Here is a 144,179-nt window from a genome sequence, read left to right on the forward strand (position 1 = left end):
AATGCCCAAGAACAGCATTCAGTCAGGAAAGAGATGATGGTCACTAGTGCCAGTATTGACCTCACTGCTGTGATAACTTGAGGGCATAGATGACCTCCACAGCATTGAAGCTGAACTTATGAAGCTCAACAACTGTGCTAGCCACAAAAATATCTTTAATAGCCAGATTTAGTAAAGCACTTGTTAAAAAGAACACATTGTCTGTATAGATCATATACAAATCCCAGCCATCTCCCCAGTCTGTACCTGAAAGTATGAACAGAGTAGCCATAATGCAACATCCACTTCCCAAAGCTAAGAGAGAAATAAGGCAATTAAAAACGTGAACTGGCCACTTATCTAGCCTTGTTACACTTAGCACCTGCTTGAATGCCTTCTGCCCAGCTGAGCAACATCAAGCCATCTTAGAAATACCCAATCAGGGGCTTTTGGGGAACAGACAAAGCTCAAGAGGTCTCTGGCCTAGAAAAGAAAATCTAGAAGGTTTCTATAGTGTTTCAGGAAACTACAAAATTAGTGAAAACCATTAATTGCACAAGTGATGTTCTGTGGATGAACTCAGTTTCTCAGAAAATTTCCCCAGATTTCTTTAGAAATAATCCAAAGGTCCGAGCAGCCTGTGAATCACAAACACTGCCTGAGAGATGCTATGTCCAAGAGTATGCCATCAACAAATGCAATCACTAGATTTACAAAATAAATTATTTTCTGCTTGGACTTTTTTCTTACTTCAGAGGTCAATTTCATATCAATATTATCTAGTACACAACACAGTATTATATGCAATGCACTGAGCTAGTTTATAAAATAATTTCAAAAGTAGTTTTGCGTCTTTTCTTAAGGTCAAATAAATATATATGCAGTCAATGTACAACCATCATAGAACTCAAAAATCACCCAAAGTTGTGACTTCAACTCGAAAATAATAAGAACAAGTAGCATTTTAAAGGAGGGAAGAAAGATAAACTGATTACTTAATTTTTTTATTTTTTGCATCTCTAAGGAGAGTTGATAACTCCTCTTTAAAAATGTCAGCCTTCAATAAATTTACAAATATGCCTGGCTGCAGGTACAAGTGCGATGCAGAAGCTGCAGGATACTGAAGCCAGTCCCATAACATTTAAGTGAGGGTGTACATCAAACCAGGAGATTTATAGTAATCCCCTGCTATTAGACACACTTTTCTTGAAAGTGTGAGTTCCCCTATTAGCTGCTCAGCAGGAGACTCCATTTACCCTGCAAGTGGTCTGAGGCATGCAAAATGTTTAAATTTTGAGAGAACCACAAACAGCAATGTTTCCAGAGTACAAAACATGACCTATTTTTTTAATTGCTCATAAAACAAGACACGTCCAAAGTGACATGGATACAAATAGCTTAACTTTAACCTGCCTAGAGCCAGCTCTGTAACTCACACACCGTGAGGATTTGGTTGTGAAGCCTCCTCAGTTAAATCAACAATCAGTCAGATGAAAAACTGATGCTGCAGTATCTCACAGACTAGCCTTTCTGAAAAGATGAAACTATAACAACAACAAGGTCACCTCAGACTTGACAAAGAGGTCACTAGTAAAAAGCATTTTGTCAGCAACTTCAGTACTGCGGTTTCAAATTTCTGGAATTTCTGGAGGCTGCAAGAGTTAAGCCCTTTGAAAATACTTGATATTTTAATATTTTGAGATCTTTCCTTCTTTCCCTCTGTTTCAGTATGTACCTTTCAGCATTACTGACTGAAGAAATATCAGCCTTCTTAGCTCTGAAATTTGAAATCGCAGTAGACTGTGAGCTGTGGTAGGTATGTGCATCTAGAGATTGGAAATTCACCCAGGGAAACCATCTGGAAAAAAAAACCTCCTGATTTAAAAAACCCTGAGTAATTTTTCTCATGGATATGGACTAAAATATATTTGTGCCTTAAGAAGCTTGAGAGACTTTTGTTTATCTGAGATTAAAGATGGTAATCTACAGTCTCAAAACCCTAAATCACAAAAATTTCTCACATTTCTGCTTATAAAAATGTTCTTTTAAAATCTTTATTAAATTAGCTCTGTGGTGGGGTGAATGAACACTAAAGAAGAAGTTCTGTAATTGATTCTGAAGCTAGATTCCAGTCAATACATAGTAATTTGGTTAGGTATCAAGACATTTGGTTATAAGGCTTTTATTCGTTATTTACATTTTGTTTTTGTAACATGTAGCTTCAACTCTTTTGAAATAGATTAAACAGTGACTGTTTTTAGTGTTTATTCCAACAACTGCAAAATAATCCTTCAGATTTACTAATACCAATCCACAATTAAACAATTTGCAAATGCAGGCTATATACAATTATTAGGGCTTGCTGAATGAGCTCTTTTCTTCACATTTTTAAGATTCATGTCTACTTTGATGTGAAGACAGAATAATTTTAGTTTCAACGTCCATTTTAGATAGTGCACTGCTGAAAGCAAATTCATACTGCAACCACATCCCATCACTAATGGAGAACTGGACATAGAAGTATTTTCTTCAAACTGACAGATCAAATCTGAAACTGCTCAGAAATGCAGGTTATGAATTTTTTCCATTGTACACAACTCTGTGGCTCCATATTACTTTCAACAATTATACACAACAAAAAAACGATGTTGACATAGGTAAGAATTACAGGTACACCTCATCTTCTGACAGTCTTATGTCTGGACAATTACAGCATTGCATTGGCATGTTAAATGGCAACTTACATATTCACATATTAATGTATTCACATCAAGTAGTACATTAGTTTTCATTTTGCTTCTGTCATTAATTTTTTTTTTAAATCAATGCTTTCGGCTTTTTTCTTTTGCTCTTTGGCTTATCCCAAAATAGAAATCAAAGTTACAGGTTTTTTCTGCTTTGGAATTTAAAAGATAGATATGCAAATGAGGTATAGATGTATAATGCTAGAGTTTGGTAGGTCTTTTCTCCTTTTCACTTAATAAAATAAATACTTGTATGCAAACATCAGATCTCACCCTAGAGCTAATATATACAGCTAATATATAATTACTATGGGATCAGATGTGATCCTAATCTAGTAGTAATTAGAGTATAAATGAGGTGGGATTTTTAAATAAACCCTTTCAGTGTAGGCCAGTACAATGTCTCCTAATGTTAGTTCAAGTCCTGTCATTGGAAAGACTCTAAATACAGTAGTATTTTGCTTCCTTAGACAGAGTAAAACCTCTTTTGGCAAAGTACTCTTTCATGAGTAAAGTTTCAGCATTTGAGAAGATTATGAAACTATGTAGGAGTTTAACTACAGTCAAAGGTTCTGAGGCCCTATGAGTGATTTCAGTGTGAGCATTTCTCTTCAAGACAATTACTCTCAACAAGCTTCCCTGAGTTACCTTAGTATTATTCATATATTACTGCATTAATAAATTTGGCTAATATTCCCAAACTGTTCTCTGCAGAGAAGTCAATGTTAACCAAATCCAGGGTTCTGCAGAGTCATACACAATGTGGACATTTGAAGAACAAAGCAATAGCAACCCAAACTCCCTATGCTGCTGAAGAAGAATCCTTTTCAACCACAAATTTAGTGGAAAAGTTTTGGCGCAAGTAGAGACAACAGTTTAATATATTCCTAAACAGCTTAATTGGTTTTGTATAATGATTGCCCTCCTGCTCAGATATTGGTATGCCCCCATTGCTATTCTCCTAACCATGTGGAACACATACTATTCTGCCACATGTTAGATTTCAAACTTTATATTATTTAAATACCATGGCACTGTGTGTTATTAATCAAAATCTCAATATTTTGGAGCTGTTTGTTAAACAATTTTCTAGCATCAAAACCTTACAAAATCACAATCTGAGACACTCAGCTGCCTTGAAGCTCTCTTCAGAGAACACTTCAAAGAGGAAGTTTTTTGTAGAGGTCACTTAACTATATTCTACCCTATAAATGCAATGAAACATTTTTTGTTTTAAAAATTGGAAGGAAAAAATGTTATGTAATTGTTTTAAATTGTTGGACTATTTAAAAAGTCATGTTAAAATAGTTACATTCCATGATGAGACTTGTCTTATAACTTTTGACATGCATAAGCTATAAAGCATGCCTATTATTAATTTCAGGAATAGTTTTGGATACCTACAGTGAATTAAACTGTCACAGTTGATACAATTATTAAGCAAGATTATAGACCATGCTCGGAAGTTCAAATAGTGCCCATTTCAAAAGTCCCCTCAGTAGTTATGAGTCCAGGAGCAACCTACCATGACTGGTCACACTCCTGCAGCAGGGTATGAAAGCTCTTTTTGTTTAAAGCTTGTTTTCTCAATCCTAGTTACAGCAGAGTGGTGTAAGTGCAAGAGATTTGAGTTGTCATTAAATTTAATGCATCTCATTAACACTTTTTACATGCACATACAACCAATATGGAGCATAAAAGTGGAGCATGTAGTACTTGTCACTCCGTTTCAAAACTTCAGGTTTGTTGCCTGTATGAAACAGGCTGAGTAACTTTACTGCAGCAAACTAAATCTAGTGGACAGTGTGTAGATGAACATTCTTAACATTATCAATCAAATTGCAGGTATCTGTAGTACCACTTTCACCTTTTTATATCAAATGATGTGTGATAAAGGACTGTTAGATAAACCCCAACACAGCTCTTTTGCTAAACCAGAAACTCTAACAGACAGACTAATGCTGGACCTGCTGCATTCTTAAAAGTGGAATTAACATTCTTAAAGGAGGAAATACATCAATGCATGTAGGCTTTCAAATACACTGTAATGTGGGGGAAATCAATTTACTTAGAGAAATATTTTCAGCTACACATTGGAAAAAAGATCTGAACTACACGGGAAAAAAATCACTCTATTTTGAATTTTAAGTAGAGCAACAGGGTTTGCGATGCTGTTTGCAGCACTGCTGCTTTCATGTTCACTGAAATGGTCGATACCTTCACAAACTAAACAGAAGATTTGATCTTAGGGCAGTAGTCTCACTGAAGCCTTCTGACCAGATAACCACTTCATTTTTCAATGTCATTTACACTTGTACAAATGTGGAATATCCTATCTGGAATGAATTTAAACTAGTCTTGTGAATGTAAATTTATGTAAAAGAGTATAGAAATTAAAGTACACTGTTTAGCAATGCTTCTTCCTTTTAAAGATTTTAAAATATTCTTTTTAGCTACCATAAAGAAAACATGGGCACACATATGCCCACATATGGATGTATGCAGTTACACACCTCCCCTAAAATGCCATATGGGCTGGCTGGCTGCTAGTCATTTTGATCCAGGTAATCAACATAGAAATAACATTTTCTTCTTCTCTGAGAAGTTTTATGTAATATGCAAGTATTTCATTAAACCTTCCCTTGTTTTGCATCAAGTGCTTAAAAAAAAAATCAAACAACTTACATTAAAACATGGTCCTAGCTGATTATAAAATTATAAAATCTGATTATAAAATAAGCCTTGCAAAAATAAATAGTTCTCTCTTTGTTTCCAGAAAAAAGATGGTAGTAGCAGACAAATTATTAAATATAATAATCTGGACATATTTGCCACATACAGGTGTATGGAAGGCCTGGAAAACTGGTATTTCTTAGTTGTGCAAATTACTTGAATCCAAAATAAAATCATCAGTGTTTCTGGGACAGCATCAATATTTAAAGAGGATTCCTTTTCTTTCACTTTTTCCAACTGTTTTTACAGTAACTTTTGTTTGATAGTGATAAACCACTCTCATCTACAGCATTTACCTTAAGAGTTTAGTAAAATATGTGCTATAGAATAGAAGAAAAATACTGACCTCTTAAAGGCTTTACACCTCCTTTCTCCCTCCTTCTCCTTTCCTTTTTTCTTTTTGTTCTTATTATATCTGCGTCTCCAAGGTCTGTCTCTTGGTGCTTGGTACGCTATCACTATGTTAAAGGCAAATTTTTACAGTTCAGTCTGAGATAGTTTTTCCAGGGTGGGTCACATTCTGTTGACAGGTATCATGCACCTTGTCTCCCAGCAAATGATCAGTTTGGAATCTCATCCTAACTGATATTTGCTCTTTGGGGATGGATAAAAAGACCACAGTGTGTTCTGTAAAGCTCAAATTTGCCTTAGCAAACAAAACATCTGCTAGATTTGTGAGTGACTTGTGACAGCAGGAGACATCAGCACTGGCCTCCTCAACAGAAGACACTGCTATTAATGGAAGCTATTATGGAAGAATTCTGGCAAGAATTTTTTTTTTCCAAACAGCTAAAAAAAATTAAAGAAAAAATATGTTATGTTGTTATGGTAACAGCTATTTGAAAAATACTGTAACAAAAGGCAATCTAATATCCAACTACCAAGCTGTTAGTTGGGCTATTTGGTTTTCTTTTTAAGCAGTTTATTTACAGAGATCTCCTCCCTCTTCCTTATGCAGTCACAAGTGTGAGTGTGCATGCTTAGGTAAGACACCATCTGCAAATAATTGGTGTTTGTAACATTTCAGTCTTGGAGCTGCAAAATTCCAGATACTGCAGATTTTTGCACATCACTAGAGCATCCAGTTTTATATAGGCTGAGTCACTCCCTCACATGGCAATAAACCATATTTTGTGGCATTTCCAGCACGCACTTCTGGCACAAAGAGGTGTTCCTGTGCTCCTCATGCTTCACGGAATGTGGCTAGTCAATTTGTGGGTACCACAGCTACTCCGTGGAAAAATGCCATGTCACATCTTGGTGGTCTGGAATCAGCACCCTCCCAAATGCTGGGAAAACAAGGTTCCCAAACAGTCTCAGGAGTTAAAGCAGCATGCAACATACCTTTCCAAAGCCTGCAATTGTATTTTGTACATTACACCTTTTTGGAAAAATTTCTCTGAACAAGCACAAGCTTCTAGTGCACTAACTTCTATATTTTACTTTGAATAGGAGCATGTAGTCCTCACTCAGACAAAGCTTCTTTTGAAGTTACAGCATAACAACTTGGGTAATGACTGAAAGGTCTGGCTACTTGATCTTACATATCACATGTACAGTGATAATACGAAAGAGCTGGAGGACACCACCAGCTCCTCCTCTTAGACCTGTGCTTTCAGCCATGATGTGTACAAAAAACGAGACAAACAGCACACATTTTTGTGGTACTTGTCTCAGACTGAACAAACCTTGGAGCTTTGCTAAATGTCCTCCAAAATCCATAATGGAGGATCAAGTTACACTGTGTTAAGTACTACATAGGAATTGTGAACATCCAATTTCTTAATATGGAGATGAGATTTTAAAAATGTGAAACTTGCACTTTGTTTCACTGCTTTCAATCCCCCTGAGATGTTTAATGGTCTGCCCTTTTCATCCATTCATCCGATTTCAATTAAAGTAACTAACATGGTTTATCTATAAAGATTACAAATGCAGGGGTGGAGTGATACAAATTTTGGCTTCTAGTTGTTTTGCTGTAACTGGGAATTTTGCAGTCATGTTGTTTTCCAAAGAGACAAATATTTTTAGTGTCAATATTACAATTTAGCTATGTTCATGTGCAATAAAAGCCATGAAAAATATCAGATAACAAAAATCCACTACAGCTTATTTTGCATCGTTTTGCAAAAGAGAAAGTGAGTTATGGGTTCTCAGTGACAATCCAAATTCAGCAACAATGTGCTGTATAGGTCCTACTGACACTCATCTGCATATATGGGAATGCATTTAGAAACTGAATGCAAGTGGTGGTATTTTCTGAACACCCCCCATAAAATCCCTTGAGCATTTCAGACATTCCACTCAAAGTGATTCTTTAATGTGGGACCTACTTACCGCATTTGTTTTACATTAGAAAATGCTGTATAGGTTGTTTACATATGGAAAAGTCAGTGGAGAGAGATTTCTGTAACTGTTCAGAAAGAAAGACTGCACTGTTACTGTAATAAGGACAATTAGGGACAGACACAGGTAATAGCTGTTTAGAAAATGTTAGAAGCATTATTGTGGATAATAGACATTCCTTTCTTAGCTCTGCCCTTGCCCAAATTTCATTTTCTGTTGTGGTGTCCACCTAGATTGCTTAAGACAGCTGTAGTCTTCTCATTTACATTAAGGTAACAAAAAGTTGACTGCTGAGTTGTCCCAGGTGGAGTTCATCTGTACAAAGGCCTGAAACTGTGAGGGAATACCTAAAATGTCAGATATGTCCAGTACCTAGTGCTGCTGCAAATTATCACCTCTTCCAGGTCACAAAGGCCAAAATAATTTCCAGCTCTATTTTTCTAAAAGCCATTTTCATTTAATCTGTCCTTTACAAATGGTAAATTTAATGAGAACTTCAGGAATAATTCAAACTAAAATTAAGAAAAAATACTTTGATATATACATAGGCAATTCAGATATATTTTAGTAAGCAACAACCTGGCCACTATTAAAATAGTTCTCAAGTACTATCGAAATAATAAGTATGCTTGCAAAGGAAACCTGCTTGCTTTTAAAGTGACTGTATGCATTATTACAGCTTCTTCTGATAATAGCACATTTAATACCAAGGCTAAGATGCAATCAATCTTTTTTGTTGGAAGAAGGTGTTATATTGTACCCGTACGCTTATACTCACCTAGGAGTTTCAATCCACTAAATTAATCCAGCCTGAGGTTCAGGAGGGCTGTTGCTTGCTTGGCCTCCACTGTATTCTTCTTGCTGGCTTTGCAGAGCAGCAGAGAGCAAAGGAGGTGAGAGTGGGACCAGGGAAAAGGAAGAGGTCTGTCTCTAAAAGAGACACTGAATTAGACTGGAGTGAATAGCTTATGTCCTCTGTAATTATACACACATTGAACCCTTTACAGTTGACTTAAGTTACTTCGAACTGCATTGGTGTGGCCCTCCATACTGATTAAAAGCAGCATCTATTTACCTTAACAATAAATGTGGAGATTAGTAAAAGTTCACTTGATCATAATAAGAAGATAGATAATTAAAGGGCAATGCAACCCAGATGGAACGTAAGGTACCAAAGCAGTATATTAGGAAGCATAGGCTGCTTTTGTACATGTGTAGGTTAAGGACTGCAGAAATCCCTTCAAGTAGACAGTTTTTATAGCGATACTTAAAGTAGAGGAAGGCCAAAACATGTCCTGAGCAGGCTGGCCCGGCAATTCTCCTAGGCAAAGTGACAAATACAAAGCTCTGGTAAAGGAAAAAGACTTTAAAGCACAATGTGACTAAATGGACCATCTCTACAAAACCTTTGAAAGAGGCCTCCACATCTTTTATTCTTCTTTGATGTCTCCTCCATGATAAGGAGCAAGTTTAAGGTAAGCAGGACACACTGCTGATTCCGTGGGTTAAGCTCTTGATGGCGCAGGGTCTACGAGAAAAGGAAGAACTGGGTTTAGTATATGACAGACTCAACAGTTCGCATTGTGGGATCTTCTAAAGGGAAGGGGGAGGACACCTCCTATTCCTATTGCAACTATCTTTCGGTTTTACACGGTAGAAGTGTTTTACTAACCCCTTTCTATTAAGGAAGTAAGCAGCTAATAACTAAAGAAGTGAATAGTATCAATCCCATATAGACAACTCGGAAAATCAGCAAGGGCTGTATCCATGTTTTGTAACAAAAGGGTTGTAACCAGGACTTGACAGCATCCCTTGTTTCTCTTCTTTGTACCGATATTGATGCACTGAATGTTTACCTGCTCGCAGAAAATTGTGTGATAAAATGGTGACTTTTGACAAGCTCTGCAGCAATTTCCAGAGACCAGACTGTTGCTAAAACACAAATGATAGTTGGTACCTTAAATTAATAACATTCTCTCTCATGTGATATTCCAAAATAAATTTCCAGCTGAACCAAGACTTACAGATGTTTTGGCTTTTTTTCTAACAAACACTGTTACCATTTACACTGGTCCCATCAAAGTCACATTTTAAAGAATGGCTTAGCTCATATGTGTGGCGTTTTGTTTCTCAGCAGTTTTAATTTTGAGCATGTCAGAACTGTTTAACACTAAGCCAAAGATTCATTCAGTCACTTGGTAGCTATTGAGAATAATTTTGCAGTGCTAAGTAGCAAGGTGAATAATGTTAGCAAAAAGGTAAGGAAAATGCAAGAAAGAGAGGCTGTCCATTGAATGAATGGCAAATCATGGTCCCATTCCTTCTGACCTGAATCTCTGTACCCCTAATAAATTATTGGCAAGCACAAAGTCACCAGCCTCTCCCAGACCTTTACTTTGAGATTGCCAGGAGCTGGGAGGAATTACGCAGGCGTGAGAGTTTCCCTGGGTCTTCTGAAAGAAGGCTAAGAAAGACAGACCCAAGGCCTACAGGGTAGCAGCTTCGGCTTTCGTAGCAGCTGCTATTTTGTAGTTTCTTCGTTGTAGAGTGGTTAGAATAATCATCCATGGTGTAGAAGACTACACACAGCCTGTTCCTCCATCAGCTGGCACATCCCAGCCAGCTCTCTGCTCCACAGCGGTCTTGGAACTTCCAGGGGCTCATGCATGGTTCTGTGTCCACAATGTCATTAAAAGGCTACAAAAAGCTAACCAGCACTTTGTTGCACCTATGTGTAAGCCACAGCTTTCCTCCTTGCATTGCATATGCACAGCAGATTAGTGTCTTGTTTAGGAAGCAGTCACAGATCTCTTTGTTTCCTTCTTTCAGGTACAAGGTGAATTAATCCATTTGGAAACCAGCAAATGCTCCCCTCCCTTCCTCTCCCACAAGCCTGAATTCTTCCACCCTACATTTCTTGACAATAAAGACAGATAAAACTGAGATGCCCCACCAGAGGAGGGAATTGAGCCCGTTTCTTTGCATGTAAGTTTTCTAAATAAGTCGCTTTTGTTGTTTAAAGCTGTGATGAATGGAGACACAGGGCCAGGTTGGTCGCTGGAACAGTACAATGGATGTAAGAAGGTTTTTTCTTTGCCATATAAATCATTCACATTGTTTAAGGTACATTGATCAATCTAATGGCTTGTAATAGGCTCCTAATTGCCACTAGGAAAGTATTGCAAGCTTGCATTTGAACGTGAAATGGTTCATGATCTGAGCTGAAATTCACCTTAAGCTTGAGTTCTAGTAATTACAGAACACAGAAAGAGCACAATGAACGGTTCCCCGTCTTTCCTCGCCCTAATCCCAGGACAGGGTGAGAGTGGAGAAGAGAACATCAGAATGGGGGATCCAGCGTATTTTCCTCTGCCAAAACAGCAGTTCATTAACGGGCGAAAGCTGCAGGAGGATTTATTGGTCATTGTGGACCGAAGAGAACTTTGTAATGTCAATCATCCTGCCTATTACGCTGCCACATATCTCTATCTGCAGATAGACAGCTTGCTTAATCACAACCAACATTCTGAGTCACGCCTGGCTAAAAACGTGGTATAAAAAGCTAGGAGGGTACCAGAAGCGGGATGCCATGGGAAACGCGGGGACGGGACTTCTCCGTGATGAGGTTGCTCCGGTGAGGCACCCGCCCGTTGCCCTGCCCGCCCGCCCGGTGCCGCCGCTTCCCGCGCCCCGACTGGCGCCGCCGGGGGAGCCGCGGGGTGGAGGAGCCGCGGGGCGCAGGAGCCGGGCGGGCCGGGGGCGGCCGGGGCGGGCTGGGCGCTGGCAGGGACCGCCGAGCCCGCCGTCCCGGCCGCCGCTTCCCTGCTCACCGCACACACCTCATTACCGAGTCAGCAGAGCCGCTTTAATGGACTTGTGTGGAAAGGCGGTTTTCCGCTCTATAAACGTTGGGTCCCAGCGTTTACTAATTAAACTCCTTCTATTTAGAAACACCTGCATTTTAAGAAAGCTTTCTGAACGCTAGCACTGACTGAATTTCCAGCCTGCTGCAGTCTGAGCTTGTCATGCCTAACCCATGTATCATAACAGCATTGGAGAGCATGTGAACCAAGAGATAAAATCCTCGTACAATACTCCTCGCACAACGTTCCTCAGACTTTCCTACCAAGGCAGAAAACAAATCTATGATGCTGTTGAATAATCTCCCAATAATTGTAGTAATTAAAATCATCATCCAGTCTGCAGTCACCTTCCTTCCTTTGACACTAGTCTTCCCTTGAATTGTTAACGTGTCTCCGGCTGAGATAAACAGAACAAGGGAGCTTTAAAATACACGGTCCAAATAAATTTAGCGGAAGAGAATTAGTTCCACAGACACGCTTTTGACTGCGTTCAGTAGGCGACAGGATTTCTAAAACTATCATGCAGATTTCTCAAATGCAGGGTAATATGGGTCTCCCTGCTACTCTTAAATAGTGTCACCTTAAAGATCGAGGAGAAGATGAAAGCCCAGCCTGGTGCTCCACCTCGGGGCTCCGTGTGCTGGGGGCAGGAGGAGAGGGGAGTGCACCATGTAACAAACATCTTATGAAAGATCAAGCAGAAATTGTGGGAGAGTGCCATAATTTTAATTTAATTTCCATGATCAATTTGATCCCAGTGCTCATTCTCTTTTTATGAACTATAAAAGATTTCCTTCTAATCAAAAGCTGCACTTCATCTTTACCCACAAATGAAAAACTCTATAGCAGAAAGAATTCAGTGGACTCAACAGGCACCACGGGCTGTATTTTAACACTATGTCTATATATCCTTCCCCCTTTTAATGTCTAGTCTTGGGCAGAATATAGTGGGGAAGCCTTAACTGAAGTTATTAATCTATCACCAGGTACCCCTCTGCATTGCTCTGATAATCAATGGTGGTTTCTAGATCATGTAAATGAAGAGTGTAATTGGGGGGGGGAGGGGGTTTCGCACGGAAGTCCTGTTGACAAAAAAAAAAAAAAATCTGGCAGGACGCAATTATTTATCTCGGCAATGAGCAGTTTGCGTGTTTCCTGCCCACGTCCCTTCTGTTTGACAGAAAATGAGGCTGCTTTCTTGAACTTGGAAGGGTTTGCCCCTTTCCCACCCGTAACATCCATGAGCAAAACTCCATGCCCGTCCTAGGATTCAGGAAAAATTGTACGGCAACCTTACATTTAACTGCTATTAAATCGATTTATTTGGAAAATATTTGGCAGCTCTTTTCCCAAGCTCTGTTTGAACAGAAGAGTCATTTCATCTGATGTTCTTGAATATAAACCCAGGAGCTTCCCAGCCATCTTTAATGAACGAATTGTTTCCCAGCTCTACCTCCTAAAGACAGCAACTTTAGTAGTTGCACAGATCAAAAGACACGCGTAGAGAGAAGATGGGAAACAATATTGTTCAAAGGAAGTGAACTGTTGCATTTAATTAGGCTATTCTTTATTAGTATTCATATTGAGATTTTTTCCTAAGATTTATGTTGATTTAACTGTAATGTATTTATGATGTAAATATATTCCGAGATGAAAACGTCACGGATCAATTGTAAAGGACCCGGATACATAATTTTAAAAAATCAGTTTCAGTTTATGTGAGGTTCTCACCCCACTTTCGCTTCTTAGTCAGATTTGTTTATGCAGAATCGACATTTAATAGTGCTAATTGCACTCCAGTTAAATTGCCCTGATTGCAGAAAGGGAAGCAATTTTCGTGCTCTCTGTCTGGGTTTGGAAGAAATTGTTTTATATTCACCTCTTTATAAAGAAGTGGAGATAAGGCACCGAGCCTTTGCACAAATTGCACTTATGGGCTGACTGGCAGCATTCAGGCTTTATAATAGAGCATTATTTGGCCGTTTTGAATAATGTAAAGCATTTGCTGAAAGCTATTCTCCTGAAAATTGCTTTAACTTTTAAAAGGGTGATGATTCACTCCAAACCAGGCCTTTGTTACATTGTCATTATCCCCCCAAATGTTTTAACAGTCAGCTCAACACTTTAGCATAACACATTGATCTTTGTTTAAAAACTCGATTTTTGGAGCATGAAAAAATCTGTCAGAAAATACTTGACCCCCTAAAGATTTTAGCAGCGTTACCCCTTCCGCCGCCATTCCCTCAGCCTTTCCACCGCCTGCCTCGTTCCTGCGGGTTTTAGTTACTTTTCCGACTACAAAGGGGCGAGGAGATGGATGTGCGGCAGGCAGAGCCGCCCGCCTGCCTTCAAGCACAGCAGAATCCCTACTTTGCTGTGGGAGCGCAAGCGGGCAGCGGATGCCTTTACTCGCTGATGTAGAGGCAACATTTTTAAACGTCACTCTCTCGATCTGCCTTCCAGACGTATTTTATTGATGACTTTCCCCAAGATAAGAGGAAAGACCCTCTCCCCCCGCCGCCCTGGGGTTGGCCAGAAGCGCCGCGCTGCTACTTGACGACCACCACGGAAGGCTCCTGGGAAGGGAAGGAGCGGGTTTCCCCCCGGAGGGAAGGAGGAAGGAAAGAAGGAAGGAGGGAAGGAGGGAAGGAAGGAGTCACCTGTTGGGCGATGGCTCCCGGGTGCCCCTGTCGGACTCCTCGCCTCGCCCGCGGGGGTTATGTCGCTCCCCCCGCCACCGCCTTTCCGCCGCCTCCACCCGCCGAGCGCTACAGCCCCCCTGGGTCCCAGCCGCCGCTCAGGATCTGCTCGGGGCAGACCTTTCGGAGGAAGGGTTTACCATGCACTCCCCGGACCCCTGCGCCGGCTGCGAGTCAATGTGGAAAGAATTAAGCGCAGAACAGTATTTCCTCCTACTGCCCCGACTCTGTTTAATACGTGGCGACAAAAAGGCGAGCGCCCTTTGAAAATAGCCTTAGACGTTTAAATAAAAGATAATCTCCAGGGGCATCCTTCCCTAGCGTGGCAGGCGTCCTGCAGATTGCATAACACAATGTAAAATAAATTGCAATGCCCGCCTTATTTAAGCACACACATACAAAAAAATATAAAAACACGTAAAGAAAAGCGAAATCCCCTCAATTTCCCGGTTTCTCCATTTTGTTCCACAGCGATGCCTATTTTGCATCTGCTAGGTGGTTTTATACTGGATGGCTGAGGCGGCACCGAGAAGAAGGAAATATTGACTCAAATGCAGAGCAAGGGCCCGGCGTTGCTTGAACGCACTCATCATATTTCTGGTTCAGAATTGTACCCAGCTGCACTGGGGATGGCAGAAAGGAGAGGGAAAAACTCCTATTCCCATCCTCACAGAGACGACTGCAATGATGAAAAGTTGCACGCCTATTGATCTTCCGCAGGCACAGTACGGGCAGGTTCTAGCCAATTACTTAAGAAGCCTCAAATAATTACAAATCAAAGGGACTAGCTTCCAAGACATTGAGGAGCCGAGGTTTAGACTTACATTTCGCACATGCAGAGAGCAGGTAAAGTCTCTGTCGCTCACTGGGCGTGTGGAGTGTGCACAGTGCAGAGGCCACAGGCAAGTGCTGGGGAGGCTGATTCCAGCAGCGCCCTAGCACTGCTAGGAGGGAGCAAGCCTTCTCCCATTAGCAGCACTGCTTCCACGGGAGTATATGAGGCTTGAAAAACGTGCTGCCGGCTGCGAATTTGACTTTCAAAGTGTTTTGCTGGCGATTACTCTGTAAAATAATATCCTCTCTCTTAAGCGACAGGATGTCATATGCCCCTTGTCCTCTCTCCCGCCCCAATACAAGAGCAAAGGGATGCCTGTCGGTCCCTGCCTTTGGATTTTTTTGGCGCTTTATATAACTAAAAAGCCTTCTCGGTTCCTTTTGCAAAGAAAGTAAGAAATACGTTGTGGCGGAAATCACTTCTAGCATTTAGCAAAGAAAAACCAAAAAATTAACGTGTTTTCACAAAATGTCATTAGGCGCTGTGAGGCTATTCATATCCAACACGGACAGCTCCCAAACGGCCTGAAAAAGGAGGCAGAGGGCCTGTTGAATAAAAGCGAGGCAGCTATGGTCTACTGGCCGCGAGGATCGCAGGTGACCGCACCGGCAGCGGGGGATATGACACCTCCCGCACAGTTTACAGGCGGCGGCGGAGCGGCGTCGGGCGTGATACCAGCCCTCCGCCGGCGCTGACCCCGCTCCCGACGGCTGCCCCCGCGGCTGTCGGTGCGTGCCCGGCGGGAGCGCGGCGCGGGGCGGGCGGGAATTGCGGCGCAGCCGGGCCGGGGAGTTTTCTCCCCACGCGCTCACTGGCACGCGCCCCGCGCCCCGGCGCCGGCACCTCCGCGCAGCCTGATTGGCTGCCGGGCCGCTCCGGGCCGCTCCGCCCGCGCCCTCATTGGGCGAGCGCCGCCGCCAGCGGTACTTCAAAGCGGGCGCTGCCCGCACTTAGGCAGAGTTTGGCCCCGCCGCGCCGGAGTGTCCTTAGTGCCGCCGGGCAGCGCGGGGCGCACACCGAGCGCCGTCCCCTCCGCCCCACCGCCCAGCCCACGGACGTGCTATGGCTACGTCTATCCTCGGGGTAAGTCGCATCGCGCGCTTCCTCGCGGCTTCCCCCTGGAAAAACTGCCGTTGCCGCCGCCGCGTTGTGGCTGCCCCTCGCACAAACCGCGAGGATGGGAGGTGATCCCGGCCCGCCTCGGGGGATTTCACTGCGGGCAGCCCATCGGGTCGTTACCAAAGAGTTTAGTCTGAAAACTCGCTGGGCCGGAGAGAAGCCGTGCTGCTTCTGCTTTTGTTTTGGTTTGCTTTTTTTGTTTCTTGGTTTGTTGTTTTGTTTTGTTTTTTTTTATAACTCGAACTACGGTTGATTTCCAAAGATTTTTGCCAGCCCGGCGTTGCGCGTGGCGACGGTCAGAAGGCTCCGCACACCGCTCGCCTTGCTGCCATCTCGTTTTTCCGTCTCTCCTGTACGATTGCTCGAGGAGACGCCGCATTTCGTTCCCACGGGATTTTTGGTTTAACGGTAGTACGCTCGAACAGCCCTCTCGGAACACGCGTGTCGCTCGTGCCCGTCGGGATCCGCTTCCGATGTAAAAACCCCTCGGGCGCCGAGACCGGTCCCCGGCTGAAAACGAGTTGTGCCGAGCGGGGCAGGGCTGAGCCTTCCTCCAAAATAAGAGAAAACTTTTCCGCGGTACCGCTCTTTGCGCCGTGGTTCTACCCGCGCTGCCGCGTCCCCGCGGGAGCCTGGCGAGGCAGCAGGGGTTAGGCTGACGGGCCGGCTTTGTCTCTCCCGCAGGAAGAGCCGAGATTTGGAACGACTCCCCTGGCCATGCTGGCCGCCACCTGCAACAAGATCGGCAACACCAGTCCCCTGACCACCCTGCCCGAGTCCAGCGCTTTCGCCAAAGGGGGCTTCCACCCCTGGAAACGCTCCACCTCCAGCTGCAACCTCGGCTCCAGCCTCTCGGGCTTCACGGTGGCCACGAGCAGGGGCTCCAATGGACTGGCCAGCAGCACGGGCACCGCCAACAGCGCCTTCTGCCTGGCTTCCACCTCGCCCACTTCCTCGGCCTTCAGCAGCGACTACGGCGGCCTCTTCTCCAACTCAGCCGCGGCGGCGGGCGTGTCCCCGCAGGAGCCCGGCGGGCAGTCGGCCTTCATCTCCAAAGTGCACAGCTCGGCGGCCGAGAGCCTCTACCCGCGGGTGGGCATGGCGCACCCCTACGAGTCCTGGTACAAGTCGGGCTTCCACTCCACGCTCTCGGCGGGCGAAGTGGCCAACGGGGCGGCCTCCTCCTGGTGGGATGTGCACACCAACCCAGGCTCCTGGCTGGAGGTGCAGAACCCGGCGGGGGGGCTGCAGAGCTCGCTGCACTCGGGCGCCCCCCAGGCCTCGCTGCACTCCCAACTGGGCACCTACAACCCCGACTTCAGCTCCCTCACCCACTCCGCCTTCAGCTCCACCGGCCTGGGCTCCACGGCCGCCTCGCACCTGCTCTCCACCAGCCAGCACCTGCTCACCCAGGAGGGCTTCAAGCCCGTGCTGCCCTCCTACACGGACTCCAGCGCGGCGGTGGCGGCAGCCAGCGCCATGATCTCGGGCGCCGCCGCCGCCGCCGCCGGGGGCGGCTCGGCCCGCTCCGCCCGCCGCTACTCGGGCCGCGCCACCTGCGACTGCCCCAACTGCCAGGAGGCCGAGCGGCTCGGGCCGGCGGGGGCCAGCCTGCGGCGCAAGGGGCTGCACAGCTGCCACATCCCCGGCTGCGGAAAGGTGTACGGCAAGACCTCGCACCTGAAGGCGCACCTGCGCTGGCACACGGGCGAGCGGCCCTTCGTCTGCAACTGGCTCTTCTGCGGGAAGCGATTCACCCGCTCCGACGAGCTGCAGCGGCACCTGCGGACTCACACGGGCGAGAAGCGCTTTGCCTGCCCCGTCTGCAACAAGCGCTTCATGCGCAGCGACCACCTGAGCAAACACATTAAAACGCACAACGGGGGCGGCGGGGGCAAAAAGGGCAGCGACAGCGACACGGACGCCAGCAACCTGGAGACGCCGCGCTCCGAGTCCCCCGACCTCATCCTGCACGAGGGGGTGGGCGCCGCCGCCCGCGGACCGGGCAAGGAACCTACCGCGGGGCCCGGCGACTCCTAGGGCAGAGCCGCCGGAGCCGCCCGGACTGAGCCCCGCGCCGGCCGGAGGGACACGAGCCGCCCCGCCGCCGACAGCGCCCCGGGCCGCAGCGGGCAGGGCCGGGCCGGGCCGGGCCGGCGGACGGCGGTGCCGGAGAGACGCGGCCCCCGTCCCGCCCGGCCAGTAGGTACCGAGTGACACTTTCTTCCGCTTCCCTTTTCTCTTTCTATTGGAAGGCAAGCGTCCTAAGAGAGGCTTAAGGTGAGAAATCCAGCTGCAACTCCGAGACGATCCCTCTGTATCTCATAAACATCTGTATAAATAGGGTTCAAAAAAGAAGAAAAAAAAAAAAAAGAAAACCAGATCGTGTTCCCTTATTTTTCTTGTAAATGTTGATCTGATAAGGGGTTTGGGGGATTTTTTTTTAATTGGTGAATTCCTGAAATTCAGGGAGGTTTTGGGGTTTTGATTTTTTTTTTAATTTTAAATTTCTGATGCACTTTGTGGAAGTCAGTATATATGTAAAAGATATTTAAAATGTTGAGTTAACACTTCACTCAAACACACGTAAGTTAAGGTCTCTTAAAGAAATTAAATGCGTTTATCTGTATGGAAAAAATCTTGACATATTTTCATTTTGGTATTATTAAAGGACTCTGAACAATATACTCACGGGTTTGTTCTTCTTCGTGCCCCCTCCTTTCCCCCGCCCAGTCCTTGCAGGGGTCAGGTTTTTAGTGGGAGCCCTCGCACCCCCTTCCCATCCTCTTTACAGTCACTGTGATTAAAAATGCAGCCAGCAATGATAGCCGGGAGGGGAAGGGACCGGCCCCCGAGCCAGGCGCGCCGAACCTCTCTGCTCGCTCTTTTCAAACCACCTTAGGTTTAGTTTCTTAAAAAAAACAACAACAACAAAAAAAACCCCAAACCCAAACAAATTTAAACGGAGTCCGAGCCCCGCTACACCAGCCAGGAACCACGCCAAAACCTAAGTGTCTTTGGCTAAACCATCCCCAAAATCGAGTGACGGCGAACTGTACTGAGGAACTATTTATTTAATTTAAAAAACCTTTAGCGCCACAAGGCTGCCTAGGCTGGGAGGTGATCTCGGGGGAATAAATCGCTAGAGTCAATACTCCGGAAAAGACATTTCATGCCTAAATGAAAATCTTGTTAAATGTTATTAATTTTGACTTAGAGCACACAGCAGCCCCCTGTGCCTTGTATTCCCTTATTAGGGATTCATGTCTTATCAAATATCTAATTAATCTCCTAGACATCATTTGTTCTGGCCAACTTTATCTCAGCTGGTCCACGGGGAAAACTCCGAATATTCTCGGTGACAAAGCTCCCTTGAAGATCCTTTTAATTGTCCAAATTAACTGCACCAAATTTGCATGTCAAACGGTAAAGGGCAACCTAAGATAAAATGTAAACGTTTTAAAAGCCCCAAACTAAGCACTTGATTTGATAACTAGGCTTTTTAATGTTATGGAAGACAACTGCTCCTTTCCTTTTCAAAGACAGTTGATCTATGCAAATAGTGAATTGGAAATGCTTATGTCCCCATGCAGTCAAATGGTCCTTGCATGTTATTTGAATATCAGTGGCTCTGCTATTGAAAAGGTTCAAGGATGCTCTCTGACTTCTTTGTGATTACTCAGTGCAGCGTCTTATTCTGAAGAAAAAAAACTCAGGAATAATTAAAGGCTGGGCTAAGGCCTGGGAACACATTTGGGACAGGAATCTCATTTAGACAGGCTCTTTCAAAATAAGGCACAGTTAAATTGACCAGAAGGCAATTATTGAAATGAAAATTATTTTCCCTCCCTTTGTCTCCTGACCACCAACCTAACAGTCACAGTATTTTTTTTTAAAAGGCAAATTGTTAAATGAGATAATTGTGTTATTAAAAAAAAAAAAAGAGGAGGGGGGAGGGAAAAAAGTTAATTTACTCTGCCCAGTACAGATTGGATGAATACAAATATTTTAATCCTCCATAAAACAGGGAATGCAAATAACATCGGGAAACGGATTCTGCTGTCGGCCACCAACTGGAATAAAGACGTTGCGTTAAAGAAAATACATCTGCCGTGAATACTAATAACCGCGTCCCACCTCCTCCGCGCCACTGTTGCACAAAAGCGGCCGGGCAGCGCCGACACCGCCTGTGCCCCAGGGCGGCGGCGGGAGCCCGGCGGTCCGCTCCGCGGGCCGAGGGAAGGGAGCCACCCGGGAGAGGCACCTCGCATCCCCGCTGCCGACCGCACCTTCCCCGAGAGCCGCTCCGGAATCTTCCCGGCCAAAAGCATCCCGGCAAGGTGCCTCTCCTCCCGGCCCGGGGGGGCAGGTTTCCCGGCGGGCAGGGGAGGGGAGTGGGCGCGGGGGACGCGCTCGGGCGGCGGTAACACACAGAGCGGGCCGGGCGGCGGGACCCGGCTCTCCTCCCTGCCGGGCGGCCCGGGGGCTGCGCAGGAATGCACCCGCGCGGGGTGTTGGGCAGAAGTAAGCTTTGTTTTCGATTTATAATAAAACACATCAAAGGACACCATCCAGGTCCAGTTTCTGCCAGGCCGGGGTTACAATTCTCAGCTCAGTGATCAAGGACCTCTTTGCATTGCCTTTGCCCCTTCGGGTCAGAAAACGTCCATCACTTACAGACTCCCCAGAAACGAGGAAGGGAGAAGCTCTGGGCCGCAGAACCGGTTCGTTTAACCAGGAAAATAGAAAGCATGTCACCTTTTTAAAAATAAATGACACCATTCTTTCTTAAGTGTTGGCGATAATTATATGGTCTGGGGAACTTCTACACAAAAAAACCCTGAAGAACAAACGGTGTGAGAACCGAAAAACAAATCCGATTTCAGTCTTTGAACCCGTAGTTCAGCAACACCTCTTTAGTGAGAGGACGCTAACCCGAGAGCGGGAGAGCACCGGGAACGGGAGGGATGTCCTCTCAGGCTCCAGCGGGAAGGGGGCACAGGGGAAGCCGGGCTCCCCGCCGCCTTGGCCCCGCTCGCCCGTGAGCTGTGCCTACCTCCCATTTACATCCCGCTTCAGGAGGGAATGCTGTCCATTCCCATACCTCGTGGACAGCACCTTCACCCCTGCTCCGCGAGCCCGTTAAAACACGGCCAACAACGGGCCAGCGTCAGCAACCACCACCGCCGGGAGAAGGTAAAATGCCAGGAAAAATTATCTAGTAAATGCCATTCGATCGCCGGGTCCCCCGTTCGCAGGAAGCGTGTCCCTTGCCCCCCGCGGCGAGTTACAGCCCCAGCGGCTCGTTTTACACTTTAAAGGTAACATTAATGTTTTTGTTCTAATGCGATAATATATAAACACCCGATCCCGTGCCTGGACAGCTTCTTAATTGCGTCTTTCAATTCAAATGGAAACTTTATCTGCGGGAGCTGTAATTTACTTGCAGCCATTATCTGTTCGCCAAGATCCTCTCCCACCCTTCCAAAATGCAGATGAAGGGAAGCTAACAGACAGCCCGCCCCTTTGGGTAATTGGTGCGCTAAGTGTTTATTTTAAGTGAGAATAATTTAGCTACAAATTTCCTCAAGGAATAACATCCTCCACACACTAAAAAGCAGACCAGGAGGCACAATCCGGAGCCCGCACACCGGGACGCGCCCGGTGCTGCCCGGCCGGGGCCGCTCAGCGGCTGCCGGGCGCCACCTACAGGCGCTGCCGCGGCGGGCGGCGGGCCGGGGGCGCGGCCGGGGCGGCCGCGGGGGCGGCGGCGCTGCGCGGGCCGGGCCGCGCCGAGGAGCCGGCGGCGGGAGTGCGAGGGGGCCGGGACGGGCGGGGGCCGCGGCTGGCCGGGCAGGGCCCGGGGAGCGGGCGGGCGCGAACTTCACCGGGAGCCGGCGGGGCGGGACGGGCCCGCCGCGGCCACGCGCGCACCCACCGCAGGGCGGCCGGCGCGGCCCCGCCGCTCCCCCGGGCCGTCACCGCCCCCCGCGCGGCCCCGCGGGACGGCCCCGCACCTGCGGCCGGGCGCGGCTCCCGCCGTGGGGCCCCGGGCCCGGTTCCGCCGCCGCTGCCGCCTCGGCGCCGCTGTTGTTGCACAAACGCGCGGCAGCGCTGCTCCCGAGATGTGCTAATTGGTACCTGGCTGGCAGGGCGCGGGGCCCCTGTCCGCTCCCCGGCACAAAGTAGGCTGCTAGGAAATTTGAAATTGCCTTTCAGCCTAAAGCTGCCTTACCTGAATGTCATAATTACAGTAATTATGTACATCCAAATTACATGCTAATTAAATTAGAATCAAATCGCTCTAAATCGAAATCAAATGAGGTAGCGAGAATTAATCAATGACAACATAAATAGAGAGCTTCCTTCAGGGATATTTATTGTACCGATCCGAGCAGGAGCCCGATCTGGGAGTCACCCGATTATTTACTTTCGGAGCGGGAATAATTTACTGCACGGCGCTACTTCCAAGCCATGGGTCCGGCGGGGCGGCAGAGCCGGAGCGCGGGCCGGGAGCCTTTCTCCCGAGGCTCCCCGCCGGCCCTGCCCGTCCCGAGAGCCGCCCGCCGGGGTTGGCGGGGGCGGGAGCCGTGCCGGTCCCGTCCCAGCCCCAGCCCGAGCCCGCCGGGCCGCGCAGCAGGAGCGGCCCGGCAGAGCCGCCCTCCCGCCCGCCCCAGGGGAGCCGCGGCCCGCGCTCCGGCGCCGGGCAGTCCCGGCTGCTGCGCTCCCAGCCAGGCTGTGGGAGCCGCCGCGCGGCGCCCGCCGCCCAGCCCCGCACAGGGTTAACCCTATTCCGCGGCTTGTACGAAGATAAATAAATAAATAACTCCAGCTAGAGCTGCTCTTACCGCCATCCGCGAACCGACAGCACCTCCTGCCGGGCCCCGCCGGCTCTGCCGAGCGCCCGCGCTCGGCCCGGGCCGGCGTGTCCCGCTTTTCTCTGGGCCGGGCGGGGCCGGGCGCGCGCAGCCGCCCCGCACCGCGGGCGGAGCCGTCGGGCCCGCCCGGGCACAGCGGCCAAACAGAGCCCCGACCCTGCCCCTCCTAACCCACCGGCGCTGCCCGCTGCACCCCTGCCAGGCCCCAGCGTGGCGAAGGCGGCCTGTCCGTCCCGCAGCCGGGGGCGCTGAGGGTCGCTCCCGTAGCGGTGAGGGGACACAAACCGGCCTAGGGAAGGTACCGAGAGCAGTGATCCCCTTCCTCTACAGCCGCACCAACCTTCCCCTGGCAGGCTCACTGGTTTGTTTCAAAACTCTTCCACACGTAGTCTTTGCTACATCCAAAATGCCATGATTCTTCTGCCAGTCTTTTCCCATGCGAAAAGGCAGGATGCACGTAGCACACAGTTTAACTACATGGAGAGGAATGCAGAGCCTACAAAAAAGCCTAATGCTGTGGTTATCGAGCAGTCCATCGTTCTTCAGGTGGGAGTCAGTTGCATTGTGGTTGGCAGATTCGCGGTGCCAAACACAAAAGAACGAGAGAGCGCCCAAAGCAAAAGACAGTTCTTTGGAGCAGAGGCACTTCCAGTACTTACTGGTTATTCTTCCTATCTTTCATGCTGCACTTAAAACGAAAATGTTCTACCAGAGTATGCCTTTTCCTCTGTCACATAACTCCATCCTCTCTTACAAAGAAGGATAATAAATCCTTTGCAAGAGGTTTTGTTTAGATTGCCAAAACAGGCATTTTGGCAGTCTCCTCCTGTCCTTTCTACATCAGAGCTTCGACAACACACATCGATATGGGGGGGTGACTATTGCAGGGGAGTCACCACTGCTGTGCATGCTCTTTAACTCCCAACTACTTCAGCAAGAACGCCTGGAGCAACCTAATGCAACACACTGAAAAGGTGACATCCTTTAATGGTTCACCCTTTCAAACTCTTCACATGCACTTAGACGATAAGCCAGGTCACTTTCACCATGTATTATTATACTCTGTGCGATGCTGAAAATCTTCTGAGTGACCATTTTAAGAAGTAGAAGTGGCCTGGTAATAAAAGATAGTCCCATTTGTCCTGTGAGTGAGGAGGATAAGAAAGTTGCTGGAATACTGAGCACAGTGACTCCTTTTCACATGTCCACTAATGAACGTACTTCCATCTGCCATCCTAAAAGGGCAGAGAAACCTTTCCTTTGCAATAAAAACCTTGTGAAGTGTTGCCTTGTGCATTTGTACTGATTTCAGAACTCTGGAGAAGAAGGCAATTATTAATGGTTTTAAAGAATAAGGTAATTTATTATGGAAGTTCATCTTCATAGCAGTGTATGCAGAAAATGACAATCATTAAAAACACAGGAAGTTTGTTTCATGAAAACAAAAGGATGACTATTTACATTAACTTTCTACCACAAACAAGAAAATACCTGAAACAGTTGAGGCAGTAAATATTCTTTTCATGTCTTGAGAGATTATTGAACAAAAACTTGACATTGTACTGACACATACCAACAGGGGTTCAAGATGTTTAGATAGCCCTGACCAAGCTGTACACTGCGGGAGGCCAAAAAATGTTGGCTACACACTTATGTGAACTATGTCTCTCTGTTCTGTTGTTCTAACTCATGAAATTGATCTCTCACAGGGAACTTTAGGAAAAATGCTTCAGTATGAAAAAAACAAAACCCTCTACAAGACAATGCTTTGATATCTGAAGCAGTGATTTTATCCAGAACTATCTCAAACGTTTATTAGCAGTTAGCATATCTCAGGGCTCCTCTTGATTTACTCTGTTTCCCCTCACAGTTGTGTCTAAACAGAAATCACCATTGACAATCCAAGAGTATCACATACTGCTTTGAAATATTTTAAAACCCTAAAATCAGGTCTATGAATTACTGCATGTATAGAAGGGGTATTTGCCAATAAGCATATTTTAATAGTAAGAAAAATACTATAACATTTATACCTAATTTACAAATATTCCAACATGATAGAATTGATGGTGTTGGCTTTATGTAGGAAATGCTAGTTACAGAGGTTGGAAAATGAAAAGCAGTATGTAATTGAGCCCTTGTTAAAGGTATTCATCAAAACCCAGAGACATTCTTGTTTGCACCTGTCCTCTGTATTATCTATTTTGTTTCCTCTCTCTGCTTCTGCTTCTGCTTCTACTGCGTCTGCTCCTTTCTCTGTGTTCCACTTTACTGCATTTGTCCCCATAGCCTTCTCTACATTTTTTCTTCTCTCTGTGTACATCTGTGCTGGGGCTTCTGGTTTCATTTCTCCGGTGCCGCTCTTCACCAGGGCTTTGACTTGGACTTCTTCTTATGTGCCTTTGCCTGGAACTGCTATGACTTGTGCAAGGGCTTCTCCTGCTCCCCTCATTCATGCTTTGGTTTCTACTGTCCCTCTCCTTTCTTTCACTCTCTCTCGTGTTGGTGCTATGGTATCTGCTTTTGGACTTTCTTTCCTCCTCGCAGGAGTTCCATTTGTTGTTCTCTGCAGAACTATCTTGCTTTAAAAGCCTGTACTTCTCCCTATCTTTGTCCTTGTTACCGTGACTACTGGAGAGATCTTCATAAAGTTTTTCCTTCCTCATCTCTGCCTTTCCTTCTGAATCACTGCTGCTGCTAGCCTCTGAAAACTTGTCTTTTTTTCTTTTCTTAGAATCTGTCTTCTTTTGTGCTGCTTTATCTCTGCTGTCAGTCTCGCTATCACTGCTGCTTACTGAAGTCTCACTGGAGGATGAGGAAGATGATCTCGTCTTATGTTTCTTGTGTTTACTTTTGCTTTTTTTCTTTTGCTTTTTCTTCTTTCTGTCTTTCTTTTTTTTTTTCTTCTCTAGACGATCCAACTTCCTTTTATTTTCAAAATAAAAGAGGAGCACAATCAATGTGTTGAGATATCCTAAATTACAAAGCTGTTTTCTTTTAAAATTCACCACTTCTGATGACCAACCCAAATGCACTCTTTTCCATATAAATATGTTGAATTCCTTTCCTCTTTTAGCAAAGTATTATTTTAAAACCTCCACTCTGACATTACCCATAGTAAGTAATCCACAGCTGCTCCCTCGAAACAAGAGTAATATGATTCTTTAATACATTAATTTTAATGTCAATTTTGGCCTTGTAACTATAAATAAATACATTCAGTAGTCTTTTTTTTTTTCCCTGTCTGGCTGCTTTGAAAACTTTAGAAAATCATTGCTGCTTTTGTTTGTGCATTTTAAAAAGAGATTTTGAAAATGAAAAAATGCAATTAGTATTCAGTTTCAATTAATAATGAAAACTGAGACTCCAAAGCCTATATCTCTGAGTTCTCCAGGAAAATAATACAGATATTTTCAGTTATCTCTTCTGCCACAACTAGAAGTTTACATTTTCTATATGTAAATACAATCCATCGTGCACATGCATTCACTGCTATTTTACTATTTTCACATAGTTTTTATTTTGCTTTTTGTGTTTATTCTAAAAAAAACCAGTGACTGAATAGTGAAACTGCTTTCAGTGTATTAAAAAAAATCCCTTCAGACTAGTAAAATCTAAAGGAGCCACATATTTACTAAACTTCAACTTTCAAAATATAAAGGATTATAAAAATTTCAATGTGTTGGGCCAGCAGAAGTTCAAACAAAACACCATTTTAAATGACTCAAACTACATACACATTCCTTATTTAAAAGGAACATAAAATATGCAAACTATTTTCAAAGAGATATTTATTACATATGTGAATACTATATGTACCTACTTACTTATGTACCTTAGCCATTCACCTTCCTCCACTCCTCCCTCTCCTTGTATATATGACATCTTTTAACCTTAAAAGACCATTTTAACTGTATGCCTGTATGCAGTAGTAGGTATTTCTGATTTGAATAATTTTCAGGTTATTTCAAGATAGCATTGCAAATTAACAGAGAAAAGAAAAACGCCAGTCATGTGACACACAAAATTAGTTGGATAAAAGCAAAGCATGGAAACCTCATTAACTCAGACCCTCAGGGGGCAGAGAGCTGCAAACCCTGACCCGAGCACAGGGTGGAGCTGGGCCAACCTTGGCCCTGGGGTGCAATGTCACATTCAGTTCAACCACATGGCAGAAGACAAACTTTGTCAAATTGTAAACCATTAAAAAAGAACACAGAATTTTTAATCACAGAAGAAGACACTGTAAACAATGGAGTGCAGAATAATATTTTAAAATAGCAACTGACAGCATCTTCAATGAGCCAATTATTATTTCAGTGTATCAGTTAAATTGGAAATGAGTTCCAGTACAAAGACATCAAAATAAAACAAACAGATGAAAAAAAAAATCATGCTGCATAATGCTATTTGTGGTCAAGTGTATGTTAAACCAAGCTAATTTTTTTGGAACTGATAGTGCTGAATGGCACCAAAGAGTTACAGTGCCAATCATGGAGTCACAACTACAGGTGATACAGAACTTCTCCACTAGGTACCACACCTACCTTAAAAGTTTCTGTTTTTGTTTGGTTGACAGTGATTTTAAAAATTCAACTTCTGGATCATCATCTCCTTCACTTGCAACAAACTCCTAGAAGAATGCAATAAGACATTAAGTTATTATATATAAAAATAATATCTTCACTCAGATTTCTGTTTTAAAAGTGATGCCTCTATGTACCTTATTTTTGCACAGACACAAATACACTTTATTCCTAAGTCAGCTTGAGACTCTTTCTAAAGAGCAGCATACCCACTACAGAGTGAAAAACCCTGACATTCTGTCTCAAAGCTGAGTAGGTGTTATAATGTGGGGGTTACACAACAAGAGTTATTAGTAACATATGAAAAAAGCTCTGCTAGGGAAAGAAACATTTCTAAAATAGTTAATAAAAATGAGCCAATTTTGGAGCCCACGGTTCCCCAGGATAAGTCACTCCGTTGTTATCATGCTTGGATGAATAGGCAAGATGCTAGTCCTGCTCGAACTCGGAGTAATTTAAGCAAATTACTTTTCTGTCTCGGTTTAGTCATTAGGAAAATGGGTATTAACACATCTACTTCACTGTTGTGTTATTAGTCTTTAAATGTTCATAAAGTGTTCTAGCAATGCAAAATACTGTAATCATATAATCTACATACAGTAACGCAATCAGCAAAGCATAACTACTTTGAAGACCCTGAATTCCTCAAATTATGTGCATCTGGTACACTACAGTTCTTCAGAGTGATGTTTTTAATTTTAGTCACATTCAGAAGGGAAAAGAAGAAATAAAGATTAAAAACCTTTTCCAAAGAAACCCCTGCACACCTAGCATAAAGCAAACATACTGGTATCACCATGATTCACTTAACAGTGCCCATATGCTACATTTTTGGGCTACGTAGCTTTTTTAAAGGCAAAGGTAGGAGACACAATGAATTGCTGATTTAATGAAGAGCTCAATACCAGCTTGTAGTCATTCCCTCTTTATTAGTGGTCTGACTATCCTGCCATATGAACAAAGGTTATTTCAAGGAGTGTATATTAATTTTTCACTTTACATTTTTGTTAAATCACCTCAATTAGAAATACACTTTGTGCAGACTAAGTAAAGGTAACTGAACATTTTCACTCCCAGAAATAATAACTGAAACAATAGTGAATCAAGTAAAAAAAAAACTCCTAAAGATATAGCATTCCTGGCAGTAATTATTTGTGCATATGGCCTCAAACTTCATCCAAAAGCTAGCACTGCATCAGAAGGATGCAGCAAAACCCCTAACCACACCTTCAATAAAAATTCAATTTCTATTCACCCACAGCAGGGATTTAATTTATTATATGTGCTTTTAAAAGAAGTAATTTATGATTCACCGTTCTGACAGAAACAAAGCTGGAAAGCTGTAAGTTTATGGACATTTTTCTACTGGTATAGCTATTCAGCTTTACTATGGATATGCATATTTGAAAACATTAAGTAACAATTCACAAGCAATCACATTTAGATTTATAGACATTTTCAGCTTACTGGTAAAAAGGTATTACCTGTGATGGATCATTTACGGTCAAGTTTCTCCCCAGTACATTTTGTTTCAGAGCAAACCCACTGTTTCTCATCTCCGCTATTAGCTCCGAGGGGTGCATTGATGGCCCTGTTCACAAAAATCACAGTTTGAATGTATCATTTATATCTCTCTACCTTTTTTGGACTCCACAGTAGGAATTCAGTTGAAGCTTTGTTAAGTAAAATCACAGCTGAATCAAGTCAATAATCTTCTGCTGAGCAAATAATCAGATATGATTTTCTAAAACAGCAGTCTGAAGATTCAGAATGGAAAATAATTGCATTTTTCTTTAAGTACAAGGGAATTCTCTTATGTAACTTTGTCATGTTGAAAACAATATATTTAGGTAAGTCTAGTAATATATTTTTATTATAGTAAAAAAGCCCAGGAAACCTAAATAGAGTGCATTAAGTAAGACTTTTAGCTGCCTCCTTCCCCTTAAAACAATGGGAAAATGCACTTCTAATATGTCACCTAACACATTTTTCATAATGACACAAATATTTGAACTTCAATGTAAAAAGTAACATCAGATACATAGTATACTTATGGAATATAAATACATGAAAAAAAATCTATGTCCTTACTTATTCTAGGGACTGCCAAATATGCCAAGTCTCTAGACTGTTACCTCCTCAGAGTTCTGTTTTTATTAGCTTAAAAACTATGCTATATATTCCATTGGAGTAGGTGTTTGGGATTAAGCACATGCTTGCTTTCTTTGCAAACATCTAACAAGGAGTACAATACAGGATGTATTATGTATCATTCAGACTTGACTGCATAATTTATAAACCCTGTAACTCACTCTTAATGCTTTAATTGAATCCCCATGATCACCAAAACTTCATGTACTTGTCTGATAAGGTACTTTTTCTTCACCCTGAACATTCACTCTTGTTAGGTCATTTTCAGTAAATTTCCTTCCCAGTTCCTTGCTAACCTGACTGTCAATGAACCAGCACTCCTGTGTAAGATAAATCTATATGAGGAGGAATGTATAAGAGAGCATGGAGCACATGATTACTATCACTGCAGTAAACTACTGTAAATTATAAGATTAACTAGTCTTATGAAACATACTGATCCTGTTTTGTGGTTTTAAGAGTTTTTTAGTTGTGGAGATTGACAAAACTCTTAGATTTTTAACACAGACAAGTATGGAAAGTAAAGGGAAATTTTCACTATGGAATATATAGGGAAAGTAATACAGCACTTTCTCAAAAAATGTCAACTTCTTAGTTTTCCCATATAATACATCACCTTGCAGAAACGAGCAGGCCTACAAGTAAAGCAGGAAGGAAGAAAACAAAACTTTGAAAATGGTTTAAGGAGCCCTTGCATTACTTTTTTTTTGCACAAGTTCTTTGTTTTGTCAGGCAAAAGAATTTTTTAATGAGATACCTTTTAGTCTTTCCTTGAGTTTACATTTTTATAAGTAAGGGGTTATTCCCCATTCCCCCATATACTTTACCAAAAGTGCTTTTTCTTTTTACTGGTTACAGTGTAATTGTAAACTGACAATTAATTAATGTATATTGGCTCCAGTGTCTACATCTTCGTGTATTTCAAATTTAAAACCTTGCTCCGCTTGCCCAAATCTACTCTGGCTGGAAAAGAAATCAATATTAGACAGACACCTAAACACAGAATTTGGTACCAGAAGATGCCTTGATTTGAAAAGTTCACATAAACCAGCCATAGACTTCAGTCAAATACCTTTTATGAGGAAGCCAAATGGAGACAAAGCATAAAGTCATGAAAGAAGATTTCACCATACCAAAGAGACACTTTAACAGTTGAAGGCTGGAATACCCCTATTATTCAAAGTCAGTAAGAGCCACTGCCTAATGAAGTAACTTAACTAACTCCTTAGGTATTCCCCTTCAATGTCTCAGCATTTTACACATTTTGATGTGTTTCTGATACTTAATTATTCTCATTACTGTGATTAGATAAATAGAGAAATACACCTTGTCCAAATTTATAGAGGTTTGCAAAAGAACTAAGACAGAAACCCTAACCTTGTGTTTCCATACGAGGATTATGGACAGAATTGAGACCAGAGAGGCCTGAAGGCATATCAGCCTTCAAAATCACATTTCAACATTAGTTTCTAGACAGAAACCTTTCTAGCATTCTTTGTGCATAACACTGGAAAGAGGTAAGCAAAATAACTTCCTCTTTTACACAAAAAGTTTATAATGAATGCCCAACACTACTGATTTCTGTGCATTTGTGCCCAGTGGATGTCAGTTGTGCTGTAGCACACAGATCCATAGAAGTGAACAAGAGACCTGCCAGAGTGGCTGCCCAAGCTGGGATCCAACATACTTGGGAGTTAGCTTCTATGTACTTTTTAGAGGTGAAATCAGCACTAGGTTTAAAAACCAAAAACACAGGTAAGCTTAGAAGGAAAGTAAGCCAGGATAAAAATAAATTTATTTGACTTCTGTTTCCTTGTATATTAATGATGTCAAAGAGACACTCATAGCTCCACCTACAATATTTTAGTTGCAACACAGTATTACCATGACAAGGACAGTTGCCAAACTGCCATTATTCCTGTTTTGTGGACGTATACAAGCTACATGCAATGCACCTACAGAAACTCGAACTGAAGTGGTTTATGAAATAAATTATTCCTTTTTTGGTCTCCCTCACAGTTGTGAGGGCAACAGTAACTTAAGTTCAGCCTAGTTTGTGAGAAGACGCAAGAATCTCCATTAAGCTTTTCTAACTACATTATTTCTACTGTAACTAAAGGTTTTAGAAAACACTAGGAAATGAGATTCAGAAAATAAACCAACTCCATAAGTGGAAGCAGAGTCAAAATACAGTCCTATTTCACAACCCTTCTGTGTGCAGACTCCAGCCAGGCATGACACAGGCAGTTGTCTACAATGTTGATTATGGAGGACACCTCTTGCACCATGGCATATTTGCAGTTTTAAAAACAACATTTTTGAGAGGATGACAGAGGTGAACTTGCTCACACTTTTTTTTTTTTACAGCTAATGCTGCTGAGCTTCTCAGAAGTGCTGCTGCCCAGTGACAGCAAGACAGCTGGAGGGACACTAGAGAGAAAACAATCTCTGATCTGGGAAGTCTAAAGAGACTGTTTTCTACCTGGTTACAAGTCCAGGCTGAGAAGTTCAATTAAGACATTATATTTGACAATGGCTGCACAGTTTAATAGCAAACTTCTATTACTATCTACTTTCTGCAACATGAGAATGAAGAAAACGTTTATTCTCATAATTAAATTCCTTTGCATGGAATCAAAGGAACCTAATGCTTGGTGACTTTCTTTTCCCATCCATACCTCAACAGATCGCTTTTGATTTATATTTTAAAGACGTTGATAAGCAGACCTGATTTTCTTTGAAATATCAGTGACAGATTGAGGTCTCCCAGGATTCCTGGGCAGAACTATTTTATGTGCCAGCCTTGAGGTTTGTAACATACTTCTTTTTGGGATGCTTGTTCAAAGAGTCTTAGAAGGTGTAGATGCCTATATCTGTGAGCAAACAATCACATTCCCATTTCTACACTATAAAGTTAAATAGGGGATTTCCCCTGGCTAACAAGACAGACAAAAACTGTAAAAGAACTCCAAAACACTGAACCTCACTTAAAAAAGGTTTGAAAACCTCAGAAGTGTCCTTGCCTTCCCTATTAAGCAGTTAAAGTCTAAACCTCAAAGCCACCAGTACACTGGCTGGCAGAGGACCTCTTCCTTTGTTTGGTGTGAACTGATTGTGGATTCCTGCCTGTTGGAGATGTGACTGTGCCCAGTGTGAGGAAACCTGGCTTGCCTGGTAACCCAAAGAGGTAAATCTTTTCAGCCTGTCTTCAGCTTATGACTACATTTATGTCATCACCCTTCAAGATTGTCAGACAAAACCGTACTAGGAGTATCTGATAGCCGTATGTAACAATTAAGTCATCAGCTGTAAAACAGACAGTAAAACTGAGCTGAGAGGCTCTCAGTTGGCTAAAACCTTTGGCTATGATGATAGCTACTTATTCTTGAACAGCACCCATCAACTTGCAAAGAATTGCTCCTACGCCATCAGTGGCCTCATATACACATTCCTTATGGGCTTGAGACAACCTGTGAGGAAGTTACCTTTGTGATCTCATGCAGGTGAAATCATCTAGAGATGATATTGTGCCATGAGCTGGCAGAACTTTGGATACAGGAACCCTGTAAAAATAGCTGATTGCTACAACTTCTGACAACTAGTCTCTCAGCATTCTTTCATCAGCAAACTAAAAATAAGTTCAAAGTTACAATCTGTTTCTTATTCTTTCTGAAACAAGTCAAATACAGTACCTTGCTATTTTTGAACATGACTGTCAAGCTTATTTTCTGAAATTTGCATTTTGATAGGAAAAAAAAAGAGAAAAAAAAATCTTTAAAACTTTTCCAGATAACACTTGGTTAAAACTAATACATTTATCTGCTTAAAAAAATGCATGGTCTTGGAAAAGCTTTTTGCCATATAGTGTAATTAACTGCTTGTGAATATGATATTTATTTTTAAGCCTTAGGACAAATGACAACTTGTTACATTTTGTACAGTTACAGGTACTTAAAATTATATTAAGAGCTTGCACAAAAAAGGCTCCATAGTTGAAGACCTACCAAAGGATTTTTAAAATATTTTTTCATTGCTATTATAATTCTCAAGAAACAGTGTTGCCAAGCAAATAGGTTAGAGTTTCTTCTTGCTTCTTACTTCCCACAGAAGTTCTTGCTGCATTAATTCTCTCTGTTATCTTCTGCTTAAGATACTATTTAAGGGTAAAATTCAGATAGCTTAGTTGACTCAAAGAGCTGGGGCACAAAATCTAGAAAAATCAAACCACTCACTGAAGTGTGAAAAGAAGGACTTGAGTCTTCACAAAGTACAACCCAAGTGCAACCTTAGTTCGACAGCTGTTGGTGCAACCTTATAATACTTGTATAATTAAATAAACAGAAGAGATGTAAATAATTTTTTTTCTCAGGCCTATATGAGCATCAATTATAGTGGATTGCAGAAGGCTATTGTATTAGAATTTCTATAACATACTGTAAATTTGCCTTTTTTTAGAACAAAGATCACTCCAATTTCTCATCACACAACTGAGATCAATTTAACAGAATCAATTCTGCTTCTACTAAGCAACCAGGAGGGGAATAGAATTCAGGATTTCAATTACTTAAGAGCCTACCTTACAGCAAGCACTCCCACCCTGCACTACTACCTCCCTCCTGTCCCAGAAACAAGAGAAACCTGTAGCTGTGATTAGTTTTCTATTCTGTCTGTACTTCCCTTGAAGCTACAAATGCAGAGTGTATGTAACACCATGTTGATGCCAGAAGTCTCCTCTAAGAGGCACAGGCACAGGGCTGTCCTTAGGAGAGCAATGCCAGCTCTAACACACTACCCAGTAGGCCTCCCTTAGAGTGTGTAAAGCACATTTTTCAAATTATCCAATCTGAGGAAACAGTATGCTAAAACGTCTTTTCATACCAACTGTGATTAAATACCACTTTTTCTGCTACACTTTCCGTGGTAGTAAGGACAGACCATAATGGTATGATTGCCAGTATCACCAAAAATAGAAGTTTTACTTCCATCTACTCATGATGTATAGTATTGACAGTATTTGCCCAATTTATTGATAAAAACTTCCACTACTGCCACCAGTGTAGATGAGCAAACTGAATTATTCTTTGCAATCAACTAAGTTTTAAATGGATTTTTATTGTGGAATATATAAGGAAAGCAAAGACATAAGAACCAGTAATATTGTAACCATTATTCCCACCTGTGGAACGGGAAATTACAGTAAGTTGTACTTACATAGTAGCTGCAGCTATGGAACTATATGATGTTTAAAATCCTTTCCAACCCAGGCCATTCTATGTATTGTCATTAAATGAAATAGAAAGCTCTATGCAAAGATTACTGGAAAAGGTAGTAGATTCTTCATGGTGTCTTTTTAATTACAACTACTTACTTTTATTATGTGACTAACATAATAAAACATTATGTGACTAACATAATGTCTGTTCTAGAGCAAGCAGCAGCCACAAGTATTGAGGCCATGTTACTGAGAACACAGCTGCAATGGGCAGGACACGTCTCAAGGATGAAGGACCACTGCCTCCCTAAGATCTTGCTTTATGGTGAACTTGCCACCGACTGCCACAAGAGAGGAACCCCAAAGAGAAGACACAAGGACTCCCTGAAACAACATCTCAGCCTTGGCCATGTTGATCAACATAACTGGTCTACTCTGGCCTCCAATCAGGAGGTCTGGAGACACACCATCTATAACGCTGCTGATGCTTTTGAGAACACACGCAGGATCACCCTTGAGGAGAAAAGACAACGCAGAAAGAATCATGTCTTGCAGAATATTCCACCTAAGGAGTCTTTCTGCTGTGCCTTTTGCAACTGGATGTGCCTATCTCGTATTGGCCTTTTTAGCCACCAGTGCACTTGTAACAAACGTGGGTAGAGCCCTTCCCAAATCTTCGTTTGCAAAGCCCAGCCATGATGGTGATGATGATGACTTACTTTTATTTTAACTAATGCTCATTTTGTGTATCATCAAAACAGAATATTTAGAATAGGGCTTCTCTAGAGCTTCCTCTTCCTGAGAATGTGTTCTGGCATGGGACATCTTTTAGCTTACAGATGTGATCATTTTAATCTAAAATTATCACCATCATCACACCATCAGATTTCTCCTGAGTTGGTAATAGAGAGACAATTTACATGAACATAAATGTAAGCCAAGCACACTTGTGTACCTGCTGTCAATTAGCCAGTATAAGTCACACTTGGTATACTCCACAGGACCGTGTTTAAAAATTAATTTATGAATCATGGACAAAATACTCTCAGGGCTTCCCCTTTATTACTACATATTTTTTGTTAACAAAGTAGGCCTAAAGCATGTTGTCTTCATCTTTTTTAATATGTAGCTTGGACCACATGAGGCCATAACTCTTCCAAACTGAAATTTTATTTTATACATAACAGTGATTCTAAAGCCATGCTTTGCTGTGAAAAGTAAATAAAAAAATACGCAGGGAGTACACAAACACCTCTTTCACATTAACTAGGTTTTAGAAAACCATTCTGCTGGTGGGTTTCAGTCTAGCACATAATCATATGAAGGATGAATACACTGAATTGAGAATGCTGCCTCTCTGGGTGGTAGCAAAGACATAACATATCACACAATGCTTTTCAGGTTTTGCTTTAGAAGAGAAACTAACTTTAAAATTAGCATAGACAGTTTTGTCAATGCATCCATACACTTTTTTGTTCTGTCCACAGAGTTTCATATGGTAATTTTTATATGGCTTAAAAGGAAATTGAACAAAAAAATGAAAAAAAATTACAGAATGAGCTTAATCACGCTGCATAGCCTGTGAACTTTTATTGTGGTTGTGATAGAGATAAGAGTAGACACTTATTTTATATAAAGGATAAAGAACTATTATCAAAACTATGTGATCATGACACAGTAAATTTATGCTGCCTCCACTACTTCAGAATTGATCATCTTTTACTGATAATTTTTCTATCTATTTCAGAGATGACTGCATTTAGACCATTATTACACTTCAAAGCAACCTCTGCAGTTGGCATTGACTGAAATCAATGACTAAAACCTCTAGCTTTTAATTAGCTCTTCTTCAGAGGGCCTGCAGTTTAACTGTATTTAACACTTTAGCACAGAATTTCAACGTAATTTGCCATGCTTTTGTCATATAGTATTTCAGAGAAACTCGAGTTTCCTTTTTACTTTTTTGGAATAGTAAAAACCATTTAACATTATCAAACTGCTATAGGAATCCATATTTATTGCTTAAATGCTAAGCACAAGACTTCTAATAGAAATCTGTATTTCATGCATTCACACCAAATACTGAGGCTTCTGAAGCATAAATGGAGGATTATTCTAAAATGTGACAGTTCTTAAACTATGTGAAGATTTAGTTAAGGTTCCTACTGTTAACAATCAAAGGTCTCAGCTGCAGATCGTGAAGGAAGGTTTCACACACTGTATGTTTCTACAGATGACCATTTATACAAATATTCACTGTTAACATATTCAAATAGCTTTTGTTTGTTATTATAGATTCAAGAGAACATTTAAATAAATTCCTGTATTCTCAATACAATGCAGACCTTTATCTGTTGGGAAACAAAAACCATGTTTGTCACCGGAAAACTGCAGTGAGATGTAGACATAATGTAAAATAGACCTAGATTTCCTTTTTTGCTGCATGACTGATAATCTAAATCCTCACTATGGAAAGGTATCTTACCCAAAAGCTAAAGATTAGTTGAACACACTAAGTGATAGATGGATGGAAACCACAACCACTATTAGTTTAGGGGTACTCAGGTGATGAAAAGAGAGAACACAAACTGTAGGAGCTGCTAATGGGTCTTTGGAAGGGGGCACCTGCATAGATATACCTGGAGTTTCTTTATCTTGGTAGACCATAAGACACTAGATACACATACATGTTACTCCACTACAGTTTTACCATTGTGTGCCTGAATTTTCCACAAAGTGCTAAGCACTTTACAGTACTTTCTTCTCAGTAATTCCACTGCACAGATCACATGTGAGCTCTAAGCCATTCTAGTCAGCTCTAAGACATTCAAAGCAGTCCATAGCAGAGAAGGATGCCCAGCACTCACCAGGCTCAGCTTTCATAGGCCAAGTGCACAAGAACAGTTTTTAATGTTACCATCCCACTTTTAACTATGCTATTCATACAATTATTTCCCCATTTGAGACACCAGCCTTACTTCCTACTTCATAAGAAAGTAAAAGAGTCATAGTGGGTTCTTTGTTCTAAAAAATATTTATTATATAAGAAGAGTTATAAGCATTCAAGCTCTCATAGCTTTTTAGTAATCCCACCCCCCACACACCTGCCTAAACCATCATTGAACAAGACATTGCTTGCAGGCAAGAAGAGGGGAAAAAAAAAAGGTATTCAGTTTGTCCTAACTTTACCTGACCAAGAAAGTTGAAGGAAATTTTGAAGTAAAATAATAGTATTACTTCAAAACATTTTGCACAGAACACGTAATAACCTCTGTTCTAATCAAGTCAAAGGCTTTTCAGAATTCACAAAAAAAGCACTGAAAACCACAAAAACAACAGATGCTGCTGGTTAACAATAAAAATGGATTGTAAAAACAGGCAAGCTTTGAGATGCTAGTGATCTGGGGTTTTTTGCTGATTTGTATTACATATTGCATACATGCATATATACACAGTGGCATGTAAAGTCAGAAGGACAATGGCTATTTTCATCTTTTCTGAACTTTGAAAGTTAGGATTTTATCAGTAAAACACCCTGTAAATCAGTTTAGCCCAAAAAAGCATTTTGATTGCCTAATTTAGCTTTGTAAAGGAGAAGTAAATCTTCTAAGTTGGTCTCTGTAAGCCTCACAGCTGGAACATCCTAACACTACTTTGCAGTTTCCAGTGATCAAAGTAAGTTACTTTATATCTAAAATGAAGAATTTCATAATGGAAATAATGCAACACCAGGGGGTGCAGTTATCATGAAATAATTACACTCCTGGGAGATTACAGACAAGGCTGTACCCCAGGGGTGTGATTATCCCATGATAACCACATCCACTGAAATTGCCTTATTGCAAAAATAATCTCTAGTCACTGGTGAGATATTATTCAATAGGTGCTTTTTTAATGGTAAGATTATTATTTTTTTTGTATGAATTACTACTAGATTAGTAAAATGGTCCCAGAAGCAAAATAACCAAGCCACCATGCCTAAGTCAAGGCACTGATTGTAATTATTTTTGTTTGCTGGAGCACTGCAATGTATGTCAGATCTTGAAAGACAGCAATATACAGTTCTGTGCCACAGAGATGCTTTGCCCTGCAGCAGTTCCACCAGAGGAAACTGAAGTCTGTGACCGGTCTTTGCACATGAGATATTCAACATTGAATCCAAAACAGCAATTGCCAATCAGTTTTATGTGCCAAGAGGAAGATTACAACGTAGTCTTCACACAAGATTCAAAGAAAACTATCCTTCTGCTGAAATGAATCACAGCTTACAGAATTTATGGGAAAGAAAAAGCCTATATTGGTTATGATGTGGGAAAAAAATAAAAATCTATCTAGTCAATCAATTTCCTTAAAGGGAAAGGGAAGAAGAACTATAGATAAAGCAACTACATCAGACATAGGAGTTTCACTTTCATTCATTTGTACTCAAACAAACTCTGATGCTGAAAAGATAATCCAAGTCCAAATAAGACATTTTGTTTTGCTCTTTCTGAAGCAGGAAAAAATTAGAACAAAACACAAGCTGAACTTGTATCAAGGCCTGATAGAAGTCTCTGACAGGGAAGCCAGACCATTTCTTAAAACCTATTTCTGCAGAAATTAGTGATGTCCTTAGAATATCAGGATCCAGCGCCATGAGACCAAGTATTCCCAAGCACTGATTGCTTAGAGATTTGTTACCAGCCAGGATGCTTTGTTGTACACAGACCAGAGTCTTCCAACACTGTGCTGATGCATGGTGTGCTCTAACAAGGGAGAGTATTTTTGAAGTTTGAAGAATTCTAACCTAAATTTAGGTAGTGTAACTACCACGCACTGCCTAAAAAAATTATTCTGTTCAATTTGCATGAAAAGGATGCAAGAACAACTTCTATTAGGATGAAAAGAGTATAAATCAGAAGCAATGAAGTGCTGCCAAGTAAATAACTTCAGAGCAATAGAGCTTTATCCACTGACTTTATAAAAAATTTCAAAGATTTTCTCTTAAAAACCAAAGTTGCAGTGATTTATAATGTAAATTTGGTTCTTCTAATACAATTAATTTCACAAACTAATTGGAATCCTTATATATTGACTACGGTACTGAAATTTTATTCTGGTTTCACTTTTATTCCTCATTATATCTGTATTTCTCAGCTGTACCCTTTCATTCATGAGACAATATTTATATTTCAATTTCCTGAAAAACAAGCTAGAAACAAGCTTCCAGTTACCTCCTAAATATGGAAATACTTCCTGACTTTTGAAAGTGCTCTAATAATTTAGCACGTTTTTCAACTCTTTGAGAGCTCATTGCAAATGTATTCTTACACATTTAGCTATTAAAAAGCCCAGTTAAATAAGTTTAATACACATATCTGCTTTATACTACAAGCAACCACTTGCTATCCTTGAAATCCCTATTCATTGCTCTGTTTAGAGGCATGTGTTTTCCTCTGCATTTTAGAAACTAACAGAGGGCTTCAGGAAAATTGTACTAACTTTATCTGACCTTAGAAGCCAAGTAGTTTTGTACTTTTTTTTTTTCTGGTGCTGACAATCACAATAAATGAAAAACTGTTTACATGCTTTTTACCAGTTTTCTAAGCATGAGGAGACACACACTTGTGACACACATGGAGGGAGGTGCCAGTGGAAAGCAATTCACATGCAATTCAACTTGCTTCAAGTGCAAGGAGTTTTTTAAACCTCATCAGCAGTTCACAAAACACAGAACACAGGTTCCATAAAAGGATGATCTCATAAAAAGTCTCTGTCCTTTACAAAATACTATTTTCTAGAGTTCCAGTCAGTCTAAAGAACAGTGTGGCAAAAGACATTTTTGCAGTAGTATAAAATAATAAAAAATAATCAGTAATTTAGTCTAGACACAAAGAAGCAGCTTAGGAGTGCATGCAATGATTGATAAAGAGAAGCAGGAAGAAGCAGAGCTTGAGGAGATGTGTTTGCATAGAGGAACAGCTGAAGGTTCTTGGAGGTGGAAATAGATGCAGCAGAGCTCACTGCAGATCTGCAGCACCGTAACAACCAAGGAGAATACTCAGCAATGCAAAGATAATTACTTACTCCCATCCCAGCCCACACATGGGATGGTGTCAGGCTTTTGATTAAAAATCCCACTTTTTTTTTTAAAATGTGTGACATAAGTTTTAACATGCCACATGGATGAATTATGAGTCTTAAGAAAAGCAGTGAATTCAAGAACTTACGTTCTCATGTAACTGCAGTGCTTCATTTACACACATGGAATTTCCAGAAGTCAAAGGAGTGTAACTTAACTTGCTATTAAATCAGATGAAGTTTTAGAACTTGATGAAAGGATTGTATTACTGAGGTTACAAAAAGCAGAAAACCTTTCATCTGATGATGTAATTAATATTACCACCTTCTCAAAGCCTTGTATTTGCTATTAAATCAATTTTAAATTGTTTTGAACTTTACCTACAGAGTTTTTACATAGTCTCCCTGAAAGAAAGAGAAAGTAGCAGTATCATTACAGCTGACTATTCAAACCCAAGAACAGTGTCTCACAAATTATATATACAAATCCTGATCTGTCGCCCACCCCTATTCCCTGAAATCCTTCCTCAGCCTACAAGCAGCATAGCACACCATCTTCTAAGTTCCAGAGTTGAAAATGAGAGGGCAGTGGTGCAGTGTGAGAACATCTAAGCAGTTTCACATCATTTTCCTTCATGCAAAATTCATCATATATGCAAAATCCTCTCTTTAGGCTTAGAAAGACAGTTTAAAAAGCAATCTGGAGGACATCTTTCCAAGTGGGAAACACCCACAGCAGTCAAACGTTGCCTACACCTATATAGTTAGCTCATAAGGTTTGAAAGAAGCAGTTCGTCTTCCACTGGCACTGCAATGTGTCTGTATTACACTGTGCTGAATAATAAGGAGTCCACATTCAGTTTGGTGCAAGCATGTACAAATACTTTCTGCTTTCTCAACAAAAACACTCCTAAAATTTACACATCATTTGAACTGGGGGGGGTGGGAGTGAGTTCTGTAGCACAGAAGGATATCTGACATGCAAGAGCTACAATGCTCTAAGTACAATTTTTTCTAAGGCAAGAAAATGATTTAATATTATAACCTATTGAATAGAAAGGCTGAGCAAGTCAACTACAGGATGAGTAATGCAATGGCATAATCACCAGACAATGCCTAAAAGAAGAGTAAGAAACACCATTTCATTTAACTCATGTCTTCCAGGCTCCATCTCAAAGAAACTATATATCTAAGTGACCTAATTCTGAAAACCAAGATTGTTTGTAGCCTAAATACTACATAAAATTGTTATAACCTCAACAAAGATAGAAGAAAACCTGATGCTATCAAGTGTGCCACTGTAATGGTATCCCTGCAAAATTCAAGATACAACACATGGCTTTAAAGCAACAGTACAGCAAGGCTGAAGACTCTCCCATGCTACCTGATGTTTCTTTAACGTGCCACAATTTTAAGAATCTTGAAAGTGTTACAGACTTGGGTCAACTCACAGAAAACAAAGTACTGTAGGCAAAAAAAAAACCACCTCAATTTGAATGCTCATATCCACTCCTTTAAACCTAATCTAACACTAAATGATGTGTGACTTCAAGTAACAGGAAAACTAATAGAAGAAAAAATTGTAGTTCAAGAAGCAACAAGAAGTCAGCTGACAGGAAACCAGGCGTTTGGAAATCCACTTACAGAAGCACAACTACATAAAAAAATCCCACAAACCTCTCCTTTTACCAAGTGATTAATAAAGATATAGTGATATATTCCAGCTTTTTCATGCAGTTTGCTTGAATTTGAACTGAGACAGTCTGACAATCCATTCATTTTTTTTTGGTGACACAAATTTTGCCATTCTGATATAAAAAGTCTCATTGCAGCTTCTCAGTTTTTGCCACAGACAGGATCAAAGCAACAGTCATTATGGAGTCTTTTTAAATGTGTTATTAATCTAAAAATTAGGTCCCTGCAATTTGAAATAATTAACTCAAAATTGTGGATCCTACATTTGGAATTAACTGTTTTCCCCATTTCATCAACTCTTTGAAATATAAAATTATACCTCCTAAAATTAAACGTGATGAGTTCCCCCCAAGTGCCTAAGCAGCACATTTAAAAGACATTCACTGCCTACCTGAACCATCACTGGAGACTGAACTCGCATTAATTCCAGAAAGGCCAAATAAGGGACATTCTCGATCAGTGTTTATATGACCCCACTTGTGGCATTTGATACACCTCACATTCCGCACCTAAAGGGAAAAAACCAGTTGACACAATTTAGCTAAAAATACAACCTAAAATTTACAGAAATATCTGCATTATTAGGCATAAGAGAAGCTTTTAAACTCACTGAGAAACAGACGACAAAATTAAGAGAGTCCATGTGAATGTTCTGCAGTTACATAACATTTGAAACATACTCAAGACATCCACAGAGTGAAATTTATGTAACTTGCCTGGATACCAAATGGCTGATCTCTGATATTCATATCATCCTTAGCATATCTGTTACACAAATACAAAAGAAAACAAATACTCAATTCACTGTTATTAAAAAAAAAAAAACAAACATACACAAAACTAATTTTTGCTGTTAAGTTTATGTCCATTTCAGAGATATAATTCTTGTAAATATTGTTTTTAATGTATATTCAAAAATGGATGTAAAAGTCAAAAAAACCCCAAATCTGAGCAAGGAAATAGTTCCAGGTTTGCAGGTTTTACTAATTAAATGTCAGGACATGAAAAGATCACACAAGTGACCTGTTCAAAAATAAAATAGAGGAAAAAAAGGAAAAAGAGGAAAAGGATATAAAAGGTAAGTAAGAAGAAAAAAAAACTTATTCAGATAAAATCCAGGAATCTTACTTTTCTCGAGGGGCAACTTTTTGCCATTCGAATTTGTATTCAGTTTCTCCTTCTTGCTATAAAACAGAAAACATGGTAAGTTTGATTTTTTTTTTAGAATGTGTTTTAAGTAAGTGGGAAGAAAACTTAAAGAAATGATTTAATGAAATACCTCTTTTGTTTCCTCTTTGAATTTTCAGAAATCATGCAAAGAAAAAAAATGATATGTTAATTATGTATGCAAAATACAGGTGCTGTCTAAGCTGAAGACAAAACATTTTATGATTTATACTTATCAATAGTGCAAATACTCAGAAAGCAGCTTTATTTAAAGAGAGTGCACTTAAAATAATCAGTCTCTAGTATACAATTATAAATCCTCTAAACCCAGAATCATCTTCTAAAATTATACTGATTTGTCATACAAGTAAAAAATTTTAAATATATTTTTCCAAGAGTAGTAACAATACTTAAAATATTTTTTAAAAGTTTAGCAGGTACTTAGCAACTTCTCTTTATGACAGTACTACATAGGCATGGTCAGATCCCCCAGAGACAGGTCAGGCAGCCCTTTTGACTAGAGAATCTCAGTATTTATTACTTATATAACTTCTGCAAATTAAATTTTTGCGCTGCTATTTCCTGTGTTTGACAAGTAACAAACTGAATTATGGGCATAACTTTTAAACAAAAGCAACCTACTATTTCTACAAAGCAGAGTAGGCCAAAATACAGGTTTGTGTTGTCCAAGTCATTGCCTTGGTAAGGCCTAGTCCTCCCCATCCAATAGCTTTATAATTGGCTAAAGAAACACCCTTGGTCAAGGACAGAATTTATGCTTTTTCCTGGAAGGATATTTTATCTGTTTTTCCCCTTCACACTGAACCACTGCTTAAAAAAACCTCAACCATTCTCTTTGAAAGAAATTAAAGAAGTGTGAGATCAAAATTATTACATACTACATATAAGTCCACATATTCCCACAGGAAGAACTAAAATAATAATACCTCCTAGCATTACCTCACCATGAACATGTTATTTTAAAATAAAAAACATTGTGCTTATTTCTTCAGAAGGTTTTTAGTTTTGCAGTACTGTCTGCTCAGAATCAGGAAACCACAGTACCTTTCTTTGCTCCAGGTGGGGCTTCATACATGAAATTAAGACCATTCTTCACACGCTCATCACCCATAAGTAACCTAAATAAAAAGGGCAGAGCCTGAGGTGTTACACGCAAAACAGTCACACCCATATCATTTACTAAAACAAAAAGAAACATGCAGTATGAAATTGTTGTAACTGGCATTTTTCCATTTCTTAATGTAAGTAACAAAAGCTGAGTATCAAGAGACCAGACCCGAGAGACCAGTCAATCTTTTTGCATGCTCCATAGTGTACCAAAAATCATACATTTCAATCACAACTCAAACGTAACCCTGTGTCCACAGAATTAAGAACACAGATTTCTATGTGATACAAATGTATAACTGTACAAGGTTTTCTGCTGTTCTGTGCAACATATTTTGCAACTAATTAGAAGACAAATGCAGGCCACTTTAAAGAAGTTCCTGTGACCTCTGCTTTATGAGTCACTATCCTCTCCTCCTCCTACTGTCAACAGGAGTTCAAATTGCTCACAGTAAAATGGCCTTCACTACCATGAAAACAAGAAACAGCAGGAAGAAGTCTGTGATCTTATGCCAGTTCTCACCTATTATCATAGGATTCCTGTTCTTTCAAATACTGTTGCATTAATTCTTCTTGTTTCTTCTTATCATATGATATTTTCTGTTCCGCCATCCATACCTAATTAAAACAATTAGGTTTCCATTTTAAACAAATACGAAAACTATCAAAAAATACATTAATGTATAAAAACTCAACTGGTGTAATCTGTACTTAACAAGAGAAGACTACCATTCTAATCACATAAAATACATTACTTTAATCCAGTATTGCAACTCCCCACAGGCAGTAATTTTGAGAAACTGCAACTCCCAACAACGTTTACAAACTGAAAAGGCAGGAGAAAATTTGGTAACTCAAAGAGAAAAGTCAGCTCAGAAAACACCCTGAGCATGTCCCTGTTTCCCCTGGAGTGTCACTCCCTCGCCGAAGTCCCCCAGACCCCAAACCCCAGGTTCTCTCTGAAGTCCAGGACACAGCTCTGGAGACCTGTTGGTTAGGTGTGAAATACGGACGAAACACGGGCACAATCGTGACAGGTGGTTTTCTGTACGGCGTACGGTGCCTATTTATCCTGAGGATCAGGTGTTGAAAAGCTGGAGCCAGGAAAACGCGACAGTCCTACACACCCGTGGACACGAAAACCCGAAGTTTCAAGTATTTCCTATTTTCCCTGCTCCCTCCTTTCTCTTTGCGCCAGCCCCGGTCCCATCCCAGGATGCCGACGAGCCTCGCGGTGCCGCCGCGGTGCCGGGAGCCCGTCACCCCCCCTCACCTTTTTGATGTTGGACTTGGAGGCGGGGTGAAAATCCTTCTTGCACATGAAGTTGGCGAACGACTTCCCCATGGCGGCGGCGGGCAGGGAGCGAGGAAGCCACCAGCTCCCTCACGGACACAGGGACAGGAGCAGGGACGGGGCTTGGGATGCTCCGGGGCCGCCTCGGCCGGGCCTTCCGGGTCGGCGGGCGGGTCTTCCGCGGGCGCCGCCGGCCCCGCCCCGCCGCCGGTACCGCCGCTGTCCCCGCCGGTGCCACCGCTGTCCCCGCCGGGCCCGCTCAGCGGCCGCCGCCGCCACAATGTCGCCCTGGCCGTCGCCCCGCTCCTGCGACACCTTCGTGGCGCTGCCGCCCGCCGCGGCCGGGGGCCGCGTGGTGTTCGGGAAGAACTCGGACCGGCCGGCGGACGAGGTGCAGGAGGTCGTGCACTTCCCGGCCGCGACGCACCCGCCCGGCACCGCGCTGGAGGTGAGGGCAGGACGAGTCCTGCGGGAGGTGGCGAACACACCCCTCTCACCCCGCTACCTGCGTGCTTAGCCCGCGATCTGGCCGGTGACCCGCGGTGTGCTCTGACCCCTTGCAGTGCACCTACATCAGCATCGAGCAGGCGGAGCGGACCCACGCCGTGGTGCTGAGCCGCCCCGCATGGCTCTGGGGCGCCGAGATGGGAGCCAACGAGCACGGCGTGTGCATCGGGAACGAAGCCGTGTGGGGCAGGGAAGAGGTCTGCGACAGCGAAGCTCTCCTCGGCATGGACCTCGTAAGGTTTGCACAGGCCTTTCTGGTGAATGGTATTTCGCATTTGGAATTTAACGTGGAAACCTTTGGTTTGAGTTATATGGGGAAATATGTCCTTTCGCTTTCAGAAAACACTTCTTCCACTATTCTAGCTCTGGTTAAAAATAAGTACTTATTGGCACAGGCATTAAATCTCTGCCAGGAGCCCACAAGAGGTATCAGGCATTAGACCAGAATCTGTCAAGGAAATTAGCAAATATTTTTCTCTATATAAAAGTTTATACTAAACTGAAACAATTCTTTTAAGAGCACAGGTAGACTTCAGGAACTAGTGTTTGGGCCTTTTTCTAGAGTCTGTACTCATTTCCTATTTCCCCCATCTTACACATACATAATTTTAAGTTTCAGTCTTAGCTGCACCTCTCTGTGTAAATAACAACAGCTTCATGTGCCTACTCCACTGGGTGCCAGTGTAACTCTCATTAACCTACAGCAGCCAGTCAACTCTTCTTGGTACTGTTTCCCCCCAGTCCAATACCCTCACAGGACTTGCAGGCATTTTGTAGGAGCCTTTTCCCTGCTTTTCTGTATTTCCATTTGGTGTTTTTCCCCACGTCAAGCACTTTGAGGACCTACTTCAAAGAAGCCCTTTAAGTGACTTGCTCATTTCTCTTACCAGATCATACAAGTGTCAGGTACATATAGAAATAGCATTCCAGGTCAATTTGAATACTCAGGCTGAATAGCTGTATGTGGAGTTTATAGTTCCAAAGATAACATCTTCCTTTTTTTTTTTTTTTTTTAGGCTTGGACTTGAAAGAGCAGACACAGCTGAAAAGGCTCTTACTGTCATAGTTGATTTGCTGGAAAAATATGGGCAGGGAGGAAACTGTATGGAGAGCCACATGACATTTACATACCATAACAGTTTTCTGATAGCTGACAGAAAGGAAGCATGGGTGCTGGAGACATCAGGAAAATACTGGGCAGCAGAAAAAGTAGAAGGTATGGATGATGCTCTTTGTTTTAAACATTTCAAATGCAATGACAATTGGCAGTTCTCCACTTTTCATTTACCATTTCATTAAGGCATCAAACTAACTTCCAGCTACATACATGTGCCTGTAAACAGGAGTTCCTTCCTAGGGCATGAGTGTGGGGTGGCAAGCAGTTTGTCAGAGGAGCTCAGTGACAGGGCCTTTTCAGAGTCAGAGGTACCCACTCCTGCACTTGGAATACAGAGGACAGAAAGGTCAGCATGAGAATGACAGCAGTATGTATGGTCATAGGGATGGTGGCAATCAATGGCAATTTCATTTGGTGACAGGATTACTGTATTGGGCCTTGAAGAAGTTGATCCTTCCAGTGGACTTAGAAGGACAAGCTATGTCTTTGGAGGTTTAAGAGGAAGAATGTAAAGATGGGAATAATCAGGACAGAACCTGAAGTACAATGTTGGCAATAGGAGCAAATGAGTCAGAACTGAGTGGCAGTGGAATTTCAATCAGAAGAATACATATAGCTAGGAAGGGAGGGCCAAAAATAAACCATGGGACACAAAGATCTTACAGGACACTCTTCATTGCTAATTTGCTTTAGTAAAGTAATTGTAAACAAAATCCCAAGAAAAGCATTCTATGTATTGAAACAGTTCTTTCCCCAATTTACAAACAGGAGGTGTACGTAATATTTCCAATCAGCTCTCTATCACAACCAAGATTGACAGAGAACACCCAAAATTGAAGGAATATGCTAAAAGCAATGGCTGGTGGGATGGGAAAAAGGAATTTGATTTTGCTGCCACATATTCTTATGTCAATACTGCCAGAATGACCACAACCAGAGGCCGATATTGTGAAGGCTATAAACTCCTGAACAAACATAAAGGTATAATTTTTATATATATTCTTTTTTAAGATATGCAAAGTATATAGTGAGTTATGTTAATCATAAATGATTATACATCTGATGCAGGCAATTATTCATATGACTTGGTGAACCAGAACTTACTAGAATAACTTTTTGCCTAAAGGAGAAGTGCTGAACTTGAAATCTTCTATCCATTTTTGACAGTATGTTCATGAGGAAAAATTAAAACAAGGGTCAAATATCAAACACACACAGCAACAGCAACAATCGTGAGAGATCACATTATGACCATATCACTAAATACTGTGTAAGACCTGTTCTGAAACATTTTGATAGGCTATGTATTATTACTCTACTTCTAAGGAAAAAAAAAAATAGAGGCTAAAACAGACTTCCAGTGGTTTGCAGCCACAAAGAACCTTATGAACAACTTCAGTCTGGTACCATTCATATAGGCCTCAGGCAACAGCACAGCACTTAGATACATATCTTGCATTTATTTTTGACATTGTTTTTTAAGTCTTTGTAGTTTCACTGTAGCTGCTACTCTAATCTTGTGTAGTCTAATAAAACACACTGAGAGCAGAAGAAAATAATGTTCTGTACTCTAAGCAGGTGCTCCTAATCACTAAACTTACTCACTTATTTTTCAGACCTCCAGAGAAAGAAGCAATTACTTCACTTCTAACTGCATCTGTATTCACTTGCTCATTTGAAGGAATTAATCTGAACCAGGATTACACTGCACCTCTTCGTTTTTTTCTTACTTATTTAGCTGAACTCTGCCAGACCAGGTTTAGCATTTAGTTAATGCATCAGAGTGAATTACCTTTTGCAATTTTGCTCTAGTGATCATGTAAATCCTGCATTCATTTTGGGAATTGCAGGTTCTGAATACTGAAAGCATTTTCATAATACCTGTATTTACTTGTATTTTAACAACGCTAAGATTCTATCTGTGTTTTCATTCTAAATCCCCATTTTCAGGCATTTACCTGAGCTATTTGAAAAATCCCACTAGGTGTTCAGGTTATCAGCCTCATATGGCTCACTTTGTTTAGATTTATTTTAAATAGGTGCCCAACTAAAAGCTATTTGGTTTACAGCTTCAGTAAAATCACGGGTTTCTTCATTTACCTTTCCCCGCTTTTTCACTTGGTGGCATTACAGTTGTGGGTTTTTTTCAGGCTACCTACCATGTGAAGACAATTTTTAGATAAATATTATTTTTATTTCAAAAAATAGGGAACGTATTTCAGGCATACAAAATTATAATAAATTCTAATGGAAAATGTGCAGTACCTTCTTTCCTGCTGGACAGGTTGCCAAGTTGCAGTTGACAAACTGACCTTTGCTTCTTTTCATTTCTTTGTCTAGCTTGCTGATTTCTTTAATTCTCCGACTTTCCCAGGCAACTGTGGGAATACTTAAGAGTGTTTCCTTGCTGAAATGTAGTGCTGCATGCCTGTCTACAGGCAATTTGGATCATGCATGAAAAAACAGTATTGAAGACATCTGACTTACACACAATTACTTTAAAAGGAAACAGCAAGGCAGTTTAAAAGAAGAATCTTTATGCAGTTAGAACTCACTGAGGGAAACATTAAAATATTAAAAATGTAGATGATACCTTCAAATAAAAACAAAGTGAATGAACTGGTTTTGTACCAGAAGTATACCCTCTACTGATACACCAAATGTGAAAACTTCTGCAAGTGCTGCCTGTTAGAATATTGGATGGCATATGTGGAAAGGGCTTTGTTTCACCTGAGAAGAAAGTTATTTTCACAGACACTTAGCACTATACCTCACACAGGGTGCTGATTAAGACTCCTTTACAAATGAATGTACTACTTTAGTTTCTGTTGATTCTGAATATAGAACACGTTATTCCAGTGCATCCTTTTGATTGTCAACTTGAAGCCTAAGTGCTTTTTAAGGTCGGAGGATGAAAATACATTTAAAAAAAAAAAAAGCCACCAAAAAAAACAAACCAAAACCAAACCCAAAAAACAAGCGACAGTCTTGGTGTTTCGTTTTCAAAGTTTCACACAAAATCCATGCATAGTGGTTATTATTTTTATATTTTCAAAGCAACACAGTGGCATTAACTCTGTTCAAATACCAAACAGTATTGTAATGACTTAACTTCCACACAGTGCTCAGAGTTCAGCATTTAATCCAAGCTACTAATTTTCATATGAACAGTTACTTTGTGAATGGCCATTTGCTAGTCATATGTAATTTACCTGTCTGGGAAATACCAATTGTTTTCATCCTCCCCCCTTTTTAAGTCATATTATAATGCATTATCACTTTGGGGAAAGCAGTAACATTTATATGTGTATTAGCTATTAAGGTATGCCATTAGGATGACTTTTTTTTCCTGCCAACACAGACAAACTAAAACTGGCATTGCCTATTAAAGGAAAAAGCAGCCAGTTGTAGTGAACATGGCATTTAGTTGGTATTATAGATAGCTCTGTGTCTAAATAATTGTATTGTATCTTAAATAGGATCTATCACTTCTGAAATAATGATGGAAATTCTTCGTGACAAAGAGAGTGGCATTAACATGGAAGGTGGATTTATGACAACTGGCAGCATGGTGTCTGTACTGCCTCAGCAGCCTAATCTGCCCTGTATTCACTACTTTACTGGAACTCCAGATCCAGCAAGGTGATATAGCAGCAAGTAAATAGGATAAAAAATTGCAAATATCTAAATGAAAAAGTGCTGCAGTTTGTCTAATTATATTCCTTTTTGCTTTGTTTTTCTTTCCCCCCTGAAAAAGCAGAATCAAATGTAGGAGAAACATAATGTATTATGTAGCTTAATGCTCTGTACCAACCTACTTAGTGAAATACTGCTGTGACACTGACTTAGACATCAGTTAGATTGGTTTTTTAATACTTCCTTCTTGAAAGAAGGAAGTAGAAGAATGGGGGAAAATACTGACTCAACAATTTTAACAAAACTGGGTTAGTAAAGGATCTCTGTTCTATTTTCTCTTTCTAGGTCTGTATTCAAGCCTTTCATTTTTGTGCCCAGTATTACTCAGTTATTAAAAACTACGTCCCCTACATTTGGTCATGATGATCCAGTTATGAATCAACCACGTTTCCAGAGTAAGCCAGATCGAAGACATGAGCTCTATAAAAAACATGAAAGTGCTGCTGCAGTTATGGAAACTAATGAGGTATGTTGATTAAATTAGATTTCAATGCAAGCAGGTGGTTTATATAAGCTCCTTCCTCACATTTTGTTAATGTAGTGCCATTTAATGCCCTTTGATGGATGGCAAAGAACAGTGTAGTGCCCCAGAAGCCCCTTGTGTTGGCATCTAGCAGGCATGTTTCAAACTGCAGCCAGCACTGTACTGTACTCCCAGGCTGAGGCCCAGGTAAGTATCTGCATGCCTCACCTTTAAAAAGCTGTCCACCACAGAGTCCTGCACCAGTCAGATAAGGGGGAAATGCTTGAGCAGCCACAAGGGAATAGACAACTCCTGGTAAGAGTACTTAAAACTCTTCAAGTCTCAGGCAGAAAGGAGGGCTTGCCTTTCATCATTGCTTGGTATGGACAGGAAAGGAAACAAGATGACAAAGATAGCTGTACACAAAGGTGAAGCAGGAAAGGAGTTGCTTACTTTGAACAGTAGCATCTCTCCTATTTACAGATATGTGTTCTTAAAGATAAGTCCGTCATATGCTCACTTAAGTTTTGGTAACATAAATATCTGAAGCAGCTTTAATTTTATTTTCAATCCATCAGAAGGGTGTAGGGAGATAAAGTGAATGCTAGATATTAGGAAAGGTATCTAAGAAAACCTGTCAGGGTGCTGACTTGTACCAATACAAGTGTGCACCCTAGAAATTCTTAAAAGATTAATATATGGACTGTAGAACAGAATTTTGTTAGAGTGATCACTATGTACTCTATATCTTTTAGTGAAATAGATGTTTCTTTTTGCAGGGCAAAGGTAAAGAAATGCTCGAGGAGATACAGAAGCTGGAGAAACAGAAGATAAGTCAAATGGAATCAATCCTTCAAAACGGATGTCTTGATGTTAACCAAGTGGTTAAACTTTTTTCACAGTGTGTAGAAGAAGAACTCAAAATATATAGCTAAGAATATTATTTGAATGGGGTAAAATTCTGCATTACAATTAGGTTTTCTAATGAAGAGGCTATATAGATTACATCTTATTTTCAGTATACCACTTAATATGGACAGTTTTAAAATTGCAGATTCAATATTTAGGACAAATATTAGGCTTTTGATTGTAGAAAGCAATGCTGAAAAGGCTCCTAAGAGCTGGGCAGTGGCTTTATACATGGCACAAAGCTGTCAGCAGAGACTGATTTTGCCAACAAACAGATGCAATTAGAATGCAATAGCTTAACTAAATTGTGGAACAGCTCCATCTCTGGATGAAGAACACCAATTCAGCTTTTGAGCACTCAGTTCTAGTGTACACACATGCAGCTTTTATAGTCAAGAGAATTGTAGCAGAAGTCAGACTACCTGAATTAAAATGGCCATGCTGAAGACTTTGTAAAATGTAGAATCTATGATGAGCACTGAATGAAAAGGAAAGTGATATGCAAGTCAAGTAAGATCGATAGTCAGTTGTTTGATGAAACCATTCTAAGACACATTTCATATATGAACCTTCTACTCCTTCAATGTAAAATAGGCTAAGAGTTCAAGGTATATTAAAAACAAATCACAGTTATAATTTTACCATGAGTGGTTGTGAAATCTGATTACATGGAATTCATCCTGTAAGTTACCATACAGTTTTCACTTCCCTTCTATTTTCCCCACCCTGATACTGAAAAATAAACTTATTTACATAGAATATGATTATTGTCAAATTAATTCTCCAATGCACTTTATAATGCACTATCATGTGGGAGTTTTAAAATGTTTCTTGAATTGTTACTTTTTAAAATTGGGCAACCAGAAAGGAAGAGTTTGGGGTACAAAAGTCTGTACATGTACTCAGCAGGACACTTAAAAGTACTTTTAATTTTTTTTTCACTTCATATTAAGCCTTTTAACCATAACTTCGTTTGCCAAAATTAGTAGACTATGGAGTTAATTTAATCAAGCTTTTTGCCTGGCCTGATGCTGTTTAAAAGTAATGATCAATATATGATACTTCTTTTATTATCTGTGGCAAGAGACAAACTGAACAAATAACAAAGAAGGAAGATTCTGACTTTACCACATGATGAAGCAGGATAAAAAGTATGACTGTAAGGAGAAAAACCAAAGCACTCAAAAGCCAAAACTTCTGCAAACCTTTAGAAGAAAACCTGTAATATGAAATGGAGCATTAGAGCTGCAGCAGCAATATGTGACATGATCCAGCATCCCCACAGACACAGCAGACCACAGAAAGACCATTCTTTGATGATTTTTCTATATTTAGTCTAGAATAATCTCAGATGCTAAAGATGGGGCCGTGAACATGCAGTTCTCATTTTGTAAACTGTTCTATCCCCCACTGGTAAAAAAGTAAGTACATGCAAATGAATAGTCAATGAAGTTTGCAGAATTAATATGAAAAGTAAGAACTTGGCAGAACTTATTCTTTTTGATGCTAAAATGAAAGTAGAAATTAATTTGGGATGCTGTGTTCAGATCCACAGTAAGAAACTAATGAGTCAGGAAAAGCTCTTGAACTATCTAGTTCTAGTGTGCCATGTGGCAATAGCAAGCAGGACTGAGTAGCAAGTTAAACTGAAAGCAAGTTGGAGTTGACTGTGATCCTTTTGAACCTGTGTTTGTTGACAATAAAATTTCATAGAAGCCAACAGTACATAGTGGATGTTTGTTAACTGGAAGATAGATTTAATAAAAATTTGCGCATTTACTTGTTTTCCTTATGGATGTCCATATCTAACAACCATGTGTATCTTTGTCCTATTTTTGCTCATCAGCTGTTCCACACTAGCTCTTTCATAGCTTCAAAGCATCAGTAAATGTCAGGTAAAACTGTGCTGAAACCAAGGTATGAATCAAGTTTACAGGCAGCACAGCAAAACAAGTGAAACAATTTTATGCTACAATGCAAATACTGAAGTTACACAGGAAGGACAATAGTGAAGTCAGTGGAGTCTCTAAGTGAACTTGGCCACTTAATCACGGGGTGCAATTCAGTAGGTTAAGCATATCAGCCCAGTTGTCATACAGGCAGGTATAGTCCAACTGTTCCTCTTGTTTTTGTGTTGCTTTTTATACTAACTGGTCTACAGGACACAAAGTAAAAACAATGTAATGAGTGGAGACAGTTCAAGTGATGGCCAAAAGAGTAAGGATATTTCAGTACCTTTTTATCTCGGGATTTCATCCTCCTGAAATAAATGCAGTGTAAAAATATTAAACAAAAAAAATAAATCAGAATGTCCTCTAGAGGGCAATCCTTGCATGGATTTCACCTAGGAATGTATCACAGCTGATTTTAAAAGGTCTAGAGGTTATGAAGGAACATTATTTAAAAAAAAAAAGTACTAAAATTTCTACTTAGAAAACTACAAGTGTTATATCCATCCCTGTCCATTATCACAATTATTTTGAGATTAGTCCTAAAAAAAAGATCCAATGTTTCACTGGATATTCCTCTGCACTTACTTGTTCAGTAGATGTTTTCATGGAACTTAACTTCCAAGTTAACTGAGAATTACCCCAAACTAACCCACCTGCAAAATAAAAAAATCTCATTGCACCACTGGCCAGGAAAACTATTTCTAACCACCACAAATCCACATATCAGTAGATCAACTACTGACATAACATCAAATTGTCAACTATTCTAAAACTGCTCCTTGGTGGAAGTAAATATTTACCAGATAAAAAGTTTCTTAATTTTCTAAAGCTATTCAACTCTATTCTTGGCTTCCAGAAGTACCCAGTGATTTAGAAACTCTAAGCAGAAATTTTGAGCAATTTCTTACTTCCAGATACGTTGTGTTCAAATCTAGGAAATAGCAGAGTCGTTATAAAAAAAAGGAAGCAGGACTTTCACGATGAAAATGAAAAAGACAAGAGTGCAAGAACAACGATTATGAATAGGACTGTAAAACTGCCCTAAGGTCAAATTCTTGAATATCTGAAGAATTAAAAACAAATTAATTGCATTTGATAAGCAGATGATAATGTGAAACGTTCCTGGTATGGACGTATCTTTCTGTGGACACCCTTTAACAAGTTCTCTCTCTACTTAAAAAGTATGAAGGGTGGATTTAAGAAATACCAGAACTGAAACCCAAGAGCCACTTTAACAAATCTCTCAGAAAAATACATCTGTCATAAACCTTGACATGCACATATAACCCTCTCACATCTCACAAAACAACACAGCTCCAAACTCTGAAATCAAGTAATAGATTTATTGACAAATTACAGTATTTAGAAGCCAGACATACTCACAGCTTCTGCTCTTAAGTCACATATATCTAATTATTCCAAAATATTTGATGCAGTTGTCTTCAGCAGTTATTATGGAAATACACTACTGTTTTCCTTTGTGGACACAGCCTGATACAAATGTCAATTATTTTGTTGCTGGAAAACATTAAAATATGTCAGTTTCCATAGCATACATACACAGTAGAATGCAGTTATGTTTCTGTGCACACTGCAAAAGTGCAATAAGAATGACAGTAAAAGGAGTTATTTTTTCAATGTAAGTCCTGCATGGAGTTATAGCAACCATAAAACAACTGCTACTTGAACAGGAGCTTATGCTGCTAAAATAATTTTTAATTCTTAATACAAAGTGGATGCAAAATTAGATAGAATAAAAACCTGTGTACTAAAAAAAAGAAAAAAAAGAAGGGAAAGACTTTTAAAAACAAGGAGTTATTCATATGCTTGAGCAAATTATTTTTTTTTTTAATACCTGGATTCCTTTCCCTCACTATATAAAATTTTTGTATAGACATATATATCCTGTTCTTGCAGTTTTAAAAGGGCAGCACAATGGTTATCAGATATAACACTTGGTCTTTAACTTTTTTAAAATACTGCAGAAGACACATAGGTTCTCAGATTCTGCCTTCAGTGCACAGGAATCTGAGTGACACTATTTAGATATTGTAGGAGGATACCTGAGGTTTATTAGAAACCTGTGTTAGGCAACCAACTAAAATTTAGGATCTTTAGCTACTCTAAACCCCAATTTGGATGTTCAGTTAGGATTCTTTATATAATAGATTTAAAAAAATCATTGTATTTAATTTAAAAAGTTCCATGATTTGAAAAAGAATTTTGTCTTGACTTACACATGTCTCCAAGGCTTCCATAAAATCCTTATTTGAGGCTGGCACTTCTGAATTAAACTGTAAAGGCTAATTTCAGAATGTAAAAATCTACTCTTGACAAAGCTGTTGCTACCACCATAAGGCAAAATTTCAGAACAAATTGTTTATTCCATGATGTAATTTCCTAATTTGGAAGAGTGCTGCATATTTTTATGGTTTTGAGATTTGGTAGGTTTGTACAAAACCATTATTTATTCCACTTGGTATTTCCTCAGCTTTAATCCTCTGACATTGGGAACATTGTCACAACAATTCCACTTTTATAAATGGAGGATTTTATCTTTAAGGGAGAAAAAACCCACCTGATCTGAGGTGTAAAGAGCTATAAAAAGTTCCTGGTGTTAGACAAGAGCAGAGTAGTCAAAACTGGGGTATGATTGAAGAAATCCTACTTCTATGAAGTCAGGGGGAAGCCTGACTGTAAACAGGCATCAATATTTCATCACACTAAAATATGGAAAACAGTCAGCAACATGAAAAATACCTTTTATGGGGTTTTTCTTCCTCATTGTGGCATCAGTCACTAAAGCTGCTGTTATAATGCCTATAAAATACAACAGTGACACATATAATTTTACTATTTGTTTTGCTCAGAATGGAAAAAATGCTCTAAATCCAGAGCATCTGGTTTCGTTTAGTTGCATTCTGGTTGGAATGCTCACCAAATATCACTTGCTACCATTTCCTTCAAAATAGACACAAAAATAACCACATCTCTCAGTCTTACAAGAGAGAATAGCACAGTTCCCTGAGAGCCCTGAGAAAGAAATACTTCCAGTTCCAGTGGTGAAGGCAGAGGGTGGTCACATTCACCCCTAACTACCTGTCCCTTGCCTACATGCTCAGGTCAATGGCTCTCAACTGCAACTGATCTCTTAGGAATGAAGCGGTAGTACAAGTATTCATCCCGAAATTCAAATTCATTTGTAATGTGCTGGACGACACCTCCTTTCATCAGTCTGTCCCCGTACATCACAGCTTCGCCACGGTCGGAGGCAAGGCCAACTTGAATGAGCCAGTTCACCAGGTCACAGCCAAAGAAGATGCCAGTGGAGATCTTTGCACCACACCTGTATGTCAAAGGAATGATTCACCCACATGTTCTGTAAATCTGGTATCACCACTGCACGATGGGGAAAGGCAAGGAAAAATAGCAGGAAACAAGGAAAGATATCATGATAGTTAAGAGCACGTTAGAAGAGAATTTGCAAGTCTTGTATATTAGGGACATGCCAATGTTCCCTACCATTTCCTACAGACATTTCAACGAGAAGCAATATGGACATACAAAGTTGTTTTACACTTGTGCAAATAAACTTCAGTGGGCATAAGTAGCAATTTTCCTAAAAACTCACACAATGTAATTTTATTTCTTGTGTACTTTACTTCCCACGTACTTATTACCATGACCATTCTACAACAAAATATCTGATCTGAGAGCAGCATGCCCCCAGCAACAGGGACTCAAGTCTGAACTTTAATTCCTTTTTATAATTTATGGACAGCTTTAAACAGACACTAACTGTTTACGTACATTGTAAACAAAAACCATTTACAACTTGCATATCCTGTTAAGTATTTACCACACGGGCAGTACTAAGAATAAACAAAACCTTTACAACAAGAATAATTTTCTTCTACATATTTATGAGGCCATGCCACTAGCATCTACCTAGTTGCAGTAAAAATGTAATGCAAAAATTTAGCTGCAGGAATTAATGTTTCTGGTTATCTAAAATCTACGCTATGGAAACCAAGCCCAGGGTTTCTGAAGGCGATTAAGAGCTACAAGACAGCATAAACCAAACTTTTTTCCCCTGTTTGATTTTTTTTTAAGTTAAAAGCAGCACTAACACAGAGCAAGTGTTAACATCTACTAGCAGAGACGCAAAAATTAAAATAAATTAAAATCCATAGTTATAAGGTCTCAGTTATGTTACTTTTAAATCAAAGAGGATAGGATCGAGACAGATGAATATTTAAAATGAGAAGATAAATGCTTTGTTTTAATTCACATGGATAAATAAGACATGAAACAAGTTCTGCACAAACATATTACAACAATGAAGCAACAAATATCATATTTTCATGTATTCTCAGGCGGATGTATGATTAATAAAAACCACAAAACCCAACTTAATGAACAGCCCAAAGCCCAAGAAACCACAACAGCAGAAGAGGCACAGGAAACACAGATGTAAAACCTGTTCTATTTCACAACAGATGCTTTCTGATACATCTTTCTTATGGAACATAACTGACTTCTGAGGTGACTGAGCAAAATCTTGATGCTGTCTAAAACAGTTCTGCAATGTGATTTTGGACTATCTGACCATTAAAAGAGCACCCCATCCTGCCAAACTAGTCCTCCTTAAAAGTTTACATGATATGAAAAGTCAAAGTGTCCTACTAGAACAATTCTTCATGTCTCCATTTATTATATTTAAATAAAGGCAGAATCTTTTTCTTATTCCTGCTGCTTCTGTCTGCATTTTTTTTCTCATCCACCTACACATACCTGAAGACATAATCCTTGATTCAGGTATCATAATTTGCTTCTGAAAGCTCTGCTGATCTCTAAATTCAAGTTTAGGCCTCATTAGAGGTATGAACAAAAGAAATTTTATGAACGCAAAAGCTGTAAAAGCACTAAAATCACTATAATCTCACATACTGAGTGGCCTCTGAGTACACACTAAAATCAGTTGCAACAGTTTTGTGTCCTGTAAAAACTACTTATTTGTAAACATTCAATCACACACACATGGACAGCTTCTTCATCTCAAAATAAAACAAATGAAGGGTCTCAAGTTTGACAAAACTTAGACACATTAACTATTACAAGTATTATGATATACATTTTTTCAGAACTATTTTATCTCCTGAACTCCAGTTAAATGCAAAAACTGGTGCAATTCCTTAACGATATAAAACTTTTTGTAATTTATTGAAATCCTAGATGGGATGTGATAACTTGCACCTCAATGTTTCAGTGTGAGACCAGAAACATTTTTCTCTTAAATTTTTAAACTTTGGGGATTGAATAACTATGCCACAACAGGAATTGCCCACAGATTAAACTGCATTTCATTATTTTTAAAAGGTGATTTATGACCTTTGTAACAGGTTATATGTGCAGGGAAGAACCTTACCTTCTGCCTCTGACAATGCTTTTGACACAGTGATCTCTATGATAACGAACAAACTGTTGACAGGTCATCCTGATTTCCTCAGGTACAGAGGGGTCTGTATGCCCTGCTGCTTCTCTTCCACCCCAGAAAAATGCAAGCCTAAAAAAAATAAAAAAAAAAATTAAAACCAGCAAAACTACCAGGGCTGTTTTTTTTGGAACAGGAAATAACATAATGGAACTCCTAGGAAGGTTACCACAACTGTTTTACTCTTGGTGTCCAATACTTTACATATAATCTTCCTAATATACTTGTATGGCTTTTGAACACCGAGAAATGTTATTCTAGGCTCAGGCAGAAGGAAAGTCAGAGTAGTTGGGAGCCCGCTTTAGCTACTGCATTCACATGGCAGCCAGTGAGCTCTAAATTAAAGATGGCTTTGTACAACTTACTCCTCCACAGTGAAAGTGCCCATCCACACAAAATATGTGCATGAGGTTATGAATACGGGACTTTCAAACAGCGATGATATAATCTCATTCAGCATCCATATCCAACTTTTAATTTTTCAGCAGAAATTATTTCTGAAGATCCATCATTTGGCAAAAATTTTGTCTCTAGGGAACCCTCAGGATTTTTGTCTTCAAAGGTGTCATTAGGACAGCAGTAAAACCTCATTCACAGTAAACTGCAATTACCTCCCCATAAGTGGGAGAGAAAAGAAATTTGGAAGACTGAACAAATAGGAAATGGAATGCTACAGCACTGAACACTCAATACCCTTTAAAAATGACTATCAGTCATAATTCAGTTTATAAGTGTAAAGATTCTATTTACCTTCGCTTGCACGGTAGAATGATTAAATGCTTATCTAAGCCAAAAATACCGAAGCAAATGAAGCCCTGGAGGAAAAAAAATACAGAAAAAGCAGCATTAAGCAAAAACTTTGGTTTCTATAAACAGAAATGCAGTGTTGAAAACTCAGTGCCAAACATACATGTAAAGTATTCCTCTTCTCTAGATAGCATTCAAAATGCATTTTGTTTCTGCTTTGATTTTTCATTTGGACCTTAAAAAGACAGATTAATACATAACAGTCCACCAAATAAACCCTTCAAGAAACAGCTGGGTAAAAGTAATGTTGTGACATGACACTTGACACTTTGGGATAACTGACTATCCTTATACAGCCAGTTATAAAATCTGTCTTTGTTAATGTCAAGAAAAGAAGATATTTACTGTAATTCAAGTGCTAGAATGCTCTCTACTTAATTCATTTTTCTGTACAGTTTTTATATGAAACTACTATCATTATTTGATACTGCAGTGCATCCTGTGGGCACACCTGCTCATGGATCTGTAAAACATTCCTCTAGTATGTATATTAACACTGCCTCATTTCCACCTTCACACGTAACAAAGCTACCACGTATAAGTTTGTGCTGAAATAGGCCATGTGCAGCCAGAACAATCATCTCTATGTCAGCTCTTAGCTAAAGGTGCTGTCACTGAATGTAGGGATAGTAACTTAAGGCTTATAGCCAAAGTATCCATGTAGTCATCTTGCAACTGTTATACCAGTGTAACTCCACAAAAGGGACACTGGCGAAGCTTTCTGATACAAATTGGGCAAAATTCCTACTTGGTTTCCATAAGCATTTGACATTCAGTTGTCATTTGTACCTTTGGAAGTGTTCATGGTCATAGAAGACATGCATTATGAAAGAAAGCTATTAAAGCAAAAGGAAAAGCTTGACAAAACACAAGGAGTTGGTGACTTTGGCACTGTTTCAAAACTTCAACTTGCAGTGCTTGTAACAGCATCTGTTGCAACATCCATCAACAAAGTAATTTTCAGAACAAACATTGTTAAGTACCTGACCAAAATTAAACACAGCACAGAAGAACTGCAATTCCACATACAGCCTCCCGGGCTCTTGATTGAACAGCCACCACAAACAACTGGAGAGATTCTGTAAAGAAAATAAAAAAACAATAACAAAAACCATAAACCTAATCTGATTGTTAAAAATCAAATGCATTTCTTATTCTTCACATGCTAATAGATTCTTACACAATTTTCATGGTCTCTATTTAACGAATGATTCAGATAAAGACAAATCACAGGCAATAAACACGTTAAAACATTTGAGTTAAGCTTAAAAGCTAGGTGGGAGGGGAAGGTTTGGTTGTTTTAAACATAGTACTGCAAAAAAAAAGTACACATACCAGTGTAGAGGTCCTGCCTCTTTACATGTTTACAAAAGGAACTTGCTTTAAGCATACTTAGGTATTCAAAGACAGCCAATATTAGCCCTGACAGATTTGCACTGTTTGTCTTTAGGCCTATTTAGCTGAAACCAGTGCTTTGTACATATTTCCTGCATAGTTAAGATTAGGTTAAGCTGAAGCACATACCACTTCAGCTATTTTAGATGCCTGGTAGAAGGAAAAAAACTCTCCGAAGTTAACCCATTTGTGTGTAAAGGCTAATTAATGTAACTTTATTTCACTATGAAATAAAATTATTTCATAGTGTCTATGTAATCATCCAGATACAACTAAAATATAGGCTAACATTTGCTAGATTTCTCAAATATAGAAGATGTAAAAAAAAAAATACTAGCATAAAACATTTGATAGAGGAAATTTGAGAGAGGGAAACCTTCCATTTTGTAATTTAACAGAACCTGAAAAGCAACAGTAGTAGGCATTAACCCACACAGTTGTGCTGCACTGTCCTGTTTCACAACACTGCGTATTTATGCCACACTATTTCCCATTTCAAATAAAAATACTCCCCCAACTGCAATCCACAAGAAACTCAACTTTGAGCATTACATTCAAACACAGAGAGTTGTTTCTCATCTTTTCAGAGCTAAAAATTCAAATTATATCCCCAATGCATTACATTCTCGTATTTCCTACTTCTAGGTGGAGGTAGATGCAATCACAGCTGGGATTGCATCAGTAATGAGGAGTGGTACCACTAACTTAGCTACATTGTCTCCAAACCACCACTAAAAGCAACAAAATTGCATTTTCCCATTTAAAATAATCTTAAAATTATTGTTCATTACTAAAACACCTCAGAGAAATCCCAGTTTCACTATAAACGTGACCAGATGGTCCAATTTTTGTAGTCTCCTTCAGAAGTACAGTTCAGTTTATATTTTTAATTATTGTCTAGGGAAGAAGACTTAACTCTTGAGAAAAATGGGAAGAGGGGCGCTAATGATGAATTAATTACCAAATTATATCTTTCCATTTTTTTTCCCTTTAGGGTTCTCTGGTGTGGCTTGCTCACTATCATCATGAGTCTTAACTTGCCTTTAATTTATGATCTGGCACAGAAAAATTAATTTTATGACATCCTTCTTCCAGTAAGGGACCAAAATAGAGCCTCTATTTTATTTAATGAATTGTTACATAAGTAAATGGAAGATTTTTACTGGGCTGTCTACACAGCTTTCCTAAAAATCATTCTACCTCAATGAGTTAAACAACATGGGGAGAAAAAATATTTACAGCAAACAGGCCAACAACAAGAAGTAAGCACAGCAGCACATGTCTGGCCAGCTGTTTGTCTCCAGTCTGTAGCATCTGTTCTTCCTGAGCCAATACACACGTCTGAGCACTGCAATGACTCACACACTGATCCACTGAAAAACAAATCAGAAATTTTTGATTAGGCCTCTGTCTTGTGAACTCCATGAGCAAACTTGTTAATGTCACTTGCTGAGTCAAATTACCCTGTAAGTATCTATACTGAAGTGACACATGCAAAATTTAATGTTGGCTTTGACAATAATCTGTTCAGACATCTACTCAAATGAAACAGTAATTTACATGTGCTACTAAAATGAAGGAACTTTTTGCAACAGAATTCTTCTTTCAAAGATTTAACTCAAACTGATGTTATGGTTAATATTTGGAAAACATTACTAGAAATAATGAAACATGCCTCTTCCCCCATTTCTCTAGTTTTTAAATTTTAAATCAATTTCTGAAAAAAATCAAATATACAGTCAGCTCTAATGTTTTTACTCTGCATCTCTGTGTTGTTGAGCTCTAGATCAGATGCACAATCAACCACACTTATTTCAGGTCTGTGAATGTATTTTTAACATATTATATCAGAACACCGTCATAATTCTATTAATCAAAAGAGCCAAACACAAAGCAAATGGATGCTTGTCTCCCAGCTACAGAGTTCTAAGTAATTCTGAGTATCTTCCTCTAGATGGCAGTGAAAAACTTCCTGATAAGGGCACACCTAAGAATTTTCACCAGATACCTGTCACAGCAGTTTAGTGGGATAGTAAAAGAATTAGTAATTACTGCAGCCAAAGTTACACGAGTGTATGCATTACAATTTGTTTTTACTGATTATAGTTTTGAAGTGTTCACTCAGGAGGTTGAAATAATTTCCACTCAATCATAAGGTATTTTTTGCCTTATCTTTCAGGATAAGAAAATTAAACTGGCCTTCCTCTATCATTGAAGACATTCTTATGATTCTTGTTTAAATTACTTAGTAGATAAAATAGTTGGCAAAATAGGTAGAAACCTAGAATTTTGTGAGAGGAGATATAACTGTAGTATCCTTCAGTGTGAAATGTTTAGAGTTGCTGAAAATTATGTTGCATGTAAACAAAACATAAGGATACGAACTGTCTTGTTAAGAATGCAAAAATACAAGAAAAAGAAATAGAAAAAAGAGCAAGGCTGTACTGCTGCTAGCTTTGATTACTGGAAGTGATGTAAAATGAGAATGTGCTGGGCAGGCAGTTTTCCATTAGGTGCTGAACAGTCAGTTTAATCCATTTTTTTCTATTTTAGTGAATCCTAAGGCCGTCAATTTTCACCATCTCTCTCTCTTAGACATGAACAGTACAGCACCATGGACATTTAATCTAATTTGCAATAAGCACTAGATCCCTCTAGATCTCATTCAGTGATCAAAACACAACAAAGTCTTTTTTAAAAGATGTAAGATGTGAATATGAGAATGTAAAAGAGCATGTTTATGTTAAAAGCTTGATGCAAAGTAGGGTTATGCATTCAACTTCCCAGCATCCAAACAAGACAATGATGGAGAGGTAAAGTCTGAATGCTTAGAATGACATGTTTAAGTAGCTTAGTGTTAAAAAATAACATCCGAAACAACTATCCCTCTTGAGCACTGAAAGATTACAAACAACTACCAGCAGAAGAGAACAAACACCTAAAATACTGCCTAATAATTGAATTCAATATGAAATATAAGGTATCCAGGTAGAGTTGAGAGCACAACAGTCCCAAGAGTTTCTTTGTGAAAACAACACATAAATGTTGAGGAAGAGCTTGTAGTATTAAAACAAGAAGATACTACTGCTTTACCTGTCTCTATTGGAGGAACCTTGCATTCAACAGCATTTGACACCGCTTTGCTCTCTTTAGCACAGGATAATTCACCATTTGTTGCTTGACAAGAACAGCAACCTACTAAGCATATACAGTAATAGGATAGTTAGTTTCCAAGTATAACAATATATTCTATGTAGCTTTAAATATTATGCTCAAAAAATAACCCAAAAGGAGAAGACAGGATTAATTTTTCCAATTTGCTGAGAGGGTTAACAGGTTACAATATTAATATATAGGAAGTGTTTAATGTTATACTACCACCATGGAAGTAACATAAGTACTTTTAGCTAGAGGCAAAAAAAAAAAAATGGAAAGTGATCAAAAAGGCTACACACAAAAAAGAATTAGAAACACATCGAGTGCTTCTGCTGGCATATAATTCTTTTGCAGAGAGAGGGTTTAGTGAGTAAACAATCTCAGATGCCTAGTGGACTGTACTTATCACAGCCTTATCAAGATACCACTACTTACATAAAAACCATACACGTGCTTTTTTTCTTGTCCACTTCCCCAACTCTTACAATAAAACTTTCCTTAGAAACATAAAGCTAAATCCTTGGGCAGTTATATCTAGATTTTCTTCTGTCCTAGTGTAACACCTGAAGGTGTAAACTATCCTTACCAGGTCAGAATTAAATTTGGAATATTATTTTACAGTACCCCAAGCCATTTATTGTTTTTACCCCTTTCTGTTGATGTCTGTGCAGAAGACCCTGGAGAAGGCTGTGCAGAAGACTCTGGAGAAGGCTCTGCAGAAGACCCTGGAGAAGGCTGAGGCACAGAGGCTGAAATGTGTTTCTGCTCACTCCCTCCCACTTCAACCTCCTCCACTTGGCTTCGTGGTGAATATGGGTTCAACACCTCATAGCTTGACTCCTGCCTATTTCTGTTCATGCACATAAGCGAAATGCCTGACATCAATATACTGATGAACAGGATCACTGCTGTGGTAATTATCTGTTAAGAAAGCAAAGAAAACACACTTAAAGACATGAAAATAGTGGCATATATCTGCCTTTCTAACTCTGGTAATTTTCTGAATATACATACAAATGCATCTGAATAAGACTAAGTTTTCTGTATTAACTGCTCTTGCACCTTGTGACACTGAAAGAGCAATCAGTACATGAGACTAATTTTCTTTACAGCTTTTTTTTTTTAGTGTGGACCCCTCTTTCCCATGCAATTCAATAACCTCCCCTCATCATTGTCACCTTTCCTCTGAGGATCAGTAGCCTCCAAGTTAAGTTCTGTTCAGGTACCTTTTAATTCCAAAGAGGAACTGTGCTCTAATGTCCATGCTTTTGTCCATGGGGAGCACCCTATTAATTAACCTTTCCTTCTAATCATCTGCCACTGATACCCAAAGTCCACTCTAAGGCTATTTAATACTTGTGAAAGTGCAACATGAATAATACTAAGTGACTCATTGACTTCCTATCCATAAGAAAGACAGAGACAAAATGTGACAAGTATCTGTGCTAGTATATTTTACATCCTCTGATAAGAGGAACCATTGGTAGTTCAGGCTCAGGGCCTTTCAACCCATGATTGTGCAGAGACACCTCCCCCAGTGCAAGCAGTTACTGCTACACAGGTAAAGTAGATCCTATCTACTTTAGGTTACAGACCAGAAGCCATTAATTAGCTATTGGATAATAACAATTTTAGATAATTATCAAGCGAGACTACAAATTAGTCACCAGGAAAAGGGCTCTGCAATTCACTACCACTCCTAAGCCTTTTCTTTGGGAAGCCTACTCCCCCTTGTTCTTAGTCATAGCTGACTAAACATGAAGTTCCTTGTTCAAACAAGTTTTCCTAATGGTTCATTACAGAAATACATTTTTGTATCGATCTATAAGCATTTTACAACGATATGTTTATTTTGGTAATATATATATATATAATATAATATATATATGATATATAATAATATACTTCGCCAGAAAGGTACTTGCATTAGAAGCAGAGAACACAATTTCTCACTAATGTATTGGATATGGCAGAAGTCTGAAGTGATGAGCACAGAATATGTTCATACCTGGTATTTTCCATAGAAAAAGGCAGAGTCAATACTAGTGTTGTTACGTTCACCAACAATTAGTAAGACTCCCACCAGAACTGTTGGGATTCTGAAAGAGCAAAGTAGGAAGTATGTAACATATTTGGCATGCTCCCACTAATTCTGCAGGGAAGCATTTGAATTAACTTACCCCCATCCAGCTATGATGATAAACCCAATGGGAATCTTTACTGTTTCTCTCTTCTTCAACAGAAACAAAGAGAAAGATAGAAAACCTAAAAAAAACAAACAAAAATCCACCAAAACAAAACCAAAAGAAATGCCTTGTTTATTATTAAAAAGGGAATCAATAAGTACAGAGTCTAGAAGCTGTATGATGTGACCTGCTCAATAACTCAAGATATTCCTCTCAGATGTTTCAATAGTCCACAATTGTTTTTCTAGCTGTATTCTGAGAAAGTAAATTAGAAATACCCATTGTCTTAAAAAATCATGTTAATAGTGAAACACTGAAGAAATTTCAGGACATTTTATATTTAACATCCACTTCTAAATATTAAGAAAGGTTAACAAGAATATAAAAGATGTCATAAGAACATTTAAAGACATAAGTAACTAATTTCTTAAGGTACCAACAGCAGTTGTTCTATTCTGACACTCTTGAGTAACCAACAAATAACGTTGTATTCTATTATAACATTTCTTTAAAAACTGACTAGTCCTTCGTAAAGCCAACAATAAATTTAACAAAAAAGTTTTACATATTTTTACATACATAACTATACATGGGAGTATCTTCTGGAACTGCCTATTCTATTCACAACTCAGCAGATCAGCAACATTCTCATGCTGAAGTAAAGTTAGTATTTATGTTACACCTTACCAAGCATGAGTTACCTATTTCAGCTAAACACCACAGGAATTAAACCCTTAGACTTCTAGACTCAGGAACAGTACAAAACCTCTTTTGAATACCCAAAGTATTTTTTAAATCATATATGTAAGGTTCTCTGAGCTTCTTGATGCATCTTTCAATTCTGTCTTATTTCAATCTCTCCTTAATCATATACACACATATTGTTTTTAGAAATTACAATTGCCAGGGTAAAGAGATGTTAGAGTTACTTTGGTATTTCACTTCATTCTGTACTTTCTACTTTTTGAGGTACCAAGTTTTCAAATCTACTTAATGCTGTATAATTAAAATATTAAACTCTGCAGTAACTAAAAATCACCATTAAGACTTCGACTAGCTGAAGGGCAGCCCACCACATTCACTCTATTTGTAACTGCTTCTGCCTCGAGAGCAGGTTCTTGTCTCCTGTCACACACTAGCCAGGCTGCTGTATCCAGCAAAGACAAACAAGACCTGCCCTAGGTGTAAGCTTCCAACAGCAGAAGCAGTGCCTGACACTTAGCCCTGTGTTGCCAGTGCTGCAGCTTGGCACAACTTAAGTATACATATTTATAGAATTACATACAAGTAAAAGGAATGATTACTCTGAAGAATGTAGCAACATTATTTCAGTACATTAATCTTTTATTACAGCACCTAAGTTCTGCCGAGAAAAAACATACCTGTCCATAGGTAGGTGCTGTAAAGTGAGCTGTAGAGAAATATAAAAACTAGGATCTGCATGGTGATGTCTTGTTCTTTAACAACAAAATTCCATACCACCATTCCAATGCAAGCAATAAACTGGAAAGAAAGGTGAGATGCCATCATTTAAATTGGGAAAGCAGAATGACAAGAAAAACTAAACACAGTGCAATATACTTGCAATAAGCTTCAGAACTCCGACCCCAGATTTACTGGAGTGTGACTTTACAAACTGGATACTTCTCTTCGCAATAAAGCACTGTCACAGTAAATTCAGTGTTGCAGCTCTGTCACTTAACTATGGTACCCTATTTTCAGGAGGGTTTTTTTGAGAGTAACTATATACTTCATATAAACTAGGAGCAAGGCCAATCTGAAAAAACCCTCAGCTTTATATACCTTTATAATAAGTAAAAGCTGATGTTTTTGATAAGTACAAACCATTTATTTGAAATGATTTGCACATGAAACTGAGGTCAACAGATGTTTGTTCTGCAAAGAATTTGAACAGTTTTCATCCAGTGATACAGGATATATGATAATTTTAGTACTGAAGGAATCCAAAAAGATAGGCTGAAATATTATGGAAATAGTAACACGGTAGTTCAATTTTTTTATCATAAAAGCTAACTTTGCTGTTACAGAACAGAAGCACCTGCAGTTCTTTTTTAATGTGACTCCATGATCAAAGCTCAGAGTTTACTATATATATACACATAGAGATTTTTTTTTTAAAAAAGCCAGAACACTTCAGAAAGCACTACCACACAGACGTATTACAAGCACAGGCTGTTCTCACTGAAATTATAGGCAGTTGTGCAGTTGAATTCAAGGGAATAAGGAGCATCTACACTCTGTAGTTCTCTCTCAGATTAAATTACCATTAAAATTAATCCAGAGCCATTTGGCTTTGGCCTTCCCTAGCCACCAGCCATTCATTCCCACACCCCTTCCTTTCACCAGCACTTGCACCTGTCTGATCCCTCAGCAAGCCACTTCAGGGGGATAAACATCACAGGGATTATTCTTCTATTTGGCTCCTTGAATCGGGTCATTATAGAGTCAAACATACGCTGCTGTTCCTGGTACTGCTGACTTCAAATCAGTATAAATTGAACAGAAGTGCACTCAACAGTATTGGGCAGTAACTGAAAATACATTTCAGAAGCCACTCTCCATTCTGATTGCTTATAGTTCTGTTTGAGAACCATAGTACCAGCATTAACTATAATTTTCTTCAAGGGTATATTTTAAGGCACAGAAATTGTTTAGACAAGTCACACATTAGAGTTCCCTGCCCTTCATAGATGGCTATAAAAATATCACTGTAGAAACCAAACTTGTAAAAATGTTTAAAAAGACCTAAACCATCAAACTCACACAACAGCATGCTTCTTACTACTGACCTGAGCAACAAGTAGATTCGTTGTAATCATATGAGGAAGCTGTTTGTATTTCTTACTCAGAAGAACAACAATAAGAGACCAGGTCTGTAACATACAAGAAAAAAAAATAATTTAAGAATAAAACCAAAGCCAAAAGAACAAAGAATATTCTTGCAGACTATGGTGAAGTTAAATACACAACAAATCTTCTGGAAAAGTTTCTTAGCAACATGACTACTCTAGGCAGCTTCACATCAACTGCTGTCAGTCCCTATGCCTCCACAGCTGTAGCCAGGAAAAGCAATGCATCTTTGTGTTCTCATGATGGTGAAATATTCCCAGGAAGCACCAAGAACTTGCCTCTAGTGTACAGAATCCTATTTGTGCCTCAGAATATAAATGACCACAGAGTGACCTGGCAACTTAGAATTTAAGATTCTCACCCATCTCCCCTGAATCTCCCAAAATTATATGAGAGCAAGAGGCAGCATTAATTTCTGGCTTCCCTTCAGGCACAGTTTCAAGACAAGAGGATTTCTTGTCTTGAACAACTGAGACAACAACTTTAGAAAATTTCAACTCCTTCAAACATAAATGTTTTTATTTCAAAAAAGCAAATAGAATAATCACACTATCTGTATTTTTTTTTTATAAAGCCAAAACACAATTCACATTGGACTTCTGGATTATCTCACTTTTTAAGAAAAGAATTTCTAGGAAAGGAATTTGATAAGTTAAACCTTTCAGGTTAAACATTTTCATTAATACTCATTAAGATTTCATTAAATAAATATTCAGTGGCATTTCTGGAGCTGAAGTTTGTACACAGCCTTCATTACTGTGATATCCAAGCACCTTATTTGGCTTGATGTAATTAGTCCCTGTGGTGTAAGCTAGTACTGTAATTCCCTCACACCCTGTTATTAAAAATGAAAACAAACCCAAACAAAAAAGAAACTCCCAAGCCCTGCACTAAGAGCTCTAATTCAGCCACCCATCTTTCTCTATAGTTCAGCTTCCCAGCAGACCCACTGCTAAATCAAGATTTTTAACTCCTTCCTTATCTTTCTGCAACAGAATATGATGAGGAAATATGAGTCTTATTGTGATTTAATTTGCTGCTTATGTACTACCACTACCCTGACACAACAGTGTGTTTTTGTATTTCACTTCACCAGCACCTACCAGAGAAATGAGGCTGACGATACTGATGTCAAAGCTAACGTTTTGGAGTGCAGATGCCAGTGGGTTGGGGTCCATAGATGGAATGGTCAACAGCCACGCAGACACATACATAATGGGTGCAGACACAAAAGTGCTTATCACCATGCCTGAGGTAATCTGCAAAAAGGGTCAAACAAAAACAAGAACAGAGTTAATCAGATCTCGAGCTGAATAATCTCCTTTCAGGAACACAACCACTGGCAAAACTGGACCTTTGAATTAAACATATATAGGCCTTTAACAAATCCGTGACTTGCTTCTATAATAAATTATTTAGAATTTAAGCTAGAAAGTATCCGGCTTATACATGCAGCTAAACAGAACATTTTTACAAGCTTCTGAAATAGCAGGAATAGAGAGTTCCCTACTGCAAATTCTTATAGTTTTTTTATGGGTGTCAAATACACTAGTGATTACAGCCTAGGGGTGAATTTACACTGTCACAATTTACTTTTGGATGCAAATATTCATACCATAAATAAATAACAAAACATATAGTTATGCAAATACTAATATTCACCAATTCATGAAAATAAACCATATATATTTACATTCAAGTGATTTCTAGTTTGGCATCTCATTGTTTTTCTGCTTTCTGGAATTTGCACAGTGATGGAAGTGTGAATTGTCGCTCATACTACAGACCACTGCTTTAAACAGATTTCCTGAGTTTGCAGGGCACAAGATTCTATCTTTCAAGATTTATTTTAAGTATCCTTTCCCCCCCCCCTTATCTTAAAAAAAACAAAACAAAACCCAAACATCTAAACAACCCCAAAACAGAAAACATTAAAAACAATAGAAGTTAACAGAAATGCTTCAATGTCAATTGAAGTGGAAAAAACATCTCTAAAATTTGTATTTTAAGTTGAAAAGGTAGTTGGTACTCTCTACTATACATAAAAAAAGCGTAAAATGCGTTTCTATCACAAGATTTAATTGAAGGGCAACACAACTGGATCAGTTAAAGCATAAGATCTTTCAGCATTGAACTAATACTATTCTTACTGAAGTCAGTAACGTGATTTCTCTTTTTCTAAAAAACAGTATCTCCAAGATTAGGTCTTTGAAAAAAAACCAAAAAAAAACAAACCCAAAACCCAGCAAAGATACAAGTTGTTTATATTTAAAGTTATCCTAATTCTTCCTGCTAGAGTCATCAAAAAAAAAAAGTACGAGGACTTATATATGAACATCTACTATCAAGGCACCTGAGAGATCAGGAAAGATCCAGGGAGTACAAGTAAGTCTAAGATGTCTATACTACAGAAAACCAAATTCTTCAAGCCTACTTAATTAAGTATTTCATCAACAAAGTCAAGCTCAAATTTAGCACATATTTGGAAAAGTCTAACCACATACAATTCCTACTTCCATATTAAATTGACTTGCAAATATCGCGACACCAGGTGCTGCTGGAAAAACTCCATAAAGAAATGCATAGTTTGATAAACTGGTGTGGTTGACCACGCTGTCACTCCTGTCCAAGAGCTCCACCATTTCTCTACAGAGAAATGGCATCATAAGTCTGAAAAGAGAGGGGGAAAAAATTGAAAAAATATTATTCAAGTTATAGCAATAGACTCTTCTTTATTCAGAAAATGAACCAAAAGGAAATTTAAGGTTTGTTTGAATACTACTTATGAAAAGCAAAATACTAACATCATTTTGAATGATTGCCTTTACTGTTACCAAGGCATTTACCAGCTGCTTAAAAATCTTATGTCACAAGTTACACTAAAAAAAAAAAGATAAAAATGACAACAAACTCTGGGATATAAGCAGACACATTCTTTGTATAAACCTTGGATTTAGAAAGGTAAAACATAAAACACCCCTCATTTTTCAACTGTTAAATAGTAGCTATAAGCAGACAGAAGCTGTGGAACTCTGACCACCTTTCTGCAAGCTGTCTGAAATATAACAAGGGCTCAAGCTTAAGTATCCCATTCCAAATGTTTTGGCCAGCAAACCCCCTGCATCAATGCTATTTTGTTCACCTTTAGCAATAGCCTAGACCTCACAGAAACCCACTGTAAGCCTTACACAGGGTCACCAGTAAAGCAAAGTGGTAATATTAAAACCCAATTTTTTTTACATCCTTACAAAATTTGTCATTTACAGATTAGGTCTTTAAGTTTGCTAGTTAGTTGTACTGATATTCAAATGCACCTTCAAAATTTACAACATAAACCTGACCACCAAACAATGATTCCATTATGTTAATTGTACCTCTGTAGGACATAAACTATTTAGTTCACTGCTGAGATATATTCAAGGGAAGATAATGAGTTCTAAATACAACTTGTCATTTATTTATGCTCAAAAGTCAAGCAGTTTAAAAGCATAAGGCAACCATTTTTAAGCTCTTCCAATATAGCAGTTTCAAAGATTTATAGATAAAGCAAGGAAAAACAACTCATTTAGAGATGCATTATTTAAGCCAAATAAAATACAAATACTAATCAAATGTACTTAAAATCACTATTGTCTAAGTATTTATTTAATAAACTTTAATTTAAGCTAGTAATTCCCCAACTACTTCAATTCATGACAGATGGCCTGCAGACAGTCCATGAAGCCACAGGACCCCTAATTTTTTTTTTTTTCTCTGCAGAGCCTGACAACAGGTTTATAGTCTGCTTAATTTCCCTTAAAATTTCCCTTATAGTATCAAAGAGTTTGGGAAGCACACAAAATACTGAAAGTGAAACATACTATCATTATAATGCTTTTGAGAGAAAAGCCATCTGACCAGAGTATTCAGAGCTTAAAACAGCTAAAGAACAAAATTACAAAAATACATAAATCAAACTTACAGTTTAGCTGTGATGAGAAGGATCAGTGCAACAAACATACCCTTTGTCAGTTTTTTTGTTTGTCCCACCATAGTTAGTCCAAGGTAAAAAAGTGCAGAGCCAGAAAAAGAACTGCCCAGTCCATCAAGGAAGCTTTCAAGGTATTCGGGAATTTTCTGGCCAAGAATAAAGTTTGAGGCAATTCCTATGAAGACCATGAATACAATTGGGTTCTGCAAAACTCGAAGGAGCGCTAGGCCCACTATTTTGATTTTGCTGTGTGGCACAGTGCGATTATCCCTCCACTTCTGGATTTCACAGAAGATAAACCCCAGGGGGTTTAGCATCATAAGAGATATTGGAGCCACTAGGTAAATGTACTGGAGATACTCGGGGTAAGTGGTTTGATATAAAGCTTCAACTAGAAGACAGGAAATGAAGAGTGATGAGTGATAACATTTCAGTACAAAAATACATTAATATTGAAATTAAATACTGCTGTTTGAAAACTAAAGAAAATTATTTCTTTTTCCTTCAGAAATAACTGAAGGATTCATTTTTATTAACAATCAATATAAGATGATGCAGTAAGAGAAGTATGCCCAATCACATCAGGCCACAGTCATCTAATGAACACATTAAAGACAAAACACTAACTATCCAATACTTTTTAATGATTCTACAAATAGTCAACATCTATAGAAAAAGAAAGAAAACAATATAACAATCCTATGTTTCCTTTGAGTCATCCCAAATGCTGGAAAAATTTTGGCTTTATTTTTGACTTGCTTTTCCTCCCCAGGAATGTGACAAGTATGGATAATTAAATGCACCTTTGGAGGACACAAGTTGCTTCCCATCTTAGAGGAGTTTCACATCTCTGAAATTTAATTAGTTTTCACTGGGTAAGTCAGGTGTGATCATTCTACATTGATTCAATACACAGCAAAGCAACAAGCAAATAAAAAATAGCTTATCACTTAATTATTAGTTCATTCTCTGGGACTACTCAGGACAAGAGTTATTGCTGTAGTTATGGTCCTTCAAGGAACTTTAAATCAAGTGCATTTGTTTTCATTGCTACTACATACTTTTGAGTCAAAGTAGAATTGCTTCTTATTTCAAGTTTGTAGTAACAGCACTTCAAAAATGATGAAAATACTTTGGAAAGATATACAAGATTAAATTCTAGGGTGAATTGAAAACCCCCAATGCTTTAAAAGTACAATGTTGTCTTTCACCTGTCTTATAATGTTACTATATTCAGTAATTTTATTGTCATTATCAATAACATAACTATTAATAGAATCTTTATTATAACATATTAATATATAGTTAATATTACTACTATAAGAATAATTACTATATATACTATATAGATATATAATGTATATTTTATATATATTATATATACTATGAATAATAACATTATTAACCTGTTATTTTTCTGTAAAGGTTTTCCCTCATGACTACGTTTTTCAAAATCCAAAATATTTTTATATTATTTCTTCTGAAACTTCTGAATACTAAATCAGCACTCAGTATGAACAGTCTTCTCTTTAGACTGAATAAACTGACATTCTCAATTAGCTGATATATAATATATACAAGAAAAGGCACTAAAGATGTTTTTCCTCTTACAGGCCATGATCAAAGTACGTATACAAGAACTACCTGTGCTAAAATGCTGAATAAACTGCTGAACAGAACTGCTGAGTGTGTAGTTAGTTACTGCATTTAACAAACCAGTTTTAAGCACTAAACACATTTTGATAAATAAAAACATGTTGGACACTTTTTATGTAAACACATTTTTTTTCTAAAACCTCAAACCTTAGAGTGATGTTTTATACAGATATATATATTTATACAAATGCAATCCAATACAAGCCACATGTAAGTAGTGCCTGAGTGAAAAATTTAAAAAGCCATTACTTTCTGGCAAAGTGAAACTGCTTACTTAATACAATATCTCAAGGTCTATATGTACTTTTACTGATGTATGAAGCCACAATGCATTTTCCAGGGTACAAAAAGTGTAACTAGATCACTGAGCCAGTGGGTGAAAAGAAATAGAAATCACTCCAAAGGAATCATTAAGACAGTGAAAATAATCCACAACTTCTACTGCTGATGAAACTTTTTTTTTTATTTAAATAAAGGTGCCCACTTGTTGATCATAACAAAAAATTGAAATCAAAGATTTTTTTTTTTTTAAATCAGTTCTCCATGTCTCAGCTGCTCAAAATTACATACAAGTCACACACTAGTCGTCCATGCTTAATACAATTAGTAACATTAAAGTCATGGTAACTGAGCCATCATCCACACAACAGTTCTGCTACACCTGTGCTTTAACAATATAGCACTAGAGAACAGGTGAAGCTGTTTTGTCAGTTGTATCATCTCACCCAGTAATAAAAAACAAACAAAGCTTTCTATCATAGTAGTTTTATCTACATCTGAGGGGCGCTAGCAAACCTCTGTGCCAGCTTTCTTTCACCCCAACATCACTGTCATAGCCATGATAACAGAAAAGTACAGTGATGATCTTTGATAATTTAACCTGCATTTTGATTTTCCTATGTGCAAATCTTTGTTAAAGAGCAAAAAACAGCATAGTAAAGAAGTAATAATAAATAATAATAGTAATAGATTAAAGAAATAACATTGGATGAAGACTCAGGAAGTTATTGATTTAAGTGTTCAAACTGCCTTTTAAAATAGTGTTGTTTTAATACACTGATTTGTCAATACTGATTTTTTTTCCCTTACAAATTTCAACTCCTACAGCTTTTTAAAATGTATTTCCATTAAAAGATCAGGTTTTGTTCAAAACACTACCTGTCACCATACATAAAAAGAAGCAAGGCATTCTTTGTTGCCCAAGCATCCTGCAGACACTTCAGAGAAGTCATTAATAGTAAAAACTTTGCATAGGTGACAGCATGAACTCTAAGAAACAGACAAACCTCAAGGCCTACAGTGTCATTGTTGCAGTAAGTATTCCAGTAAAGCTCTTAATGAACTTAATGGTGTAGATTTTGGCATTATCATACCCAGAAAAATATGACTCATAAATCATGAAATATCTGAAGAAATATGTAGTCTGACAAGAAAGTCAAAATAGAAAGAATGTTTTAACTAAGATACAATGGAAATACATTTAGACAAGTCCAAAATGTATATATAAAAAAACTCAGAAACCCTAATTAGCATTTAAAACACATACCAAGAAACAAAGATACAATCCTCAGCCATATTTGTGACATACTTCTGATTTCTCTTAAGAGGAATAAATTTCAGAAGATACAACTGAGGGAAACACAGCATTTTCAGCTAAAGAAGAAAAAGCTTGCAATTGCATTTGCTACATTTTATACATATCTAGCAAATCTGAAGAGACTAAGAAAGGCTGAAGATTCTCCTGAGCATGCTGCCCTGGGATAAAGAAACTTTCTTTATCCTGCCAGACATAAAGAAACTGCTAACTCCTCAAGTCATCTAAAATATGGGGCTAATTGTTATGTATAATCTGGAATTGCACGGTTAGGCTTCTCTTTTGTAACTGTTTTTTCAATTCTGTAATCAAATGTCTTGCTTTTGGTTTTGCTAGAACAAACTTGCTTTCTTTTTTTGTTCTTAACCTTGCCTAGATGATGAGTGATCTCAAAGAGAATTTTCCGAGACACTTCAGAAATGACTTTGATAGCATGGAACTCAGTTCAGAAGTCAATTTCAAATTATGGAAAAAAAAGCAAACATGTCTAGAACAGTGACAATTAAAAGAAGAAAGCATACTTACCTATTGGATATCCCAGTGCAAAGTCATTGCTTTGTGTAGCAAAAATAGGGAACAAACCTGCTTTGCTAAATCGATTCTCAGGATTGGCTACCAACAATGTTAAAATGCAGACTAAAAAAAACACAGCAGCTTTGGCAACTAAAACACTGTACAGGAAGGACCAATTCACATTAGAAAAGTTAAGTACCACCATGTTTTTGAACAGTAATGCTGGGAGTGCAAAGCGGGACACAAAATTTCCCAGTCCTTTGGCCTGAGTTGATGTGATAATGTTGGCTCTTCCAGCTATGTAGCCACAAAGAATTATTCCAAAGCATTCCAACAGGGCTGGGAAAAGCCTGCTTATTGACATAGAAGGAGTACCACTGGTGGTATTGAGTCCAGCTTGTCCAGGCAAAGAAATAGACATATTTGCTGAATATGAGAGGTTCTTTGCAGTGAAGTCTGGATAGCTATCCATTTCCTTTGACCACCTCTTCCAAAAGAAGAGTATGAAATGATCTCATCTGTAAAAGAAACAAAAGTACATTTATTAACTTCCAAAACTGTGTGTTTTGAATATTTATGGTACTAGGCTTGCTAAAAGAGTTTACACTTACAAGTGCATTACAAACAAATAATGAGACAGATCACAAATAGCTAAAGAGAAACAACTCTGAGAAAATCGTTCCATACACATATGATCTTCAGACATCATTCACAACTCCACACAACTGAACAAGACAATTGATAGAAGGCAAAAATCCCAAAAGAAATAAGAGGGTAACACTGAAATATGCAAACTGAACATAGATTGAGGATTCAAAAAGCAAAAAATCTCTTGGAAGGAAAGGAGACATAACCAGGCCTTTTTTTTTGCTATTATTGTAGGATCTAAACATCATCTGGAATAAATTACAACCATTCAGCATTTTCCAGTCATTGTTTCAGAAAACAGGAATTGCTAAATTCTCAGAGTATATTCCTCATTTCCAGACCACCATTACAAGCCTAGTTAACTCTAACACTAAAGCATAAGACTCTTTACATTCTCATTAGCAGCCTGTAACCTACACATTCTCTACACATCAACATCCCACTCCCCTGTGCTTTCTTATTAAGTACAAGCTTATGCCCTCTTAAATTATTACAGAATAGACAATAGGAATAGCCCTTACAAAAACTGAGCACCAGGCAAGGCAGATAAATTTGACCAAGAATCACAGCTTCTCCACTCTGTCGCAAAAACTGTTGACAAGGTCCCCTCCACCTTCCAGAAAGATTTAGAGATCAAATCACCCTTTAAGTTTGTACCTTGCTTTATGCAACTTTGACCTCTCCCAACATTTCAGTTTCATGTGCTAATAACACACTTTCCAGTTAGCAAAGAATCTACATATGACACAGTGGCCAATGATCTAATTCACCACACTAGTGCCTACTCACATTTCTACATACAATTCTCCAGGCCTGTAGCAGTGAAATTTAAGTATGCATTAAGTACTTACGTACAACAGAAATGTCTTGTTACTCCTGTTCCTCACTTGTTAGCAGTGATCCCCTTTGAAAGGGCTGACCAGAACACTGCAGGTTTTATATGCCAGCAGACATGTAAAGTCTGCAAATCAGATGAAGAGAGTGGACATTGAACACTACTATTCATCGGTCAATAGCAAGGTCTTGCCAGAAGCAGAAACGGTTTTGGTGATACAGCTCTGCAAACTGTGCAGTCCATCACCTAACTCTAAATGTAAAATTCTGACATGACTAAATCCTGAAGTACTCTGGATAGGAAGTCAAGATAACTTACACACTTTGAAGGGATAGAAACCGAGGTAAACGCGAACTGATTTGCCGTAAGCCATGTAACGTACCAGTGGCAAAGCTAGATTGTCCATTCCCAAACAGTGTTTTGTACAGCACAATCTGTGCAAGTTAGTAACCGGTTTAAGAGTCTTCCCAGTCTCTTTGTATCCTATCCACAAGGAACACAGAACTCATAACAGCCAGGCAAATAAGCAAGTAAATCAAGTCAGCGCAAAGGTGAGATCTTGTATGCTCTATTTCACACCCTGGCATCCAGCACACACATATTCATAGGTAGCATAAACTCTTTGACTCATGACTTTTATCTGTGCCTGAGGCTTTTAGTAAATACTTCTACAATGCTGTTTTAATTCATCTGGACTGAGCAGCTCTATCATCCAAATCTGTCCAGTAACCTTGGTTATCTCTTCTCCCAAGGAAAACAAGTCTCACACCAAGTAGGGCTTATTTTAAAGCATATTTTTCTTATGTTATAGATGATACATTCACTTAGATTTATTTGGACCAAGAGCTCAAAGCATTATCTACTACAGAACAATGGAAAAACTTACAATAAATGAAGAAGACAACAAACCATCTCTTCTAGTAGAAAAACTTAAGGATGTTGTTGGAATTTGCAAGATATCCAAAAGAGAATCAGAGACAGATTTCCAATATTGAATTTTTGAAAGAAATCAGCCACATTTTACACTAGCTGCAAGGTGAAAAGCAGGTTTCTGGCACAGCCCCAAGTCAAACTCTTCATGCTTACAGAACTGCATAGAGGTAAAGCTCCTGGCAATGCAACATGTTCAACCTACTCGCTGCTCTCTTGAGGGGTTTTTTTCAGCTATAAGATAAAGAAGAAGTTTTTTTAACAAAACGCAACATTTGATCTGTAGTGGAAATGTATTCCAGCTGTATCTATCCCTTTTCATCTCCTGTGCCTCCCTATCCAAGGCTAATGACAAAATTTATTCTTACTCACAAAAGCCACAGATTTTCAGCACCATAGTATCTCCTTACTCTTTTTCTCTCCTGAAAAGTGGTTTGACCTATCCAGGCTTTTTGCTTGCACAGACTGAGCCTATCGATATTGCTACACAAACCCATATTTTTAAACCAAAATTGTGCCTAAATTAAACAGTTCTCTCATTATTTCTCCTCATAGAATTGCTACAAAATATAGAAATGTCCTTGTCCCCATTTCATAATTCTGGACTTAAACAACTATTTAGAAGACTGACTTATGTTGTATCAGTCAATGGCATACACTAAATCCTGTATTTTCCCCACTAGATCAAAACTGACATGGATACACACCCACACATCCTACAACCATCCTTTGTAAAGTGCCACAAATATTCCTGCAGCCTTCTTTCAGACTACCTTCACCTTGAACTTCATTACAAGGGACCCTCTGAAGTCACACAGGTTCAATTTTTGGTGAATCACATGAGTTTCAAAGAGAGAAACTGCATCACAGCAAAGGCTGCTACTGGCACTCCTCAGAGGGCTTTGGGAGTGAATCACCTCTTCAGCTCCTGAGACATGCACATCCCCAAATCTTCACATTTAACACAGATTATTGCAGAGCAGTATTTTCCAGAAATGCAAGCTCTTGCACAGCATGCTGCTTAACACAGTAAATGTATATCTCAGTGCCTTTTGCTCTACAGGATACAGGCATTTATATAACTGTTGTGAGATTATGCAATGACTAATTGCAGATTTAATATACAGCCTTATTACAGCTCAGGCTTAACTCAGACTAGCATCTCACAAGAGTGAAATTGTCTCCAATCACAGTCCTCAATGAAATCAAAGATAATGATCTTATGCAGAACTGAAACCTGATGTATTCAACACAGAAAAGAATCTGTTCTTATAGTAGATGTAACAAAATAATGACACTAAAATAAGGAAATTTAACACAGTTCCAAGGGAAAGCACTTAGCTTTGACTCCGTAGGATATGATTTGTGGTTATCCTTTCAGAGACTGAGGATTGAATCTCTGAACACTCAGCCACAGCTGCATTGTTGGGAACTGCAGGCCAATACAGACAAAGCTTTTAGGAATAATGCTGCCTTATCTGCTGTCAACTGTGTTAAGTGTAGCTGCTTGCAGCCAGACCATCAACTTGCATTTCTAAGGAAGGACAGTAGAGCCAGCACAAGAGGAAGCCTTGTATGAAGACCAACAATACAGACAGAGCAAGGAGTAAGTGCAGTTTACACTTCCCATGAAACAAACTGGAGCACTGACATTTGCCCATTTCTCTTGTAGGTTGTCAGTATTTGTATAGTGTTAAAATTCACCAGACCAGAAACTTAATTTTCCAGCAGCTGTGAGTTAAGCAACATCAGGTTCCTCCAAGTACAGAAATAGAGAAGTTGTCTCCTTTAAAAGTAGGAAAATCCCTTTCATCTTCTTTTTCAATGAAATTCAAAGACAGTATGAGAGAATAGAAGAGATAACCTCAACATACATCCTCCTTTTGGTTTCTCACTCTTAGGCTTTCAATTGATAATCACTCTTAGGATAATGTGGTAACACTGGCAAGGCTGTGCACATTGTTCATAAATTATATCCCACAATATGACCTACTTTAATGCAACTCAGAAACTTTCCTACTTTAATGCAATGTGGAAACATCCCAAGGATGACACATTATTTTACTCAGGAAACTGAAAGTAGAATTGAGGCAGGAAGAGTTACATTTGTGGCAGCTCTAGCACATCATCCTCAGCTCAGATTAAGCATCTTCACAAGCATTTTCAAGTCAAAATTTGTAAGTCAAAGAGGAAGGAACTGTAGGGAGATACAATGATAAAATTAAGTGGGAAGAAGTGATTACTGCAGTTCCTATTCTTTCAAGTTAACCATGATTTTTACTCTTCTCTTTAATGGGCTAAGAAAACAGAGAAAGGGCAATATTGCAACAGCAATTAACCCCAGAAGTGGGCCACCCCTATCTGCAAATCTAGACAATACCGCAAGAAATATCAGACCTTACATGTCTCTGAGTAGCTGTTTTTCAAGATCACGTTTCCTTTTTCATTCTTCTCCTGTGATGCCACAACAAGAAGGCACCTGGCAGCGGAGCAGCGGGGGAAGCCGCGTGTGCTGGAAACCCTCGACGCCGAGGCCTGCCCTGGGTACCACTGGCAGAGCTCACACCGCAACACTTCAAGTTACACCAAATTCTGGCAGTGTGGGAGTTCAGACAAGCCCAAATGAAGCAACAGTTGCCAGCAGCACAGAATATCAACCCAGAAAACAAATGGGAAACACACCTCCCCTTAATTTTCAATTAGGCTCATCTTTGGGCTTGTCAGCAGATAGATACATACTTCTGAAGCAACAGCATACCTTTTCCAAAAGGCAGGTTATATTTTCTTGCCAGAAACCCTTAAAAAGCAGCTCACTTGCATCACTTGCCAAACTGGGATGCAAAATCCTTTGACCCGCAGAGAGAAAGCCACAACAAAACGAACGCCTCTCGCCTGCCCTTTCCCTGCCCATCACTGCTCTCCTTCTCATGGTCACCTACGAGCACACATCGTTTTCACTCAAAGATAAAAACCCAGCAGCAGTGCCCTGTGCCACAGCTGCCTCAACAGCAAATACAGCCAGAAACCGGCGAAGGACGAGCGGGCAGCTTACCTACTCAGCTTTCGGCAGGCGCCTACGCACAGGAGTGCGCGGGGAGGGTTCGTACTCTGCCAAAGTGAGAACCTCTCTAAGGCCGAGGCCGCCGGTACCGAGGAGGGGAGGGCTGGCCCGCCCCGGCCCGCCCCGCCAGCGACAGCCCGGCACGCGCCGCCGGCTCAGCGGCCCGGGAGGGCGGGCGGGGGCCGGGGCTCGGGGCTGCGGGCGGGCCGGGGCTGCGCGGCGGCGCCGGCGGGGAGGGATCAGCCGCAAGATGGCGGCTCGGCGGCCGCCGGGCGGGGGGGGCGGCCCGGGCGCGGGGCGTCCTCGCGGCCGCCTCAGCCCGGAGGGCTTCCCTCGCGCTCGGGAGGCCCCTTCCCGGGGATAAGCGAGCGGAATAAGCTCCTGCCGCCTCCGGCTGCTCCCCCGGACCGCCCGCCACCGAGTGTGGAGGCCCGGCAGAGCCGCCGCTCTCCCCATGGGGCAGAACGCGGCCGCGGGCTCGGCGGGGCCACCCACAGTTATCTGCCCGAGCCAGCGCTGCCGCCGCAGCTCGGCGGGGCTGATAGCGGGGCTGGCTCCCTGCGGCAGCCCGTCCCTGAGCCTTCTGCACCAATTTCAACTTTTTTAGCAGTTAGAGCGCTTAGAAACGAACCGCCGTGTTTTCCACGTGGCATCCCTTCCACAAACGTGGCCAGTCAGTGATTTCCCCACTAAAAACTAACAGCTGGTAACGGCCAAAGTTTTTCCGGCAGAAAACGAGGATACAGGCTTCTTGACGCTTCTCCTTTGTAACACAATTGAGGGCACAGCAGTTCCAGCTGCCCTTTTTCTAAGAACCAAGACAGATATTGCTGCTGCAAAGAGAGCAAGTGTGAATTCAGTGTATTGTATTCTTCCTTTCATAATTGACTTGACTCAAACCAGCTTGCCTTGATTGTTAAGTATGGCAAACACATGGCAATAGGTGTCCCAGCTGGAGGAGGGCAGTTTTCCTGGCAGGTGGGATGTCATCCAGGGTCTATGTGCTCAGTAGTTTCCCACTCCAAATTGGGAACTTCAAGCAAAAAAAGAACCATTCCTCTTCCCCTTTTATGTAACACCCAGAGAAGACCAAAATAGAGCAGAAGGGAGAACTACCTCAACCAAAAAAGATGTATGCGATTGACAATTTTTGAAGCACTGTGTCAGATATGACCTAATAATTTTGCCCATAGTCCATTCAGTTCCCAAGGTCTACTGTCAAAATACTTACAGGAACCTCACCAGAAACAAACCAGATATTATATATAAAGAGCAACAATGTAATAAAAATAACCCTTAATGGAATTAATTGAGAGGCCAGAGAAGGCTTAAGAAAATCCCATAAAGAATGCAGACAGGGATAAAAACTTGTGGGATAAACATGGCTGTTAGAAACTTTTAGAAGGTACAATATTGTTAATATTGGATGTCTGCTTTAATTTTAATTTAAAGGTACTGATGCTTAAATTTTATATTGCTGCACTAAAAGGGTATACACTGAATAGAACTTCAACTGACAGGTAGCAGCAGTGCCAGTGCCTGCCTCCCATTCCTGTACATATCCTGTCCCTACTTTGGGCCAACATATCCCAACCAAAAGATCAGCAAGAGATTGTTCCAAAGCTGTGTCAAGGTTTATTATGTATGTTTATTGCTGGAAGGTGGTGCAGCCTATTGGGTAACACTCTCCCACTGAAAGGTTAGGGTGGGACTTTGTTTTGATACAAACACTAATAAAGAAGACTCTTTTGTTAATTTATTCAGTGTTAAAATTTCTCTGTTTGGCACCTGACAAAGACCACTTTGAGACTGATTTGGATTAGTTTTTGGAAATACAGTATAATGAGGTTTTCAGACTTTTTTGGCTTTCTGCCTTTCATTCTTCCCTATAGAAATGACACACCTTAGAAGGACATGCTCTGGAGAGTAGCAAAGGAGGCATATCAGACTATACTAAGAAATCTTGGTAAAAATGTGTGCCTTCCCTTCTCTTGAACTCATTTCTTCCTCTTGAAAGATCATCAGTGATTCAGCATTTAATCAAGTATTTAAAATACGAGAATCCTTTAGTGCATTATTTTAAAAGAGCATAAATTTGGCTAAATAGGCTGCTCATTGACTGCTATTGATATCCACCAACTGATAGCATGATTTCCCAGTAGCAGGACAGAGATGAATGTTTATCTCATCTGTAATATATACAGTGTACTAAATCAGGCAAGACACTTGACCTGAGTCTTGTGTTTTCTTTCGGGGAACTCCAAGGAATAAAAAGTATAATACTCAAAAAAATTAAACAGTAAAAAGCCCAAAAGCTCAAGAAAGTAAAATACTCAAAAGAATGAAAACGTAGTACCAAAGGCACATGATGAGATAAAAAATACAATAAAATTACTATTGCTGTCTAAATAAAGGGAAAATTATACGAATGAAAATAAATAGGACTTAATATAGCATATTTCCTCTTGAGGATTTTTATCTTTTAAACATATTATGTGCAGCCTTGCAACTATCTGTCAGTGACATGGAGCCTCTTCGGAGATAGACAGACAAGAGCACTAGGGTCTGACCCCTTAACTGTTAAAAAACATGAAATTGTTATTAACCAGACTGCACCACCAGAACTGCACCGTGGATAACTAAAACACTGGATTACAGAACCAGTTCTCCACTGCTTGGGAAATGTTGGGAACACAGTTTTCTGGCATCTTTCAAGCTGGATAATTAGCAATAACTTAATGCTGGAATCAAGAAGTCTTTCTAATGCATATGCACAGGATAGTCCTGCTTCCTAGAACAGCAAAAGACAGTATTTTCTCACTAGTTGACACTTCCCCACTCCTTCATCATTTAATCAAAGCTCTGTAGACTCTTTCTTTGAGCCACATGTTCTCTGGCCTTGCAAGTACCCTTGTTTTCCATGGAGCCTCTTCATGTTCCAGCACCCTGGCTTTATCATAGAGTTTGCTTTCCTTTTCTCTTTAAGATCTTTGTAAACTAAGGGTAACAGTTATGAACACAAGTTCTCATGGATTTTCACCCAGCCCACAGAAGTATCAAAAATTAATCCCATGCATTAATTAAAAACTAAAATATTTGGCCTAGCAATGTCCATAGCTATAATAATGTGACTAATGCATGGGAGAGGCAAGTTTTTTTGTCTACAAGCTCCTGAGAGGACAGGTTTATACAGTCCACCAGCTCTTGATCACAGCTATCCTTCACCCCCTTGACTTTTATTCTGTTTTCACTCAAATTCGATGTTTCCATTCACTTATGTTTCACCAAAGTAGTCCATAGAATGTGTGGGAGACAATTTCTGCTTTTTGATGTAGGCAGCAGCTCAACCAATGAAAAGCAGCTGGAGCAACCATTACATGAGTTGTCCTGCTGCCCTGTGGCTTTCATCGTACTCATTTACCTGCAACAATTACACATACACAGGCTGGCCCCACACAGGAACTGCAAGAGGCTTACTCTCTCAATGAGAACAGGTTTCACCTAATTCAGCTTTTAAGAACTGGCAGTGAGCACATACAAACATATTTTTCAAAGGCATACAACTGAGCCGATTTGGACAGATTTTCAGGGAGGGTCACAAAGGTATCTTTGCACTTGATGTGAAGAGCACTTTACTGGTAAACTGCGAGCACTTGTTGCAAAACCTGAAACACTGGAGTATTCTGAAGAAAAGCCTTCAAGAATTTACTGTAAGCATTTCTCCAGTTTGTTTCTGAAAATACTAAAAGTAACTGTTTTTCTCTTTTTTTCCTGGAGAGCTGGCATGCAAGTTGTAGTCAAATTATTAGGGTATGGTGATAACTGAAAGACAACTTTGCCTTAAAATAGGAAGTGTGCCGTCAGCTTCAAAGCAGCATTATTGACTGAAAATGTGGAACATCTCACTAAATAACCTCTCAGTAGGATATTACAAAAAAGTGACTTTTCCAAGAATAGACATAAATAAGAATACAGAATATTAGCAGACAGGAAGAATGTTGGCCAATGCATCAGGATGAAATCTGTCTGGAAATTTACAGGTATAATCTCAGTGCAATTTTCAAACAGCTGTGTACCTAGTTTTCAACAGCATGGAAAAATCCAAGTATTTTACTAACACAGTAATTACAACAATGGGTAGAGAGACTAGCACTTCTTAGGTAATCTCCTCATATTCAATTACAGAAAAAAATACTTCCTCAATGCTCTTTGCCTATTGACAATGAGCCAAATTTTATATGAAAATTGGAGTTATACCCACAGACAACAATGGCCTTGTAACTCTAGTACTGGAAGAACTACTGTTCTTGTACTGCTCATTGCTTAAAATGTCAATAGATGATATAATACACAAGGCAGGGACCCATGTTTGACCTCTTAAATTTTGTTAGCTGACTCCACCTAAAAATGTATGTCTAACTCTGGTTACTTAAAAATGTAGTTCAGGTTTCAGAAGGTTTGTTAGTTTGTAATGTCTGTTCTCTTGTAGTTGTGCGTAAGATGTTCAGGAAGAACACAAAGTGCTTATCTATATCTAGAGATGCCTGGTCACTTACACTGACTCACTTGGTTACTGGAAAATAAACTGTTGCTTACATATGTTTGGTGAGGTGGTTAAGCAACAAGGGAAACCTGAGGAAAATTAATCTGTAAACACAAAATAAGCCCCCGGATTTCATCTCTGGAGGGTGTTGTCAAATGGAAAGAATTTTCCAAACTTTTGAGGCTTAAACACCATAAAAATATACAACATCTGAGAGCAATCCTGAGAGTGATATAACACAGAGACCAGGAAAATGCCAAGCCAGATATTGTTACCCATAAACTTAAACCTTGTTAACACAGAAATCACAGGGGATGCACTGGATGTTTGCATTCACCTCAGTTACCTTGGAACACTTTCGTAAAACATCTTCCTTCTCAAGAAAGCTATTTATCTGCTCATCTACAATTTCGCAGTAGGATGCCTCATTATCTACGTTGGTTATGAGAACTTAATTGGTATTTTTCATATAGTATCTTTTGTAAGACAATGTGTACGTCCAAGCTGGTTTTGAAACCATGTTTACTGCACTGTACTCACTCACTTCCACTTTGTTCTGTTGCTGAGACAAGGGCATGTGTTACTGGTATGTCACAGAGCTGTAGGTGCAATTATAGTCTTCAAAACACTGTATCTGCCAAAAGAAAATACATGAAGCTAGTGCAGTCAGCTTGCAGAAAGTCAAACTAATACTTCAGCAATAATTATGTATGTTCAGGTCTGATGAAATAGATTGCTCTAGTAATCAAGCACAGTAAACATTGTGCATGGTGAAATTCACCTCTCTAAAGCAAAAAGTAAAGAAAGAGGTTCAAATTAGATTGCACTGAATTCAGTAAAGTTCAGAATAACCCCATGTAATTTCAATACCAGAAGCTTCTTCTGAAATTGCTTTCAGGGAAGACAAAACAATGTTGAAGAGAGCTCCTAAAGGTACAACTTCCATCATTGGTGCTAGGGCATCAACATTTACTTGGCTCAGCAAGAAGGTAAATGTGCTGAGATCAAATGCAAGTACTCAAAAATAAATTCTATAGTTAATCAGTCTGACTGGGGAAAAAAAAAGTATGCAAAAGTCACATAAAGAAATCAGCATTTTAGCTTAGTGTTTACTAATGCTTTATCTGGAAAATCACGATCAAGTCCATTTGCGTCATATTATGGTTAGAGCTGTATCTACTGAAGGTAGACACTTAAAATATTTTTTTACGTTTTCACATACTGACATGGCTAACAGTATGTGTTGAAATTATTAAGAATAGGGCACAAGAGTTACAGCTCTTCCTTGACCTAAGAAAATCTATTCATTCATTTTGACATAGGCAACATATTACTTACATGTTCTCAGCACTCTTAGTGCTCAGTGACTGCAAGACTACTCCAATTTGGCCTGATTCCTCAACAACCCCCCCAAAAAAAAACTCCAAACAAAACAACATCAACAAAAATACCCAACCCACAAAAAAACCCCAAAATCAACAAACCCAGAAGAGCTATCAGTGTTGCACACAAGTTAGCAGACGTTGCTTTGTTCAGGAAAACCACATTAAAGCAAGCTGCACTTGCTTTAATGCACTTGCTTCTGATGTGTAGCTGGCTGTAGCAGTTTATTCAGCAAGCAACTGATTATTAAAGAAATCCCACCAAATAAGCCAATTCCTCACAAATAAACAAATAAACCACAAACCCAATTTTGTTATCACAAATCAAAAGCTTTAGAAGTCACATTCAGAATATGACCCAAATCTCCATAAACCTTTTCCAGTTACTAAGTTTCCATTTGTGATCACACCATATCTCACCATTTCTCAAGCCATTATTTATTACTTACACAAATACAGTTTAAATGTTGTACAAGAAATGTATTGGTTGCAGTGTATTGTCTCCTGTGGTAGAAATGTGGTAGAAATAGTTTTTGTTTATTTATTTCTTATTCATTTCACTACTCAATCCTTTCTGCTACCATGTCACAGGACTGTATGAACAAACCCTCTTCTTCCTGAATTCTTCTGCAGAAAGCTACCGTACCTTTTCCTTGTTAGGTTCCGCAATTTGCCATTTCATTTAAATTTGTGGCAACTATTTTAATCTCCTACGTATCTCCAGACTGCTTTCTGTTTCTTTGACTTACAATACAAAGAAATGTCTTCCTTCTGTTAAATATTAGAGTAAATATTGGTTTTAAGACAGCAGTATTGTCAGAGTAGCTTTCTTACAGCTTTCTGTTACTTCCTCTTGGCATTTTCAATTATAAAAAAGGTATTTTGTTTTAATGCCTACCACCTTCTCCAGATGCAGTGAAACTTTATTTGCTAAACACTTTATTTGTTTAGGTCGAATAGCATCTGTTGATCTGGATGTAGAATCAAGTGTGTTTTCCTGTTGCACCATTTTTATGCCAATACTGGGATGTGACTTGCCTAAGAGCTGTGTAACTGCATGGAGAGTCAGGCCGGATGCACCCGGAATGAAATCGCTGCTGTGCCAACAGCGTGTAGTGTTCTTAAAATGCTGAACTGTGCGTTTCCTTATCATATAATCACAGAATGGTTTGAGTTGGAAGGGGCCTTAAAGCCCACCTAGTTCCCAGCCATGGGCGGGGACACCTGCCAGGCTCCCGGGACCTTCCCGACGGGACGGCGCGGGGGCGGCAGCGCGGCCGGGAGCGGCACCTGGCGGCCGGCGCCGCACACGGCCGAGGGCCGGGAACCGGGAACCGGCAACCGGGAACCGGCAACCGGGAACCGGGAGCGGGCGGGCAGGGCAGGAGAAGGTGAGCGGCCGCACCTGGAGCGGCAGAGGTGGTTTAGGAATGAGCAGCACAAAGAGGATTCCTAGACCGGGGGTGCATCGCACCTGTTCCCACCTGCTTAATTAGCAAACAAACAAGGCTTCTCATTTTCTGGTGCATGCTTGTACTAGGATTTATAATACATTTGTTTGCAGCTAAAACATATATTTACAATTTCTCCCCTTGCTCACAAGTGCCCATATGTATAAGAGAGGGAGGAATGAAGGTTCTGGCACAGTGGGCATGGGGTAATTCTCTTACAGAACACAGCAGGACTTTTGTTTTTTAATCAGGAGTAATCTGGACCAAACACACCAGCCCCACAGTTGCTGGGCAGCTGGATGAAGGCACAGCAGCAGTCCTGCAGGCACTGTTCAGGAGATGAAACTATATAATTAGCAGAAAGTAACAGATATCTTTATGTTTTCAAACAAAGGTTCCCAGGTTTCATAAGTAACCCAAGCTCCTTGTCAAATAGCAGAAGTGAAAGTTTCTGTTTTAAGTAGGGAGGGGAAAAAAACCTCAACAGAAGGATTTGAGCAGTCTGCTGGTGTTGAGACAACATGGAAAATACTGACTGGCTCTGCAGTCTCTCACAAACAGTACAAATAACATTTACAAGGTATGCTAGTTCCACTATCAACATACATATGACAGAGGCTGGGGTTTAAGTCTGGCCTTTCACCCACAGCCTTTACCTTGCTTTCTTCACAAGTGCTCTGACTGCTCCAGCTGCCTTTTGCTCTCACAGCTTGGGAGTACGCAGCGTTCAGATGCAGGGGCTCTGCTGCTCCACAGGGCACCCGAGGGCTCACCAGTAACTCTGAATTTACTAAAATTTCTGCTAGAACGGAGAAGGACAGGAATGACTCATTTTCACAGCCCTGTATACATGAATGCTTCCTTCAAGTTGGGTAACACCCAACACCCACAGACTAAACACTCATCTTTTTGTGAACACAAAAACATTTTCAGAAGGGAACTGGTTACATGCCTTATCGTGTACAGCATTCACGCAAGCTTGGAGCCAATTTTTGCACACAGGTAAATGCAAAAGGTAGCCAAAGTGGTCCCCTTTCAGAAGGGAGTTGGACAGGGATAAAGCCCTGCCCTGACTGCATGGAGAGATCACTGGTTCCTGTTTTGGAGAAAAAAAGGATGCACAGCAACCAACAATGCTGCTGTCCTCAGCCCTTCTGCCTACCTTTAACTTAGAGGTGCTTAGGCAGAGATTTCTCCTGTGTTCTAGCAAAAAAAAAAAAAAAAAAAAAAAAGGGAAAAAAAGAATAAATAAATAACAAGAGTAGTTCGATATTGAAAATGAGAAAGGTATTTATGTAGGCTAAATCCCAGCACTCTTGAAGAAATGACTTTTTTGTTCACTGGGAAAAAAAAAAGTGAAGAGCCCTATTGCAATGGAGTAGAAAGCTTGACAGTATCATATAGACAGCATTCATGATAGACTTCTATTTTACATTTTGAATGTAGCTTTTGCAGAAGTCATAAATCTTAAAGCCATAAACGTGTTTTAGGATTAAAGAAGAGATTATCTAATGTTATTATTCAGTAGACAGATAGATGTTGGACACAAAGTAGTGTTAGCAGCAGCCACCCAATTTATTCTCTCTGTTTAATCAAATATTTTTGTGTCAGTCATCCTTTCCTCAGGATTGTTTCTGTGCCTGGATTGCTAGATAGGTTAAGAGCCTGATTGCTAATGCAGCTCTTGATCTATTTCCTTAATTAACCTAAATAATACATTAATTGTTGCACAGAAATATATGGGCCAATATTTAATCCCCCAAATCAGTAATTTGCTGGGATTAATTTACTATGTTCAGTGTAAAATGGAGTCAGACTGGGTGAGAGGGCAGAAAGAAACAGTCTGTGCATAGGAGGCAGGAAGGTCATTGGAAGTTGAACCACGATCAAAGGAGTTGCATATTTTCTATGTGTGCTGTGTGCAACACATGAACCTTCCTGCAACTGCAGGGAGCACTCAGAAATGTTTTACAGCGTAGTCTCTGAGTTTCTTTTAAATCAACAGCATTTTCTGAGTTAAATGGAGGAAGACTATATTGTGGTTATGACAAGGTCACAGCATGCTCAGTTCAGTTCCTTCTTCCTGAAGTAAAGCAAGTAATTTCTTGAAAAACAAAAAGAACCGTATTTCCTTTGGAAAACAGTCCTACAACCTGCTCGTTACATACCTCTGTGTTCTCGTTCAAGGCTACAGCCACTGAGATCTGCAAACAAAGGTCTCAGCCTGCTGAACCAGCCCCTTTACAGCTCACCCTCTGCCCTCCATCATGGTTTCTCTATTTATACAGCTCAGGCACCGGGATCGCTGGGCTTCTGGGCTACATGAGTGATGGTGGCCTTCTAAGAAAATTGTCTCTGTCTCAGTCAGTCTGCAAAATGAACATATCAACAAGCAGTCCCCAGAGATTTCAAGGGATCCACCACCTGTGTAAGAGTAAGCCTGATGCTTCAGTCTTTGCAAGATAGATGCATTACAGCACAGAGCTTTTTAGCTCAGGGTTTTAAATGACATTTCTAATTTCTGCAGAGAAGCTGCATGTGCAGCCTGAATTTGAGCCTCCTTTGGATTTTTGTATCAAAGGGCCTTTCTCTGATGAACACGGTCCAAATTATCTGAAAAGGTTAACATCCACGATCAAGAACAGGACTCCAAAGTCAAAAGGAGTGTTCCATTTGTTTGACATTCTCTGGCAGCTTTCTGCCTAGTGAGTGGAGCCATGACAAACAAAAAATCTACACTTAAGTAGAGTGATTTTCCATGTCATCTCCCCATGGCAAGTGCTTAGCTTGCCTGGCCAAGAGCCAACGCCCACAGCTCACCCAACAGCCACCCAGAAGTACAGCATCACTGACCACTGATTTCTGATTCTTTATCCTAAAGTAAACTCTTTATTTCTCCTCATCTGCAGGTGTCTATTCTTCATTGTATGTAGGACCAAAGTCCTCTGAGCATTATTGCTGTGCAATGGCAGGCAGAAGGGGAGGAGAACAGCTCAACCCAGCTCCTGCCAGGCTCACTGTTATGCTCCTGCTAAAGCCAATGTGTGCTTTTGTCAAAGAAGTAACTGTGGTTATTCTCAGTGTAACAGTCTGCACCACCAATTATAATAAAAGTAAAATTTATTTGGTATAGAACAGAAAAATAGGGAGAACAAAATCACTTACAAAATAAATGTTAAGCAAAAAAAATTCACAGAACTAGATTAATATTTTATAAAAAGCTCAAACTTTAAGCATCTGATAAAAACATGTTACTTTCTGCTCAGCCTATGTTTTATGCTTCTTTCTCTTGTGTGGCTTTGGAAGTCCAAATTTAGATGTCTTCCTCTGCATGCATTAGTTTACACTAAAGAACATTTATCACAGACAAACTGTATTTCAAAATGGCAGCATATTGAAGGGCTACTCCCTTTTGTAAGACATGCGGTTTCCATTTTTCTCTTTTAGTCTGCATACCTACCTGCTGCATACTCATTCACTGAGACCATACACATGTGCCCTGCTTCTGGCTGAGTAACTCCAACACTCCCCTTTTTGCCAATGTTCCAGGTTTACATTTTAACTGAATGGTCCAGTCACATCCATCTTACAGGCTACGAGATCCCTGTTTTCTCCCAATATACATGAAGAACCATTCCATGAACTTAACTTAATGTGCTTCTGGATAGCTTAGGTGAGAGATTCTCCTTATTTTCTGGTGAATACTGTTTGAAAGATTAAAGTTCATACAATATATGTTACACAGAGTCAATGTACCGCCATAACAAGTTGTTTGCACCTGACTGTGAGACCAGGGTGTTCACGCTATCGCAGTGTGGTACTACATACATGCACATTTTATATTGTAACTTTTACTCTAGTATTGATAACAACATTCAGCCAATCGTTTTTTTATTTCTTTGACCAATCTTCTCTTTTCCACTGTCCTGTGGCTGAGAGGCCCTCTCTAGGTCTCTCAGCAGTTGACATTCTGCTTGAAATAATCTCAGTTTGATCATTCAACTTCATTCTTTGCTTCCAAGGCAAAAAGTACCCTTTCTATTTCCATACTTCTGCACAGGAAATTGTTGTTACAATATATGTAAAGTATGTTAGCAGTTTAGTTCCTTCATTCTCTGTTCCAAGGCAGATCTATAAGAGTCATGTAAACAATTGTTGCTGGAGGGAGTAACTACTGTCCAGTTTTTTAAGTGGCAATTTAAGGAACTACTTTAACAGTTCAGTCTTGCAGAAAAAAATTAATTCTTATGATTCTTTTAGTGTTGGGAAATGCTGGCTTCTAAACAGGAACTTTGCAACCTTATTTATTTCATTTACAGAAATATATGCTTCCTGAATCACAAGCTCAGTTTCCTTTAACAACTCTGAACATTAATCACTGTCACCTCTTCGCCCAGTGGTTGGTGCAGAAAGTCATAACAAACATAACATACGCTTTTCTTCTAAAAACATAGAGGAAAAATTATTTTCACGTGGTATAGAAGTTATTCTCATTTTATTTACTGAGTTGAATTAAACAAAAATGAACATCTGTGGCCATTGTAACACAGTGTGAGTCTTAGTGATAATGTAAGAAGAGAGTTTGAGGTGTGAAGGTTTATAATGCAAGGCCATTGAAACAAAACCAGCAAATCTTATATGCAAGCAGTGAATCAAATTTAGTCCTGTAATAACCTATGCAACCACACTGAAGTCAGCTGGGCTGTGTGGACAGCAGCCTCAGACACTGGTTTTGTGAAAGAGTTAAATTTTCAGAGCAATACCAACAACTGACTGTGAATCTAACCAGTGCCCACATACACCTCACCTACTCACTGAGCTCCACCTGAGGTGAGCCGATTGGGCACGTAACAGCAGTGCTTGGCTCAAACACTGTGGAACGCTCCTGTCGGCACTATTTACGTGAGGACTTGGAAGAGCAACGTCTGTTCATTTTTCTAGTGAGACACAGAAAAGTTGACTAAAAAAGTCATAAGGCACCATTGATTCAATCTGTTTCATATTATTCTTTTTTAACACTTCATAGTGAAATAAATACTTTAATACTGATCATATTGTAAATAGCTACTGATATATGAAGCAATATATTGAATGATAAAATGCTGCATTGTTCTGGAATATATCTAGGGACATTTATAGCAGAAGATATAAATGGAAAAGTTGTTGTTAGGTGAAGAAAAATGCCTCTTTCTGCAGTGTTAAGCTATTTTACATGTATGCCAAACATCCATTCTGAAGAGATTTGTACAGTTAAAAGAATCACTAAAATGTAGGCAGGTCAGGTTTCTTGGCTTGTTAACTGAGGGCCTTTTACATAGCACATTTTAAAGTGAAACTAAAGCTAGTTTACCACTTTGGTAGTGGTCCAGATTTCTGGTTGGAAAACCTTGCTGAAAAGATCAAATATAATATATTTGAATGAAACAGAGAGTTGGCAGAACAATGGGCAGCATTTTCATTGACTTATTAAAGTAAAACATGTTGGAAGCAGGTAAGTTTCAAAAAAGGTATAGTTTCTGGAGGGTTGAGGGATTTTTTTGGCTGCATAGCTATTTGGATATTAATAAAGATTTGGCAGGTCAAGGTACTGAAAATATTATATTCTTAAATTCAAAACGTTGTCTCTTAGAAAGTTTTAAGTGCTTCAGTTTAAAAACATGAATACAATAATTTATCCTTTAAGTTATTATCCTAAAAATCTTATTTGGACTTCTATTCACATAATAATATCCCAAAGAGACAGGCACTTTGTTTAAGTGACATCCATAAAATACATATACAAATTCAATATTGCGCTAGGTTTGATCCCAAGGTGCACCTGTCACATGGAGGTCCCACTAGTATCTGTTTAAGAAACTCTTACAGCCACGATCCTGCAATTAGATGTAGATACATCCCTGCGCCTGCGCATTTAACTGCAGGTTCAGGACCATAAACAGTAACTTATAATAGGTCATTAGATATAAAAATGTAAAAAACAGGTACACAATCAAACTCTATCACAGCTAAAAAGATTTTGTAAACAAACACTGGAAAGAACAAATTAAATTTGATCTGGCCAAATCCAGCTCTGTCTCATCCCCTTCAATGTGTCTGTCCAGGCGGTCAGGCAGAAAAGGGATCTGCCCCTCAACACTCACAGAAAGAGCAAAAAGCCTTATGCACAGACAATGCAGTGGGGTCCAGACTCTCTGGCTAAATTCTCTAATTTTTCAAGGATTGACCTCATTCTAGCTGCAGAATGTACTTAGGATCATGTCTCCCATGCTAGAGAAACATTTTCTTAACCTACATGACTAGTTTTTATGGTTTTTAGGTTTTTTTGAGCAACACCCAGTGAAACATGCCTGCTGACACAGGCTTGGTAGGGATCCCAAGAGCACTTTGAAGAAACATACTGAGACTTAGGCGAAATTTTTCAGAGCTAACCTTTGGAGGTCCAATTAACAAAGAGCAATATTTCATTCAGCGATATTTCAAATCCAGAATTATAATCTTCCTCTAATTTCCAAAAGCATTTTACATGTGTTTAGATCCACTTGTAAAATTCAGTCATACAATTCCTCATATAAAAATGCAAAAGCCATTAAACATATTAACCACTTGTCACAATGTTAGAATACCTCACTCTCTTTTCTACTAATGTAAGCATTGCTGCTTTCTGTGGAGAATCCTCTCAGCAAAGTTTGAAAGGACAGGCTTCATGGCAAACTCAGAAGACCATATCTTCCCATTTCTCTTGAACCAGTGCAGACAGCAAATTTTGGATGCTTCCACTTAAATGCACAAACCCCAGGCCCCCTTCACTACACCAAAGGGCCTTCACATTTTTGACCTCAGCTGCTCTGCTGTAACGCAAGTCAAATACAAGCTCTCTGAGAGTTGTGACTTAAATCCCAGGAAGCTTTTTAAGTCAAACCCCATCGTTTAATTGTACCAAAGAAATAACTGGAAAGCAATCTGTGGAGCACTGGTATTAGTGATGCTTTAAAGGAGGAGCCTGCAATGACAATAATTGCTGCATTTGCACCAAGACTACTTTCTGAGGACTCTTCGCATGCAGTATCAGGCAGAGGGTATTACAGTAATCCAGGGCATGGATGACCCTGGGTTGGTCCACATCAGAGTAGGAAAGAATTTGGTCATTGGAAGCATAACACTATTAAAACTAGGAAAGAGGGATTAAAAAAAAAATATAGATTTTATGCTGATGAATTCTTCACTTGTGCTTTTCTTTGGAAGATTCTCTGCAGATGAAAACAAGGCCAGATACGCTCCACCCTTGAGGCAAGATGTGCTACATATTGTTTAAGATTTCCGTGGATAAGCTGAAGTGAAAAAGTTAAGGATGAACTCTTGGCCACCATGTAGTAGGTCTATGGCCTCCAGAAGCAGATGGGCCAAGTTAGGCATGCAAAAAAGGATCCAAGGGCCTCTTGGTTACACATTTTTCCCCAGCAACTGTTTTTTTAAACATAAAATACTTCATGATTCAAATAATACAGCCACTGTACCCAAAGTGAATGAAACAGCTTTGTTCAAGCTCTATCAAATTCAAAGCCAGACCTCCCGTGGAGCTCTCCAGGGGACAGGGTTGGACACAGTGAGCACGGTGCACGTATATTGTGTATGGTCCACAAAATGCCTGCAGTATAAGCAAATAAAATTCATAGCTTTGAGCAACTACAGTTCCTAAGCCGCATCTATTACTTTTGTAATAGAGACTGAAGTAGTTCCAGCTGACAAGCCAAAAGTGGAAATAAATCAAGACAGACAACTTTCCAATGATGTGGACAGGAGAACTGACTCGAAGGAAACTTGAAAACAGATGTTGCCCAAAGATGGGCCAGAACCCATTTCACCTTGGTATAGGTGGGAGTGGGGGGGCACCTCTTTCTTTTCGGACAGAGCCACCTAAAAGAGAAAGAAAGTTTTTTTGTGTTACTCCTTCTGGAATACTCCTTCTTTTGAAGGGGGAGTTTACATCCAAGCAATTAATTCAGTAACTGGTGGAAACCTACTACTTTCCTTGCCTGGCCACTAAAAAAAAAAAAACCAAAAAACTTTGTTGAGTTTCTAGTTAGTTTATTAAACAACATCAGAACTTCAAACACTGTAAAATTAAGTTTTTAACTAATGTTATCCCCAAATGCCTGGAAAGCACATATATTTCAGTCCTTTTCCTCTTTCCTAAAACATATTGATAGTTCTTGCTAGCTTTACTGATTTATGCAAACACATACCTTCTCAGTGCTATTTGACAAATATGCAAATTTCAATGAAAAGTGGCAAGCTCTAAACACAATAGCATTTCAAAGCTCTTAATGTTTTTCCCTATATGAAGATTTTCACTGCAAACTCATGAAAGAAAACACAAAAAAATGCTTATGTTACTTTGCCTCTCTTTGTGGCGTAATAAAAATGGGATGAAAGCTAACAGGCCATAGTGAAGGGTCAGAGATTAAGAGGAATTTCTGCTTCAAACCAAAACTTCATAATTTGGAAACAAGAGAGAAACATCTGAGTGTACAGATGATTACAGGATAACTATGGGCCACCAATGTCATTGGTTGCAAAAGAAGTAAATTGATCCTTGGGTGTATCAGGCAAAATACCACTAATGAAGACAGGAAACATTTGTGCTGCTGTAGAAGACGTATTTGAAACCTGAACTGAAACAGCATGTCATTCTGATTGGAAAAGACAAAATCAAACTGAAATATATATATAAGCAGCCCTGATAATCAGAGAACATAGCTTGGAAGCAAAGTATAGTACATCCAGATTTAATCAGCCCAGAAAAACAAAAACAGAGAGGAGGATATGCCTCTTGTCTTGAAAAATACTAGGGGTTTAACACACAAGAAGGGAGGAAAACTAAACTCAGGGATGATGCTGACACAAGAATAAATGAGTTGTGCATAAATTTAGATAGGAAATGAGGAGGAAGTCCTAGGGGATTTTGTGGTTCTGGCTGCCTATAGCAGAAGGGCTGACTATAATGGCAGGGCTGGTGGCTTACAGTACATGTTTCAACTGAGAAGACAAACAATTCTCCCCTCAAATACAAGTTTAAGAAGGTTTGTGCCTGCAAACCTGCATTTAGCTTTTCCTGTGTGGTGAGGAAGGGTGACCAGATTGTTAGTCTGAGAAGTCTTGAAACCTCAGAATCCAGTCTATTTCCCATCTGCATTGTTTTTAGGATAATACATTGATATTCCAACAGCAGAGGTGAAATAAACTTACCTCTACTTTCATTTCTTGCTAGTTTACTGGGATAACTTCTGTTCATGGGCACATATGGCTCTGGAGGTGGCAAATCAGATAGAGGATGAAAAGAAAATCTGCTTTCCCATTCATCTGAAAAAAATCCCATGCAATTTACCCATTAGTTTTCTGACACAGCTTAGGAAAGTCAATTGACATTAATATCATGTTTAATGGATGTTTTATATTGTAAAATGCTTACCTAGCTGAGTTTTGAACCAGCATTCTGTTAGCACGTCAGAGAAGAAGATGCTTTAGGTTAGTTTGAGAATGAAAATTCTTATTTACTGTAACTGATCACTTAGACAGTTTAATGCAAAATTTCAGATCAGGAAAACTGCCATAATTCCACTAGTAAGTGAAATAAGTCTTATGCTCCCTTCCATGTATAATAGATCTGCTTTTAACATACACAGACACACACACATACATATATATGTGCTACCAGAACTACGTAGTGTCTTCTACTTCAGAACAGTATTTTGTTGCTAGTATAAAATTTTCTGATACTCATATCTCATTGATATACAGAGCTCAAAAGCATCTCCTATAAGCAGTGTTTTTTCTTTCTTAATATTTATACTGGAAAAAGAAAATTTGGGGGCATTTTGATAAAATTTATGACAGAGAATCCTATACGTAACTAGTGTCAAAAATAGAAAAATACAGCAGTTGCAATTCTCTTTAGACTACACAGGCCCTGTTGCTGTAGTTCCTGAGTCTATAGGATTCTAAGGAATAAAGCAAGCTGATAAGTTACTTCATTGAAATAATAGGAAATGTTCAAAGAGCTCTGTTCTGAACCTGAATTTGAAGGCCTAAGGAAGAAAGTGTGGGCTATCTTTAACTTTGTAACTTCTTCACTTGCTTGCTCCAGGACTTTGTAACCACAACTTTCTTGCAATATTGTTATATTTTATTGCATAACGTAATGAACAGCTGAGTAAGTTTCACCTGGCATTAGTACATGTGGTTATTTGCTGGGATCCAGTTTTTCTATGTCTACTCCCAATGGTTGCAATCAGAAATCAGTGTGTAAAAGAGCTGCAGGTTCTGAACCCTGCAAATGACTTGTGTAGGAAAAAATGCATCTGTGACCCACCTGCCTTATCTGATGTGTGAAGATGTTTCAAAAGCGTGACTTACAGTTTTATTTTCTGTTTGCTTTTTTTAACCTTATAAATGTCAGAAATACCAATTTTGTCCTCCTGTAATTAGCTGAAGGATTTATCTGTTCTATGCAAATAGAAAACAATTAAAAAGAAAAGCATGATGAATCTTTAAAACACGGCAGTCTTGGACCTCATCTTTTCAATAAACACTAGCAGAAATAGATACTTGACATTTTCAGCAACATTCTGACAATCTCTTCACTCATCTGTTTTTCAGCTTTCACTTTTGAGTCATCTAACTTGTTCTGACATCCAAAATGTCAGTGTAGCTATGGTTTGGACTCATAGTAGAGTTGAAACAATCCCCTTCGTTTTTTCAGGGTATTTTTGAAAGAGTTATTTTGGAGACTGTATTGATGACTTTGCAGTTCTGCTCTATGTATGGCATATTTACTCGATTCTTACTTGGCAGGGTTGATTGAGATCCCAGTGATACTTCTGTTGGTCAGAAGTCAAAGGTCAGCACCAGAAACAAAGTCTCTATCCCAAACCTTTTTTGACACATTAAGGCCAAAATAGTACACCGTTTCTATCAAAGGCAAACAACTGGGAGGATGGCTTACCATCGCCTGGATCCTGGAAGCCATTTCTGACAGCCGATGAAGGTGGCGGTGGCGGCGGTGGTGCTGCCGAACCCGGCCGGTCTGGGGGAAGCGGAGGTCGGGGTCCAGCTCTTGGGCTGTCCAGCCCTGCCCGGGAAGGCAGCTGGGGAGTAGCGGGCAAAGCCCTTGAAGTGCTTCCATTCCTGCTTATGGGAGGAGGTGGTGGGAGGGGGCCTAGAGCAAGACAAGAGACAAGCAAACAGATGCTGTTAGCACCAGGGGTTATTCTGTTGGGACGCCTGCATCCCAAGCCCTCCCACCAACAAAACAGAGAGGAAGGGCTGTCTTAGGGCCCTTGGCCCCAAGTGGTAATGGCCTTCAGTACCCACTTCCCTGCTCTCCAGGGCTCCCTAGGGAGTTAGTGCTGATTTGAAGAGTACAGCTCAGGGGAGCAGGGTATATCTAAACATAAATACACCACAGTGTCCATTACTCTCAGCTACAGAGGTCTCTGTAGAAGTGCTGGTCCTTGAAGCTACTTTTAAACCACTCTAACTTAGCAGTGCTCACAACAAGAAGTTACAGCTGGAATTCAGGGTGTTGTGGAGGTCCAAGGCAAGAGAACATGTAGAAGAAGACATCTGCTACTCTCAGAGGTTCTTTGTCCATAGGGGTGGTCCCCTCTGGGTCGCAGCCTGGATCTGTGGTGGCACACAGGGAGTTCAGCCCAGGAATGGCAGCATTAAGCTGCATCACATTAGCTCACTTATTTATAAACAAATGAGCTGCATGACAAGTTTTTCGGTAGTTGGAGCATATCCATCTCCCTCTAAACTGGAAACAGACCTCACACATAGACTGGCATTTCCAGTGTTGGTGTATCTGTGTAACTGGCACAGTGACATGACAGGTCAAATACAAAGGCACAACCCACGTAATACAGGACCAGGGCTATCCTGAGGGCAGGGGAAGGGTGCTGATATAAGAAAAGTAAATAAAGACAAGAAACCGGCTGCTGCCAGGGAGAGAGGTATCCATGGTTAGGATACAAGGAGGTGAAGCAGAGGGTGTGGAGGGCTATGCGTGTTCAAAGCCTCACTACCTCTATTTAGCATAGTTGGGCAACTGACAATTATGTTCATTTTTATGGAATGCTCCCCTGTCCTGATGAAACCTATCTACAGACATGCATTTTGAAAAAGAGAGTAACAAATACTGTGTCTCCACCAACAAGCACTGAAACATCTTTCAAGAAACATGCTATACTTTGTGGATTTTCCCCCCCTTCTTATTTTATATATTACTCAAGTTTGCCTTCAAGGGAATGGCTTCTAAGAATGAGAAGCATTTAGCAACTTTCAGAATAGTTTTGCTTGCTCTCTCTCTAAACTTAGCTAAACTCCATCATCTATATCGAACTACTGCAAAATAGCTGTATTTATGTTTATAACTTATTGAGACATAGTTATCTTCTACTTAGTAAGCCAACAGAAAGGTAGTGCAAGTTTGCTAAAACCACTTGCTTCAGGAAAGAGTCAACCAGGAAAGCACTAGTGGAAGCTGAGGCCATCATGGAACAAGCTCTTGGAATTGCAGACATTCTCTGCAACTTTCCATCCTCCCAGTCAATTGTGTCAGGATTTCTCTGATTTATTTACTGCAGGCTGCACTAGCATTATGCCATTCTTTGGGCTGGCAACCAGCTCCACAAAGTATGGTTTCAGGGCCAGTATTTTCTGTAGCTGCAAAGCTGCGGCAGGTGCTGTGCTACTGCAGATCCAGGCTGGTTCAAGGAGCTGGAAGGTAACACAGGTGGCTATCACCAGTGGGAGCTCCCATGACATTCGTTTCTATTGTCTAGGACTGGTTTGAGATGATTTCAAACTTCTATTCCAAAGGATGAAATGAAAGGCAACTCTACTGAGCTTCACAGCATTATCTTCTGGGCAATGCTTTTTGCCTCATGATGTTGCAGGGCCTGGCTGTGACCAAATTCTCTCATGACAAATGGGAGAACCATCAGGTATTATAGAGCTATGATGTGCAATTCTTAAAAGTTATGAACAATAGTTGTCACAGAGGACAAAGTATATTATGAAACAACTCAAAGGAGACATTTCTACTTTCAAATTTGATATCTACATATTCTAAGTAACAATTTATTCACACTGTAACAACTGCTATTATATTTAACAACTACTGGCTAGGTCTTTTATTAAAATAATTTGTATTTGGCTATGTTTGTGCCTCCCAACACGTAGAAGGTCAGGTTTCACAAACCTCCATTCATGAGAATGCCACCATTAAATCACTGGTTGACTCAGGAAGGCAAATGCTGTCACCCACCAGAAGCCAGGTAAAACAGCTTCTCTGCATCAAAAACTCTAATGGGGAAATCCCATTGGCAACCCTTTTCAATTACAGTAATTACAATGAAAGTTACCAAGATCTGCAAAAGTACACGTGACTATGCTGGTGATGCACTGTGACTTTCCTTAAGCCATCGTGATGCCCATAAACCCTCTCTTCCAACTGCAGAATCCTTAGTGCCTCACACGGGTGCCATCCTGGCATGTATTTGTCACCCATGTGAAGCCGGTGCGTGCATGGCCCAAGAACCCTCGCCCGGTCCCCCGCGCCCACCCGTTCCTCCCTACCTGAGCGGCCGGGCGGGTCCCTGACGGGCGGCGGCGGCCTCTCGCTGGGCGGCGGGGGCAGCGGTCCGGAGCGGCCCCCGCCGGGCGCCGGGCACGACCCCAGCGAGATGTTCCTCTGCGGCAGCCGCGGCATCTCGTCGCCGCCGGCGGGGGCGGGCGGGACGGGGGGCGGCCCCGGCCGGCTGGGGGGCGGCGGCGGGGGCGCCGGGGCGCCGAGGGCGGGCCGGGGGGCGGCGGGCACGGGCGGCTTGCTGTTCTGCGGCGGCGGCGGGGGCAGCGGCCCGTCCCGGGCGGCGGACGGCCGGTGCCCGGCGGGGGGCGGCGGCGGCGGCGGCTTGTCCTCCGCCGGCCGGCCCGGGGTGGGCGGCAACGGCGGCCGGCCCGAGAACGGGGGCGTCGCGCCGGGGCCGGGCTGCCGCAGCGGCCCGGCCGACCCCGCGCCCCGGCTGCCCGGGAACGGCGGGGGCGAGGGCCCCAGGCTGGGCTGCCGGGTCACGCCCGGCACCGGCGGCGACCCCCGGTTGTGCAGGCTGGAGGCGATGGGCCGGGGCGTGCTGGGCACCGGCGGCGGCGCCGCCTCGGGCTTGGAGCCGGCGTCGGGTCTGGGCGGCGGCAGGCGGCTTCTCTGCGGGTCGGGGGCGGCGGTCCTTGGCCCCGACGGCGGCCCCGGGAAGCGCGGCGGGCCGCTCGGCGGCGAGAACGGCTTGGCGGCGGCGGAGCGGCCTCCGGGCGGCAGGACGGGCGGGCGGCCTCCCCCGGAATCTGCGGACACAGGACAGGGGCATGAGCGCCGTCGGAGCGGCACTGCGGTGCCGCACGGGCCGTGTCCCGAGGCACTGTGAGCGGCTGGGGAGCAGCCCGGCACGGGGCACACCAGCCCTGGGGCTCAGCACCAACCCCGGCAGCACTGGGGAACCATTCCAATAGCTGGTTACAGCCCGATATTCCTTATGAGGGACGACTTCAGTGTCCGGAAAGTAACATGAGTGATGCAGCCATCACAGCAAGCAATGACACAGGGAGGGAAGAAATGGTAAAGAACAAGTATTGGATACCATCAACCTGAGAGCAAAGAAATGTTAGCTTTTAAATGATCTTTAACAACAACAGTCCGGCAAAAGGCTCTTTGCAGCCCTTTCTAGTAGCTGTTATCTAAGGATGTAGTTGTGCGCATCAGGAAGATGGCAGCAGGCCCTGCAGTTGAAGAAGTACTGTTCTGTGATGCCAGGAACTTTTGTGTTAATACAAGTTCCCAAAATAGAATGTGACACAATAGAAAATACCAGGTCCAAGAGCCTGTTTTGTACGTGTGCTGAAAAATTTTGTTAGGCTATAAAATATGTAATGTTTGTAACGCCCTACAACCTCCACTGCACAGTTCTTCAACAAGCATGAAGTCCTCTGTCCTTAAACTTTCAAAACTCACTGGCCCCGGATGTCCTTCTTTTCAAAGGGCATGAGGCTCTGGGCAGCTGTTTTGTCAGCCAGAAGTACAGTGCCTGCCCCAGACAAGCCTCCAACTGCAGTGTGTGTACCAGCCAGCTGGGATGCCTCGTGCGCTCCCCAAGCGGCAAATCACGCTGTTGTAGAGCTGATGCAGATGTACTTTCCATTTGGAAAATAGATCCTTTTTCCTGGTGCACAAGAAAATTAGCCTGGATCCTCCTATGTTCCCCTCTGGTCCTGCACACCAATAGCTGAGGCAGGACCTAGTCTGCCTGACTGTACTTTGCAAGCAGCAATTCAGCACTGCCAAGATCTTTAGTTTTCATCAATAACTAAGAGGATGGGTGGAAAGGGAGTCCCACCTCTCCCTCATAAAACCTAATAGTAAAGTAAAACAAGATACAAGCTGAAAATTACATTTCCTAAGAATCTAAAGATATTTGATGGCTTTTTCAATCCCAGCAGGTAATATGAATGTTTTAAGCAATATAATTTATTTTTTCACACTGGAACTCTTACCGGCATCTCGACTTGCAGCAGACCTGAGCTTTGGCATTCCTGCTTGAAAAAGGCCTCCAAGGCCTGGTGGTCCACCGCCACTGAAGCCACCACCACTGCCACCACCAAAACCCCCACCACTGCCACCGCCACCTCCTCCAAAGCCACCGCCGCCACCTCCACCAGGTCCTTTGGGCTCTGTTGGAAAAAAAAAATCCTCCATGTTAGTGAAGCAAGACTGATTCTGAAAAGTCATCTCTTCCATTAGAGCAATGCTTGCAGCTGGTGCAAAATGGATGAGCTTTCAAAATACACAGGGTTTGGATCATCACAGCTGCCATCACCAGCACTCTTGCACCGTGGCAGAGGTGGTGTGATAACCATAGCCCCTGTGTTTTATTAAGCCATCAATTTCCTTTAGTCTGCTCTGGACTAGAAAGTAGATAAAATTGCTGTGGAAAATTTGGAATTGAGCATGGATGGGACCTCTAGAATATCATGTTGTCTTTGCTATCATCTTAGTAGCTTCTTTCTGTTTCTTTGTACTTCTGTTCTCTTATCCTTACCCTCCACTTCTCCATAAGCAGAAACAGGGCAATCTCATGGAAAATAAGGAAGGAAGGAGGAAGACAGAGGGTCCTTCCTCTTGAAGGTGTGTCTGGTGATTGCTTCTGGGAACACACCTCTCATTACTAATGGTGTTGCAACATCTCTATTTATCTAAACAAAGTTTAGTAGGGAAAGAGATCCCATTTCTGATTACTTTTCTGTAGATTCAGAAATGGAAATGCAGTGACGAGATCATTAGCTGTTAATGTTTCCAATAGGCAGGAATTATTTTATCAGCTCCCCCCCCTTTCCCTTTCTCTCTTCTTTCTCTCTAATGTCAGTATTTCTGCTGTGACAACACGGAGTTGCCAAAAGTAAAATGAAAGTGTTTCCACAACTACCAGTACAGAAAAGAGCCCTATTCAGAGCATCACTGCCAAATGAGCAGGCCCACAGGTTGGGATATCTGTCGAGATCAGTTCTCAGATGATGGGCTACATGGACAAGGATCAATGGCTTCATCTCTTGGAATCTTGATTTCCAAAACTTTGGGTTGGCAATAATTTCACTGACTTTACGGTAACTAAAACTTGTGGATCAAAAGCACTTCTAAAAATCCCCCCAAGAAAAAAGGAGGAAGAGTGTATCCATGGACGCATGTTTCACATTATCCTTCTCAAGCACGTCAGCTCGGTTTGGCTCTGATTCACACAGGGTGTGAACCTCTGGAGAAATGCTGCTACTATGGTTAAGTCTTTCATCATGATTTGTTAATTCATGTAAACAAGATAATAGGCTGCATAATTTTTATCTTACTGTTTACCCCCTCCTTTAATCCCCTCCAGCTCATTACAATACCTAGAATGTGCAACTTCACATTCAGAGATAATAAGGGTTTAAAAACTGTAGCTGGCTGATTGCAGGACTGCATCTATTTTTTTAAATTATTTTTATTTGGTCATACTCCTCTTGGCATTTCCTGCTTTCCTCATCATCTTCCTAACACAATCCAGCCTTTAACTGCATGGCCAAACCTAAACTGAGGTGTACCACATTTGCTAATCAGTCTGTAGAAGTGCCTTCTCTCCTTAGGCAATAAATCCTGTTCCTCTGTCAGAGCGGGACTGTGTTCTCCTCACACTTCTCCTGTTTCTGGTCTGTCTTCCCAATATTTTTGCTTCATGGACTTTTCCAGCCTCCTCTCAGCACCTACCAAGATGTTCTGTGAGACACAGCAGCAGCACAGATGGATGGAGACCTTGATTCCATTCATGGAAGTGGAGGCACTGCCTTGTGCCACAGTACTAGTGGGCAGGCTGGGCAACAAGGCTCAGCCAAAAAGATAACACCCCTGAGTCACTCCAGGAATGGTAAAACTGTGTGCAGAGTGACACACAGGTGGAGCTGTGGCTTGTGGCTGTGGTTCTGCTTTAAGTGGTACTGGGGCCATTAAAGAGCCAATGGTGTCATGCCAGACACACATTTATTCTTATATTGTTTATGCAAAAGTAGAGTCTGAAATTCCAATTTATTCTCTGTGCTCTCCTCAGTCCTGATGGGGGTTTTGTTTGTCTGATCTGTTGCAGCTCCTCAGCAGAACTCCTAGTAGGGCTTGCATAGTTTTCCAATATAAGCAAACAAGAAAATAAACTGCTATATGAGGATAAGCAAACAAATTAACATTCACATTTCATAAGCAGTACTTGATTTCTCAGCTGACTATTCATCCATGATGAACAGAATTTACTTTTATGCATGCCACTACTGGCACTTTATTTTACCTACAGTTCATCTGATGATAATTTTCTGCATTCAGATGTGTAGAACCATTCACACCTATAGATACTACAACATATAGAATCATACTTACTGTCTAAAATTGGGGCACTTCTGTCATTAGTAACAGTCTTCTTGAGCTTTTTTCCTTTGGTAATATCAGATAATAGAGCATTTCTCCCTGCTTGTTCTGACCTGCTTAGGGATGGCTTTTCCGTATTTGCCTGCAAAATAAAATTAAAAATGAGGAGGCAAAATAAAACTCAACTTCTAGATAAAAGTTCTGTTCAAATATGGTAGTTACTTGAGACTCCAGTTTCAGTTTGAACAGCACTGGAGTGGGTAGCATGCCATGTCTATTTTTGTGAATGATGTTAAAGGTAGTTGGCCTTGTTACTGACTCAAGGCCCCAAACACTGCTACTATTCTAACCCACACTAATCACCAGAAACTGAATACTTCCATGTGAATTCACATTCTTTAAACTCAAGATTCAGAGTTTCTGATTTTTTAAAGCCAAGGCATATCTATGGCAAATTATAAACATAATCTGATTACACAAGAAAATGAGCATTCTTGAAAGTTGTAGTGAAATACAAATTCTAGATAAATCAGAAGAAAGATGGGCCTTTATCTACTATTTTAGTTTTGTTAGGAGTATTTAAAAATGGCAATCGCTACTTCCATATATAGACCTCTTCATCTAGATCAAATGAAACCTTTAGGTTTGTCTCAATGGTCCTCTCTTTTCAGTTTATGTTTTGTTGACACAGTTTTTCAAGGAATAACAAAAAACCCCCAAACCATACACATACATGCACGTACATATGCACATATATATGCCTCTTATAGGAAATAGTGGTTTCTGAAAAACTTTCCAGCTTATCAGATCAGTGTTACAGAGATTTCCTGAAAGGTAGAGAGAGTTGCCATGGAGGGACCAAGCAGAGAGTCATACTTGGGGTGGAAAATGAGAGAAAGACTCTTCAGAGGTGTAGCCCATTCTATCCGTGTAACCAGCTCAGGGTTTGCTCTGAAAATATCTGAGTACTTTAAAACAGCATTTCAAGAAGCCTTTTTCTTCTTGTCAGTGAGATGACTGACTGTTGGACAGGCAAACATAGCACAAGATCTATTTCAGCTTAGGCTTAAAATTAAATCAGGTCCAATGTAGTTTCACCCACTGTGTCAGCAGTGGATCCTGTGCTCTGATACCCCAAGTTGGCTGAGGGAGCTGTGCTAGCTAAGAACTATCCTTACCAAATTTAAACAATAGGATTGATTTTTTCCAGCTCAGGTCATGTAAGTACTAGAGTAGCAGGTGGGAGTACATGTTTGGAGAAAGTTAAGGGGATACCAAGACTTCAATCTCCCTGACTTAGACAAGCTGTTGTCTCCCCACCAGATCAAACCACCAGTGTGGGAGGGAGAGAAGGATGGAGAATCAGAGTAGACAGCAACATCCATATGAGCACTGGAAAGGAGTGAAAGTGATGGTCTTTCTCACAGGATCAATAATCAACCAAAACCAAAATGTTGGAGAGCTTTCCCCAAATGTCAAGATACCCTCATCCACACCTCCCTATCTCTGGACATCCTATTCAATGTGACAAGCAGCAGTAGAGAACAGTGCATATGGTACATTTACCTCCCGTAAAACTTACCAAGGCTAGTGTTGGGGGTGGAGGGGGAGCTGGAGGGGGAGGCACAGGCATGGTGGAAGGCTGAGCTCTGTCTGCTCTTGCTAAGAAACCTGCACAGCAAAACACAAACACACAAAACTCAAAGGTTAACACATCTTAATAAATAAAGTTCTACTCACCTAAAAAACATCCTTGCAGCTAATAGGTTTATCTTTTATATTTTCTAAGTCTAAATAATATATAAAAAGCACTTCATATTTAGTTGTATGGAAACCAGCTGCATCTTTAAAGAGGGGCTCCCAACATAAGCCCCATTGCCATATAAACTCATAGACATACACATCCAGTTTTGCACACTTACAAAATCCATGCAATGCAAACAATGCAGTAACAAAATTGTACTCTTTTAATCCAACAATCTTCTTCCTATGGAAGTGCTTCAGGATAGTTCCATAGCTACATCATCAACCCTTGCTTCAAGAAGATATCATACTTTAAGATCCTACTCAGAAAGTCAGATGCTGATCTGTTAAATCCCTTCAGTTGCTAAAAGATTCACACATATGCTGTTATGGGTAGGGTGGAACAGCAGAACTCTAGGACATACTCATGCTTCTTCCTTTCTCCCTGCTTGCTCTGAAGATTCCATGCTCCATCATCACATCTGAATGCACTTTCCTCCTCCTCAGAGGCAGCACACACAGTCATGCTATGTGCATTTTCCCTGAGGAGGAAGAGCAAGTAGGCAGCCTGGCCTCTCAGCTGCAGGCTGCTGGAAAGGGAAAAGCCTGACTGCTAAAGCTCAGCCTTTCACTATATTCGCTACTGGAGACCAGGCTCCCACTTTTCCACACTCCAACCAAAACTTTCAACCTAAGACAATCCTAGGAGGGTCACATCTGGGATGCAGAACTTCATTGAAACAAAAATACAAAACAACAAAAAAAAGAAAGGCCAAGTGTCAAAGACTTTTTAAGTCACAAGGTCTTTTTGTGGCATTTTGGCACCCAGCTCGCTGGAACTGTACCTGTTGGGGCTTTTCTAATGGTGCTGTGGCATTTCAGCATGTGCTTTACTCTTTCACCTGAGCTTTCACCTTCTGCTGGCCCATCCACCTGAGCCAGCTTCAGTAACAATGATTTGCCACGATTTATATAACGTTTGCACACAACAGGTAAACACAGTGGGAATAGGAATACGGGTTATTCTCCAGACAACCCCAGGCTGACAGCTGAAGTCCTCAGGGCAGTTATTTACAGGAATACACAGCTTTTACTTTTTTAAGTAACTTATGTGGTTTTTTATGAAACCAGGGGGAAGTGTAACAGCATAGTATCTGTCAAATCAACATCATGCTAGGTACAGTACCCTTTACAGTTTAAATGAACATTAGGAAAAATTGCTGAATGAAACAAAATGGCATTTGCAGTGAGGGTTTGAGGTGAGTCATGACCTACAATGTCTCTAATGGCTCCAACATGATCTGTGATGTGTGTGACAGAAAAAAATGGTACAGAAAGTACAGATTTATCTAATCAGATGTTCATGCTCCAAAAGAATTAGAATACAGCTACAACCCCCCCCCCAAAAAAAAAAAAAAATTGCTGACCTACCTTCCTCAGAAGAAAGCTTTTCTGAAATAAGACTTTAATAGATTTTGTGTAAAATCTTTAGAGAGGAAAGGGCTTGGAAAGGAGTCAGACTCATCACCCCTAGCTCTGGCTGAATATCTAGAAAAACCATGGAGTTCGAAGTGGCACGAGGCACTAGTACTGTCTCTAGTGTTTGAAGGTTTTCTTCTCCCATACTGCAGAAACTGTTTCTCTTTCCGGTTACTGCAAAAGAGTGAGCAGAGCAGAGGGGAAGCTGGCCCATGGACAGACTGACTGACAAAGAGGAAACTGTGTGAAGCCAAGCCTACACACTGTGCAAATGCACGCATTCGCAAAGTCCTGCAAACAGACCAGTCTGCTCTCGTCACTCCTCTGGTGCATTACTGAGCATCTTAGGGCTTTTCCAGAGAAACAAGTTTCACATTCAGAGGATCTGCTTGAATTCAGTTATATTCCTATCTTCTGCATTTCTAGCTCTCAGTTGTTACATAAGACTCTGCACAAAGCCTGATCCTTTCCTGATCTTCACATTCTAAATCCAATATTTGAAATCTGAAGCCTATTAAAAGCACCAAGACTAATGCTGCTTTGTTCTTCAGCTTCCTGTTTAAAAAAATAGTCAACAGGAAAATTATTTCTTACAGCAGACCACAACCATCCTGTTTCTTAACACAGTCTTTTCACAGCTGCAGTTGTCTCTAGCTTAACTGTGCCATGAGGGTATTTCACCAAGCTTTTAACTACTTCAACTGATTAAAAAGAGAAAGTCTGCTCTCTGCACTGCTTTGCTAAGAGGCCAAAGCAGTCTGGATAATGTACTGGGTCTCCTTGGCACGCCATGTGTCACAGGAAGGTTTCTGGAACAGGCAGAATACAGCTTGGTTTGATATCAGACTTTTAAATGAATCCCTTAAGGCAGCTCAGACCTGAATGCAGCAAGTGAGCCAGGTGGTCTACGAAGCACTTTCTGTAAAATACCATAACTTGTTTACCTCCCTGTCAGTTAAGAGATTGCTTCCTGCATGCTTGGGCTGCTCTGCTCTACTTCTATGTCCTTTTAACTTGTTGTTTTAGATCAGCTCCTTAAGGAATTGGTGGGGATAGAGGGGAAGAAAGGTGATGCTTGAAGCCTGAGTTCTCTAAGGGGAAGCCACTACCCACAGACACATCCAGCTTCTCCAAAACCCTCCCTGCGCAGACGATTTGCAAGGAGGTAATGGGGAGAAAGGCACTAGGTATTCCCTCCTTCCCTATCCCATCTTACATGTACCCATAGTCACTAGCTGCACAGTAGCTAGTAATTCTGATACTGAAGGGCTTTTTCAACAGAATTGAAGTGAAAATTAGGTACACATAGCTGCACAATGGTGAGCTTAGCATTTAGCTACTGCTGAACAAGCCCTGTGGCCCTCAAAGGTAGGCTGGAAAATGGCATTTTGGAAGCACAGGACAAGCTTCTATAATAAGACAAACTCAGGCAGAACTGGATTGAAGTTTAATGCAAGCATCCTGCAGGGTTGTTTACTCATGATGTTCTAGAGCACACACTTCCTTTAGGGGCCATCAGAAAAGAGAACACATGCTTTGACTCAGAAACCTGCATGCCCATGCAAAAATGTATACTGCATACACTTACAGAGCCAGTAAAACACCCCATATTGTCAAATTTTAGTTTAAAACCAGAGTTACAACACCACTCTAACTTTTGTCACTCTGACTCTGCTTCTGCTGATAAAAAAGAATTTCGGAAACTCAAGCTGAAACTTCACAGAAAGAAACGGCACCTCTGTCTTTGAAGCTCCAACTCACCCTTTCTTGTTTGGTTAGATTCTGTACAATCTAATTTTTTGTCTGACTTATTGTAAGCAAAAAAAAAAAAAAAAGGCCCTTTGGATTTTAAAATTCGATCACTGTAAGCCTGTAGGAAGAATAATAATGTTCTGAAGAGATGCAGTGACCTGCTGACTTGCCCCCACAGCACAGGGGGATGAGAAACACCTCTTGGGCTGCAGAACCAAAGCAGTTGAGTCAGCACAATGCTGAACTTGAATTCTGCAGCTGCTTTGTTCATCACTAATTCCCAGGAGCATGGAGATGTCCTAAGATGTTAAGTGTAACTGCAATTAGAGGAAAGCTTTGGTTACTGTCCTACGCTTCAGCAATACACTCAGATCATTATTTGCTCTTGGTCAGCGGGAAAGAGCTGAATTTAAGAAATGGACATTATGTTCGATTGTTAACAGCTGACACTATAAAATACCTGAAATAGTAACTGATTCACCCAATAATAAATTTTACCCACCAAATCTGTTAACAACCAAGTTGATTATAACACTCGGTGTTGCAGGGTGTTAAAAAGGAACCAGTTGCAAAAGACTGAAGGTGTATTGATACTTGAAAACCCAGGATACGTGTCCTAGCATATTTTCTAGGTCGCAATGTAAGCCATCACTGCTTTTAAGAGCTGCATGTTAATGTTATGTCTAGATGAGCACCGGTGGTGCAGCAGAAAGGATTCCAGTAACTAACCCGCACACGTACACTGCAGCATCGGCCACGGAGCCCCAAACACAAAGGTCTGTATTGTCAGCAAGACAGAAGGATTTCCACAGCTGGCAGCAGCGGCAGCAGCTGCTCTCCCGCTGCGCAGGAGGCGCCAGCAGCACCGTGCACACGGCCGGTTCCTCCGAGAGCCAGCCCCGGTCGCCCTGGGCTCTGCTATCGCCGTGAGCAGGCACCCACCGCATCCCCGCACCCGCTCTGCACCGCCCCGGACACAGCCCCGGGGCCGGGGCAGCCTCCCTGCACACCCTTCTCGAGAGGGCTGTGCACAGAGCCCGCCTCTGCTGCCTTTGGAGAAAGCCAGCCCAGCCGCCGGCAAACGAGATGCTCCAAAGCTGCCTAAGTAAAGAATACCTGCATAAGAAAGCTCTCATTTTTGCAAACTACCAGGCATACCCGGCAGTCGCTATCAGGAACGATATAAAAATATTGTGATATGCAATATATAATGATAAAAACTAATTTCATTTAAAAACTAAAATAGACGAGAGAGAAAGCATACATTGCATACTGCAAAGAGCCCTTTGCTCCACAGAGTAATATAAGAAGAGCAATGAGCAAAACTGTCACTACACTGAATTACATGAAACAGAAATTCTGGGTATTTCAGATTTAATTTGTTATTTCAGAAATTATTTTAGGAGCATTACAAATGCTAAAAAGGAATGTGACCTTTAATGTGGGATGGAGAGTTTGAACAATTAGACTGCAAGTGCACAGTTTGCATCTGGTCAGCCATTAAGAGCTGCTTGAAGGCCCTCCCTCTTAAACATATTGAGTCAGAGGCAGACAGACAGCTCACTGTGGTTAATCATTTCCTGCATGATTAATTTCCATGCAAAAAAAGAGGAAGGAACAAACAACTGTAGAAATAAAATAGAATTGATAAATTTAAGAGGAAAAAAACCTGAAATTGCCAATTAAAATGCTGATTGCTCCTCTATGCAAAGGACTCGACTTCTAAACTAATGTTGATTTGGTTCTTTCAAAATGCATCACTTTCTCCTAATGAAAGAAGGGAAAATTTTTTTAAAAAGTCTGAATTTGAGACAGTTGGGCTACATTACCAAGTACTTTAGTAAGGTAGCTCTCAAAACAAAAAGGACAACTAACTGTAAACACATTACAAAGTGGTTGGAAAACCACTTAAAATCAGTTTTTATACAGACCATGATATTTTTTCATGAGTCTTTTTAACAGAGTACAGAGCTATTAAAGCTTTTTGATAAAAAATGTTACAGTGATGTCATGAAATTTGAGCCACCCTGCTCCCACTTTACTGTGCAGACCCAAGTCATTAGTAAGTCTCTATGTCCCACATTCCACCACCATATTCTCCCAAGGCCAGAGGGGCTGCCTGCACTAAGAGTCAGTGCAGGAGTGCGGCATGGTGTGAATGAGAACTTCAGAGGTTTCTGAAGGTGCTCCTCCCATGCAACACCATGCCTGTAAATCCCACTTGAAAAAGCCAGGTACTTCTTTTCTTTTTACTAACGTTTCTAAATATAGAGCAACCCATAAATAAATATACAGGTAGATGATTTTAAGCCCCTAAAGAGTTCAGCAAGGGCACTAAACTGAATTCAGTAGAGCATGAAGCTACTTGAATATACTGAAGAGGAACTCCCTTGCGAGGTGAAAAAAAGAATATTTAGAAGACTCTCTGGCCTCACTCACTCACTAGAGGAGTGAAAAGCCTGTCAGACACTTAAGTAACCTGATGCTAGTTTTATTTGAGACACAGGGAATTGCTGTATAAGAACCCTATAGTCACAGGGAGAGCCTGGATTTTCATTCTCCTAACTTGAAGCTGAGGAGGTCTGAAAGAAGAAAAGTGTCACCTAAAATGTTATTATCAGTATTTTTGGATACTTTAACACCACTGACTGGTCTTTTAAGGATGGTTTCTGGGTGAAACAACAATCCTTCTGGTGCAGAGATAACAAGGCTTTGTGGCCTGAGAAAGGACATTTAAAAGGGTGTGAGAATGCAGACTGTCCTATCCTGTCTGGAGGAAGCTGTGATAGCGAAACTTTTCACCCTCAAAACCACTTGCAGGGAACTGGACAGCCAAAAGGGAGACCCACAGAGGAGAAGTGACTTTGGATATCCGAGACCCAGGGAAATTCTGGGGAGCTGCCGCTGCCAGAGAGAGGAAGCCTACTTTACTGGGGACTTTACACGTTTCAAAGAAACTCTCTGCAGTACATGAAATGAGTGGTTTGAGTATTACTTTCCACCAGACTGAAATGCCAACCCTTACACAAAATACCAGGGCAGAGTAGGTGCACCAGTGATGGAAAGCTCTTGCCTAGACCCTGAGCCAGAGCTTCCTATCTCTTTCCACAAACTGCCATCGGAGGGGTGATGGATGATAGGCTTTATTCACAGGCAGGTGTATAAAGTGGATGAGGTCTCTGTGGCCCCAAAATAGGATTTGGCCCAAGCTGGATGACACACAGGAGGATCTCCCATGGGGAACTGCGCCTTTACAAACTCGGCAGTGATCGTCTGGGGGATGCAACACCATCCTGCTGCAGATAGGGATCAAAAAGGAGAGAAGAGGAAAGCAAGAGCCTAGAGGTCTCTGGTAGAAGTGCATAGGGTAGTTCTTGGAGAAGAAAGAGACGTAAAGCCCCTATTACAGTGAGCATTTTTTCAGCCCTACTGAGGCTGCAGAGAGATGATATATTTCTTGTTTTGGTTTGGACATACCCTTTTTAATAAATTGCAGAGTTCTTTTACCTCTTACAACAGTGTGACTGAGCTATGTGAAGGTGCTGGGGAGTTAGTGATGAGCAGTAAAGATAAATAACAACAATAGGAAACAAAGGACATGACTAGTTAGGAAAAAAAGTGTGAGGATGCTGTGAGGTGCTTTCACCTCTTTGTGCATCTTATCCCAGGCACCTACAGAATCTCCACCTCCCTCCACATCCCTCATGCTCACCTCCCACATCCCAGAGCATCCGGCCAAGAGCAGTGATCCTTCAGGCAGCACTGTCTGCATCTCACACTGGGCAATTCCTCAGAGACCTAAAACCCCATGAACACTATCAATCTACTTCTTACCATCATAGGAATACAGTAATAAAGCAGGTTAATGTGGGGTATCAGTGACAAGTGAGCCAACAGACCACTGAGCAAGCACATGATTGCTGGGTGCCAAGCAGTAGTAGCTAGCTGCACCTATGGCCCATGGCTACCTGCATCCAGCAAACCTCATCTGTCAAATGCAATCAAGAGTTATATGGCAAAAATCCAGTGGTGCTGCCTCCGTGGAAAGTTACAGCTAAGAAATAGGCCACTATAGTGTCAGAATGTTGTTTTAATCCAAGTACTTTAAAAATATTTTTCTTGTCAGTGACATATTTTTCAAGATATGCAGAGGATCATAGGCAATGGCTAGCTTTGGAGAACTTCCCCTAGTCACCAATATAGTCCCTATGTGGAAGAAACAGCAAAGCTTTTGGATAGTTTAAGTGTTTGGATGTTGACTTGAGAAAAGCTGATAACGTAAGAGCAAATACACTATAGCAGAAAGTATCTGACTCATTGAAAACAGAAATTGCTTCCGTCCAATCCATACTCCTATAATTTCTTTCAGCCAGTGCTTTCAGAGGAAATGTAGAAAAATATTCCTGTCTGCTCAGACTCCGAGAGTCATCTCACATCCCCTGCCACAATGACCTGGCCCTGGGAAACAGGACCTCAGCCCTACAAATGACACTTGGAGCAAAGCCCCTGCACCAGGCACAACAGAAGGGAATCTCCACAATGTTTTAAAACTGGCACATGTGAGTCATTCCTCAGAAGGAGGCCAGGGCCAAATCCAGCAGAGAAATATACAGTTACTGTTCTCAGGACAGGAGGACACATCTTGAGACAGTGCAATGTCCTACAGCTCTCCCCCCTCCCCCCCTCCTTCATGTCAAAAAAAGAAGAGCCCTTCCTAGGACCAACCACATTGCAAAAAGCCCTATGGCAAAAGGCTTCACCCTCTCTCCCAGGCAGAAGTGATGGTTAAGGACTGAGCTGTTTGTGCTTGAGCTCTTTTTCAGCTGTCCAGAGTAGAGTTGTGTGCAGCACTCCACCATCCACAGATCTAGTCAAGCCGAGTGTTTGAACCAACACACAAGGCTGTGTTATCCCAGGCACACTGCCCAATGCAGCCAACAAGGATTCATCCAGGCTGGAGGCAACCTCAGCATGCAGACCTAAAGAAAGTGACATTTGACTCCTGGTGCTGTGGAGAAGCCACGGGGACAATATACTTTGGGCAATAAGGACCCGGTGTCTCTCTCCAGCTTATTCCCTTGTCTATTAGTCCTTGTGAACATTTTGTGTTCACAAAATACTGTTTCTAACACGTAGTCCAAGAGCTTTTCTCCAATGGGGCTGCTTTTTCCAGTGTCTCATTGCTGTAGTAGTGATCACTCAGTGTCATGTGGCTGTTCAGCACTGCATAGCTTTCTCCCCAAAACCTGAGCTGTTTCAAGCTCTAGGAGCTGTTGGTAGGGTGAACAGGCTAGTTCAGAAATTCAGGATTTCTGAGTATTGGCTCCAGCTTATTCAGTCCTAAATCAGAACAAAAATAATTGCATGAAGTTGGAAGAAGTCCTTAAGAACAGGACTTTTTCTACCAGCTTATCCCCTCAACACAGCACTGTTCATCCCTCTAACTGGACGGGGTCATTCATGGCCTGGCGGTGGCAGGCAGCCCACAGGGAGAGGCAGGAAGGGCTGTCTCCCACAACCCACACCTGGAGACCAAGAGGTGGAAAGGCATAGCCTGGCCCTTGGAATCCCCAGCTTGTTACTATGGGAAAACAACTTTTGTTCACACTATCATACCAGCCTTTTGCCTTTCCATCTATTAATCCACTTTTATTTTTAGGATGTTACAGCTCTGACCAATTGTTTGCTTTGTGTAACATGAAAGCAATTCTGCTATTTAAATCAAATTGACAGAAATCTGGAGTATTTTTTTCCCTTCTCTCCACTGTTTTGTGGCATAACAGGCCAAAAGCACTAGATATAAGTCTGATTTTTTTTTCCTGGACACTTGAGCTGTTGCAACTTTCAGTCAGCTCAGAAAGAAGTCAAAAAAGGAATCAAATATGGAGAGCAAGTCCTGGGATTTTGTTGGTGGACTTCTGCCCACAGTGGGTGTGCCAGTCCCCTTTGCATCAGTAGTTATAAGAAGAGGGGCTTCTCTCTGCAAATCCTGAGGCTGGGATGAAAAGAGCCTGTTTGGACCCACAGGTTACATCGTGGGAGCTCTGAGACACCCCACACCACATCCTCTCCATGCCCTGGGCACTAAATTAATAATGCTAATTAAAAATGACCTGCGCAACGCCATTGCTGAAGCTGTGTCTTCTTTCACCTTTGTCTTACCAACAAGATGACACGGAGCTGTAGTTGAAAACATTTTGCTATAATGAATACTTACAGAAAAGGATCAAGAATCTCCAACACTGTCAGATTATTTTACTTCTCAGTAAATGTAGGTTTAGAATTGAATTGGCTTCAGCATTCAAATAGGCTTTTTTAACATAAAGCATTTTCTTCATCACAATCAACTAAGTCTTACTAACCATGCAGCAAACTGTGACTAGTCTACTAAAGGCAGCATCTATAAAATAATATTAAACTAGCAACTGCCTCTGAAGGGGAAATCTGAGGCTTATAAGGGTCAGACATGTGGAATGAATTTAAAGCACTGTTTTCCAATCCCTGCCTCTTATAAATATTGTGATATTCCTATTAAAATGTTGAAAAACTACAGTGTACAGAGATTAGTTCAGATTTCACATCAAAAGCCCAAACAAAAAGTTAAGAGGCCTGGGCAGTCAGCAGGGAAAGAGCAACTACGTAAGCAAAGTGCATTAGTTTTTACAGCCCAGGTGTTGACATAAATTAGAGTAACTTGAATATCTGTCATTAGAAGAGCAATCTAAGACTGATCTGCCCAGAGTGTAGGAAAAATAAAACAAAACCCAGCCTCAGATCTGCATAATGTAAGGGAGCTTGCTTTGCCAAAGACAGTGGAGAAAAACAAACACCACCTCAGAGCCAGGTTACTGTCAATAAAAACCTCAGTTCAGTGCAGCAAGCCCCATAAATAAGTTTTGTGAGAAACAGGCAACCAAGACTGGTAAAGATTTTAATTAAAAAGAAAAAAGTCTAATTTTCCATTCTAAAAGTTAATTTTGAATGATTTGAGACTGTGAAGTGCTGAGACTACAAACCTCCACTAAACAGGGTGGAGATGGAGAGTTTGATTTTACTCTTATTAGAGTTCATGGAAAGGCTCAGGACAGTTTTCAGAGGAGGCTGGATGAGAGCCACCGTACCTTCTGACTTTGCTGAAAGCATCTGAATTGAGATCAGACTTAGAGATTAAGAAGAGTGCATCCCATGAAATCCCTTTTGATCTCTGCTGTACAGGGATTTGCACTGTAGCTCGAGGTTAGTCATTAAACCAGATCATTTGTGAGGCACTGAATCCTATTTGCACATAAGTAATGAATTTGAGAAGTGTCACTGTCAGCAAGCAAGGCTGGTCTTGGCTCCCACAACGCCATCCTTTGGATGCCAAAGGCTTGTGGAGCAAGGACCACAGCCATAGTCTGCACAGTGATGCCATGACTTGTGTTCAGCACTGCTGGTATCTTGCTTCATGAACCTAGGGAGAGCATCCAGCAAGGTATACTTTCATCTGTCTCAACGGACCATGACCTACTGAAAAACTCCCCATAAATTACCCTCTGTGCCCTGCTCACAGACCACAAACTGAATAGAAACTCACGTCGCATCTTACAAACTGACTAGATACTAAATGAAGACTCATTCTGCATATGACTTGTACCCCCTGTGTTCACAAACCTTCTCTGACCTCCAGTCCAAAAAGCTATAAAACAGCATTTGATCTGCCATTTGAATGCTTATTTCAGTAACGTGGCCAGGAAAACTTAAGTTCTTTGTAAACTCTGCTGGGTTGCTACAAAACAGTTACTTTTTTATAATTCACATTCCTAAAAGAATTAATCCAAGTTTGTAAATAAAGCAATTGAAAATTTTCAGTTTTCTGAGGCATAAATGAAGATACACAAGATACACCATTACTTTGCACACTTAGGAATTTTTAGTATTTACTATGATTGGTATTTTATCTTAGATCCTCTTCTCTGAAAGCAGCTACAAAATGAAACTCTCACTCTTACAAATTTTATATGACTAGCTTACAGTAATTAAATATTAGTATAGCTTTCAACCCCCCAAAACACTGATGTATGTGACCCTGGGCAGTGCATGCTGGGCATCTGCACTCACAGGCACTTGGACAACAAAGAGACCATTTGCACAAGCACTCAAAGAAACTCACAGCATCCGTTCTTACTTGCTTGGAAGAGAGCTTCTGCCCTCTGAGGTTTGGCCTGCTCTGTAGCTCATACTGTGTCTCAGAAAGCTTTCAGATGGGCTGCTATGGTTTCAGTAATTATTTTTAAAGGTTCTCAGCAATATAAAAACAAATCTGTGGAAGAGTCTTTAAAATCACAGGATGGAAATAATAAGTGGGAGGGAAAAGAGGAGGCAAAAGTAATCTGAAACAAAAAGGAGTGCTTGCTTGAGTAAACAACCCATCCCCAAACTCTGGGACTTCAATCTCCCTTTCTTCACATTGGAGCCAACCTTAGCTCACCCCAAACTACTCAGATACCATGGTCAAAAGTTGACCATCTGCTCTAAAGGGTATACAAAACTTTAGAAACTGCATCCAAAGCAATTAAAAACCCCAACCAAAACCCAAGGTTAAGGATAAGAGATTAATTTTAATCTTAAATATCTTACCATACATATTTTGGTTTGAAATGGATTAATTTAAAAACAACAAAGAAAAGCAATAATATTACTGAAAACACATTACTGCACACGTGAAATTACATGATCATCTAATATCCTGGCAGTACTGGCAAATGATGTCTTGTTCTAATCAATATTAAAAACAAGTCCAAAATGTTATGTTCCTGCACCACCAGATTATTTGCCTGGTTGGAATTCAACAGTAAACTTCTCCTGCAACTTACTTCAGAGATATACATAGAGGAAGCAATACATTATTTCTACTAAAAATTGTCTAATAAGACAACTCAAAAACTATCTTTAGATGGCTTTTACAAAACTAACAGACCAGATAACCATTAAGTAACCACTGAGTAAAGGAGACTAAAAGTTGCCATTATCTCTATATTGTTTGGTTCTTTGTATCATACAAAATCTACTAAATCTGATCATCATTTTCTCTATTTTAAAAAACATAGATTTTATAACATACCCATATTAATTTTGTCAGAGCCACCACTATTATTACTACAGCAAGATAAGCTTAATTTTAAAATTCTAATTTTTTTAATAAAAGTAAAAAAAAAAAAAAGTATCAGCTGCCCTTAGCTGATAGGAACTGCTTTGACTTCACTCCAGAACTTTCTTAGGTCTCTTCTACCAGAGGAACATATAATCCAAAAGTTGTAATAGGAATCTATACAATAAATGATGAGGGCTTCCAGTGGAAGCTCTAGGGCTAAAGCAGACTGCCAGCAGGGAAGAGAAAGACTTGTCATTTGCTTCTGCAGTACTGAACTACTGAATCCATCACAAGCCTTATTCTGAGCTGACCAGAACTTCCCTGCCTCCAACAGCAGTCACTGGACAAAACAAACTGTTACCTAATGGAAATATGTTCAGAAACCCTGCAGAGGACTCCTGTTCTAGACTCGCTTCTTGGGAAGAGCAGTTTCAGAGCAAATTAATAGTTTGTTGACTGCCCTGCAGGAGGTCACCTCCAAGCCAGGGGCTTGTGGAACCGGTGGACTGGTTTTTAGAGACGTCCCCAGGCAAGGAGCCTGACGCCCTGGTGGCTGCTACTTCAAACTCTCATTCACAGCTGGAGCAGTGGAAGGACAAACCTGAAATTCCTCTTCCTCTGTTTCAATTTAGTTTGGCTCTTTGTGAAGCATTCAAAAATCTAACCCACAGTGCATTGAATACTTCTCCACATGTAATAGGAGAGACCTCAGCCTTCAGTATCTGAAGGCATGTGTGCAAATCACTGGCAATATTCATGTGCTGTTCCTATCACCGGCAATTTCCACTTGGTCCAATCTGGAAAACATCCTGAGTAACACGAGGGTGAATTTTTCTGTTAAGTATTTCCAACACTGCCTTTTGGCAAGAAAAAATGTCAAAAGTCACTTGGAAAAGAAAGGCACAGCTAAGAGATGTTTCAATTATTTCATAAATAAGCTGCCAAAATGCAAAGAGCAAAATCCAGGCAATAATAATATTCTTCATATTTATACTTCATTTATTCTTCATATTAGAAGCCAAGTAGAGATCAAAATACTGACCAATCACAATTATATTTTGTTTCATTTACTAGAGTAGAGCTACAACAACAATTCAACTCAAAATAGCTTTGTAAAGCCCTTTTTATATAAATAATTTCATCTACTTTTGCAGCAGGACTTGATATTTATGCAACATAATATTTATGAAATATAGGTGAGATAAAATTGAATCAGAGGGTTCAGATTATCCATCTGGGCCTTTAGCTGAAGACTCAAGCATTGATAATGGGACCATGAAATTTCCACATATACATGTGAGGACACAGTCCACACATGTATAAGATGATGCCAACTGAAACACTTACAGTAAGGGCAACACAGTTAAGTTGTCCGTACCTCATCTAAGGTTTTCATTGTCCAGCTGAAGGCCCTATAAGTTAAGATAGCTTCTGAAGATTTCATTTATGAAGTACACTTATCTACTTGTTTTGGGAGTTATCTAATAGATGGCAAGGTCCAAGTTCTGTTTTGCATCAGTCTGTGGTTCTTTCAAACTCAAGGCAACTCTAATGTTACATGAAAGACAGAATCTAGATTCCCTGATCTACCTGGAGAAGCACAAAAATTTGTATGAGTTTAATAATGTGAGATTTGGGGAAAAAAATAGAGTGGGAAATTAATTTTATGACCTGACAAAGTTTGAGACATAAGAGATTTCTATCTTAATCAGGAATTAAAAAACAACCCAAACATTCTGTTGTTGGAAGTCCAAATTTCAGCAGATCCTATATTCCACTTCAAGTATTCTAAATTTCTTTTAAAAGCTCACTTTATAATTTTCTAATGTATAAAATTTAAATTTTGTACCAAATTCTCCTTTGATCTCAGGCAAAAAAAGGTTTTGATAGGTTTTGATAAACTGATAAACTGATAGTATTATTTAGAACATATTTTCAATAAAAATGTCCCAAGAAACTATAACTACAATCAATAACTTTGACACTCAAACTAAATTTTCCAACTTAGGCATCTAAATACAATTGCTAGATGCTTATGTTTTCTCAGCTTCCTTAAGGTATGGACATGGTGCTGCCAACCTGGCACGGGGGTCTCTTACGGACTCCTGATGTCCTGATTATCCCTGGTCCTGGGAGGGACATGGGGCAAGTCAGTGCTACTAGAGCTAAGACAGGGAGGACCCAGATGCAGACAAGCCAGGGGGCCCACAGTCCTGTAAAGGGCTCTAGTTTAAAGCAGGGCACAAATCAAACAAAAAGCAACCAAGGACACCAAACTGAAAACGCCCTTCTGCTTTCCTCCGCATCTCCGATTACAGAAGTTTTTGCTCCAATTTATTTCTCTTTGGAAACAACTTTTTACAGCTGCACATGGCAAGTACTTAGCTAGTGAGCAAAGAAGATGGAAAGAATGATTATTAATGGATTCTGCCAAAAAATAGGGCAAAGTCTTTCACAGCTTAGGACAAGAACTAGTCGATCTTCCCCTAAGTGAAGAGGAGGGATATCTTGTGCTGCCTTCCTGAGAAGGAAAACAGCACAGCCACATTGCCTACTGCAGCAACCCAGGCTGGAAACATACAGCACCCTTCCACTTTCTACTTGTGAAGCTGGTTGAGTCAACACACACTAAACCAGAACATTTGCCCAAGTAAAAACCAAGCAGTTCCATTTGGTTATCTGCATTTTATTTTAAATATTTATATCTCTAATTGTTTTCTATGACTTTTGACAACCAGTTGTTTCCATGCAGCAAGTGTAGTCAAAGGCAGTGTGCCATGTGGGTGCCAGTCCTGCAGGGCATTGGTCTACCAGAGTGCCCAGGTCAGTGCAGAGACATCCCATATGAGGTCATATCTAGCTGACTGCATAGGTCAGACCCAGGTGGACGTGCTAGGCAGGTGAATATGCCAGGAGGGACAAATCAACATCTTGCCTGAACTCGGCAGGAGCCACAAGCCATTGCTTGAGGAGAGACAAGCTGCCCCAGACAGCTGCTCTGGGATCCACAGCGGCTCCTGCTCTTGCCAGGTTTTTGGAAGTGGTGCCCAGCCAGCATTGCACCTTCATGTTAGCTGGCAGCTCTGAGGCAGCCTGCCACACAGGCCGTGCAGGACCTCACTGGGAGCCCAGGAAGCAGCTGGGTTTGGAGGTTATTTGCCTCTATTCAAGACAGTGGGTCTGAGCTCCTGCTAGTATTCCAAATGCAGCTTTTTGCATAAAAAGTAATAGTTTGTTGTAGTTCAAGCTAAAAAAAAAATTTTGTATGGCATACCACTGCCATGAAAAAACATACCCACAAAACCAAAAGCAGCCACATACCATCATTCAACACTTGCATTTCCTCTTTAGAACATTCAACATGTCCTCTTACTCAGGAGAGTCCTCCACAGGACTGCTCAAATTTGTCCTTGCTAATGCCAGTCTACCAGAAGCTCAGAGAAGAAAACAAATTAATCACAGCAGGCTGGAGTACTCAGTGCAGGTGCCCTGAAACAGCAGGTATTGGAGGGTGGCAACTAATTTCCCCTTTAATTTATTTGTAATAGGAGTGGCTGTCACAGTTGTTAAGCCCTAGCTAAAGTTAGCATCACATCTGCCAAATCCTATAAATACGGCCAAAACCCTGACCAGAATGACTGAATTATTTGGTTAGCTTGCATGGGCAAAACTAGACTGGGTTTATTTTCAGAAAATTTGAAGGCTAAGTTTAGCATATGGCAGACTGAAATAAGACTCCCAACATCTCTGCTTTCAAAACCAGAATTTGTAATTAAATGGAGAGTTAAGAGCTACTTAAAATCTGAGGCCACAGGCTTCCAGATAAAAAGAAAACTTTTTCCAAACTCAGAGAGCTGTAATATCTGGATCAAACCCACAGCTGCAAGGAAGCTTTATATTGATTTATTGGGTCATAAGATGTTATTACTCTCATGAAGTCTACTTTCTCTCTTAAACTGCAGGCCTAATGACTGGCCAAGGCCCCCGTGAACAGGTAGACTCCCAGAAGGCCAGGTTACAGGGGGTGCCAGTCTGGGCACCATCACAGAGTCAAAAAGCTCCGCTTCACAGAAGGGGTACAGTGGCACCAGGGCTGCATGAACTCCGCAGACTAACGCTTCTTTAGGTGAGCCCTGACCCATCAGAACTTGATATTAGGAAATGCTGTTCAATGCAGACCAAGCTGGTTTTGCACAGCCAGCATGAATTTGAAGTTTGCCATTAGTACCAGAGATTTGAGATCTGTGTTAAAAATGAGCAGTTTGCCACAACTGTTCACCTGAGACAGCAGCAGGTCCTGCCTTTTCAGGTCTCCCTCTTATGCCAGGATCAGACGTGGTTGTTACGTGCCAGCTGCTAACAGTAACTCAATACTTTCCCACAGTGCTGAGTATAATGCACTCATTTTACCTGTTCACTCTCAAATTAAAAGAGCAAAATCTTCTCAGGAAACTCAGGAACAGAATTTTACCTTCCCTCCCTGAAAAGTGGAGTATGGAGTATACTGTACTGTACATAAGGAAATGTTAATTTTAAAGGCAATAACTATTCAGCATTCATCAATAACCAGAAAAATTCAGTCATGTCAACAAGGAGACTGAAATACTGAACAAAAGACAGCAGGGCTGGAAGAAGGCATCTACTCTTCCACTGAGTCACTATGGCAGGTATTTATCTCTTTTCTCTCTAAAAATCTCCACTGATGGAAACTCTGCAATATCCCTCAGTCATCTACCTCATTAGCATAACAGCAAATAAAGCTTTTCCCAGTACTTAATTTAGACCTCCTTTGCTGTGATTTCATTTACTATTTCTCATTAGAAGAATTTATTCCTTTCCTCTTCATGGTTATTTGAAAACTGTTTACATGTCCCTTTGATCTTCTCCTCTTTAGGCTAAGCAATCATATTTCTTTCAGTCTTTCTTCAAAGGTTGTATTTGTGCTGTCTGTCATCATTACTGTGTTCATAGGACATTCCATACTCCCATATCACATGTGAAATGGGTGAGGGTGACATAATTCACCATCTTTATCTCAGTATTGCATTGTAAGCATCCAATTTACTAATTTGAAATAAAATACAAATTTTTTTGCAGCATCCAATTTACTAATTTGAAATAAAATATAAACATCAATTTAAAAATACTGATATTTTCCCTATCTGCATGTCTCCCTCCTTTAAACAGGCCATCCTTTCCTATCACTGATGTCCAAACAGGTATGTTTGACTACTGATCACTCAGTAGTACCCTCTTTTTTGGTCCTGTGGAAATAACTCTTCAAAAAATAGTCTTTGCACCAATCCTCATCTGGTAGCAGTCCATCCTGCCTGGTAAGAGTTGTGGATCCACGAATGAAGCGAAACATTTCTGTTCCTAGGGCTAACTCTTCCCTCTCACATCTCTCAAGCCTGGCACCCAGATTTCTTCAGACTGTAGTTTCCAAAGCAAGTGCACTGCTGAAACTACACCAAAACATCAACCCACATGGACCAGGTATAGTCCTTATCAAGGAGGAACCCTGAATGGTTTTGTACTCATGTCTACATTGCAGGCACCTCGGGAACCCTCCCAGCATCAGTTTCTACCTGGTCCACTAATCACAAAGAAGCCACAGTTGGGGCTTACAACACAGGGCCCAGATAGAAAATAATACTTGATCAACTGGACTACACCAGCTCTAGGTCGGCATGTTGCGGCCTTTCTACAGCACATACTTTCGGATGAACCTTCTGCTTCAGTGAAAAAAACCCATAAACTTACTGTTATTTCTTTCTTTCTTATTAACTATATGTCTCAGTGAACCTTTTCATACTATCACTGTTCATTAGCACCACACCATAAACATTGTAGGCTTCACTGTGCAGTTTTCAAGTGTAATGCCATCTGCTCTAAGTCACGACAACTACACATTACAGTGCTTGGTCATATAATACCTTAGGTCTCCTGACCTACTTGCCAAGTGTTAAATCCCTTCACTGTTAGCCTTGTGCTACTGGAATGAAAAAAAACCAACAAACCAACCTGCTGCACATGTTAAAAGCTTGTGGATTTGGCATAAAATTTGATGTAACCTAAGGCACCTAACTGTCCTTAGGAAAGGTGTGCCACATCACAGAATGCCCGTAAACTGGTACTGCCATTAATCCCGCCCTGGAGAAGAATGACTCCTATATTGTCACGCTGCAATCTAAGACATGAGATGGCTCTACACCTTCCAACTCTTACAGGCCAGGAATGCCACACACCAGAGATGCTTCCCTGTGCTGCTGCTCACACCATGACTTCTACCCACTCCCATCCCTCTCAGTGCAAATCCCACAGGTTCTGTACCTGGTCACCAGCAGGAGAGAAGTCTTCATAGAATAGGAGGCCTGGTCAATTCATCCAGAATACACTTCCTGAAGTTAATTCAATTGCAAAAACATTTCCCAGGTTGCACACTCCTGCAAGGAAGAAAAGAACTATTAATTGTGAACCATTTGGGATCACAGAGCTTGGGTACATATCTCCTATGTATTTGCTTGCATAAATTGAAATTCTGCATGAGAAACTGGCAGCACGTGAAGAAGAGCCCCTCTCCTTCTAAAGAGGAATTAGAACAGGAAAACACACTGGCTGTGCTCTCCATATCAGTCCCTGAAGCCAAAGAATCCAACTTGATCTCAAAGAAATTTAAGATAATTCCCCAACTTCAGCATAGCATAGTAAAAGCCAATATAAATGGTGGAGGGAAAACAGAAAAGCATAAAAACCTCGCAGACGGACATGATTGTAAGACTGAACAGAATTATCCACTACTACAGTTGCTCCTCATAAGAGACATGGTTTGATGACTAGCTTTGTAATAAGGAGGTTTCTATAGTTTAAGCTAGAGAAAAATGCAGGCAAAAGCTGAAAAAAAATCAATTAAACAAAAGTAAAATTAACCTCCTTCAATGTCTAGATGCTTTTAACAGCTAATTACAGAAATGACTTGCAGAACTTGCATTCATGTGTGGGAGCAAGGAAGGTAGAGGGAACAGCTAGCAAGGTGTGACAAAAATGTGCTGCAAATAATATCCCAGCAAAAGATACACTTGTCCATTTGATATATTTAGCATTAGAACAAAAAAAAAGTCTTTAACAATGCAGTAATTTTAAAATAAAATATAAGAACAGTAACCATTCAGCATTTTACAGATTTACTTCTATTTAGAAACCAGTCTCAAGACTCCAGCTCTCACTGCCATGAAATCTTTGCATACACTATGTGGTGAAATGAAACGTGCTATAAACTCTCTGAAGCTGGCTCATGCAGTTCAGGTTTGCATTAGGTAGTGTTACACATCTTAACTCCTACTTCTTCCCTTGCAGAGAGTAGAATACCGTGGATGTGGATCCAAGGGCACAGTGGACACAAGATCAACAGAGTAATGCAGACGAGTAGTTTTTGGGGAGCAAAACTGGCCAGTGACTAAGATGGCATTGAGTGATTTATTCTGTTTATTTGCAGAATTAAGGATTCTTTAATGTTGCTTTCATCTAACTGAAGTTCTCTCAAATCTAAAAACTTCTACACTAACACTGGCCAAGGGAAAGAAACGAACATAAACAATTAAAAAAAAAATCCAGAAAAATGAATTTTTCTTCCATAGATGCTATGAATGCACACAAACATGCACACAGTCTCTCTTCCTTCTGAAGTTCAACAGAAGAGTAGTATTTTTTTTCCTGAGCACAGAATTTGTCTCCATCTGGTTCCATTTTTTACTATTTTCTTTTTTGGTTTCCTTTTCTCTAATTCCAATGCATATTTATTTCATTTTGTTTAGTCTGTGCTCTTTATTCCCTTTCCTCTTTTTGCAGATTTCCTTTTTAATTTGTTAGAGGAAGAAACATTCTTTCCCTGGTTTTCATAATACAAGCTGGTGGAAAGAGCCCATTCAGAAATCCTCCCTCTTCAACAACCACTCCTGCTCTTTCAATCCTGGTTGCCTGTGTTCACTCCTGGTAGCAGAGTAGAAGTGTTAGGTTTATTTATTTAGGAAAGTGTGTTGGTTTATTTTGTAATTCAATTTCAAATGGCTGGCACAAGCCTCTGCGTGGAGGCTCAAATATATTGTTTACGAGCCATTATATTTAGCTTAAACCAACTCCTAATCTATTTGAGATGAGCCACTCTAAGACAGGATTAGACTGAAATGAAAATGTCTGCAGTGGGATTTTACTAAATTGCTTTTAAATCACATTCCTAGTTAAACAGTGCTCTGGTGAAGGCTATAACCCCTAATACATCAGAAAGGCTGATTTGGGGCAGAACTTTGGCTCTCTGAAAACTTGCTGGTTTTACAGAAGCAGGGGAGCCCAGCTAAGGCCAAAGCCTTCTCTGTGTGTAAAACCTCAAAGCTTGAAACATGAGAGCAAGCTCTCAAGGCTGAGCCACAGATCTGTTAACTGCCCAGAAACAGAGCCCTGTCATTCCCAGAAACAGAGCCCCGCCATTCCCATCTCGCCCAGACCCTCAGTGCCGCGCAGCAGGGCCAGATGCAGCATCCACTTCTATGCGCGGGAGGAGGCGAGTACTTCCCTGCTTGGGCAGCCTGGTCTGTCTGGAGCCACTGCATCCATCTTATGCAGATGTTTCTACACTGAGAACAGGATGAACGCGCTGGGTGGGATGAGGAGGCTGAGAGAGCTGTGCAGCTTGGTCTGGTTTTCTACATAATCAGGGAAACGTTCTTAAAAATATTTGGGAAGAAGTATGGGCAGTTTTAGGAACACTCTCCTGACAGTCATATATCTGATTTTAACTTCTGTCATGCCCTTGTTACAGCACTGTCATCCCCAGCAGCTGCATTTCATGCTAGATTGCTGCCACTGCCACTGTACAAGCCTCTCTGCCTCACAGGTTGTGACATTGCCCAGTGAGCAGGGGGGAGGCACTTGCCACCACCGCCTGAGCCCTATGCGGCTGTCACCTCCTCTTCCCCCCATGCTCTCCCAGCACCATGCAGGCCCTGTGCTGGGATTTAATTTGTTCATATTCTCTGCAGTATTACTACTATATTCTACATTTTATCATCATTAAGGTTGCTTTCTTTGTAACTTTCATTCCAACTTTGCATTTAAGATTTATAATTAAACACAATCCCCTAGTAATTTAAAAGTAAGAATTATATTTTTGCATAGGAGTACCGAACATACATCCCATTAAACAGTCTCCCTCTGAGAGCTCCCAAGTTGTCCAGAACCAACCAAGTGCCATTTTATTCCAGATACAGTGTGTTCCCAATCAAAATCCTTCAGCACAGAAAAGTCATGATGGAATTCCTCAACAGAAATCACCAGGAATGAGAGAAAACCTTAACAAGAGACTACACGAGTAAAATCAAAGAGAACAGCTACTTGGTACAGCCAAAACAAACAAAGTGAAGTTTTCACTACAGTCAATGATTTTAACCTGTGCTTGGAAAAGCACTTTCTGGTATTTATTCACTGAATACTTCTATTAAAAATTCAGACCTTTTACTTATTATATGAAAGTCTTAACAAGACAGAGAAGATTTCATTCACACGTCTAACGTGACTCAGGTCCACATTGCTGTTGTACTGCAAGACAGGCTGCTCCAAGCTTCTCACAAACCAAGCTAACTCACAGATGAGCTTCCTATTTTTGCCCTGTACCATTCTGCTCTGAAAGCCCACGTTGTTTACTACCTGCTAACGCAACTGCCATATGGACCACTCCTTATCCACTGCCACCAAAAGTCAGTGAAAATACACATGCAGAACCCCTGTAGGATAGTTAAAGAGATGTTTTAAGAGGACTAACCTGTGCTATTTGAATCCGTTGGAGGTCACCCAATTCTGAACTTCCTCAGCAGCTTTGGTCTTGTTTCCTGTAGCGTGGCATGTGACACCACACTTCCTCACCGCACCTTGCTAGACTCACTTTGCTGATGTTTTAAAATCAGATGAAACAACTAACTGTCCCTAACAGCATGTTTAAGAAATTTCTGATCTAATGTTGAACCACTGACATTTTTGCATAGCCAGAGAGCCCTCTTCTACTGCCTTCTGAATCACTCCACGATTCAATGGACCTTTCTGTACTTTCTTGATATTGATATCAAATGCTGAATGTGACTATGTGATTCTGCTCAGTGTTCCCCCTGCTTCTTTTAAAGAGGAAACAAATGCAGTAGTGGAGAATGTAATTACGCTGCAAGTGTGGGAAACTTCACTTAAAGGATATTTGTTTATCAAATTTTCATAGTGGTAATGAGTTGATGAATTCAAACAGATGCACTTATCAGCATTTTCAGAAATATTTTCCTTTGAATACAGCAAACAGAAGTTTGAGTCCTATAAAAAGTAGTTCATGTCTTCAGAAGAGTAAGGTTTTCTCAGCTGTAACAGTGTGAATACATATACTGTTATCTAGTGCAGGGATGAACAGGTCTGAATATATGCCACAAAAGGAAGGACAGTAAAGTCCTGGATTAGAGTAGTATGTTTACAGGACTAGTCAATACATGTTGCTTTATCATATTTTTCTTAAAGTCATGCGAATTTTGGAAAGACAATCTAATCCTAAGTGGTACCAACACCAGAAATACTGACATAGCCTGGAGATAAAGTTTGAAGACTACCATATCAGAGGAGAGGCAGAATGGTCTTACCAGGGTCAGCAAGGAGATACTGCTCTGCTCGAAGATGCTCCTTGTGGAACATGTTAAACACTCTTCAATTAGGCTAATGGAAAGTGGTGGAGATAAATTAAATATCCCTTTATTTAGTGAGAGCTGAAATAATGACCTCCAGTGCCTGGGGCACTGATCAGCCTGGCAAGGACTGTGTGAAGGCAGTGGGTTACAAAGCCAGAGGGGTTCCCTTACAGACTGACTGCAAACATCTGTGCTGGAGCACAGATTGGGTTTAGCTGCACCTAAGTGTGAAAGTGAAGACCCTGAAGGTAGGAAGAGAGTGAATAAACAGAGAGCAATACTGCACATTTGGGATGCAAAGCTTTTGGCACTCATTCATGGCTGTCCTGCCAACACCATTCAGTTCTCCCACCACACGCCACAGTTGTCTCAAGTGTGTTGGCACGGTGGTTCCACAGCCTGTGCCATGGACCACACTGAGGAACTGATCTAGTGGTCAAAGAGTGATCAGTTTTGTTTTTTTCTTTTTCTCATTCTCAGACATGAGGGGACAAGTGTTAGCAGGAAGCCACTACCCAGGCTGTAACACAAAACCACAGCTACAGTGAGAGACCCAAGCCAATGGCAGCTGCTTCTCTGCCCACAAATTGACGCATTCTATGTAATTTCTACATAAATTAAGAGGTTTCCACTAAAATGTCATCTTTTAAATTAACCTGTGCCAGATGAAGACATCAGTGTTGTGAGCAGCCTCCCTGTGACCACCAGCCAGGGAGTACATTCCTATCTGCTGCCTCAGGGCTTCCTACCACTGCTTGCTTGTTTACTACTATCAAATGAGCCAAACTAGATCCAACAATTTTTATCAGTAGGTTAAAATAATCTGGATAATCCCATTGCAAATGAAGTGGCAATGGTTTTGAGGATCCCACAGAGATGTGGGAGTAATGAACTCTGGCAAAGAGGTAGCAACAACAGGATTTCATGGAGCAGCAGCTAAGTATTGAACAAATCACACCCAGCTAATAAGAGATGTAAGTATTTTATGTGTAAATATGCAAAGGATACCCACACAAAACAAAATATACTCATGATGGAAAACCACCCCAAAACTAGTCCACAAAGTGGATGCTTTTACATGAGATACTTTCCGAGCACACACATACCCCCCTACTTGTGCACACACATCTGAGCTCCTGTAGCTGTAGTAGGAGAGCATGTGCAAACACATGTCTGCAGATGCACCTGCTCTGCCCCACTGAAGGTTTTGGGCCAAATGGCCAAGGTATTATTTACACTGGAAGACATTTGAGAGCTCTGTAAGGCTCATGCAGCTTAAGCATTTTCCCCCCCAGTAAGCGTGCAGAGACATGATACACCAGACCCTGAGCTTCAGAGGCACTGAGGGGAAGTTGAAGAGTTCAGGAAGTGGCCATGTTTGCTCTCAGCACACTGCTTCTTTGTCCTCCCCCAGCTGCTCCCACAGGGGCTTTCAGACAGCCGGGATCCCTCACAAGAGAAGGGTTATTTATCTCTGTTTTAAGAAGGGGCTGCGTTTACAAAGTCACTTTTAATGTGTCAACCTCTATGTGAGGATCTAGTCACATACGTTGGGCTGTGCCAAAGCTCTGCTTGGAGCTGCTGGTGGGGCATATCTACTTTTACATCCCCCCCAGACACTGAGGGTTGTTCAAGATGGGAGGAATTCATTTGCCCAGCAGGTAGTTTGCAGCAGTCTCCCAATCACTTTTAATCTGTGCCCAAGCAAAACAGCCTCCCAGGATGTTGCTTCAGCCAAGTTCAGAGTGCAGCAGCACCTCACCACGCCTTTCAGTGGGGCCATGCAGAGGGCACTGCAGGGACAGCAGATGCAGCTGTGTGACACCGGGGAGACCCACCGCGTCCACAGAGGTCTCACACAGCAGGGTTTGCTGAGTCACCACAGACACCAGAGCATCTGCCAGCTCTGACTATGGACCATTAAGACATGAAGAGAAACATATGAAGCCTGATAAATTCTATAATCTGTGAACAAACCACTTATTTCTCCATCCTTATCACAGATGAAGAATCTATTGGCTAGCACCTTCCAGAGGAGCAAAGTTTTGACAGAGATTTTTGCCAGTAATCTTATGTAAACAAAACTTGCAACTAATGCTATGTCTCACCTTATATATACACACAAGAAAAAACCCTCTCCTTGGCTTCTGACTAGAAAGCATACCTGAAGCTCTTCCTTATGTACATCTGGGTACTTCATGGAGGCATGTGCTACTAACCCTGCAGATGGTACAAGTTATTTTTAAAACCATAAACTGACTTCCCCTCACTTGCCATGAGATCAAATACCGTTTGATTTATGAATAAAGGACCACCCCAGAAGCAATAACAACTTGCACAGTGGCCTAACAGATAAGCTACACAGGGATGTTAATAGACACTGCTGTAAAGCTATTTGCACAAATGATAAGCTTGTCCTGTGCTATTGGGATAAAAAGGTAATCACAGGCTCCGAGGTTTTGGTTTAGATTAGAAACTTGCACTACCCTTCGTCCATACATCTGAGTATACTGGACATGGTGATCCAGGCTAACAGAGCATGCTGAAACCCAGCATTCAATATACCTCTTGCCTTATAAAAATGGTCCCCATTTATTCATTATATGGAAATCCCCTCCCTTCACTAATATGGCTACCACCCACCCCCCCCCATCCCCCCCCCACCCCCCCCCCCCCACACACACACCCCCCCACACACACCCACACACCCTCCCCCTGCACAGAATAGTGGAAATGTTGGGGGCTGTTTTCTCTCTGGTACCCATCACCAGCAAATATGAAAAATTAACATGTCACTTCTCAGGCAAAACAGTCTGTACTGCTCCTGACTTTGAGCAGGCAAGGTGAGTGCAGGAGTAAGCCATAGTGTGGAACTGCTAATGTGCAGCTACAAATAAACCAAACAACCAACTCCAAATCTGTTAGCCAAATCACCAGAGCCAAGCACTGATACAGAGGTGTCCAAACTTCAAAGCAGGAGCACAGTCGGCAAGTTTGTTGAAAGAATTACAACCAGGCATGGAAACTGGGACTTCTCAGTAGCATATAAACCCTGCTGTTTCCATTTCCTCTTTCTCATTATCGGCACAGACGGGGGCTGAAGATTAGTAAACAGTGGGTGTTTGAGGTGAATTAGAGCATGTGTGATGTAGAGCTAGGTATCCTGGTGGCATCTGTGTGACTTCGGAGTGATGTAAATATTTAATGTTGCCCACTATATTTCTTCAAAATGATGAAATATTAACATGTTCCTTGGGGATGGGAAAATCATACCAGGTAAAACAGAATCTATTTTGTCCTTCATCTAGGATATGAACAAAATCTGAGGGACAAAAATTTTCTGGTAGATTCCCCTGCTGTAGCCATGTATATGTGAAAATGAAGAGTCTGAAATGTCCTATCTGAAACCAGGGAAAAAAACCCCAAAATCCAAGAAATTCTGGGATAAAACTCTTTACACAGCTATGGGCATATGAGACATTACATTTTCAGCTACCACTCTTGCTTTTAGCCACAAATTATCCTTTAAGAGGACAATCATTTAAATAAAAGCCGTTCCTAAGAAAATGTACTATGCCTAGAAAGGCCTATGTATTTCTTGACTTGAGTGAAAACCACTGAATGGACAAACCTTGCTCTCAAAGTTACTTGCCCTCCTTGCTCCTATAATATAGACAATAACAGACTCCTGAAGAAGAGTTCTGCACTGCATATATATTTTATATATCTACATATATATCTCATAAAACATATTTCTAAAAGGAGAACTCTGTCTTTTAGGAGTCCCTTCATATCATCATAGATATTTCTAATAACCTTAATGTATTCTCAGAACCCAAAAAGGAAGTTTTAATAAAAGGAACAGCACTAGTTGTAGTTTCCAATGGTTAATTTCACGTAAAACCTAATTTCTTAGTTTGTTGCTTTTTTATAAAATAAGCTTGAGACACAGTTTCTCTTTGACCCTATCAAAGAATATGGGATTGCTCAGCAGGTCCATTAACATAAGAATGTTAAATTAAATACCCTTTCCAAAGGGTATTTTCAATACTCTTTGCCCAGTAAAATCTGCCTAGCTGTTTTTCTAGAGCAGCTGTTTTTCTGTTATACTTTGCTAATGGCATGCCCAGGCTTCAAGTACCTTTTTTCGATACATGAGCATGCTATGACAAAATTAAAAGATATTTATTATCGAACAACTTGTCTTCACCAAATATTCATATCTGCAATTTGAAAATTTTCAGACTCATGCAAACAGCTGAAGAATTTTTATATACTTGGTTAGTTTTTAAAAGATCGCACTTGAATCTGAGTTATATTTTATACTCAAATCTCCCATCAGTATTTGTGTACATATGTATTTCACAGACACATATTTGTATATGTAAATAAAGTTAAACAAATCTACACTTTAGAAATCGTGACCTACCACAACATGTTAAAGCTACACAAACATTATGTATGTGTATGTATTAAAGCCACGCAAACAATACTCACTGGTAAGAGCTATTACTGCTGCTTAGTTTATATCCCCTTTACATTCTCAATTTCCTATCCAAAGCTCATGCCCTTGTAATTTTTTTTCAAAGGTAAAGTAAGTCCCAATCTTTGGGAACTTGAGTCCACTTCTTGCATTCTTCCCATGGGTAGTATAGTCCACATCAGGAATAACTGGATGCCAAATATAGCCACAGATGTGAGTCTCTGCATACTTGCTGGGTGATTATAAAATAGAATCAGCTTCTCTGTTGTATAGTGGATGAAATCTTTTATCCTTTGCTTAGGGACCAGTGCCAGCAATCCCATACTGATTTGAACTATGCCCAAGTAAGGTGAGCAAGATCAGGTCATGTGCAAGATCATATGTTTTTGTTTCATTAATATTTATTGACAACTGTATTCTCCCAAGAGTATACAGGAAAAAGGGAGGCTCAGTATATGAATATGTATATACACTATATACCACATTATAATTTAATTATCTATGCAATTACTATTAATTAGGAGAGCAGTAGTTAAAAAAGTGACAGAGAATTTGCAGAGTCCATGAAAAGCATCCGGATCAGCCTTGGAGACTAACATTCTCTGTTTCCTTAGATGGTGAAAAAAAATTCATCCCTATTGTAAAATCCCACATCTCACTCGCACATAAGGGGTAGCTACATGGGACACATCTAAGTGAGACTGATCACACCACTATATCAAGTGTTGGCCCTAGTCCAAAAGGGTTACTCAGTTAGCTATCAGGGAAGAGTTTCCAACCTTGTGGACAATCTGACTACTTCATGATGGCTTTCAGCATAGAAGTCATTCAATGCCATTTTGAGCAGGAAATTCTGTCTTGCACCTGGCATTACCAACTCATTGACTCATTACCAACTCATTAGACTACACTAAACCTGACAGAAAGCAATGTTTAGTAACAGCTCACCCAGCTTAGAGACAAATTGCTGATTTAGAAATAAAATGCCCTATATTGCCATTCATCAAAATCTGGTTTCATCAACTGCTGAAACTGAGTCAGTAACCAGGAGACTGCACTCACAAGTTATAAAGCAACACCTCTACCTCAAAAGGCTATGAGACTATCCTGCTGTTCCCACAGCTAGACAAATAAAAGGAGCTGGGCTTCTCATGCCTTGGATATGCAAGTTCCCATAACATGTTTGGGAATTGACAATCAGGACAGCCCAAATGTGTAGGCTGAGTTTGAAAGTGGAGGCAGTGGTATGATATTCAGGCTCAAAACAGCTTGGCAACAGGTCTCTCTCATTAGCAGAAGTCTGACACAACTATAACTGACCCTGGAATCATCGGTCGGCATCCCACTCTACATGTGTTTTGTTTCTTTCTTCTCCCACTAGCAAAAGGCCAAGTACCCAGTAGAGAACAGAAAAATTAAAGTATATGGCTTATGGCTTCAAGGGTGTTACCTATGCACAACAGAAACCCCCAACTGTGTAGTTTGAAGCAAGTGCTGCTAACAGAGCAGAAATGCCTTGCAGTTCAATTTCTAGACTATTCAGCAAAGCTGGCTGGCTCTCCTGAGAGGTTGCACCACAGCAGTGACCTAAGAGAACAGTGCAGAGGAAAACAGCAAGGACCACCAAAAACTCTCCTACTCAGCCTGAAAAATCACAGCTGCCACAGAGTAAGGGGGATCCTATAAGCATGGGGAGAAAAGATTAGTCACGGGCGTTTTGGTAGAGCCCTACAGTTCCAGTTGGTCTGTGGGCCAAGTCCCAGCAGACCCAGCACAGTTCCTTACAGAGGATGAATTGAGAGTTGATACTCCCCAGCTCTCATCAACAATGCCTCAAAGCATCCCCACACGCTGCAGGAGCCTAAAGGTGTTTTTTCACCTGCTTCCCTGATGCTACATGGTGCCAGCAGGGGCTCGGCTGCACCAGCTGTGAGACAGGCTGTATATACCTACTTGAGGTTTCATGATGTTACTAGTTTGGATTTAAGTAAACTCCATGACACTTAACTTTGGGGGTTTTGCTACTAAATCGGACAAGGACTGTTCTCTCAACTTCTAATGCCAAAGCCGGTACCTCACTTCACTTTGGGAAATTCTAGTTTTGAAGACCTTTGATTGTCCATGAGGCTATTTCCATAATTATACCCTTAAGAACTATTTAAAAATTCCCTCATTTTATACTTGTCCTATACCAGACAGTATTCCCTTGTGACAGGGTCTGAGATCCAGAACTGATGCACATTACAGAAAATGACAGTGATACCAGGGGTCATATGCTCCACTGAGAAATGAAGAAACCAGGACCTGGACGTGCCAGAGTTAAGTACAGAAACTGAGACTGCAATTTGTGACAGTGTCACTGGACAGAACCAAGAGTTTCTACATCCAACACGCCTGCAAATAATCTGGTTTTTTTCCCCCCCCATTACAATCACATCACAGTGACCCTGCAAATCTTGGAAAAAAAAAGATATCAGCATCGGAGATTTAGAGCAGAAGGGCGATCCTGCCTTTAGGATGCTGATTTCCAAAAATAACCACCAGTGTCTACCAGAAAACAGAGGGAGCATTTCCGGAAGCCTAACAAAAAAAAAATAGCCCAGAGAAGAGCCCTAGGAAACACTGTCCTGACCTTCTGGAGCAATCCTGCTCCACTGGTCTCATCTCAGCACGGATTCCTCACAGCAACCTTACATCAAGGTCAGGGTTGCATCTACTTTTGCTAGTCCAGAGTGATTTTTTAGTGTATCTCTGTTCTCACTTCCTAGGGCATAAAGCCTCAATAAGAAATAGCAGTGGGACATTTCTTTATCTCTATATGAAGGGAATAAAACAAAAATACACTTTTTTTTTTTTCATTTTCCCTTCTTGCAGGTTTTTTGATTCTATATGCATTTACTTCTATCCACATCTTACAGTGGATGGCCTGGAGCAAAGGCCTTGGAATCTGTAAATGCTGTGGTATTATACATCACATGATATAATTACCACGGTTTCTTTAAGACCTCCCCAATCTTGCTGATTAGTGAGCGGACAGTGAACAAACATATTTTTGAGAAGAATAAAAGCTTTCAGTCTAAACAAAAAATAGCAGTCATATACCATTCTTACTATAAACTCCATTATTCCTCCTAAGAGGAAACTTTCTTGGGGAACTTCTAAAGTAACACAAACCAGAAGAAAACAATGACAATTCTTTCCCTTGGCAGCACAAAATCCCTCAGTGTTCTCATTTAAGTACTGCACATGATGACATCCAACTGGGTTTTACCCTGCAATTCACTCGCATTATCAGGGATGTTCTGCTAAACAACTGGCACATTTTAGATGAATAAAGAGGGAACTTGTCCAGTCATCTCAAGCTGTTTGTCAGTTATGGAACACTTAATTTTCTAGTTCCCTATAGCAGCTCCAGTTAATTTGTCTTCCTCTTGACACCAGTCAGCATGCACACTTTTTTAAGGATGCACACATGAAAAAAAAGAAAAAGCTATAATAAAACTTGGAGACACTGATCCTGCAGAGAGCTGCTAGGAAAAGGATAACCAATAAATGAGGAAATAAATATTGCTGTAGTTCTACCTAAGGGTACAAGTAAGTATAAGTAAGCAGCAACTCCTCAGAGTAAGATGCTTCACTCTGAAAAGCATCATCATCTTTAGTTTTAACTTCAAATGAGATAAGAACATGAGCTGTTCATTTACACCCAAGGGACATTAATCAATTCAATTAAGAATAATCTATTTAAAGTAAATCGTGCATGAAATAATTTTTCTGTCCCTTCCTTAGCCACATATTAAGATCAAATGCAGAACTTTTATTTGAAAATACAGGAAGTTCCAAGGGAAAATTAGTTCTTTATGATTTGCTTCTGCCTACTATTAAAACAAAGTTTTGGGCTGTCTGCCACCATTTGAGAGTTTCAGGTTCCAAGACGCCATCAGAACTATTGATAGGAAAAGGTGTACTTTTAAGAAATCTCTTTCTCTCTGTTTCAAAGCAGTATTAGTCCAGAGTGGTTTAAAAACACAACCTGCAGACAGAAATTACAATATACTGGTAGGTGTTTTGTGGCCTCAGTTGAACAGCATTCTCCCTAAAACTGAAATGATCATACTTGCATACCTTCCTTACCACCTCATTGCTATCATTTGATTTTTCATTTCATCCCACTGGAACAGAAAATTTATTTCTACTGGGCATTGCTCCCTATCTCAGTGGTCTTAAAATCAAAGATAAGACATATGACCATACAAAAAACACAAAGGAGCATCTGACCAAAGAGAGAGACATTTAAAGAGACAATTACACTGAGTCATGCAAACTCACTTATGGTGAGCAAGTGGTTTCTTTACTTACAACAGGCACAACACAGCACCTTTTATAGTTTACATTTAATATTTCCTTTAAAAAGCGTTTTCAGCAGCTTCAAATGTGAAAATTCTCTCTTTTGCATCTCTTTGCCAGGAAAACAGTTTTGGAAATATGTTAAGCAAAGTAGGTCAGGCAACATTAGGTAAACCAGAACATGAGCAGAGCAGTGAATGATGTGACAGTCACAGGAGGACTGATGAGTTGGAGCAAATTGAAGAGAGGATTGTAGAGCTCAGTACTGCCTGGCTGATGCTGTCCATGTTTGCCAAACTGCAAGTCAAATTGATCCAAAAGAGCATCAAAGTAAGTATCCTCGAATTACTAGCTGAGGAACCTTTCCTCAGGTAGAAAGTGAGGGGAAGAATAAGCAATCCTTCCCTTCTCCCCACCAAATACTTTCTGTCCTCCATGTCTTTCTGTTAAACAGCTATCAAGCTGATGCTAGTTACAAATACAGTTATCATCCTGTTTAGACTACTCATAAAGGAAGGTTCCTGATTAATGCCACCCTTACACCTCTGGAATGCTACTTCAGCTGGAGCTGCAAGGTACCTCCAAGCACCCACAGTTTTCTCAGGGACCAGGGTAATTTGAGGGTAGCTAAAGGTCCCACCATTTTCAGAGCCTGACAGTGAGGTGAGCCAATAAGGCACTGTCTGTTCCCAGCAGAAATAGCAGAGACACCACTAATCTAATTTAAGGCAGCAGTTCTCACTTAACTGTTCATATCATTGCTCTAAAAAAAATAGGGGAAAGGGGAAAATTAAAGAAAGGGGGGGAAAAAAAGTTGGGAAAAAACGGAAGCTCAGGCAAACCCCTCTTTGTTTTTGAAAAAGGGGGCAGAGCACAGCTCAGAGCCATGGGTGCATGGACTGGTCTAGAGGGACACTAT

At 40.5% G+C, this 144,179-nt stretch overlaps 5 protein-coding genes and 1 long non-coding RNA gene across 18 annotated transcripts in view; 2 read left to right on the forward strand and 4 right to left on the reverse strand.

Moving 5' to 3' along the window:
• Nucleotides 1-1,439: 1,439 nt before the first annotated feature.
• LOC127471081 (uncharacterized) lies at nt 1,440-23,257 on the reverse strand. The gene is made up of 4 exons (XR_007904549.1): nt 23,167-23,257; nt 9,209-9,330; nt 8,581-8,732; nt 1,440-5,914 (listed from the first exon to the last, which is right to left on the reverse strand). It is a non-coding gene; the product is annotated as an uncharacterized LOC127471081 (long non-coding RNA).
• On the forward strand, nt 16,074-19,077 carry SP9 (Sp9 transcription factor). Of its 2 annotated transcripts, XM_051787448.1 has the most exons (3): nt 16,074-16,282; nt 16,581-16,726; nt 17,003-19,077. In XM_051787448.1, the coding sequence occupies exon 3, from the start codon at nt 17,036-17,038 to the stop codon at nt 18,356-18,358; it is 1,323 nt and encodes a 440-aa protein (XP_051643408.1). In that variant the 5' UTR covers nt 16,074-16,282; nt 16,581-16,726; nt 17,003-17,035; the 3' UTR covers nt 18,359-19,077. The 2 variants fall into 2 exon arrangements, with proteins under 2 accessions (XP_051643408.1, XP_051643406.1); XM_051787446.1 differs by lacking the exon at nt 16,581-16,726 and having other exon boundaries at nt 16,161-16,282.
• Nucleotides 23,258-24,531: 1,274 nt separating the features above from the next.
• CIR1 (corepressor interacting with RBPJ, CIR1) lies at nt 24,532-46,655 on the reverse strand. 3 transcript variants are annotated; one of them, XM_051787443.1, is made up of 10 exons: nt 46,469-46,655; nt 45,719-45,813; nt 45,133-45,206; nt 44,180-44,193; nt 44,029-44,084; nt 43,617-43,665; nt 43,292-43,409; nt 29,267-29,373; nt 27,744-27,829; nt 24,532-26,121 (listed from the first exon to the last, which is right to left on the reverse strand). In XM_051787443.1, exons 1-10 carry the CDS (start codon nt 46,538-46,540, stop codon nt 25,392-25,394), a joined length of 1,401 nt encoding a protein of 466 aa, XP_051643403.1. In that variant the 5' UTR covers nt 46,541-46,655; the 3' UTR covers nt 24,532-25,391. The 3 variants fall into 3 exon arrangements, with proteins under 3 accessions (XP_051643403.1, XP_051643404.1, XP_051643405.1); XM_051787444.1 differs by lacking the exon at nt 46,469-46,655 and adding an exon at nt 46,323-46,428; XM_051787445.1 differs by lacking the exon at nt 44,180-44,193 and having other exon boundaries at nt 46,469-46,513.
• A 16-nt stretch (nt 46,656-46,671) lies between these two features.
• On the forward strand, nt 46,672-53,942 carry SCRN3 (secernin 3). Its single transcript, XM_051787504.1, has 7 exons — nt 46,672-46,937; nt 47,053-47,234; nt 48,013-48,212; nt 48,882-49,094; nt 51,593-51,755; nt 52,095-52,275; nt 53,052-53,942. Exons 1-7 carry the CDS (start codon nt 46,770-46,772, stop codon nt 53,205-53,207), a joined length of 1,263 nt encoding a protein of 420 aa, XP_051643464.1. The 5' UTR covers nt 46,672-46,769; the 3' UTR covers nt 53,208-53,942.
• A 2,520-nt stretch (nt 53,943-56,462) lies between these two features.
• On the reverse strand, nt 56,463-84,397 carry GPR155 (G protein-coupled receptor 155). Of its 6 annotated transcripts, none has more exons than XR_007904529.1 (17): nt 84,241-84,396; nt 78,788-79,293; nt 75,004-75,403; nt 73,547-73,712; nt 72,146-72,301; nt 70,982-71,065; nt 69,554-69,674; nt 68,166-68,250; nt 67,994-68,084; nt 66,633-66,906; nt 65,923-66,027; nt 64,069-64,202; nt 62,418-62,513; nt 61,378-61,442; nt 60,562-60,699; nt 57,894-58,479; nt 56,463-56,651 (listed from the first exon to the last, which is right to left on the reverse strand). XR_007904529.1 is itself a non-coding variant. In XM_051787385.1 (17 exons), exons 2-16 carry the CDS (start codon nt 79,245-79,247, stop codon nt 57,926-57,928), a joined length of 2,403 nt encoding a protein of 800 aa, XP_051643345.1. In that variant the 5' UTR covers nt 79,248-79,293; nt 84,241-84,396; the 3' UTR covers nt 56,463-56,651; nt 57,894-57,925. The 6 variants fall into 6 exon arrangements, 5 of the variants coding, with proteins under 5 accessions (XP_051643345.1, XP_051643341.1, XP_051643344.1 ...); XM_051787385.1 differs by having other exon boundaries at nt 57,894-57,953; XM_051787381.1 differs by having other exon boundaries at nt 56,463-58,479; nt 65,923-66,024.
• Nucleotides 84,398-94,273: 9,876 nt separating this feature from the next.
• Nucleotides 94,274-144,179, reverse strand: part of WIPF1 (WAS/WASL interacting protein family member 1) — a 57,590-nt gene continuing 7,684 nt past the window's right edge. For 3 of the 5 annotated variants that reach the window (XM_051787422.1, XM_051787425.1, XM_051787421.1), the window contains exons 2-8: nt 130,055-130,167; nt 111,197-111,285; nt 109,627-109,756; nt 107,229-107,405; nt 105,264-106,025; nt 102,628-102,840; nt 99,582-100,985 (exon numbers count right to left, since the gene is read on the reverse strand). In XM_051787422.1, the coding sequence (XP_051643382.1) occupies nt 100,471-100,985; nt 102,628-102,840; nt 105,264-106,025; nt 107,229-107,405; nt 109,627-109,756; nt 111,197-111,247 (1,848 nt within the window). In that variant the 5' untranslated portion in view covers nt 111,248-111,285; nt 130,055-130,167 and the 3' untranslated portion in view covers nt 99,582-100,470. Of the gene's footprint in view, nt 99,540-99,581; nt 100,986-102,627; nt 102,841-105,263; nt 106,026-107,228; nt 107,406-109,626; nt 109,757-111,196; nt 111,286-130,054; nt 130,168-133,535; nt 137,034-144,179 lie in introns of those variants that run through there. The other 2 variants (XM_051787426.1, XM_051787424.1) reach the window with 2 other exon arrangements.

This window comes from Manacus candei, unplaced genomic scaffold (assembly GCF_025592945.1).
Source record: "Manacus candei isolate 608988 ecotype Guabito, Panama unplaced genomic scaffold, ASM2559294v1 h1tg000023l, whole genome shotgun sequence".
In the NCBI taxonomy this organism is placed as follows: domain Eukaryota; kingdom Metazoa; phylum Chordata; class Aves; order Passeriformes; family Pipridae; genus Manacus; species Manacus candei.

What these genes read in the sequence shown, in the direction of transcription:
- SP9 (XM_051787446.1), top strand. Translation starts at nt 16,262, where the DNA reads ATGGCTACGTCTATCCTCGGG. An exon ending in TGGCTACGTCTATCCTCGGG is followed by an intron (nt 16,283 to 17,002) that starts GTAAGTCGCATC and finishes TCTCTCCCGCAG; the next exon opens with GAAGAGCCGAGATTTGGAAC.
- CIR1 (XM_051787443.1), bottom strand. Translation starts at nt 46,540, where the DNA reads ATGGGGAAGTCGTTCGCCAACTTCATGTGCAAGAAGGATTTTCACCCC. An exon ending in CCAAGTCCAACATCAAAAAG is followed by an intron (nt 45,814 to 46,468) that starts GTGAGGGGGGGT and finishes TGTTTTAATTAG; the next exon opens with GTATGGATGGCGGAACAGAA. An exon ending in CAAAAACAGAAACTTTTAAG is followed by an intron (nt 26,122 to 27,743) that starts GTAGGTGTGGTA and finishes TGAAAATAAAAG; the next exon opens with GAAGTTGGATCGTCTAGAGA.
- GPR155 (XM_051787380.1), bottom strand. Translation starts at nt 79,247, where the DNA reads ATGGATAGCTATCCAGACTTCACTGCAAAGAACCTCTCATATTCAGCA. An exon ending in TTGTTGTTGGCCTGTTTGCT is followed by an intron (nt 62,514 to 64,068) that starts GTAAATATTTTT and finishes TTTTCTTTACAG; the next exon opens with AATCTCTCCAGTTGTTTGTG. An exon ending in AGCATTGTCAGAGGCAGAAG is followed by an intron (nt 58,480 to 60,561) that starts GTAAGGTTCTTC and finishes TTTGACATACAG; the next exon opens with GTGTGGTGCAAAGATCTCCA.
- SCRN3 (XM_051787504.1), top strand. Translation starts at nt 46,770, where the DNA reads ATGTCGCCCTGGCCGTCGCCCCGCTCCTGCGACACCTTCGTGGCGCTG. An exon ending in GGCAGCAGAAAAAGTAGAAG is followed by an intron (nt 48,213 to 48,881) that starts GTATGGATGATG and finishes ATTTACAAACAG; the next exon opens with GAGGTGTACGTAATATTTCC. An exon ending in GGAACTCCAGATCCAGCAAG is followed by an intron (nt 51,756 to 52,094) that starts GTGATATAGCAG and finishes TTCTCTTTCTAG; the next exon opens with GTCTGTATTCAAGCCTTTCA.